The following is a 144179-nucleotide window of genomic DNA, read 5'->3' on the forward strand; positions in this document are numbered from 1 at the left end:
TTAGTGGTTTAGTACTATTTTTTTTTTTTAATCTATAACTATATATAAAGAAGTTTTTTTTTTTGTCCACATTTCATAATTTCAAGTTTGCTATTTACAATATAATTATTTGTTAAATTTTTAAAAATTAATAGTTTCTTTTACATATTTACTATAAAATTGTTTATCTTTTCTCTTTTATTTTTTCCTATTCATCAACAATTATACTTTTATATTTTCTCCATTCATTTTACTTTATTTTTAATAAATATAAATTTATTTTGTATATTAATCTAATAACATTACAATATCATCACCTACTAATATAATATCATATATATTTAAAAAATACATATATAAAAACGTTATCGCATCTATGTTTACACCACACATGTGTTTACGCCACATGCATGTGTTTACCTAGTAAGTATAATTTAAATATGTTTTATGAAGTGCAATTTTTGATTATGGATTTGGTGTGGTCTCTTCTTCTTCTTTTTTTTTTCATTTTTTATTTTAATAAATGTAATAACAAATAATCGATGAACTTTGAGAGGTTAACTATCCAAATGTCAAAGTTTAGGATGATGCTTGCTTACATACATGAAATCACATGTAAATCTTCCTTAACTTGTATGCAGCAACATAAAGGTTTTTCTCATATGTTTAGAATATTTTTTTGTTGGGATAAGTTTTTTTTAACTGGAATGGATTGAAAATTTTAGTACTTATGAAGTAGAAGTTGGCATCTTCAACACAAAATTTTAATTTGGCAGACGTACTTATCATTCTAAAAATATCTAAACATACATGTCATTCATCAATCATATATCTTGTGTATCAGATTATTTGCCACTTGTAGTGTTCACATGATACGGTCGGGTAATATCCAACCAATACTGTGTTGAATTTTAACCATTTATTGTTGTCATTGTTAAACATTACTACATGTGCTTTATGCAATTGGAAAGTTGAATAATCAAACGTAATGCAGTTGACACGATGACATTTGGCTTATGATTAAACATGCAGATATAGGAGAATGACTTTTGGCTTATAATAAAACATGTTGCCCTTACTTAAAACAGCATTAGATCTACTTTTATTTGACTATGATTAATTAGAACAATTTCTGATTGTCACACGAGGCCACCTTCCATATTTAATAAACTAAATTACTGATTAAATGGTTGAGACAGTAATGACTATACCAGATATCATCTAATCACTATCATAAGTTCATAACAAAACTAGTCGATGACTATATATTATATAAGTCAAAGCTGTTTAATATTTCATTTATAATACCTTATTTTACAATGATCATGCTCAGACTGGAATCATTCGTGAATGGTGCATATATTAGATCCAAATTAATCCATGGCAACGTCAACTCCTGTAGTTCTTCTACAATGATATACTAGTACAGTAGTGCATCTACGTAAATTAAATTAATTATGAAGGATTCTATATTGAAAAAAAAGGTGTTTGAAACTTTCAATTTTTACAAATAATTTTAATAATACGTTTAATTCTACTGTATTCAAGTTGATTGAAAATATTTAAATATGGTAGAGTGATATTTAATACAAGAGCTATATATTTTGGCTTATAATGAGAAATATAGTTGGTAATAGAGAAATGCTAGAAAGACATTTTGCTTATCGTTGAACAAATATTTCTTTTTACTGGTTGAATTTTATTTTAAATTTAAAATTTTGTACGTGAAAAATGGTACTTTTTTTGTGCATTTGTATGCCTAGCAATGATAAATAATAATGCATAATTTTTCATGTCTTAACGTGTAATGTGTGTTGACCTAGAGATGAAAATTAAAATTAAATATATATAATAATATATTTTTATATTTATTTGTAATAAATTATTTTATTAAAATTTTGTAATTTTTTATAAACTCATGTGAATATATTTTTAATTTAATATTTATAAATTAATTGAAAACAAAAAATTTGAAGAGTGACAATAATAAATAGGATAATTTCAATATATTCTAATTATGGTAAGAGAAAATTATCATGAAAAAATGTTGTAATTATGGTTTTTGTTTTTTTAATTAATTTTGATAAATATATATTTATTTGGCCAAAATAATTTATGTAATAATTTTCTTTTGTGTGTAATAAATTAGAAAAATAAAATTAAATAATAATATGATTGCAAGTGAAAATATTTGAAAAGAAATTTAATGTAAAGTTAAAAATTGGTAATTGTAAAACATTTAGGTTTATTTATAAAAAAATTATTTATAACAAATATTTAAAAAGTAGAGTTTTTTTATAAAATTTTATTTAGAAAAAATATATAACTTTAAAATATGGAAAATTAGAACAATTCTTAATAGAATTTTATAAAACTTTGAAATAAAAAGATATAAAATTCAAAAATTTAAATTTAAATTTAAATTTGAAGTTATTAATTATTTAAATTTAATTTAATAATTAGATTTACAATAGTAATTTATTTTTTCTAATTATTAATAACTAATTTATTTTTTTCTAATTATTAAATTTAATTTATTAATTAATAACTTTAATAAATAATTATCTAATTATTAAATTTTTATAAAATTCTATTAAGAATTTTCATATTTTGGTATATTTTAAATTTATTTTCTTTTTTTGAATTGAATTTTCTTTTAAAATTCTATACTTTATAATATTTTCTTTAAATAAATATTTTTTTATAAATAAATCTAAATGTAACTTTACACCTTTTACGTTAATATTACTAAATTTTAGTTTTACACATGTAACATTTCATCTAATAAAGTAATTTTATTAAAGGAAAATATCAGATATTTAATCCTTTTATAAGATAACTATACACTAGGACTTCCTATCACAATTACCCATGACACAAACACAGAACTAATATACTGCAATAATTTAAAATTCTAGCCAACAAATGACAAAAGATAAATCTTAAAGTTTTTCAAAAGATACAACTTAGAAATGAAAGCAAATGTAAATAATTAAACAATTGCATTGTCATTGCCATTGCTAGGGCTCACATCAAATATCGGTGACCATTGCAAGAGAAAAATAACGACACAAGAAGCGCACACACAAAAAAGGTAAATTAATATAAAAACAAATATTTCATTAGTCATAAATTAAATCATATTAGGAATTTTTTATATATATTTAAATTATTTATTTATATATTATTTTCATTTAATAAACAAATGTCCCCCAAATTTAGGGATCAAAAACATATTTTTTTCATTATTATATTATTTATATTATGTTTTTAAGTTTTTTCTTAAAATATCATACATACTATCTCTCTTTTTTTCATTTTTCTATTGTATCTCTGTCTCTTCTTTTTATCTCAATTTTTACTTTCAGTATTCTTTTTCAAAATAAAATTGTAAGACAGTAGAATTGATGAGTTAAAAAACATTTTAGATCAATTAACTTATTCTTTTGAATTGGTTTATTTTGTACCTTTTCTTTCTAAACATATGTTTTTCTCTTGCATGTGATAAATTTATCTATTGTGTACTACTAGGTGGTGACAAATTCATATTTTTCAAAATAGGTAAGAAGTGATAAATTTATATTAGAAAAATTATGATAAAAAGTAAAATAATTGATTTTTTTTTCAAGAGGAAGACATGTGATTCATGTACATAAATTAAACTTGAAAAATTTCATGAGAATCTAAAAATTAAAGACTACGACAAACAACTATCTAAAACTCTCAAGTATATAATGAATTTGAAAAAATCTAATTTGGCACCTCTAAGTTTTTTTTCCAAGTTTCGCCACTGCTTGCCATAATAACCAACAAACAACATTTTAAAAGGCCTATTAGACTCTCCAAATAATCGACAGAAGTACTTGAAAGTTTTAGCACTTGTGATGGATAACTTCCACCCACAAGGTTAATCCTATACAAGTCCCTAAAACTCCAAAGTGTTCTTTCACCAGGACCTCTTGCTAATCTCAACTCCTAATTCATTCTCCTATACATGAGTATAAATGTGAAATTATTAGTACAGTATCAGGATAACTTCCAAAATCTAAGTCCCTACATCAATGCATACCAAAGCACACATACTTAAAGACTTAATTAGTGTTTTAGTCCTATAATTTGTTGGTTTTGTTCATTTTAGTCATCTTATTAACTTTGGGTTCAATTAGGTTCTCCAATTTTTTAAAAAGGTTCAATTTGGTTATTTCCATTAATTTTAAAAAGGTTCGTACATGCCACATCTTATTTTGTGAAATTTTTAATTTTTTTTTTATATTTTTAAAAAAATGAACTACCACGGGTCAGATCATGGTCGTGCAATGTGTCAATTCCTGAAATTTTCATTTTTTTAAATTTAATTTAAAAAAAAACATAAATTACCACGTGTCAAATAATGATTGTGCCACGTGTTAGCATAAGAGTGGTTGTTTTCAATTTAGTCCTTCCATCTTAAATTTTTGTTCAATTTAGTCGTCCTAATTTTTAAAATGATCCAATTTTTTCCTCTTCAATTTGAGACCAAATTAATAATTAAGCTTAATTAAAACTTATATATATATATATTAAAATAAATTTTTAGGATTTATACATCAAATTACTCCACCTAAATATTTACAATTTAAAAAAAAAATTCAAGAAAACTAAAAAAATAAAATTCCACAAATTGACAGGTGACATGTATAGACATGATGTTAATGTCAACTTATAAATGACCAAATTGAACCCTTTTAAAAAATTAAAGAATCAAATTGAACCAAAAAATAATAAAAGGACAAAAATAAACAAAACCAACAAATTAGAGGACTAAATCACTAACTAAGACTACTTTAAAAGGATTTTCTCTTGAAAATTCATTCATCATTCTCAATTCACAATTTAACAAGTGTCATACATTATATAGTCAATATACAACACACATATCCATTGACAAGGTCATCATCATCATCACAGTTTCATACATCATTTTATTCTTCCAAAAGTTTATATCATCCCCACACATTCACATAATCACTAAGTATATTACATAATAACTTAACACACATGCAAATTGGTTGAGGGTTTTAAAAATAAAATTGCAACTTGTACAAAAATTCCAAAAATCATGTTTTTAGTTTCAAATTAAAGATAATTAAATCAAGAACTCAATGCAAAAATAATCAACCCAATTGGATACCTATAAAAAAAAGTTATACACTAAACAAGTGACAATGTCAAAGGTGTAAACAACCTAATCCATAGGAACATTACAAGAAAGAATGCTCTCACTATAGACTTTCAAAAAAAGGTCCCAACGATAAAAACAAAGCATCATATGTCTAGGACCTGCTGTAAAAATTTTAGCTCAATTCGAAAGGTTTACAAAGTAGGAGTTCAAACTTTTTCAAGATGACTCAGGGTAGGAAAACCCAAGTTGGTCAGTGAGAGAATTGCTCGCCCATATAGAATGTTTGCCCAACGAGAGAAACTTTCTGTAAAAAAATTAATTTAGCACTCGCTCAACGAGTGGTGGGCTCGCCTAGTGAGTCTACATAACGCAGAAACTCAAATTCTCCAATTCCACAACTCCCAACATACACGGTTGAGCCCGTTTGGGTCATTGGGCCTGTCTGGATCATCGGGCCCATATGGGTCGTGGGGCCGGTTCGGGTCGTCGGGCTCGTTCAGATCGTTGGGCTCGTTTGGGTCGTCAGGCCCATCCGGCTCATCGGGCCCATCCGGCTCGTTTGGCTCGTCTGGATCATTAGGCATGTCTAGGTCGTCGGGTAGGTCTGGGTCATCGGTCCCGTCCCGGCCGTCGGGCCGATCCGGGTCGTCGGGCCTATTTGGATCGTTGGCCCGATCGGGTCGTTTGGCCCATCCTGGTCGTCAAGTCCGTCTAGGTCGTTGGGCCCGTTCGGGTTGTCGGGCCCATCTGGCTAGTCGGGCCCGTCCGTGTTGTCAGGCCCATCCGGCTCGTCGGACCCATCCGTGTTGTCGAGCTTGTCCGAGTCGTAGGGCCCATTCTTGTCGTCGGGCCTGTCTGGGTCGTTGGGCCTATCTAGGTCGTAGGGCTCATCTGGGTCGTCGGGTCCGTTTGGGTCGTCGGGCTTATTTGGGTCGTAGTGCCCGTTCGAGTCGTTGGGCCCGACTGGGTCATCAAGCCCGTCCATGTCGTCGTGCCCGTCCGTGTTATCAGGTTTGTCCTGGTTGTCGGGCACGTCCGGGTCGTCAGGCCTGTTTGGGTCGTTGGGCTTGTTTGGATCATCGGGCCCGTTTGAGTCGTCGTTCTTGTCGAGGTCGTCGGGCAGGTCCGGGTCGTTCGACCTATTTGGGTCGTCATGCTTATCTGGTTCGTTGGGCATGTCCCATAGATAATAATATATTTTAAAAAATAATATATTTTTCATGTGGAAGATGAAATCCCATGGATTGGCCTTGACCTACAGGGCTTTTGTAGGGTTTTTGGCCTCGTGGGCTTCTTTGTTGGGGGCTTTTTTTCAATGTGGGCTTTTTTGGCCCTAGTCCACATGGCCCAGGGTCAAGCCCTATGGACTGGGCCAAATTGACACCTTTACCAAAAACCCATTCCAAGCTTCATACAAGTTACAAACACACTAAATTTGTGTCAAAGAACTCAAACCAACTAACATTACCACATATGCAGTTCACACTATAGAAAGTCCCAAACATTTAACACATACATTTTAAAACATCCAGATTAGGGATTCTTCGTCTAATACTAACAAAGACCATATTAAACTCACCCATTAGAACTACATATCACAAAAAGGAACATTCATTCCAAATAAAAAAAGAAAACACACACACACACACACAAAATTCATCACATAATAGCTAAACTTTTGGCTTCCCTCACCTTAATTGAAGTTCTTGAAGCCCACTAACATAGTTTTACAGCTTCTACCGATGAAACCCCTAAAGACACTTGCATAGAACATCAAAACATGATCTGAGCATAAAGCTAGACACATAACGTGTAGGGAATCCATTGGAACAAAAATGGATCACATGCAACACAAAAAAGCAAGAAACTGAAAAACATAAATTGGACATTGAAGTAGGCAAAAATTTGTCTTGCTCGAACATCGACTTTGTTTGTTTGGATTTGAAGAGGGCTCCACGATGATCACAACCCTGACCTTTGATCACGAAATGGATGAAATATGAATGTGAAATTGGATGAAGGAGATGGAGGTTGGGAGAGGAAAATGGGGTTTGGAAGGGAAACCGTGTTTGTGATTTTATAGTGGTTGGTACTAGGGATGACAACGGGTCGAGTCGGGCCGCGCATGGATAGTACCTACCCGCAATCCGACCCACAAAAAAAAAAAAAAATCCACGCGCTACCCGTCCATTTATCCGTCAGGTACCCATTTAAAAAGTACCCACAAATTTTTTTAAAACTCGCCAGTACCCGTGGGTACCCCCATATCCGTGAATATTTTAAAAATATATATATATTCTAAAATTTAAATAAAAATATTAAAAAATATAATATAAATTAAATTAAATTAAATATTATTTTTAATTAAATTTAACCTAATAAAATATTATTTTAATTAAATTTAACTTAATAAAATATAAATTAAATTTTAATTTTAATTTTTTACAGGTAATGAATACCCACGAATACGGGTAGTATGATACCCGCACCCGACCCGTTTATAAACGGATATTAAAATACCCACTACCCACAAATAATAAATATCCGTGGGTACTAACTATCCGCTACAGATTTTATCTGCAAATATTCTTAGGCGCAAATACTTTTGTCTTCCATAAATAGTACAACGTTTTAGAAGAAATAGGAGCTTTAGAACATAATTTTCTTTTCAAATATTTTCACCTGCAATCATATTATTATTTAATTTTTTCGAACTCATTACACACACAAAATTATTAATAATGTATTTTAACGAAATAAATATACATTTATCAAAATTAATTTTTTTAAAAACAACCACAATTACAATATTTTATTATGATAATTTTTTTATACCATAATTACAATATATTTAAATTATCTTATTTATCATAATTACTCTTTTAATTACCATAATTTTATGAATATTTAATTAAATGTATTTTTTAAATTTTTATTTACATGAGTTTATAAAAAATTATAAATTTTTAATAAAATAATTTATTATAAATAAATATACAAATCTATAAAATTAAAAAAAATGTTGCTCAGAATTCATTAAAAAAAAAAGAATTAAGAGAATTTTAGCATCGAACAACCTATAAAATTAGAAAAAGCACGATAAAAATTTACACTTAAAGAGTTGAAAGTCTAGAAACTTCTAAAACGGAAACAACAGCAACAAAAAATCAGCCATGTGACACCCATTTGTACCATAATTGCTGTGACTGTATTTTGGTTTCGCCAACAGATTTTTATGGAAAACGTCGAAAGTTGCCCCCATATAAACTAAACGCTAGTGGTAGAGAGAAACGATGACCATTAGAGGAAGAAATCATCGTTGTTTCAGTTGACTTTAATTGATGGTTAAATAATGACAATCCAATAACTATAGTTAATCATAAACCTATTTTAATCCTCCTTCATACTCAATGGTGATAAATGTCTTACGTTTAAGAATTCATTATTCATGTATGGTAAAGTTTACGTTTAATCCTTTTTTTAACTTTTAGAATTCTTATATATTTGAAAGTATAATTAGTTATTTTATGTTTTTCATTTAAAAATATCAAATGTTAAGTTGTTTATAGTTTTTTTTTTTAGTTTTTCAAACGAGTACGGAAACCATATTTGAAATATAAAATTGAACTGTTCTAAGCCTTGGCTGTATTTGTAGAAATATACATATATATATATATATATATATATATATATATATATATATATATATATATATATATATATATATATATATATATATATATTTACAGAGACATGCCAATTTGTCTATCATCTGAAGTTGGAGTGAACCTTCCTCTGAAGTAGGTATTGGTAACTCCTTCAACGGTTGTTTTTGTCATTTCAATACAACTTTCGTCATTTTCATTTCTATGTCGAGTGGTTTCATGGGGAAGTGATGACAAAGAATGATTTGACTCAATATCTCTTTCTAACTCGTACAAAGTTTTAAGAACTAAGTAGAACCCAAAAGAAATTGAATTATAAATCTGAACTTGCTTTTTTAGAATTTCAAATACAAAAGCATTTTGTGACTTAGTTTTGGTTTAGAATTTTGAATAGAAAAAAAAAAACAGCCTTTCTCTTCCCAGCTTCCTTAATTCCTCGAACATTCACAACGCGGACATCATGTTTGTTTATTCTTAAAAATACACACTCATAAGCACAATTCTTATAAATGTTGGGAAGTGCTTCAACCCGAAAAACAATTGAGTTGAGGTATAAAAATTTCACTAAAAAACGTACACTTTCCTTTTTTGTTCTATGTTTCAGTTATTATGGCTTCCGAGAAAGAGGTAACAATCCCTTTGAGATACTGGGTGGACGATGAAAAAAGGCGTGTAATTGTGGCGGAAGCAACTGGGGATTTCATAGATGTTCTCTTCAGTTTCCTCACCCTTCCATTGGGAACTATTATTCGTCTTGCCAACAAATTTGAACAACGTGTAGAGCTGGGCTGCATCAATAAGTTGTATCAGAGTGTTGATAATTTGGAATCTGATGTTTTCTGGAACAACGTCTGCAAGAAAATGTTGCTTTCTCCGCGCAACCCATTAGAGAGCTCTTACCAGAGACTAAAAGTGAGAGTGGATGATACAGAACCGACAAGGTATTTCATGTGTCACACTTGTTCAAAGGAAAAGGATTTGTTGATGAGTACCTTCGATGGAGCAAACTGCAAGTGTGGGAAATTGATGAAAAAAGAAACGAAGCTGCTGGTAGAATCCAAGGAAGAGCGAGCCAAGGACAATGGTGTTTTTGTTAAACCAGATGCCATGTTCTTGATCTTTGATGACCTGAGAGTACTCCGAAGCTCTCCAGGTAACTCTGTTCAAACGTTTCTCAAACATCGACACAAAAACTTCAACAAGATCACAGAAAACTCTCAAAATGTTGGCATGAAGGAGGTAACATTATCTTTTAAAGTTGTAGATGCACAAGAGTTTTCCTTTGCAAAAGTACATTGGTGGTGTTACGGAATTTTCTTAATCGAGAAATTTTCAAGGCTTAAACCTTGCTTTGTTTTCCGTTTTATTTTCAGATATTGAGCATACTAAAGCAAGCAGTAAGCTCCAAATCTCCTCTAAGTGATGCATTATTGGAAAATAGAGGATCGAAGAAATACTGTTTCTCTGGAGATACCGGTCCAGTTCATTGGAAAGGTTCTGTTGAGATGAAGGTAATGGTGAGCAAATCAAAGAACAAGATTTTGTTTGCTGAAGCAGATGGAGATTTTGTTGACTTTCTAGTCAGCTTCCTCACAATACCTATTGGATCTATTATGAAGGTTATGAAAGGCAAATTGTGCTTGGGAAGCATTGGTAACTTGTACACAAGTGTGAAGGATCTGAATCCATCATGGTTTGTGGGATCATCTAACGAGTCCTTACTCAACATAAAGATCGCTCCTCATTTTGGTTGTAAGAGCAATCCATTAGAAGAGGAGGATTCTCCTCAGTATTGGTATGGCCCTGTAGTGGAGAAACATAATGAGGGGCGTACCATGATTTCAAATAGAAAAGATATGTTACGAGATCCAAAAAAAGTGAAACTTTTTGACCCAAGATCTTTTGATGGAGCAAGAGAAGCTGGTGTGGGATTTATGAAAAGACCATGTCTATTTGTTGTGAGTGATGATCTGAGAGTGATACCAATGACAACTGCTTCAAGCATTTCATATCTGAAAGAGCTTGGGAATGGGAAGTTGAATGATTTGGAGGAACATTATGTTAAAGTAAGAAAGTCACATGAGGTAATATTCACAACCCCCTCTTGAATATTTGTTGATTTTAGTTAATTTGATGAATTTACAAAATTTACAATTGACATGCAATAATTGTGTCTATTTTGATCAGGCAGTGGAGCTGTTGAGGGCTTCTTTGACATCTAATGAAGGTGCTTTGACAGAGAGCCTATTCTATCTATTGTGGAAATGGAAATGCCAAAGATGCATCCCGTTTTGGAGTGTATTGGGAATTAGACACAGAAATAAGAAAGAGAAAAACAAGGAAGAGAAGGTGATATTAGGCAACAAGAACTATGACGAGAGTGAAGGAGATATGAAGGAAATGAAGTAGAAACTAAAAATAGATAAGAAAGAAAATAGGCATACGTTATCGATAAATCCTTAAAAGGTCTGAGTAAGAAATTAAAGTCTAGACTTTTATGGAAGATGATGAGTGAAATGGGGTGTTTAAAGCATTGCTGATGTGTGAAATCGTTACGTTCATATTGAAATATTGTTTCTCTTGGTTAGCCCATATACATACCCACAAATATCGAATATAAAGCTTTGGATTAAAAATTATTTACTTTCCATATTATTTTATCTTACAAAAACACATATTCATATCATAACATAAACCACACATATTAGTTTCTAACTGATATTAATTTAAATAAATAATTAAAAAAAAAATCAGTGTAGGACTAATGTACCTTAAATGAATATAAAAAGTAAAAACAAAGTGTAGGACTAATCTACCATAAATGAATATAAAAATTAAAAACAAATCTAATCTAATACTATATACAATTCTAAACTAACAAATGACAACTTTTTTAATATTTTAATATTTCTGAACCACTTATATTCAAATTTTACTTTCTACAAGAGGAAAATATAGTTACGTGTCAATCTCTTAGAATTTTGAAGATTAAAAATTAATTCAAAAACAAATTACTCTCACACTATTTTTTTCTGACTCTCCGTGTTCCACACACGATACCTCTCTCTCATTCTCTTTCAAACCACTTCAGCTTTTTCTCTCTCTTTCTCACTCGCACACACCAAACCTCTTCAGCTTCCTCTCAACCTCTCAACTTTTCTTCTTCTCTCTTACTCCACCAGTGTTCGTCCTCCATCTACCTTACACCAATTTTCTTCTTCTCAAACTTTATTTCTCGGTTGGATGAAAATTTTACTCTCAGATTCATGAGCACAGTGAGTAACACCAAAAAGGTAACAATTTATCTGCATTTTTTCGTGTTCTAACATATTTAACTAAGTTTTTTTGTTGTATTTATTGGTTGGATGATTTTTTTGCTGACAGATCTACTTATTTTTGTTGTATTTTTGGGTTGGATGGATGTTTTGCACCCAGATCTACTTTTCTTTGTTGTATTTCTCTGTTCTATGGATGTTTTGCAGTCAGATTCACAAGCATAGTGAAGAACACAAAAAAAGGTAGCAACTTTTTTGTGTTTTTTCATTTTTCTACCATATTTGGACGAATGTTTTGCTCTCATATCTACTTATTTTTGTTGTATTTCTGTGTTGGATGAATGTTTTGCTATCAGATCTACTTTTCTTGGCTGTATTTTTCTGTTCGAGGATGTTTTGCTCTCAGATTCATGAGCACGACAAAGAACACCAAAAAGGTAATAACTTTTTTGCTTCTTTGCGATTTTTGTTCTTCTGCCATATTTAAACACTTTTCTTTGTATTTCTTCTCTGTTGGGTTAATGTTTTCTTGTGAGATTCATGAACACGGTGAAGAACACCAAAAAGGTAACAACTTTTCTTCTTCTCTGTGATTTTTTTGTTCTTCTACCATATGTAACTACTTTTCTTTGTAGTATTTTTCTGTTGGATGGATGTTTTGCAGTCAGATTCACAAGCACAGTGAAGAACACAGAAAAAGGTAGCAACTTTTTTGCATTTTTTCGTTTTTCTACCATATTTGGATGAATGTTTTCTCTAATATCTACTTATTTTTGTTGTATTTCTGTGTTGGATGAATCTTTTGCTATCAGATCTACTCTTTCTGGTTGTATTTTTCTGTTCGAAGATGTTTTGCTCTCAGATTCATGAGTACGACAAAGAACACCAAAAAGGTAACAACTTTTTTGCTTCTTTGCGATTTTTGTTCTTCTACCATATTTAAACACTTTTCTTTGTATTTCTTCTCTGTTGGAATAATTTTTTCTTGTGAGATTGATGAACACGGTGAAGAACACCAAAAGGGTAACAATTTTTCTTCTTCTCTGTGATTTTTTTGTTCTTCTACCATATGTAACTACTTTTCTTTGTAGTATTTTCTGTTGGATAAATGTTTTGCAGTCAGATTCACAAGCACAATGAAGAACACAAAAAAAGGTAACAACTTTTTTGCGTTTTTTCGTTTTTCTACCATTCTTGGGATGGTTTTAATCCAAGTGGAAATTCTTGGGATGGTTTGATTTCAAGTGGAAATTCTTCGAATGGTTTGATTCCAAGTGAAAATTCTTGGGATGGTTTGATTCCTAGTGGAAATTCTTGGGATAGTTTGATTCCAAGTGCAAATTCTTGGGATGGTTTGATTCCAAGTGGAAATAGTTTGATTCCAACTGAAAATATTCTCAGGACGATTTGATTCCAAGTGATACCCCTTATGGTGGAGTATGATTGCTGGTATAGACAATAAAGATGTGTTTATTTTAATCAGGGTGGAGAACGTTTGACTGATTAAAATAACATACATTGAAAAGTCCCACATCGCCTAGGACAACCAAGGGGGTGAGTGTTAATGACTATATAATGGGCTTTAAGTCCATGATGTTGCTCGCCCCGAGTCAAAGACACTTCAAGCTTGTATTTAACTCTTCTTATTTCTTGTAATAAGAGTTTTGTGAGGTTTGTGTTAAATTATTGCTTTGGAAAGTGTGAGTACTTGAGATCAAATGGCAAAGTCATGAGAGAGTTGTCTATGCTATTTCTCTATTAATAAAGTAATTCTCGGGGTTTTTAACCAACACGACAAAGGTGCTTTTACTCGGAGCCTATCCTTCTTATTGCTTATTGTGGTTATTGCTTATTGTGGAAGTGGAGACTCCAAAGACTCATTCCATTCTTGGATTTATTGAGAATTAAGAGAAACGAAAAGCGAGAGAAAAGAAAAAGACAAAAAAATGAGAAAGATATTAAGTTAAAGGACAAGAAAGAGAAAAAGAAATAAGAAAAAAGTGCGGTAGAAACTAAGAGGGAGAAGGAAGAGATTAACAATAATTCAGCGCAGAAGACAAAGGAAGAAGTAAAAGCTTAAACTGATAAAGGTGGCGTAGAACAATCTTGCAATATACTTTGATGTATGAAATAGTTGTGTTTAAGTGGATTTGATGACCATTTAACATTTAATTTTTCTTGTTTTATGAAAGTCCTTAGAATGTTGTTCAATAATTGTACACGTATAATATTTGGTAGTGATAGTAGTATAACTAGAAATCTATGAGGTGAATTAAGACTATCTACCACTACTTCACATCAATTTGGTTAAAAGGTGGTATAAACATGCTAAGAATGTGCATTAAAAACAGTCCTAAGGAGCAAAAGCCAGTTTTCTTAGTGTATCAACGCACAACATAAGCCATCATCTAAGTAAAAATTATTGTTAGAAAGCATATCAGAGGAATTTCAAAGGATGCAGAACCTTAGTATCATTCATTCATTTCTTAGGTGTGTGGCAAGTGATGTGCACTAAATTCGGCATATTGGTAGCAAATGCTACCAACATTATAATTTATTGAAAAACTTAACTGATAGAGTTCAAAACTTTTCTTTTCAAACTATTTTTAGTATACATTTAATTTCAAGACTCTGCTAACAAGGTTAAATTTGAGTTAGATTAGAATTTCATTTAATTTTCAGTAACGTTGAAAATTGTTTCGACTCTTAGTTTTTGTAAGGTCCCCTTTTTATTTCTGCTCCCTTTTAAGGGCTGCCATACATTAATGGGCCTAAAGGCCGGCCCATAGGATAAAAGCCTTTCATGTTGCCCTAATCCCACACTCACTTTCACTCCTACACAGAAACGTAGCCGTCTCCCTACGCTGCCAAAAGAGCTCTGCTAGGGTTCGCTTCCTCATCTCGAACAAGTCCGCTCAAGCTCAGTTTTTGGGTCTTCTGCTCCATGTAAGTGATTCCCAATCCCATGATTGTTCCATGTAAGAGCTCTTTTCTGTATTCCCTCACTTAAGGCCTCGTAATAATGTTATTCTGCTACTGTTCCGCCAGTGTCCAGTCCATCTCTCGAGTTGCAGTGCTCCGCGGCCCAGAGTCAAAGCCTCGTGTAACCCCTTTCCAGGTACGGGAAGCTAGTTTCGTGAAATAATTGATGTTCATGTTTTTTTTGAAGTGTATGTGTGATTTGATGATCTGTACGATATCTTGAGTGTATGAAATGTGTTATTGAACTTTTTGGCTGTATTTTCTAGTTTGTTACGCGGCTGTGCAGTGGGCGAGGTCTGATAATCTCGCCCAAGCGAGCTATCTCGCCCAGGCGAGGTAAGCTGAGGCTCGCCCAGTAATTCTCGCGCGAGGGGTCGCCCAGGCGACCAGCTCCATTTAATTGAGCGAGCATCTCGCCAGGCGAGGAGGGTCTCGCCTAAGCGAGATAGTGCAAGGGCCACTGTTCCAGGATTTCGAGCTCTAGCCTAGGCGATGAGGTCTCGCCTGAGCGAGAGACTCTCTCACCTGAGCTAGACTTCTCTGCTTGAGCGAGGGACTGAGCGAGGGTGCTGTTTAATTTGGTGTTCCTTTCTGTTTTGGATGGTTGGCATGTGATTAATAAGTTTATTGCATGAAAGTATGATGGGTTGAATGTGTGTGTGTGTGTGTATATATATATATATATATATATATATATATATATATGATGAGAGGGGGGCTCATATGTGATAACGGGTGAAAGTGGCATGATCTTACGTGAATATTACATGAGTGGTTAGATATGTATGCGATCACAAATCGGGTATTAACAACGATGAACCTTGGTGGTTGGTAATTTTGTGGCATGACATTGACATGAGGGGAGATGTTTCCTCAAGGTTGGTAATACGAGTTGGTATTGATTGACATGTGATATACGGGGGTTGTCTATGGATGTTGGTATAAATCTTCCCTGCATGGTGTATGTGATTATTTCCTTACTGATTTATGATTGTTAGTCTGTGTCAGCGTGTAATTCCTTGGGGTCTCTAGGTGAGACCTCTAGGGCTACGCTTCAATGGTCGGGACGTAATTCCATGGCCCCTGTTAGTGGGTGTCCATGGTGGTGCCCCATCTGTATAATTAGGTAAGGATTCAAGTTAAGGTTGCATCCTGACACTCTAAGGAGCCAATTAGTCTCACTTAGAGCGGACTGACTCCTGTGGTGAGAGTAGCAGGAGGTCTGAAATTCATTAAGGGCTAACCTCTTAGTGAGGGAAAATTGATCCACCGTAACACTTGTAACACATTGCTCGGGGGTGAACAGCTCAGGAGTGAGCAGAGGTATCCACCACAAGTGCAGGCATCCGCTGAATCCGACCAAGTTATACGTATTCAGATGAGTCGAGTCGAGTCGTAGTGTATTGATTGAGAGTCATAACATGTTTGGATGATGTATGGATATTGAATGGTGAGAACTATATTTTGATTGTATGATATATGATGTTGGCACTAGCTTACCCGGTTTATTGTATGGTTGTCTTGTATGTGGTTCTTCTTTCTTGCGATGATCATCAATTTAATTGATGGGAGCAGATGGGCGAGGTTCCAGAGATCAGCAAGGAAGTGGAGATTCCGCTGCATAGTCCGCGTGGACTAGTTTATATTTCTGTATGAGTTTATTTAGGGTTGTGACCCATGTATCTGTTCGTCCTTAGAATTATGCACTCTGGTTAACTTTTCCTCTAGTTTCTTTTGGGTATCATGGTGTGCCATGGGTTGTATGGAGTTGAGTTTAAAACTCCTAGACTGCGCTTTCATGTTATCTTTCTTGTGACATTCCTTTAATTTCACGTACTTAATTAAATGGGGTGTTACAGTTTTCATTAAAAAAATATTTTTTTTTCTTATGCAATTTAATCATAGCAGATAATTATAAAAATGTCGCTAAATATTTTTGTGAAGAAATCTTTTATTATGCGATTTTTTATTTGATTCTAAACTTTATAAAACCATAAATTATTATTTCCTAGAAATTTTGAGTCTCTCAAAACTGGTTAAGAGATTATTTTAATTTAAGAACCTAAGTACATAAGTAACAATTTATAAACTTGTTTGGAAAATTTTAAATAATTCAAGAACTAGGTAAGTCATTTAACTTTAATGCTACAAAATAGTTTGATTTTGTAATGATGCTAAATTAAAAAGAAATGTAAATTGCATATTCAATTAAACTAATATATGCATTTTTTTTTTTTTTGTGTTTTTCTGCCGCAAGCTCTAAACACTGCCACTTTTCCAAGGGTTGAAACTTGAAATTGCATTTGTCAAAAAAAAGAAGAAGAAAAACTATCCACGTTGTGCACGTGAATAAAAACTTGATTTACTCATTTTTAACCTTATTAAGCAAAACCATCGAACTCCATTTTCACCCATTGATAGGCAGTAAGTTTGGTGTAGGCTAACAAGAAAAAAAGAAATTAATATCCATGAAAAAAACAATTTAAAATATAGAACCTTTTATATTGCTATGTTGCTTACTAACAAATTAAATTAAATATGAGCAAAGGGATAAATTTTTAAAAGAAAACAATTTTCTTGAAAACCGAAAACAAAAAGTAAATTGTTGAACTGCCTTATTAGTAAGGTGTAAGAGGAATACGAGACATGACATATTTCGCATCAGTCAATAAACGAAACTAAATAGCTATTAACACCAGTTTAACATCGGCTTTGCATTTTATGCCTGTGTAACATCTAGTCTAATACTTACTAATTTTTAAATTGATTTTTTAATTAAAGTAGTTTAGTGAAGACGTTTTTATTTTAAAATTTTAGCACCAATTTGACTAAAACTAATAGCAATAAATTAAAAAAAAAATAAAAAAATCATAATAGATATTTTCAAATTTCTAAAATAAATAGTACAATAATCTCGACTAATTGGTTCATACCTTAGACGGGTGTGTGAAGAATTTCACCAGATTCCATAGTGGTTGTCAAATATTTTTACCGAAAAATAGCGTAACCGAGATGACGTTGAAAGATTGATCATGCGTTGAATAAGAGTCACTTGCAAAAAATTATTCAAACGCTTAAGTCGCTAAAAGTATAAAATATATATGAATATATAAAGTGGGTATATGAGATAAATTAAGTCCATAATCCTTCTGAGAACGTATTATATTTATAAATAGAGGTGACAAAAAATTGTAAAGATAGTAATTGATTGTAAAATAAAATTAATTGGTAAAATATTCAGCGTCTAATTTCTTATTTTCATTTGTGCCTTTAATGGGATTCGTGATAAGTATGCTCATAATTATATTTAGACTAAAATTCTTATTTGGTGTTAGTTTTCATTTCAATTATTCAATTAGATTCCTTTATTTATTTTTTAGTTCAATCAAATATTTTATAAAACCATTCAATTAGGTTTTTCCTGGTAAGATTGACGTTAATGACATTTTCTACATGTCAGTTCAGCGTATTTTCAATTTATTTTTATTTACTTAATTTCTTTTTCATATGGCAAGTCATTGTTGTGTTAGGTAATGCACATATTGAGCTCCAATTTTTGTTTTTAAACGAAGCAATCTTGTTGCTTTTATAAATTAAAACAAATTAGTAATTAAATATAATTACAACTTATATATATATATGTTAAAATATTTTTTTAGAATTTATACATAAATTATTACATCTAAATATTTAAATTTAAACAAGATTTATTTTAAACTTATAAGACTTTAAAAATATTAAAATGTAAATCTAAAGTGAAACTTATACTTTTTATATTTTAATATTTCAAATAATTTAAAAAAAAACTGTATTTTTCTTTGTTAGAAAAATTGTATGTGAAATAATTTAAAAAATTGTATTTTCCGTTGTTAAAAAACTGTATTTGAAATACTTTAAAATACTATATTTTCCTTTGTTTAAAAGGTGTATTTCAAATATTAAATTTTAAAAATTACAAGCACATTTACATTCTTAATATTTAGAAAAAATATAAGTTTAAAATAGAGATTTTTTATTGAAATTAAAAATGTGAAAAATAAAATTAATTTCAACATTTAGGTACATATTTAAGTAGGGTAAGTTGATGTTAATTTTAAAAATTTATTTTAAGATTTATTCATAAGTTATGATTATGTTTAATTAATAATTTTTTTTTTCAATTTTGGAATGTGACAACATTATTTTATTTTTAAAAAAGTTAAAATTTAATTAAGTCAGTTTTAAATATGAAGACAGAATTAAATATAAAATATTATCATGTGACAATGACTTTAACAACAACAAAGTCATGTAGGATGAAAATAACTTAACACCTAACAAAAAAATATAAATATAAATATAAATAAAAATAAAATAAAAAATTTAAAATATTACAAAGTGGCAAGTATCATCTTATACACATAGATACTATAGCAGATTTAATAAAACGAACTTATTTGAATCGTTTTAACAAAAAATAAAACTTAATTAAAAAAAATAAGAGATCAAATTGAATAATTAAAATGAAAATTAGTTGGATCAAATAAGAATTTGTATGGGATAGTTATTACAAAAATAATATGCATATATTATAGATATCATAATAATATTTATATTTATTTAATATTATTCTCTAGGTTGAAGGAGGATACATAAATTCGTTTTTCTCTAAGTTTTCATTTAGATACTCATTATTTATAATATTCTATGTTTATGTCCCTGAAAATTATTCAAACTGACCTGTGTAAATGGCTGTAATGTAAACAACCGTTAAAACTGTCTATAAACTATTAAGGACGCATTGAAACCTTTTACAAGTACTTACAACATTTTAAGTTCCACAAAATTTGAAACTATTATACAACAATAGGCAGTGTAGACTAATTTAACGTTTGTGAAAAAACGTTTGTATGCTTCTTTGTTCTAAAAACCTTTCTACATTTTTAATTCTTGCACAGAGTTTCTATTAAAATGTTCTATGACACATTTTCTAAAAAATCTTCATGCCCTCATCAACTTTCTTTTATAAACAATATGCATGTACATTACCTATGTGACAACAGAGAGGACTCAAAATTGAACTTTAATAACAGTTGAGTACATAGAGAATCATTATGATCACATCAAGATAAAATTAACAGCAAATGAATCCAGGCACACATTTTTTTTTACCAGCATAAGCACACATATACTAATAAACCACACTCAATATTTAGTGATACAGCCTTCAACCAATATTCATGACCGAGCGTCTATCTAAAACTTGTTTAACTCTTTCTTTTTTCCGTTGTCGTTCGATTCTTCTTCTTTCCTCATGCTCGGTGTTCTTTCTCTTTCCTGTTTGGTTGTCCAGACGATCGAATTATCTGTCAATTAGGCTTCGATGTTTAAGTCAGTTCAAGTTCGGTCGGATTTAGCAGTTAATGATATAATAAATGCAAAGTAAGAGTTCTTACCAACTTACCTTGGGATTCTATTTATAGTTTTTTATATGGGCTCGTGATTAATGTTTCTTTAATTGAGGTTCAATTATTTTTTAAACTTGATTACTGACCTATTTTATTTTAACTACAGATCTTATCTCTTCGCTTCGCCGCTCGACCAATGCCGCCGAGCGTGCGTGCTCCGACCGGTCGTGTCTTTGTGCCTAAATATTTGGTCAGGCACTAAACCTATTGAGGGCTTCTTTGACATCCGACATGTTAGGCTGATGAAAATAACATGTATTGAAAAGTCCCACATCCCCTAGGACAACCAAGGGGGTGAGTGTTAGTGACTATATAATGGGCTTTAAGTCTATGATGTTGCTTGCCCCGAGTCAAAGACACTTCAAGCTTGTATTTGACTCTTCTTATTTCTTGTACTCTTGTAATAAGAGCTTTGTGTTAAATTATTGATTTGGAGAGTGTGAGTATTCAGGGTCAGAGGGTATCAGAACTATGGTTCGGTAGGATTTTTTCTTAAGTATGTTATGTGGTTGCAGTAGTCTGGCATGTGCGTGTAGGAAATGCTTTGTGGTTTACAAAACTACTTCGACAAGAATCAATGGAGGTGTTACTCTGGTAGGTGTTGTTTCTCTAGTGAGGAAGTTAGATGACATGGTGGTTGCGAAGTGTAGATGTTTGATATGTGGCTTTTCACAATGTTCTATGGTTTTGCGTCGTGGGTTACGACATGGTTTCGACAAAGGGTGTATGGTGTTTATGCGTGAGCATTAGCTAATATTTATGCAAGGTGTCTGGTGATTATACACTGACATCGGTTAGCATTGATACAGGGTGCATGGAAATTCTTGGAATGGTTTGATTCCAAGTGGAAATTCTTAGAATGGTTTAATTTCAAGTGGAAATTTTTGGGATGGTTTGAATCCAAGTGGAAATTCTTGGGATGGTTTGATTTCAAGTGGAAATTCTTCGAATGGTTTGATTCCAAATGAAAATTGTTGGGATGGTTTGATTCCTAGTGAAAATTCTTGGGATAGTTTGATTCCAAGTGCAAATTCTTGGGATGGTTTAATTTCAAGTGGAAATTCTTCGAATGATTTGATTCCAAGTGAAAATTCTTGGGATGGTTTGATTCCTAATGGAAATTCTTGGGATAGTTTGATTCCAAGTGCAAATTCTTGGGATGGTTTGATTTCAAGTGGAAATTCTTCTAATGGTTTGATTCCAAGTGAAAATTCTTGGGATTGTTTGATTCCTAGTGGGAATTCTTGGGATAGTTTGATTCCAAGTGCAAATTCTTGGGATAGTTTGATTCCAACTGAAAATTCTCAGGACGATTTGATTTGAAATGATACCCCTTATGGTGGAGTATGATTGTTGGTATAGACAATAAAGATGTGTTTATTTTAATCAGGGTGGAGAACGTTTGACTGATGAAAATAACATGCATTGAAAAGTCCCATATCGCCTAGGACAACCAAGGGGGTGAGTGTTAATGACTATATAATGGGCTTTAAGTCCATGGTGTTGCTCGCTCCGAGTCAAAAACACTTCAAGTTTGTATTTAACTCTTCTTATTTCTTGTACTCTTGTAATAAGAGTTTTGTGAGGTTTGTGTTAAATTATTGTTTTGGAAAGTGTGAGTACTTTAGATCAAATAGCAAAGTCATGAGAGAGTTGTCTATGTGTTTCCTAGTATTTATGCTATTTCTCTATTAATAAAGTAATTCTCGGGGTTTTTCCCAACACGACAAAGGTGCTTTTACTCGGAGCCTATCCTTCTTATTGCTTATTGTGGAAGTGGAGACTCCAAAGACTCATTCCATTCTTGGATTTATTGAGAATTAAGAGAAACGAAAAGCGAGAGAAAAGAAAAAGACAAAAAAATGAGAAAGATATTAAGTTAAAGGACAAGAAAGAGAAAAAGAAATAAGAAAAAAGTGCGGTAGAAACTAAGAGGGAGAAGGAAGAGATTAACAATAATTCAGCGCAGAAGACAAAGGAAGAAGTAAAAGCTTAAACTGATAAAGGTGGCGTAGAACAATCTTGCAATATACTTTGATGTATGAAATAGTTGTGTTTAAGTGGATTTGATGACCATTTAACATTTAATTTTTCTTGTTTTATGAAAGTCCTTAGAATGTTGTTCAATAATTGTACACGTATAATATTTGGTAGTGATAGTAGTATAACTAGAAATCTATGAGGTGAATTAAGACTATCTACCACTACTTCACATCAATTTGGTTAAAAGGTGGTATAAACATGCTAAGAATGTGCATTAAAAACAGTCCTAAGGAGCAAAAGCCAGTTTTCTTAGTGTATCAACGCACAACATAAGCCATCATCTAAGTAAAAATTATTGTTAGAAAGCATATCAGAGGAATTTCAAAGGATGCAGAACCTTAGTATCATTCATTCATTTCTTAGGTGTGTGGCAAGTGATGTGCACTAAATTCGGCATATTGGTAGCAAATGCTACCAACATTATAATTTATTGAAAAACTTAACTGATAGAGTTCAAAACTTTTCTTTTCAAACTATTTTTAGTATACATTTAATTTCAAGACTCTGCTAACAAGGTTAAATTTGAGTTAGATTAGAATTTCATTTAATTTTCAGTAACGTTGAAAATTGTTTCGACTCTTAGTTTTTGTAAGGTCCCCTTTTTATTTCTGCTCCCTTTTAAGGGCTGCCATACATTAATGGGCCTAAAGGCCGGCCCATAGGATAAAAGCCTTTCATGTTGCCCTAATCCCACACTCACTTTCACTCCTACACAGAAACGTAGCCGTCTCCCTACGCTGCCAAAAGAGCTCTGCTAGGGTTCGCTTCCTCATCTCGAACAAGTCCGCTCAAGCTCAGTTTTTGGGTCTTCTGCTCCATGTAAGTGATTCCCAATCCCATGATTGTTCCATGTAAGAGCTCTTTTCTGTATTCCCTCACTTAAGGCCTCGTAATAATGTTATTCTGCTACTGTTCCGCCAGTGTCCAGTCCATCTCTCGAGTTGCAGTGCTCCGCGGCCCAGAGTCAAAGCCTCGTGTAACCCCTTTCCAGGTACGGGAAGCTAGTTTCGTGAAATAATTGATGTTCATGTTTTTTTTGAAGTGTATGTGTGATTTGATGATCTGTACGATATCTTGAGTGTATGAAATGTGTTATTGAACTTTTTGGCTGTATTTTCTAGTTTGTTACGCGACTGTGCAGTGGGCGAGGTCTGATAATCTCGCCCAAGCGAGCTATCTCGCCCAGGCGAGGTAAGCTGAGGCTCGCCCAGTAATTCTCGCGCGAGGGGTCGCCCAGGCGACCAGCTCCATTTAATTGAGCGAGCATCTCGCCAGGCGAGGAGGGTCTCGCCTAAGCGAGATAGTGCAAGGGCCACTGTTCCAGGATTTCGAGCTCTAGCCTAGGCGATGAGGTCTCGCCTGAGCGAGAGACTCTCTCACCTGAGCTAGACTTCTCTGCTTGAGCGAGGGACTGAGCGAGGGTGCTGTTTAATTTGGTGTTCCTTTCTGTTTTGGATGGTTGGCATGTGATTAATAAGTTTATTGCATGAAAGTATGATGGGTTGAATGTGTGTGTGTGTGTGTATATATATATATATATATATATATATATATATATATATGATGAGAGGGGGGCTCATATGTGATAACGGGTGAAAGTGGCATGATCTTACGTGAATATTACATGAGTGGTTAGATATGTATGCGATCACAAATCGGGTATTAACAACGATGAACCTTGGTGGTTGGTAATTTTGTGGCATGACATTGACATGAGGGGAGATGTTTCCTCAAGGTTGGTAATACGAGTTGGTATTGATTGACATGTGATATACGGGGGTTGTCTATGGATGTTGGTATAAATCTTCCCTGCATGGTGTATGTGATTATTTCCTTACTGATTTATGATTGTTAGTCTGTGTCAGCGTGTAATTCCTTGGGGTCTCTAGGTGAGACCTCTAGGGCTACGCTTCAATGGTCGGGACGTAATTCCATGGCCCCTGTTAGTGGGTGTCCATGGTGGTGCCCCATCTGTATAATTAGGTAAGGATTCAAGTTAAGGTTGCATCCTGACACTCTAAGGAGCCAATTAGTCTCACTTAGAGCGGACTGACTCCTGTGGTGAGAGTAGCAGGAGGTCTGAAATTCATTAAGGGCTAACCTCTTAGTGAGGGAAAATTGATCCACCGTAACACTTGTAACACATTGCTCGGGGGTGAACAGCTCAGGAGTGAGCAGAGGTATCCACCACAAGTGCAGGCATCCGCTGAATCCGACCAAGTTATACGTATTCAGATGAGTCGAGTCGAGTCGTAGTGTATTGATTGAGAGTCATAACATGTTTGGATGATGTATGGATATTGAATGGTGAGAACTATATTTTGATTGTATGATATATGATGTTGGCACTAGCTTACCCGGTTTATTGTATGGTTGTCTTGTATGTGGTTCTTCTTTCTTGCGATGATCATCAATTTAATTGATGGGAGCAGATGGGCGAGGTTCCAGAGATCAGCAAGGAAGTGGAGATTCCGCTGCATAGTCCGCGTGGACTAGTTTATATTTCTGTATGAGTTTATTTAGGGTTGTGACCCATGTATCTGTTCGTCCTTAGAATTATGCACTCTGGTTAACTTTTCCTCTAGTTTCTTTTGGGTATCATGGTGTGCCATGGGTTGTATGGAGTTGAGTTTAAAACTCCTAGACTGCGCTTTCATGTTATCTTTCTTGTGACATTCCTTTAATTTCACGTACTTAATTAAATGGGGTGTTACAGTTTTCATTAAAAAAATATTTTTTTTTCTTATGCAATTTAATCATAGCAGATAATTATAAAAATGTCGCTAAATATTTTTGTGAAGAAATCTTTTATTATGCGATTTTTTATTTGATTCTAAACTTTATAAAACCATAAATTATTATTTCCTAGAAATTTTGAGTCTCTCAAAACTGGTTAAGAGATTATTTTAATTTAAGAACCTAAGTACATAAGTAACAATTTATAAACTTGTTTGGAAAATTTTAAATAATTCAAGAACTAGGTAAGTCATTTAACTTTAATGCTACAAAATAGTTTGATTTTGTAATGATGCTAAATTAAAAAGAAATGTAAATTGCATATTCAATTAAACTAATATATGCATTTTTTTTTTTTTGTGTTTTTCTGCCGCAAGCTCTAAACACTGCCACTTTTCCAAGGGTTGAAACTTGAAATTGCATTTGTCAAAAAAAGAAGAAGAAAAACTATCCACGTTGTGCACGTGAATAAAAACTTGATTTACTCATTTTTAACCTTATTAAGCAAAACCATCGAACTCCATTTTCACCCATTGATAGGCAGTAAGTTTGGTGTAGGCTAACAAGAAAAAAAGAAATTAATATCCATGAAAAAAACAATTTAAAATATAGAACCTTTTATATTGCTATGTTGCTTACTAACAAATTAAATTAAATATGAGCAAAGGGATAAATTTTTAAAAGAAAACAATTTTCTTGAAAACCGAAAACAAAAAGTAAATTGTTGAACTGCCTTATTAGTAAGGTGTAAGAGGAATACGAGACATGACATATTTCGCATCAGTCAATAAACGAAACTAAATAGCTATTAACACCAGTTTAACATCGGCTTTGCATTTTATGCCTGTGTAACATCTAGTCTAATACTTACTAATTTTTAAATTGATTTTTTAATTAAAGTAGTTTAGTGAAGACGTTTTTATTTTAAAATTTTAGCACCAATTTGACTAAAACTAATAGCAATAAATTAAAAAAAAAATAAAAAAATCATAATAGATATTTTCAAATTTCTAAAATAAATAGTACAATAATCTCGACTAGTTGGTTCATACCTTAGACGGGTGTGTGAAGAATTTCACCGGATTCCATAGTGGTTGTCAAATATTTTTACTGAAAAATAGCGTATCCGAGACGACGTTGAAAGATTGATCATGTGTTGAATAAGAGAGAGTCACTTGCAAAAAATTATTCAAACGCTTAAGTCGCTAAAAGTATAAAATATATATGAATATATAAAGTGGATATACGAGATAAATTTAAAAAAAACTGTATTTTTCTTTGTTAGAAAATTGTATGTGAAATAATTTAAAAAATTGTATTTTCCTTTGTTAAAAAAACTCTATTTTAAATAATTTAAAAATCTGTATTTTCGTTTACTTAAAAAACTATATTTGAAATACTTTAAAATACTATATTTTCCTTTGTTTAAAAGGTGTATTTCAAATATTAAATTTTAAAAATTACAAGCACATTTACATTCTTAATATTTAGAAAAAAAATATAAGTTTAAAATAGAAATTTTTTTATTGAAATTAAAAATGTAAAAAATAAAATTAATTTCAACATTTAGGTAAATATTTAAGTAGAGTAAGTTGATGTTAATTTTAAAAATTTATTTTAAGATTTATTCATAAGTTATGATTATGTTTAATTAATAATTTTTTTTTTTCAATTTTGGAATGCAACAACATTATTTTATTTTAAAAAAAAAGTTAAAATTTAATGAAGTCAATTTTAAATATGAAGACAGAATTAAATATAAAATATGAAGACAGAATTAAATAAAACGTTTGTATGCTTCTTTGTTCTAAAAACCTTTCTACATTTATTTTTGCACAGCTTCTACTAAAATGTTGCATGGCACATTTTCTCAAAAATTTTCATGATGACCTCATCAACTTTCTTTTATAAACAATATGCATGTACATTACCTATGTGACAACAGAGAGGACTCAAAAGTGAACTTTAATAACAGTTGAGTACATAGAGAATCATTATGATCACATCAAGATAAAATTAACAGCAAATGAATCCAGGCACACATTTTTTTTTTTCACCAGCATAAGCACATATGCTAATAAACCACAGTCAATATTTAGTGATATAGCCTTCAATCAATATTCATGACCGTTCATCACTTTTAATCCCACACATTACATAATACAAGTAATAATGTCTTTCATCTTCAACTAGGTACAACAACACATTTTTTTTTTTTTAAAAACACAATCACACCTGATAAAATAGGGATACATTCTACTTCAACTAGGTACAACAACACAATTTTTTTTTTTTGAAAACACAATCACACCTAATAAAATAGGGACACATTCATCTTCAACCAGGTAGAACAATACTCTTTTTTTTTCATTTTTTTTAAAACACGTTCATCTTCATCCATTCTTTATGCCTTCAATCTCCTCTTAATTACTGCAATATTGGAGTCGGCGACAGAGGCTCAACCTAGACGAATATAAAAGCAATTATTATACTTTCATAAAAGCGATTTTAAAAAGTTATAGATTTAATTATAGGAGAAGTATAAGTAGCAATGAGTGAATTTCATGTTATTCATTAGTCTCATAAAAAATAATGAGAAAAATATATCGACTTAAATAGATATCAATAAAACATAAGATGACACTGATATAAAAGTAATTACGAAATCATCATGTTATGCTGTGAAAAACTGCTTCTAATTAATCATCACATGAGCAAATGATAGTATCACTCACCATAAAAAAATATTGGGTTAAATATGTTTTTGGTCCCTCAAGTTTCAGCGAAATTTGGAATTAGTCCCTCATCAAAACTTTTGACTAATTTAGTCCTTTATCTTTCAAAATACGTGAATTTAGTCCTTTTAACCAAATTTTGTTAAGTTTATATGACGTTTGAAGCGTATTTCATGATAGTATTTAAGTTAACATTGAAGCAAAAATGTGTCAAACAGTATAAATAATTTAAATACTATCATGAAATGCGCTTGAAATATCAGATAAACTTAACAAAATTTGGTTAAAAGGACTAAATTCATGCATTTTGAAAGATGAAGGACTAAATTGGTCAAAAGTTTTGATGAGGGACTAAACCCAAATTTCGCTCAAACTTGAGGGACCAAAAACATATTTAACCCAAAAATATTTGATTTACCTTGTTCAATATCTGAACTATTTGTTAAAGATTATACTTCAGTTGCTGCCTGTTTCATTTACATTAAAATAATTTATTTGTTTTAATTTTTTAATTAAAAGTTGTTTGACAGTTTTCAAACAAACTTAGTAGTGGAGATATTTTAGGAAGTTGTTAAACATGGGATTGTGACCCGTGCAGTTCTGTGCAGCTCCTATTATTTAGCTTAACAGTTTCATTTCATTATGTATTTAAAAGTCTCCTTCAATTCAATAAGATGAGATAATTCACTTCAATCAGAAATATTGCTTTTGTTCAGAAACGTACTCCTCTGTTTTATTTCTCTTAAAACACCAACACTATTGAATAACAGAAATGATGGCCCTAGAAGCATCGGGAGCCTATTTAAAAGGAAAGCATATATGCAAATTAATTTTAAGCATGATGCAACTCAAAAACACATTAAAACACATTACGATAATGTTCTCAATTCAAAGCACGAATCACCAGCCTTGGCTTTGTTATTGAGCTCCCCTTCGAGAATTAGTTGAATTATAATTTTGCAAAAAAAGAAAAATGTCTAGTATTTTTAATGAAAATGATGAATGATAGCACTTGATAGAGAGAAATTAAGAAGAATGCTATAAATTAGCAGTGTCCTAAACTCCTAATTCTATGGAACAAAGATTAAGGCGAAAAAGTATGCATACCTCTTCTTCAGAAGTTCTGTGTAGAGCAGAATTAAGATGAGTTACTTTTTGAGGTCTCGCATATTCTGAATAATACCACGGATTATGTATTTTGTTGAATGCACTGAAAGTTTTCATGGAGCTGCACTTGATGATGTGGACTTCCTCCAAGGATGGAAAACTTAAAGTAAAATTGCCAGCGTAGAAACACCTTAGCTCATCTAATTTTTCAAGATACAAATCTTGCAGCTGCTCAAATATTATTTTTACATTCTCATCAGATTCCTCCCCCTCCTTCGATATTATCTCTTCAATTGATTTACATTCTTTTATCTTCATACTTTTCAGTTCACCCAAGCTTTTTGCTGTTGAAGATGTGAACAAATATGGCAGGCTATTGCAACTTTCTAGCTCCAAATACATGAGTTGCGGAAATATTATCTCATCCTCCTTGGATTCCTCTGCAACAATTGCCTTCAATCCCTCACACTCGTCCACGACTAGATCTTTGGTCACTGATGTTGGAAACACACTTGTAAGGCCTTTACATTCCTTAACATGTACTTCTTTTAGATGATGCATGATTAGAATCCCATGAGGGTCTTCACTCCAAATATTCTCCAGGTTTGATAAGTTGGATAAACTCAATTTCTTCAGAGGAAGAGTAACTACTGTGTCTTTTGTCGTACGTTTGAGATCAAATATGGTTTTCACATAATCACAGTTTCCAACTTCCAATGTCTCCAATTTTGGTAATAAAGGAAGTAAATGAAAGGGTAGCACTGCATCTGATAAAAATTGGCAGACCTCCACAGTCATTATGACCAACTTACTGAAATACAAGTCTGGGATATACAGTGGGTCATGCCATAACTCTGGTAGTTTTGGTCTACTTTTGAGATCAAGATCTTCGAGTTCGGAAATCTGCACGTGCAAACAATAATTGAAAATATGAAACTAATTATTTACAAGAGTCAACGATATCTTTTAAATCAGTACTCTACAAATATGAAATGCTCACTATTTGCAAGTTTCAATACTTGCAAAAAAGTTAAGAATTGAGGTTTATAATTTTATTTAGTTGTCCTAACATGAAATTGGTTCAACAGTTACGGTAGGTTTAGAAATGTAAATAAATAAATAAAATTTATTGTTACGAATATGAAAATTTATAATTATCTTAAACTATGTTCTTTTCCATTGATTTTCATACTTTATTGTTAGTATTTTAAGGTTGTTAAAGGGATAGTTGAAGGGATAGAGAAAATGTGTAATAGTAGAGTGTGAAAGTAGTAGTTGGAGAAGTGTATTTTGTAGTTGAGAGTAGTTGTATTGGATGTTGTGTTAGTTGTTCTTCATTGTTACAAAATGGTAGGATACATGGGTATTTATAGACCCATAGATTATTCTAGAAATTCCTAGCTAGAACTTGTGCAAATACTTCTAGATTTTTCTACATAGTTGAATGTTCTTGGTTTTTCTTTCTATCCTAAGCTTTTCTTCAATACTCTAGAAATTTCTTTACATTTCAATAACTCTATCTTATATTTTTCTAGATTGTTTTAGAATTTGCATTATACTTTAATACTCCTCCTTGATGCAAATTCAGTAACTCCAAGCATAGCGCCTAGTAGTTCAAATCTTGGTCTTGGTAAGGCCTTTGTGAAGATATCTACAATTTGATCTTCTGTCGGGCAGTACTCAAGTCGTATCTTCATATTTGTTTCCGCTTCTCTGATGAAGTTGTATTTAATTGCTATATGTTTTGTTCTGCTGTGATGCACAGGATTCTTTGTCATTGCAATGGTTGATTTATTGTCACAATTAATTGTAGTAGGGCCACTTTGTTTTTCTCCCATATCTTTGAGTATTCTTCGAAGCCATATAGCCTGACTTATTGCTTCAGCGGCTGCCACATATTCTGCTTCAGCGGTTGATTGTGCAACTGTGGCTTGCTTCTTTGACGCCCAAGAGAATATTCCTGATCCAAGTGAGAAAGTATAGCCTGAGGTGCTCTCATGTCGTCCACTGACCCTGCCCAATCACTATCAGTATAACCAAGCAATGTTGGATTGCCTGTGGATTTGTACCATATACCGTACTCTTTGGTTCCTTGTAGATATCTTAAAATTCTTTTGCCTACGCCAAGATGTATTTGGCTTGGGTTTTGCATGAATCTTGATAAGAGACTTGTAGCGAACATGATATCTGGTCGTGTAGCCGTTAGATAAAGTAGACTTCCAACTAGACTCCTGTATCTAGATGCATCGGCTTCTGGTGCTCCATCCACCTTTTGTAGTTTCTCATTCATCACTAGTGGTGTGCTTACAGGTTTGTACCAGTACATTTTAAATTTATTCAGCAAATCTTCTGTATATTTCTTTTGTGAGATGAATATTCCATCATCTCTTTGACTTACCTTTATGCCAAGGAAATAACTCATCTAGCCAAGATCAGTCATCTCAAAGGTCTTCATCATATCTTCTTTAAACTCCATCAACATCTTTGTGTTGGTTCCAGTATAAATAAGATCATCTACATATAGAGAGAGTAAAAGAGTATGCTGACCTTGTGTCTTGATGTATAGTGTAGGCTCACTCTTGCTCCTCCCGAATCCTTGATCGGTGAAATATTGATCGATTCTACTATACCATGCACGAGGAGCTTGTTTCAGGCCATATAAAGCTTTCTTCAATCTCAACACTTTGGCTTCTTGGCCTTTAACCACAAATACTGGTGGTTGCTCTATATAGATCTCTTCTTCAAGAACACCATTGAGGAATGCAGACTTGACGTCTAATTGGTAGATGCTCCATCCTTTTTGTGCTGCAAGGGCTATTAGAGTTCTTATTGTGTCTAGTCGAGCAACTGGAGCAAATGTCTCATTGTAGTCTACTCCAGGTTGTTGTGAATAACCCTTAGCTACCAACCTTGCCTTGTGTTTGTGTATGGTACCATTAGGATTTAACTTTGTCTTGAAGACCCACTTAACTCCGATGATATCTTTATCTTTTAGACAGTCTGCTAGCTCCCAAGTGTTATTTTTCTCTATTGTCTTTATCTCTTCTTTCATTGCCTTGACCCATTCTTCTTGTTTTGCGGCCTCTTCAAAGGTTCTAGGCTCTAGTATGGCCAAGTTGCAAGATTCATAGATGTCTGTTAGAGATCTGATTCGTCTCGGAGTAGATTCAGGCGATGATTCTTCTTGATCTTGAATTGATGTTGGAGTTGCAGGAGATTTTGGAGTTATAATGGTATCTTGATCATTATCTTTTTGGCTTGTAGTTGGTTGATTGTTGGGCATGTATATTGTCTTCCTTTCAATTTGTTCCTCTTCCCAGTTCCAAGTAGCGCTTTCATTTACTTCAATGTCTCTACTGATAGTTAGCTTCTTTGTTTGAAGATGATAGACTTTGTAGCCTTTGGATTGTGTACTATAACCCAAGAAGATGCCTCGTACGGTCTTGTCTTCTAGTTTGTGTCTCTTTTGGTCTGGAAAATGAATATAGTAAACATATCTAAATACTTTTAGATGTTTAGCAAATGGTTTCTTACCGCTCTAGGCTTCGATTGGAGTTTTGTCTTGAACTGCTTTAGTAGGACATCTATTGAGTAGGTATACCGCAGTGTAGACTGCTTCTGCCCAGAATGTATTTGGTAGTCCTTTCTCCTTCAGCATTGATCTCGCCATCTCCATGACTGTGCGATTCTTTCTTTCTGAAACACCCTTTTGTTGTGGAGTATATGCGACTGTAAGTTGTCGTTCTATGCCTTCATCTTCGCAGAATTTGTCAAACTCATGAGATGTGTACTCCTTTCCACGATCACTTCTAAGTACTTTTATTTGTTTTCCACTTTGTTTCTCGACAAGAGCCTTGAATTTCTTGAATATTCCAAAGACTTCTGACTTTGCCTTTAAGAAATAGACCCATGTCATTCTAGAGAAGTCATCAATGAAGAGGATTAAGTACATGTTGTTGTGATGTGAAGGCGTCCTCATCGGTCCACAAACATCGGTGTGGATTAATTCTAGTAAGTATTTTGCTCTCCATGCTTTGTCTGTTGAGAATGGCAATCGGTGTTGCTTGCCGAGAAGACATCCTTCGCATGATTCATTGTTCTCCTTCAAGTAAGGAAGATCCCTCATCATGTTTTTCTGATATAGAAGCTTTAAGGCATGTGTGTTGAAGTGGTCAAATCTCCTATGCCAAAGCCATGAGTCATCAACTTCCGCCTTCATGGCAATATTAGTTCCAGGTTTGAAGCTTATGGGAAAGCTTCTATTGCTCTTCTCCATTTTTACTTCACCAATTTCTATCATTCTATTGTCATAAATTTTGCATGTATCTTTCTCAAAGTGAAGAGAATACCCATTCTCCATCATTTGGCCAATACTTAAAAGATTTTCTTTAAGATTGGGAACTAGTAAAACATCCTTGATGAATTTCGTACCTTTCTTTGTCTCCACCATGGAAATTCCTTTGCCTTGAGACTCCACTGTGGCTCAATTTCCAAGTCGAACTTTGACATTGACAAATTTATCAATGTCTTTGAAGATACTTTGATCTTTGGCCATGTGATTGCTGCATCCACTGTCCAAGTACCAGTTTCCTTCTTCACTATGAGATTCTTGATTGGCATAAAATAAACGTTGCTCCTGATTATGTTCTTCAGCAAAGTTTGCTTGATGCTTATTTTTTATTACGACAATATTTCTTCACGTGTCCAGGCTTCTTGCAATAATGGCATATTGGCTTCCTACGATGCCAACAGTCTTTTTCTGCATGACTTGACTTATTGCAAATGCCACACAGAGGATATTTATCTTTCTTGCTTCCAGAGAAATTTCTAGAATATTTTTCTTTTCTTCTTCTTCTCTCCTTTTGGGTTGTAATTTGAGCTTTGATTGGAAGGCATTTTTGACTGAATTTGTATCAACACGATTATTTAATCTTGCTTCGTGCGCTCCAAGGAGACCAACTAATTTACTTATCGATAGAGAAGATGGATCCGAGGAAGTTTCTGTGGAAGCTACTATGGAATCATATTTCTCTGTGAGAGTGATAAGAATTTTTTCTACCACTCTTTTTTCCTTAATTTCTTTTCCATATAACTTCATTTTATTCACTATTTTTTTTATTCTTCCATAGTATTGTTCAATGGTCTCATATTCCTTCATTCTGATGGTCTCAAATTCTCTTCTTAGATAGTGTAGTTTAACGGAACGTACCTATTCATTCCCTTCAATTTCTTCTTCCAAAATATCCCATGCCCTTTTTGCAGTTTCTGCATCCATGATCCTCCTAGCGATAGTTTCTCCCACAGCTTGTTGAAGAACAAACAATGCTTGGGCATCCTTTTGTTCAGAATCTTCTAGCTTTTTCCGTTCCTCCTCAGAAAGAGTCTCAATATTATCTGGTTTTGTATAACCAGATTGAACAATATCCCACAATTTTTGTGAGATAAAATATGTCTTTAGTTTGAGTTTCCAAAGGTCAAAATTTTCACCAGTAAAAACTGGTAGGGGAACTGAAGAAAAGTGAACATTGTTAGAAGCCATGGATTAAGAGAAAAAACTCTCTTCTTTTGGAAGTATAAAAGGAAGGTTTTGGAAGTAATAGATAATTTTTCTACGCCCAATAAATGATCGAACGTAGCTCTGGTACCACTGTTAGTATTTTAAGGTTGTTAAAGGGATAGTTGAAGGGATAGAGAAAATGTGTAATAGTAGAGTGTGAAAGTAGTAGTTGGAGAAATGTATTTTGTAGTTGAGAGTAGTTGTATTGGATGTTGTGTTAGTTGTTCTTCATTATTACAAAATGGTAGGATACATGAGTATTTATAGACCCATAGATTATTCTAGAAACTCCTAGCTAGAACTTGTGCAAATACTTCTAGATTTTTTTTACATAGTTGAATGTTATTGGTTTTTCTTTCTATCCTAAGCTTTTCTCCAATACTCTAGAATTTTCTTTACATTTCAATAACTTTATCTTATATTTTTCTAGATTGTTCTAGAATTTGCATTATACTTTAATATTTATAGGGACAAATAATTCATTGCTTGAAGTTTGTAACAAAAAGTTAAGCCTGCTTAGGAATGATAATCAGTAAATTTATTTTAATTGTTGACTAAAAATTGATTGTAATTTGACTTTAAATTATAGATATAGTGTGTAAAATTTAATTAGAAGTCATAGAAATTTTTTTTAATAATTAAAATTAAATCCACTTTTTTTTTCTGTCACCTAGACTTGACTTGCAGTATGCTACACCTATAGTAGTTGAAAAAACATGAAGAATAATCCAATTATGACTATTACTTTGAAGAATTGTTTCGTAAGATTACATTTTTTATATATATGTATATTTTTTAGCCTACACTTGCAAGTAGGTTATTGTTAACAGTTTAAGTATGATATTCATGAGTATTTATTTTGAAGAATTGTTAAATAAATTATAATACTTTTTCACCTTTTTTGTCCAAAGCCGTAATGCATGTTCACACAAATTCTATAGATATATCTCCATAAATAACGAAATGGGTTCTACGAAGCTGTGTTTATAACAGGAATCAAACAATTTCAATAACAAAACATAATACGCATACCTTTCTCCCAAATCCCTTCCGCGTAGTAGAGTTGAGATCAGTGTCCAGTGGAATGTTTTTGTAATCAATTCTCACTTGAGTCAACTTGTCTGCTTTTAGCGTACTTGGACATAAAGTTACCATATCATCGCAATATGTTACTGATAATTCTTCCAAGGATGGGAAACTTAAATTCCCTCTGTAGAACCTTCGCAGATTCAATAACCTATAAAGTTTTAAACAACTGAGCTGTGGAAATATTATCTCATCCTCCTCATCATCTGATTCCTCCCCACACACTATCTCTTCAATTGATTCACAATTTTCTATCTCTATTCTTTTCAGTTGTGCCAAAGTTTTCGCGGTTGAGGATGTGAACAAATATGACAAACCATCACAATTTTGTACTTTTAAACATATCAGGTTTGAGAAAGACACTGTGCATGTTACCAAGTTTTCCAAAGTGGAACAACTAATCACTTCAAAAGTTTCTAGATTTCTGACAAAGGGCTCAGTCCATGAGTTCTCTAACCCAATGGAAACTAGCTCTCCAAGGGACTCCAAGCGTAATTCTTTGAGCTGTAATAGAAGTTCACTATTATTAGGTCTTTGATGGCAGAAAATCAGCTTGAAGGAACTACTCCACACCATAAGCTTCTTTACATTCGGCAACTGTTGTAGAAATCCATACTCCGGAAATTCATCACATTCATTATCAAAGCACAGACCGAGAACTTTTAAGTAGTGTAAAAGGTTTGTCTGAAATTCTCCGTCCACAATCATCTTTAATTCATTTTTACCCACTGTCAGATCCTCTAAGTTGGGTATAATTAGCTACAATGAGAAACCAATAATCATGCAAAAGCAGGTTAGCACTGCCATATATTCAGCCCTCTATTTTGATTTAAATTAATTTTAGATGAAAAATCGATAAATGAGATGAATAGTGGTTGTATGGGAAGAAAATATAATGAAAAAGATTTCAGCGGTTGGTAGGAGATTGTTTATGAAGATTTAGGCAGTTTTTGACACATGATAATTTGAATGCATGTAGAAGAAATAATTTATGTAATCGATTTTGGAAAAAAAAGGGCGAACCTCAGATGTTGGTGTTGCATCATGAATATTATGGTTGAAGTTGGGCAAATCCCATAGCGTCAATGACGTCAGAGTGGGGAACGTAAGGTTGGGATTGGTTCCTTCTGGATGACCTGGATTTCCATCTGTATCTTCATTCCAAAGGGTTTCCAGCTTTGGCAGCTTCCATAGAACTAATGTCTTCAGAGGAAAAGTAATTGATGTGTCTTGTGTTATACATTTGACATCAAATATGGTTTTGACAGAATCACAGTTTCGAACTTCCAATGTTTCCAATTTGGGTAATAAAGGGAGTAAAGTGAAAGGTAGCACTGCATCTGATGAAATTTTGCATTCATTCACAATCAATTTCTTCAAGTATCTGAAGCAAAAGTCTTTTATCTGCAGTGCGACACGCCATATCTCTTGTAGGTCTGCCCTATCTCTGAACTCAAGTTCCCATTGCGATGGTGCTCTCTTTCGAAATCAGCACATGTAAATGAATAAATGAAAATACGAAATTAATCTTGTACAAGGATTACCAAGAATTCAGACTTTACAGTTTTGCTACAAATAACCAACTTTACTTATAACTAATATCCAGGAAAGAAATTTAATAGCTTAATTGAAGAAATTTTTAAAAGTTATCAGAAGTGACATTTTTTATGTTGGTTTTTAACCTTTTATATTTATATCGATTTACCTCTTATGAACATTTATTAAGCTTTCTTTTTACTTTTACACAAGGTATTTCTTATTAATTTTTACATTACAAAAAAAAAAACCTTTTTAATATATTTCTAAATAAGATATTGACAATAATAACAAATTATTATTATACTTTTATATTATTTATAGTCTTTATTTTATCATTTCTAGATTGTACTTAAAATACAATAATATTGATTATGGAAGATGTATTTTATTGTTATCATTTCTTTTACTTTTTACTTTTTTCATTACAGACGGTTCATTTTATCTCTATTATAAAACATAGTAGAAGATTTATAAGAAATATTCATTATGATAAATATATAGCAATAAAAATAAAATAAATATAATGAAAATAAATTATTAATAAAAAATATACAAATTTAAAATTAGTTAAAAATTGAAATTAAAAATATATTTTATACTTAAATAAATTAAATTTATGGTAAAATGGCATATAAAAGTATTTGAGTCTGTTCTATTTGTTATATTTATAAGTTTTTGGCTTAAATACTTTTTTGACCCTCATTTTTGTAGTGTTTGTTGCGGATGGTCCTCATTTTGACAGAATGTTTAAAATGGTCCTCATGTTTACCGAATGTTTAAAATGATCATCATTTTCACAATTCGTGTTTTATTTGGTCATTTTCTGTAACGCCGTTTAAATCATTAACGAAGCATTATGCAGGTCACGTAACACCCTAATAAAAACCCGTTAATTATTTAAACGGCATTACAGAAAAGGACTAAATAAAACACAACTTGCGAAAATGAGGACCATTGTCAACATTCGTAAAAAATGATGACCATTTTAATCATTCTGTCAAGATGAGGACCATCCACAACAAACACTACGAAAATAAGGACCAAAAAGGTATTTAAGCCTAAGTTTTTTAATTAATAAAATTACCGTTTACAATTAGTTGGTTAATTCAGTTAAATTTAATATAATTTGTTTAGGTTATTGAGACAATGTTTCAAACCATAAGTTTATTAATTTATATTAAATACGATTTTTAAAGAAAATTATTACGAAAATTAATTGAAAATAATTATAATTAAATAATGTAAGTCCTTTTTTCTGCTCTAATAAGGTTTGGGCTTAGCCTTATAAGAGGGTCCAAGTAGGGATGTCAAAATAATTCGTATCCGCGGGTATCCACAGATAAAACCCGCAACGGTTAGAAAACGAATATTAAAGATGGATACCCGCAGGTACGAGTATTTTTTATACTCGTATGTTAACAGGGCGGGTACGGGTATCATAGTATCCATACCCGTGGATACTCGTACCCGCTAAACTTTAATTCACAAAACTACCCTTATATATATATATATATATATATATATATATATATATATATATATATATATATATATATATATATATATATATATATATATATATATATATATATATTAGTAAAAAATATTCTAGCTTAATTTTTTGTAAGTTGCACATCTTGTCTTCTGTCTTCATTCTTCAAACTTCAAGAATTTGTACGTTGTCTTCTTCCAAGTACACCCATTGACATTTTTCTATTTCCTTTATTTGAAATTGGACATATACATCAAATACTATCTAGACAATGACGTTTATGGTATGCTTGTTGTCAAATGATGAAATCAAAATAACAATATTTGGCACGTGATAATTGAGGTTTATTATTTGTTTATTGTGTTTATTTTTTAGGAATCAATTGGAGAAAGTGAACTTTTTGATTAAAACACGAATTAAAGAATTTTCATTGTGTTGAACGTCCTTTTCTATTTACTTTTATAATTATTTGGACTTGTATGAACTTGAATTTATATTTGAACTTTATTTAAAATTTATGACAGTGATGTATTTTATTTTATTTTATTTAAATTTAAGATTAAATATTTGTTTTTTAAATAATTTTGTAAATACCCGCGGGTACCCGTATATACCCGCAGATATGAAAAAAATAGGCGGGTACCCGCATAACAGATACCCGACGAATATGGATACGGGTACAGGGCAGATATTTATCTGGCGGGTAGGGTATGGGGGAGCTACTACCCGTACCCTACCCGTCCTGTTGACATCCCTAGGTCCAAGTAAGCCCACTAGTTGTCTCCAAGACATCCACTTAGCCTACTCACTCTTAATTTGCTTCTTTTCTCTAAAACAGTTCCCCTCCCTTCTACATCTTCAAAAGCAGAAGTTGTGCTAAGGCAATTGCGAAACGTCCCTCATAGCTAGTCGAAAGCTCCTTCCACATAAGTTAAACACCTGAACCTCATGTTTTCCCTCCCATTTCTTGTATGGTAGTGTTTGTTCAACTTTGGGGTTGTCCTTATAACCTTCCTTTCGTGTACCTTTGTATCTGTTTCAGCTTCTTAAGCTATCGTTATACAGTGGTGAGCTCATGTTAGGGCTCTTTTCCATTGTGGTTCTTTTTCCAGATAAGGGAAGCTCTTTGCGTTTTCTTGAAATATTTTGTATGTTGTGGCTCTACTTTGTGTTTAAAATGCATGTTTGATCACTGTGGTTATATGAGAATGAGTTCTGTTGTGTTTTGTGTCAAATTACAGGTATGCATGCGTGAGAGTAGGTGAGATCTGCTAGGCTCGCTCAAGCGAGTGGGAGCGAGAGCTCTCACCTAAGCGAGACTAGCAGAATCTCACCTCTGGTTTTTGCCTGAGCTTTCGCTCAGGTGACGAAGGTGCAAGGGTCTCGCCTAAGTGAGAACTCGTGGAAACCTGCAATGCTCATTGTCCGAGCTTTTGCCTAAGCAAGAAAGGCCCGCCTAAGTGGGAGAATTCTTCCGCCTGAGCGAGCACCTCTAGCTTGGGCGAGGTTCGTGCAAGAAACACGGTGTGAACTGAATCTATTCCATGATGGTTTGATTTATCTTTGCAAATATGAAATATGCTGCTATGTATGCAGTACGTAATATAATGCATATGGAATTCATGTTTTTGAATGAATTAAATTATGAATCATGGCTGGTTGGTTGAGTATTGATATGCGGTTTGGATGTGATGAGATAACATGTGGAATGTGGTACGAAACATGAATGTGGAATGAGATAGACGTAATTCCATGAATCTCTTGGTGAGATTTCATGGTGGTGTTGTAGTGTGTATAATTAGATAAGGATTCAAGTAAGGATTGCATTCCGAAACTCTAAAGAATCAGTTAGTGTCACGTAGAACAGACTGATTCAGGTGGTGAGAGTAGTGGGAGGCTCTGGTCTTTGGCAGGATAATGGCCTTAGATGTTTAAAGGCTAACCTTGTGCGTGGTAGGGTGAAACCCATTGGCAATGCTCTGTAGAGCAGTAGAGGGCACCACAAGTGCAAGCATCCAGTGAATCCGATCTTCTTATACGTATCTGGATAAATTGAGTCTTAGAGTCATACTATTTGTTTGCCCTCACATATTGAATGCCTATTGTTCTGCCTGTTTGAAGTCTGTGTAATATTACTTTCTCAATGCTATGTAAAAATCAAATTTTATCTCTAGCTTACCCTTTTGCTTGTGTTTATTTTCTTGTGTGGTGTTTCTTTTGCGATGATCACCAAATCCTTGGAGTGAGTAGATGTGGAGATTATTGGGATCGTTCGGATGTTACTGATGTTGCTGCCTTGTTTTGGACATGGTAGTTGATGCTCTTTTGAGCAACTTTTGTCATACCGTTTTATTTTTTGCAACTCCTTACTATGTGATCATTCTCAAGTTAAGCTTATTGTCAATGTTTTGTGCCTTAGTAATCTTCCTCTCCGTATATTATTGGATAACTTAAGAAGGTTAATTTTTATATGTTTTCTGTTGGTGCTTTATTTTTATCTATAAACATGTGACGTTTTATTTATTAGAATTATTCTACTAAATTGGGACGTTACAAATAATAGTAAATTTACATTTTTTTTAAATATAAATTATTTATTTTTTCTAAAAATATATATACATACACACACACATATACATATATATATATATATATATATATATATATATATATATATATATATATATATATATATATTTGTTACATTTTATAAAACAATTTAAGAAATTTGTAAGATACAAAATATATATATATATATATACATATATATATATATATACATATATATATATATACATATATATATATATATACATATATATATATATACATATATATATATATATACATATATATATATATATATATATATATATATATATATATATAATTTTAAATTTAAAGGAAAAACAAGTTTATTTAACAAGATTTGAGAAAAATAAATGTAACTTTCCCATAATTAAATTATTTATTTTTTTATATTATAAAACTTTAATTTAAATTTTTTAATAGTGTATCGTTAAATAAAAATAAAGGATAAAATAAAGGACAAATTAGAGAAATATAAAGCATATCATTTATTAAAAACATAATATATATATATATATATATATATATATATATATATATATATATATATATATTAAAAAAATTTTATTTTCTTTGTATATATATTATAAACATATTTTCTAGTAAGTTTGACGAAGAGGCCATAAAGTGAAAGTCTTAAAATATGAATATTGAGCTATTAAAAAGTAGTTTGCTAGCAAATACAATACACAATTTTCATCATATGAAGTACTCAGACATGTGTTATAAATGTTTAATAAAGAAATATTAAAGACATACCTTTCTCATATATTTCTCCCTCATAGTAGAGTTGAGATCAATTTCCAATTGAACAGCCTCTGAGGAGTTATCCAGTTTAACTTGAGACAACTTGCCTGCTTTCAGTGTACCTGGACATAAAGTTATCATCTCGGAACAAGATGATACTGTCAATTCCTCCAAGGATGGAAAACTTAAACTCCCTTTATAGAAGCTTTTGAGCTCAGATAACCATTCAAGATTCAAACAACTGAGCTTCGGAAATATTATCTCATCCCCATCTGATTCCTCCTTACACACTATCTCTTCAATTGAATAACAACTTTTTATCTTCATTCTTTTCAGTTGACCCAAACTCTTGGCTGTTGAGGATGTCAACAAATATGATAAGCTATAGCAACCTTCTACTTTCAAACATGTCAGATTGGAGAAAGACACTCCTTTTTTGCATGCTACCAAGTTTTCTAAACTCTCACAACTAATGACTTCAAAGCTTTCTAAGTTTCTGACAAATGAATCAGTCCAAGAGTTCTCTAACCCAATGGAAACCAACTCTCTAAGGGACTCCAACTGTAATACTTTCAGCTTCTGTAACACATTATTACCACTTTCACAACAGAACATCTCCTTGAAGGAACCATCACACACCACAAGTTTCTCTATATTTGGAAACCCTTCTAGTATTCCATATCCAAATAAATCCGAACCCAAGCACAGAGTAAGTGCTTTTATGTTGTCTAGGAGGTTTGGCTCAAATTCTCCTTTCAAAATCATATTTACTCCATTTTCCCCCATTGACAAGCACTTTAATAACTGAGAGAAAAGCACAAGCAAAATGAGATTATTTTATGATAAATAGAGATTCATCTATTTTGTATACAATCACATAAAGAGCCTTTCATGCCGAAAGATTCCTAACAAATTATACTTGGTGACAAATTAACCACGCCATGGCATTGTACGTGAAAGTTTCATATTTTAATTTTCACAGTATTTCGTATTACTTATATGGAACAATGACAAACAATCAAAGCTATAGATGATTCGATATTTAATTTACAATCGAAGAGGAAGTCATAAAACAGTAGTACATACCTTTTCACTACCGACTTTATTCTCGTTATGTGATTCTAGATCTGTAAAAATGTCACAATACAGTGAGCTGTAGTAAAAATACTTGAAGTTGGGCAAACCTTCAAGTTCCAATGATCTCACAAAGGGACATGTAAGCTCTAGCTTTGTTCTTGGATCTATATTATCGTCTGCAAAAATAGTCATCAATCCTTTACAGTCTTTCACCACTACATTTTTAAGTTTAAGAAGATATTTGTCTTTTGATGCTGGAAACACACTTGTAAGGCCTTCACATTCCTCAACACAAACTTCTTGTAAATGGTGCATGCTAAGAATTACTTGAGGATCTTCATTCCAAACATTCTTCAGATTTGGCAGCTTTGATACAATCAATTTCTTCAGAGAAAAGGGAAGGGTTTGTCCCATATATGTCACATCTCTGCCTTGTGTTGTACATTTGACATCAAAAATGGCTTTGACAGAATCACAGTTTCGAACTTTTAACGTTTCCAAATTAGTTAAAAAAGGAAGCAAACTAAAAGGAAGCAGTACATCTTCCACTACTTGATTTTCATGTTCTACACCATCTTTGGCTACTGATGGTGGAAACACACTTGTAAGGTCTTTACAATCCTCAACATATAATTCTTGTAGGTGGTGTAAGGTTAGAATTCCATAAGGATTATCATTCCATACATTCTCTAGATTTGGCAGCTTGGATACAACCAATTTCTTCAGAGAAAAAGGGAGGGTTTGTCCCATAGATGCCACCTCTCTCTCTTGTGTTGTACATTTGACATCAAAGATGATTTTGACAGAATCAAAGTTTCGAACTTCCAACTTTTCCAAATTAGTTAAGAAAGGAAGCAAATTGAATGGTAGCAGTACATCGGTTAAAAACTCGCAACCATCCAGAGTTAGAGATTCTAAGAGACCGAAGTAGGAGTTTGGAATGGACCGTGAGCCAAGACATATCTCTTGTATATCTCCCTCACTCAAATTTGATGTACTCTCCTGCAAAAGAAATTAGATTTAGATATTCATTTTCATGACATCCAAATTATTTGAACTTTTAACTTTTGGGAATACATCTTTCATGATTATAAAAATGATTATAAAAAACATAAAAAATAGGAAAAAGACAAGCAAATCATAATAATAAATTAAAATAACAATGACTTACAAATTTAATATTATAGAAAGTAACATACTGTATAGAACAAAGGATATTTTTTTTTTCTTGATCAACTGGTAACCTTGTTATGAAAATTTTTGAATGGATAATTTCATTTCTAGGTGTGATGATAATATTTGCAATAAAACTAAAGATGTTTAAAATGGATGATGCAGGAGAATGCTAACACCTAATTTTATTATAGGAATTTTGATAAGTGTCTAGAATATGTAAAATTTTCATACAAATTTCACACATATCATAATTTAATTGATCATATTTTGTAAGTGTCTAGAATATCTAAAATTTCCATACAAATTTGACACTTATCATGCTTTAATTAATCATATTTTGTAAGTGAAAAACTCCTTTTAGTATATAATTACAGAGTGAGGTACTAAGCAGAAGAAAATAGGAAATTGATAATTTTTTTATGATTTTGCAGCAATTTCTCAAATAATTAAAAATGATGCAGCTGAGCCCAAAATACGCAACTGAGCTCCAGTAAGATGGTCAAGGAAGAATCCATAATGCAACTATTGGAGCATATTTGAGCCACAAGAGAATGGTGTTTAGTGTTGTAAAGAACTGACAAAACACAAACAATAAAACACTTCCTGAGGCGTGTATATTCACTACCCTTAAGGACTTATCTACGGTGTGTTGCGCAAGCCCCCCAGGATACAACAGGAACTTCTCGGATCTTCCGAGGATCTCAAAACTAGCAAGAAAGTACTCTTAAAAGAGTAAATAACCCAGATAGTGGAAGAAAGAAATATGAGAGAGAAGAGAGCTAGAAGAATGAGGGAAAAGATTGAGAGATGGTGTGTTTTGAAGAGTACCAAAACAACCTATTTATAGGTGTGAGTGATGAAAGGTGAAGGGCTGAAATTCATAGCATTTATAAAATAATTTCCCTGCAACGTGCACAATTGGCAGCCTAGCTTTCAAGTTTAAGAATAAAAACGGATGCACCTCTATCATAAACATGAAACTGTCGTAAAGATAATTATGGCATGCAACGTTTAGAATCTTTGCAATAAATAGATTATTTTATAACAATCCCCCACATATTGCAAAAGATGAGAAAAGAAAGAAAGAAGAAATTCTGGATCTCATAAGACGTAAATGCATTGGAGCTGGTATAGCAAGCTATATGAACTAGTCCTAGAAAGATAAACTTAACACATAGTGTAGTTGGTATAGTAAGCTATATGAACCAAAGACACTTGATGTGTGTTAGTGGTTTATCAATCACAATACACCCTCACAATCCTTGTTGTTAACGCTGTGTTGCGCTTACTAGGCCATGCGCGTGCCCGGTGTTCATGAGTTCTCTAGAGATCATGCCAAGATCTCATACAAGCGGCCCCACTTGACACTCATATAAGTGATTTCATCAAGTGTATGTTGCAAATCATACACCACCCGTAAGGGATATGAAAATCATTAAAACTTTGTTTAAACTAAAATTTCTTATACCACAACGAATTTTAATTTACAAAGTTTAACCTCTCAATAATGCAGTCTCTAGCACTTTCACATACACCATAGGAATGGACATAATTGATTTAAAAATCAATTTAGTGTTATCAGAACTAACAAGTGACTTGTTTTTACGCTTATGAACCTTATTCATGGGATCTCCAATCACAAAGGTTGGGTTACCATCACTTTTTTGTTTGCAAGTGGCTTAAGTCCCATTCCCCTCGATGTTTCTAAAATCATATTTCTTCCCAAGAGTTTTGTCAGGGGATCTGCTAGATTCCGTTCTGACTTCACATAATCAATGGAAATAGTTCCACTCTTTAGCAACTGCTTAACCAGATTATGTCTCAATTGTATATGTTTATTCTTTCCAATATAGTTTTTATTTTTAGCTATAGTTATTGCCGATTGGCAATCACAATGTATAGATAATGATGAGGTTGGTTTCATTCCTAGAGTAATGTTTGCTAAGAAGTTTTTCAACCACTCAGCCTCACTACCAGCCATTTCGAGAGCAAAAAACTCAAATTCCATTGTTGATCTTGCAATAATTGTTTGCCTGGCTGATCTCCATGTAATCGCACCACCCCCAAGTTGAATACATAACCACTAGTGGACTTTGTCTCATCTGAATCAGAGATCTAGTTAGCATCATTGTACCCTTCTAGTACAACGGGAAATCCACTATATTCAATGGCATAATCCATTGAACCTCTTAAGTATCTCATAAGCCTTCCAAGTGCCTCCCAATGCTCTTGATTTGGACATTGAGTGTATCTACTCAGTCTACCTACTGCATAAGTAATATCAGGTCTTGAAAAGCTCATTAAGTGTAGTAAGCTTCTAATTATCTGGGCATACTGAGATTGAGAAATAGATTCTCCTCTATTTTTCATTAATTTAGAGTTATCATCATAAGGGGTACTCATTGGTTTAGAGTCATAATATCCAAACTTCCTAAGAAGTTTCTTAATGTATTGTTCCTGGGATAGTAATATACTATCTCCCTTCCTTATGATTCTAACACTTAAAATCACATTGGCTTCACCCATGTCTTTCATTTCAAACTTAGATCCTAGAAACAATTTAGTTCTAGAGACTATATCAATGCATGTACAAAAAATTAACATGTCATCCACATACCAACATATAATGACACATTCACCATTTTTCAGATTTGGAGTACACACATTTATCAGCATCATTAGGTGAAAACCCATTACAAAGTAACACATTATCTAGTTTTTCATGCCACTGTTTTGGTGCTTGTTTTAACCCATACAAAGATTTTAAAAGTTTGCACACCTTATTTTCTTGACCAGGGACAACACACCCTTCAGGTTTAGTCATATAAATTTCCTCCTCTAATTCACCATTCAGAAAAGCAGTCTTAACATCCATCTGATGTATCACTAGCTTATGGATAGTCGCTAGAGCTAACAAAACTCGAATAGAGGAAATCCTAGTCACAGGGGCAAAGGTATCAAAGTAATCTATGTTGGGTTTTTGAGTAAAACCTTTCGCTACTAATCTTGCCTTATATTTATCTATGGATCCATCAGGGTGATATTTTTTCTTAAAGATCCACTTACAACCAATGAGTTTTGCTCCTTTAGGCAAATCTACTAAGGTCCAAGTATTATTTTTCTCAATTGATTCAATTTCAGTCTTAATAGCCTTATTCCATTGTTTTGCATCAAGAGCACTAGTAGCCTCTAAAAAACTTGTTGGATCATTTTCAACTAGATAAGTATAAAAGTCATCTCCAAAAGAAATTTCTTTCCTTTGCCTTTTACTTCTTCTTAAACCCTCACTCATGGCATCACTATAAGTATCTATAGGTTGTTCATATGTATCACTAACCTTTAAAGGAAATATATGTTAAAAAAAATCAGCATTTTTTTGTCTCCACAATAGTATTATGTTCAATCACATCACTTTTAAGAACAAGAAACCTATAGGCAGCACTATGTTCAGCATAAGCCAAGAACATACAATCAGAAGTTTTAGAGCCTATTTTCCTTTTCTTAGGATCAGGTAATATTACTTTAGCTAGGCACCCCCGCACTCTCAGATATTTAAGATTAGGTTGATACCCTCTCCATAACTCATAGGGAGTTTTACCCGTTTTCTTATGAGGTATCCTATTTTATAAAAATCACGCAGTAAGAAGGGCTTCTCCCCAAAGGTTATCAGGTGCATTAGAACTAATAAGCATGACATTCATCATTTCCTTAAGAGTTCTATTTTTCCTTTCAGCTACTACATTAGACTCAAGTGAATATGGTGGAGTCAAGTGAATATGGTGGAGTTACTTCATGGATAATACCTTCTTTTATGCAAAAGTCATTAAATAAAACATATTCACCACCTCTATCTTATCTAATCCTCTTAATTTTCTTATTCAATTGATTTTCTACTTCTGCTTTATAAGTTAAAAACATATCAAAGGCTTCATCCTTACGTTTGATTAAGTACACTTTGGTGTATCTAGAATAATCATCTATAAAGGTTACAAAATAATTTTTACCACCTCTAGACATGGTTTGTTTTAAATCAGCTAGATCAGTATGAATTAACCCTAACAATTTTGTTTGACGTTCTACAGGATAACATGTTTTCTTAGTTATTTTGGATTCTACACATACATCACATTTACCACTTTGTTTATCATGCATATTAATTAATCCAAGTCGTTGCAATTTCATAACATACGAGAAATTCACATGTCCTAATCTAGCATGCCACATATCATATGAGTCAACGATATAAGCAGAAGAACATGATTCATTTATAATTTCTGAAATATTGAGTACAAAGAGACCTGGATCACAATATCCCTTCCCCACAAAAACATTATTTTTTGTCATTACAATCTTGTCAGATTTGAATGACACTTTAACCCCCACTTTTCTAGTGGTGCTACAGAGATTAGATTAACTCTGATAAAGGGCACATGTAGCACATCACTCAAGGCCAGAGTCTTCCCCAGATGTGAGTTTTAGAAGAACCTTTCCTTTTCCAATGATTGTAGTTATCTTGGAATCACCAAGATAAACATGTTCTTCTCCATCCCCTACACTAGTGTAGGAGGTAAAAGCACTCCTGTTTGCACAGATGTGCTTGGTAGCACCAGAGTCTACCACCCACTTGCTCACATTAGTAATCAGATTTACTTGAGAAACGACCGCAACTATAGTATCATCTTCCCCTTAGGCTATATTTGCCATAGGAGGATTGTCGTTTCTTGCTTTGCGCCTACATCATGATGGCCTGGCTTCCACATACGAAGCAATTACCCTTTTTCTTAAAGATGATGTTAGATCCATTGGGACGGGAATTTCGAAAGTTATTTTTCCTTTTGTGATCAGGTTTGTTCTCGTACCTTTTTAAAGCAGGTTTGTCTTCTGTTAGGAACAAGGCAATAAAGGAAAGAATAAAGGAGAGAAAATAGACACAGAGAATTTAACGTGGTTCGGCTACAATGTGTATGCCTACGTCCACGACTACACTAGGAAGTATTTGTATTTTTGGTGTATCTTAAAGCTTTACATAGAGTCTCTTATATAGTAAAATAAAGAACCACATCTCACTATTCTGAGCGATGTGGGACTAAATCAAGCACCATAATTCTAACAATTCTCCCACTTGGGGTTTGATTTACATTATCACCTAGTGTAGTGCCTTCATCATCAATTTTCTCGAAGGCCAGTTGAGGCAATGCAAAGCCTCAACTTAGTTGTTGTGACAGTCTTGGTCAACATATCAGCTGGATTCTCTGCACCTGGAATCTTCAACAAAATCAAATCTCCATCATTTATCAAGTTTCTGATAAAATGATACTTCAATTCAATATGTTTGCATCTGGAGTGAAGAATTGGATTTTTAGCAAGACAAATGGCACTTTGACTGTCACTGAACAATGAAGGTTCATCTTGCCCTTTTCCTAATTCTTTTAGAAGATTCTTCAACCATATCATCTCTTTTGCTGTTTCTGAGATAGCTATATATTCAGCTTCAGTGGTTGAAAGGGAGACTCTTCCTTGAAGTTTGGACTTCCAACTGATAGCTGTGCCACCCAACGTAAAAATATAACCTGTTGTGCTCTTTCTACCATCCAAATCACCTCCCAAATTTGCATCAGAAAACCCCTGTAAAGTGAGATTACTTCTTTTAAAGGACAAATGCATCTTTGAAGTGCCCTTCAAATATCTCAATATCCACTTCACTCCTTCCCAATGCTCCTTTCCGGGATTGGATAGAAACCTGCTCACAACTCCCACTGCATGTGCTATATCAGGTCTGGTGCAAACCATAGCATACATCAAGCTCCCTACTGCAGATGCATATGGCACTTTAGACATGTGATTTTCTTCTTCCTCTGTCTGAGAAGATTGTCTTTTTGAGAACTTTAAGTGAGTTCCCAAAGGTGTATTCCTGGTTTTAGCATTTCCAACATTGAACCTGCTAAGCAATTTTTCTATATATTTTTCCTGAGATAAATTTAGAATACCTTTAGATCTATCCCTGGAAATTCTCATACCAAGAATTTGCTTGGCTGGACCAAGATCCTTCATTTCAAAATTTTCTGACAATTGTTTCTTCAACCTGTCAATTTCTGTCATATTAGCACCAGCAATCAACATGTCATCAACATACAAGGCAAGAATGATATAACTATCAACATATTTCTTCACGTAACAACAATGATCTTCTTCACATCTGTGAAATCCTGAGTTTCTCATAAACTCATTAAACTTCTTATACCATTGTCGCGGTGCTTGTTTCAACCCATACAAACTTTTATGAAGCTTGCATACAAGATTCTCTTTGCCTTGTACTTCAAAACCTTTTGGTTGTGCCATAAAGATTTCTTCCTCAAGATCTCCATGTAGGAATGCAGTTTTCACATCTAACTGCTCCAGATGAAGATTTTCTGCAGCTACTATACTCAAGATAACTCTGATGGTAGTCATCTTGACAACAGGAGAGAAAATTTCTGTGAAGTCAATTCCTTGTCTCTGTTGGAACCCTTTCACTACGAGTCTGGCCTTATATCGTTTGCTGCCATCTGGTTCTTCTTTTAACCGATAGACCCACCTGTTTTGCAAAACCTTCTTTCCTTCTGGAAGCTTGGTTAAAGACCATGTCTTATTCTTCTGAAGAGACTTTATCTCATCTTCCATTGCTAGCTCCCACTTAATAGATTCACCTCCCTGCATAGCCTCAGCAAAATGCTCTGGCTCACCAGCATCAGTCAACAACAAGTAATGCAATGAAGGGGAGTACCTTTGTGGTGCTACAATGGTTCTGCTAGACCTTCTAGTCGGTAATTCAGGAGTTACTGACTCTACTATCTCTTCAGGTTCTGACCCAAACTCTGACTCGGGTTTTGACTCAGGCTCTACTTCTGTATTCTGCCTTCTGTTGGCTACATCACTTTCTGAAACTTCTTCTAATGATACCTACTCTGGCTTTTTATTTGCATTTGCAAATTCTGCAGTCCTGTCCTTATAGAACATGTTTTCATTAAAAGTAACATTTCTACTTCTGATAATTTTCTTGTTTTGGTCATCCCAAAACCTGTAGCCATACATGTCAGATCCATAGCCAATGAAATAGCATCGCTTTGCCTTAGGGTCCAATTTATCTCTACTATTAGAGTTCAACAAAATATATGAAGCACAACCAAAAACTTTCAGATGTGAAAGGTTTACCTCATTTCCAGACCATACTTCTTCAGGTAACTGATAGCCTAAAGGGACTGATGGTCCTCTGTTTATGAGATAGGCTGCTGTGCTTATTGCATCTGCCCAAAATACCTTGGGTAATCCTGACTGGATTCTCATACATCTTGCTCTCTCATTCAAGGTTCTGTTCATTCTTTCTGCCACACCGTTTTGTTCTGGTGTTCCTGGAACCGTCTTGATCATTCTGATCCCATTCTCTGAACAAAACTCCTTGAATTGATTACTGTCATATTCTCCACCATTATCAGACTTCAAACATTTAATCTTTAAACCTGTTTGAGTCTCAACCTCCTGTTTCCACCTTTTAAACACAGAAAACACATCAGATTTATTTTTAAGAAAATAAACCCATACCTTTCTTGTAGAGTCATCAATGAAGGTTACGTAATACTGTGAACCTCCAAGAGATTTCACTGGAGCTGGCCCCCAAACATCTGTATGCACTAGTGCTAGTCTTTCAACTTTAGACGACTTACTTGTTTTGGAGAAGCTAACCTTTTTCTGCTTTCCAAAGATACAATGTTCGCAAGGTCCAACGTCAACATGCTTCAAGTTAGGTATTTTACCTTTTGAGACCATGAGCTTCATTCCTTTCTCACTCATATGCCCAAGTCTCTGATGCCACAAAGAGGAACTGTTGCCAACTTCTGCAACTGATATCATATCCTCATCTGCAATCATGTAAAGAGATCCTCGCTTCTTTCCACGAGCAACAACAAGATTACCTTTCATTACTTTCCAGTGTCCATCTCCAAAGGTGGTGTAATGCCCCTCATCATCCAACTGCCCTATAGATATTAAGTTTCTCTTTAAGGCTGGAATATGTCTGACATTCTTCAAAGTCCACACACTTCCATTAGAGGTTCTGATATTGATATCACCTCTTCCTATAATATCAAGAGATTTTCCATCTGCAAGGTAGACCTTCCCAAACTTTCCTGGAACATAGTTAGATAATAGTTCTAAAGAAGGTATAGTATGAAATGACGCACCTGAGTCCATAATCCATGAATCAATAGAACAATCTAGACTACATAATAGTGCATCTTCAATTTCATCAGTTGCTGCATTTGCTGATTGATCACTATCTTGCCTCTTGTTGTTGTTGTTCTTCCTTGGAGCCCTACATTGATTTGTAAAGTGACCCCTTTTCTGACAATTCCAACAAGTGATATCATTCCGGAATTTTGGTTTTGATTTCTCTCTAGACTTTGATCTGCCTCGGCCTTGATTACGACCTTTCTGGCTACTTCTTCCTCTAGTTTCAGTACTCAATGCTGAACCGGAACTAGAACTGGAAGATTCCCCTGAACTTTTCCTGCGAACATCTTCGCTTAAGATCAGGTCACGGATGTTATCAAGCTTCAACTTACTATTACTTGCAGAATTACTAACTGCAGTAACAGTTGCACTCCAACTTTCCGGAAGAGATGATAATAAAATTAATGCTTTCACCTCATCATCAAATGTTATCTGCACTGATGTCAACTGCGCAATAATTGTATTGAATTCACTAATATGATTAGTAATCGAGTTACCTTCACCCATTTTTAGGTTGACTAGTCTGCGAATCAAATACACTTTATTGGCTGCAGATGGCTTCTCATACATATTTGACAATGCCTTCATCAAATCTACGGTTGTGTTCTCGTTCATGATGTTGAACGCAACATTCTTGGCTAATGTCAACCGGATCACACCGAGTGTCTGCCGATCTAACAAATCCCATTCCGCTTGCTCCATGTCAGTTGGCTTCTGCCCTGTTAAGGGTAGATACAACTTCTTCTGATACAGGTAGTCCTCTATCTGCATCTTCCAGAACCCGAAGTCACTGCATTCAAACTTCTCAATCCTCACCTTCCCTTCTTCCAATGCCATTGCTCTTGCTGCTTTGACGAAAGCTCCTGCTGCTTTTGACCAAAACTCCTGCTGCGGCTTTTGACCAAAGCTCCTGCTGCGGCTTTTGACCAAAGCTCCTGCTGCCTTTGACCAAAGCTCCTGCTGCCTTTGACCAAAGCTCCTGCTGCCTTTGACCAAAGCTCCTGCTGCCTTTGACCAAAGCTTCTACTGCCTTTGACCAAAGCTCCCACTAGTTCTCTAAACTGAGATCCCCAAGAAGAAAAAATAGAAACCAAATCTTTTCTGATGTGGAAGATCAGACAATGCTGCAACCACAGAGCATACTAAGAAAAATGGCTCTTGATACCAATTGTTAGGAACAAGGCAATAAAGGAAAGAATAAAGGAGAGAAAAATAGACACAGAGAATTTAACGTGGTTCGGCTACAATGTGTATGCCTACGTCCACGACTACACTAGGAAGTATTTGTATTTTTGGTGTATCTTAAAGCTTTACATAGAGTCTCTTATATAGTAAAATAGAGAACCATATCTCACTATTCTGAGCGATGTGGGACTAAATCAAGCACCATAATTCTAACAGTCTTCTACCACATTTGCCTTTGCGGATAAAGCTTTGTACCTTGCAGTAGCACTCTCCTTCCTGTTGGTGTCTTCTATTATGATGTGTGTAATGAGCTCTTGAAGCGTCATTTGCTTGTGTATATGTTTCAGCTGTTGTTTATAGTCAGTCCAGGATGACGATAATTTCTCAATCAAAAGTTCTGAAACAAACTCATCAGGTAGAAGTATGTTCTCTACTTTGATATCTTCAAGTAACTTGTGATATTCGTTGATTTGAATATTTATGTCTTTATCTTCGATCATCTCCCAACGGTAGTAATTCCTTATGACGAACCTTTGTCAGACGACGTCCTCAGCAGTATATTTGAGAATCAATGAATCCCAAATTTCTTTCGCTTCCTTATATGAGCAATACACATCGAACAAATCATTAGACAAGGCACTAAGTAAGGTGTGTCAGCATACCTTGTTTGCATAAGTTCAATCTTCAACTTGTTTGGCACTGGATTCGTCAGGTTTTGAAGTTGAGAGAGCCATAGCTACTCCATACATGTCTAGAATAGTAGACACACGTTCTTGCCAGCGTCGGAAGTTTTGCCCAGAGAATACCTCAATTTTTGATACATCCGGAAATGGTTTCGCAAAGACGGTCGGAGTTCTGGAACTAGTTTGATTCTCCAAAGTAGTAGAGTTGTTGTTGTCAGCCATAAGTCCTTAAGATTGTTGTAAAGAACTAACAAAACACGAACAATAAAGCACTTCTTGAGGCGTGTATATTCACTGCCCTTAAGGACTTATCCGAGGTGTGTTGCGCAAGCCCCCCAGGATACAATAGGAACTTCTCGGATCTTCCGAGGATCTCAGAACTAGCAAGAAAGTACTCTTAAAAGAGTAAATAACCCAGATAGTAGAAGAAAGAAATATGAGAGAGAAGAGAGCTAGAAGAATGAAGGAAAAGATTAAGAGATGGTGTGTTTTAGAGAGCACCAAAACCACCTATTTATAGGTGTGAGTGATGAAAGGTGAAAGGCTGAAATCCATAGCATTTATGGAGAAAAATTCAATGCATGACAATGGTAAAATAATTTCCCTGCAACGTACACAATTGGCAGCCCAACTTTCAAGTTTAAGAATCAAAATGGATGCACCTTTATCATAAACTTGAAACTGTAGCAGAGATAATTATGGCATGCAACGTTTAGAATCTTTGCAATAAACATATTATTTTATAAGATTTAGCACTTAAGGCAGTGCATGGTTGAGCCACAAGAGAATGGTGTTTAGCACTTAAGGTGGTGCATGGTTGAACCACAAGGTGGTGTTGAGCCACATAGGTAGTAATGACAAAAGAAAACATTCCAGAGAAGGAAACCTCCGTGGTTGAGCACCAAAAGTTGGGCTGAACACCGTCCAAAAATTTTTATAAACAAAGACCTTAAGTCCTCATTTGAAGCATTGATTCGAGTGTTAGAAATGCAGCAATAGAGTAGAAATAGGTCGATGAGGCTTGAGAGAAATGCTTATTATAAATTCTATGTGTAGGTGTTATTAGAGTTGTATTGCAATATTCTATGAGCAGCTGAACTCTCTTGAAGTTCTAGGCTATAGACATGGGCCTAGACCTATATAGAAAGAGTACTTCTAGAACATTAAATGATTTGTATTTTAAGTAAACAAAACAATAGTGGTTTAGTAGAAGAAGATGAGATGAAATCTAATCATAGTCTTTACTCCACTTGGTCTATATAATTATTATTATCTATATTTACATGTATTCTTTATCAAAATCCATAAAACCCAAAAAGTAATTATCAATATACTTTATAAATCCTTATTGATATGATAACTTCCCTTTCGACTGTTCTACAACTGATTTGGTTCACTTACCAATAAGTCACACAGTTGGATAACTCTTTTAAAACTTTTAAAACCCTTTTAAAAAAATTTTGTAGATATATTATCTAATAATGAATATTTACATATTATATGATACCTTAAAATTAAGTTATATAATAAACTTTTGAATAATATTAAAATTTTATTTAATTGATATAATTAGTAAAAATAAAATTCGGATCTATTAACTCTACATTTTATGAAACATTATAAAATATATAATTTGCCTGAGTTTATATGAGAATAAATGGACTCTGTCCATATATATTAATCATATATTTAGTTTTTCGTTTCTTGATGAGTGAAAGCATAAAATTGGATATGACCAGAGCATATATCTCTGTTTATGTATTCTCATTCTTATATATATATATATACTAGTTACCGAGTGTGTTCACCGATTACTAAATAAAAGTTATTAAATTTAAAAAGGAAAAATACAAAATTTAAAGGTTAAAATTGGTAATAAAATGTAGATAAAAAAAAACGGTTACCAAAAATAATATCTTTTATATATTGTTATATATGTTTATCATATTGACACTGTTATTTAGAAAACTTTTTTTTTTTGTTCTTCTAAGGTATTAATATAAAGAAATATAGATTTTATAAAAGAAATGAATAAGAGTAAGAATAGATAGTGTGCATTTATATATAAAGTAATTTTGAATGGTTTGAGAATGAATGACCTGTTGTTTGGAGCGGTGGATAGAGTATTTGAGGGATGGCAATTTGTACAGCGTCAATGAGGTGAGAGGAGGAAACGCAGAGTGTTGTGTTGTTCCATCTTCTCCTTCTCCAACTTTTTCATCCTTCCTAAATATCTCTCTCAATTCCTCACATCCACATACGTGAAGCAGTCGAAGTCTGGTGAGATCTGTGGTGGCCAAGGATGCTGGAAACAAACTTTTAAGACGCCCACAACCATAAACATACATTATCTCTAGCGCTTGAAGGCCCATAATTCCCTCCGGATCCTTCTCCCATACATGCTCCAGTTTTCGTAGATTATTTAAATACAATTTTTTCAAACGGAATATTCCCGAAGGTTTTGTCACCCTGTTCTCATCATTGATATTAAATATGACCTCTGCTGCTTTGCAACGGGATACATGTAACTCTTCTAAATTGTGAAAGCAAGAAAGCAAATGAGATGGAATTACATGCACTACACTATGACATCCCTCTACAGTCAACCTTTTCAAATACCTAAAGCTGTTTTGCTGCACCGAACGACTGGCTTGCCATAGTTGAGTATCATCGGAAAGCCGCAGATCCTCAGTATATGCGAAACTGAGCTGTAAATCACAAAAATTATTAAATTACTTCTCTACCTTTCAAATATAATCATACTTTTTTTATCCCCACAAACTTAAACAAAAAACAAAATTACATTTTTCAACTTAAAAACTTTTATACTATAGCCCTCACTTTAATAATTTATTTTTAAATTATCTCTTTAAAATAACTAAAAATATTTGTTTTCATTCACAAAATATTTTTTAGTACTAATAACAGTATAAATGCTATATAAATTAAAATTATCAAATTACTATGTAAATATTTTGTTGATTTTAATTAAATTTAATATACTCATTACTCTAAAATAACTATTAATATGAAATAACATAAATAGTAATACTATTTTTCTTTTATATTTTTAGACAAATAATGTAATACTATAAATTTAGTAAAATAGTTATATATCCAAAAATAAGTTTATTTATTCAAAATTACTCATAGTGATAACAATGAAAATATATATAAGTAAAGTTATTAAAAGTGTTATATTACAATTATTTTTAGAATTTTTTAATTTTTTAAATTTAAAATTAAAATTACTATCTAATTACCGTGCTAAATTGTGTTACTTTTATTTAAAAAACATAAATTTTAATATATAAAATCTATTAATTTATACTTATAATGAAGATTTTTTTGTCATTTTTAAAATTTTTATCTTTAAAATTATTTTTTTATTTAAATTTAACTAATTTTTTTAATTTTTGAACATTTTTTATTTAATTATTTTTTTTTAAATTAAATAAATAAAAATTGTCTATTAAATAAATAAAAAATATTCATAGCTAAATTATAAAAAAATTATTTATTTTTATAATTATAACTTTATCATTTTTTTATTACAAAAAGGGAACACACATTATCGTAATGTGTATTTTCAATAGTTAATGTGTATTTTCAATAGTTAATTATAATGGAAATTTTGTAACCGCGCTGTGTGAAAATCTTAAAACAAAAACCAGATTTAATTTAATAAATAGATAAAAGGAATTAAAAAACATAATTAAAGAAATCTTAACGTACTTACATTTAACGTAATTCTTTTGATTTTTTTTCCCATATAAGAAAAGTTCATAAAATTAGGAGAAATAGTATTAAATAAATGAAAAAGTGAGAGTAAGTACCTTATCATCGAAAACCTTTTGTATGGTGGCATTCAAGTCACCTTCCCACTGCCATTTCGCCTTTTTATCTCCCTCCACACGAAATATATCTTTTAACTTTGGTGCTATTGACTCTCTCTCACTGAATTTCTTCATCTTCGGACATTCTCTTACAATCAATATTTCCAGTAATGGGAATTCGAATTCACAGTTCTTGTAACCGCAAAAACTTGTCATGTTCATTAGCCCCACGAGTTCTATAGAAATCAATTTGCTGAATACAATTTTTATCCCTTTGCCTTCTTCACTTCTGTGGTTGCTTACTATTTGCTCTACTTGACGACAGTTGATTACCTTCATGGTCTTAAGTTGAACCATGGTTTTGGCCGTGGAGGATGCCACTAAATCTTTTAATCTATGACATCTCTTCAGTTTCAAACATGTCAAGTAACTCAATGATACAGAAGAAGGACATAAATTGCTCAAATTGTAGCAACCTTTTAATCTCAAAAGCTCCAGCCTCTCTAGAACTTGGTCTCGTTCAAATCCTAGATCACTTATATCTGAGGAACAAATAAACAATTGCTTCAACTGTAATACAACTCCCAATCTGTCGTGCTGCCCGTTGTTTGTACTTCGCAGTGTCTCTAACGATTCAGAACTAGAGGAAGTCAATTTTAATTTTTCTAGATTTGGCATTTTGTACAGAAACGGGTACAAAAGATCTGGGCGGTGGACTGAATTCAAGATAATAAGCTCTTTTAGTTTCAGCATTTTGTACTTGGATAACCAATTTTGAGCTTCCTCGAAGTCAATTTCCATGTACTCCAACTTGGGAAACACCTAAACAATAAAAGTAAATAGTAAGTAGATTGAAATAAATGTCTCCGGCACACCCGCTTCAAATTTTTTTTATTTTACCCTTTTTTTTTTGTTTGGTTTTTGTAGTTTGCATTGAATTGTAACTCTTTGTGATCAGAATTGTGTATGGTTTTTGTTTTCGTCTGGTTGTTTGTCCTTTAAAAAACTTAAATCATGAATTAAAACAGGAACTTCACTCTCAGAATTTCATTTAATTATATTAATGTCATGGACGTATTAATGTAAGATTTTAAAAGAAAAAAAATGAGTTTAGAAATCCCAAAGGTTGATCCTGTGTGTAGAAAATAAAACAGTACTACTTAAACCTCGTTTTTAATTATGTTATAGTTTTCTCTGAAGATATGTTTAAAATATTTTTTTATTAACCAGTCAGAATTTCAACTTATATTAATTAAAAAATAATGTTGGAGAGTAAAATCAATTATGTGTGTGCATATATATGCAATAATTAATGACTTAATTTATCTTTTAAAACTAAACAATCCTAAAAGTCATTTTTTAACTTAATTTATCTTTTATTTTACTCAACCATACACAATCATTAATTTTATTTTGGTTTTCATATATTTTCTTTTGTTTGTAATTTTTTACATATTTTTCATTACATTTCTTTTATTCTCTGGCATATCATAAAAGTTTGATTGAACTTTTTGGTTATGAAACTCGGATAAAGATGGAATATTGCTTACCGCTTCAGTCGAGAAAACAAACTTTTCATCACTTGTTTCTTGTGGAAATGTTTTAAGCTTCGTACACTTGCCCATACTCAATTCCTTCAACTTTGGGCACTTTATTGGATGTCTCCCCTTGTAGAATTGCTTCATGGTTGGAAGTCCGTACAATCTCACAAATGTTAGTTCAGGAAACTCTAATGATCATTATCAGCTTCTGATGTATCTTTATTTGAAACAATTTCCATCATCCTCTCACAATACAATACTGACATGCGTTCAAGCTTTGGTACATCTTTTGCCACAGAAGCTGGAAACAAATTCCTTAGTTCATGACAATAACTTACATCTATAGTCCGAAGTTTTTTAAAGTTGAGAATTCCATCTGGATCTTTGCTCCACAATTCCTTCAACTTTGGGAGTTCTTCTAGAAGAATAACTTGCAAATTTGTGGCTATCCCACCAGATGCATCTATTTCTTGAGAATCATTGATTTCAAAAATCTCTTTCACAGATTTGCACTTAGAAACTTTCAAGTTAATCAAGCTTTCAAACCATCCTTCCATGTGACTCGGAAAAATCTTGTCCAATTCATTGCATTCTTCAATGCTAACAGAAATGAGACTAGAAAAGGAATCAACACTCACTTTAGTTTGCCACACATCTTTTAACCTATTCATTTTGCTAAGGTGGATTTCCTCCAGCTTAGGAAAGACACAAACCTTCATTTTAATGAAAACAAACAATTATTACGTATAAAAGATAAACAAAAAAACTATTTATACCAATGCATACCTTGTTTTCACTACTTCCTTCAATCTCAAAAATCTGTTCCATTTTAAGACACCCACTTATGACAAGGCTTTTCAACTTCTTCAAACTGCTAGCCATAGGTAATGAACATAGATGTGTCAATTTATCACAATCTTTCACAGCTAACTTTATCAAGTTTTGAAAGTAGAAACTTGACAAGTATTGATCGCTCCATATCTTATGGATGTTGAGTGAGGATAAATTCAAGTTCTCTAAGTTTGGAACTTCAACCTGTAAACACATACACAATTAATATGTTTACAACAAATGAGCTAATTATTTAAATAGTATGAAAAATATGTAATGTCATACTAGTTCACCAAAAAGAGGAGGCGCATTGTCACTGTGGCCATCTTGTTCAATAGAAATTTCTGTGAGACCCCTATTTGTAGTTTGAACCTCTGTCAAATGTGGCCAGCAAGATCTCTCCACTTTGGTATAAAAACAAGTAAATGATGGCAATGATTGGAGAGTCAAAGTTCGTAATTTGAGAAACTCAACCTTACCATAATCATGTGGTATTTGAAGGATCTCCTTTAAAGATTCACATTCACAATCCTTAACACAATCCGGTGGTATTTGAAGGATCTCCTTTAAAGATTCACATTCACAAACCTCAATCATTTCTAAACTAGCTAGAAATTTCTTCATGTTAGAATTACATTTAAAAATCTCACTTGTTCCTGTGCTAGTAGAAATTTTAATTGCGTAGAAGGAGAAGAGACTTTCCAATTGGCAACACATCTCAACCTTGATGGTTTTTAATTTGGCAAATGATTCAAGTGTAATTGGACCACGACATATCATCTTTAAGTTCATCATGTTGCAGAGGCATAGAGATTCCAAATTGGAAAAAATGTTCACATAATTAGACAAATCTGTTGAATTGACATATTCAACATCTTTGTTACTTATGATGGATAAGTGTTTCAAATTCTCAAATCCGTCTATATTCAACTCGTTAACAACATTTTGAACACATATCTTTCCCAGAAACAAACTTTGTGCTGTTTTAAACAACAATTTTATGCCTTTATGGGAGTGAATATCAGTGTCGTCCTTTAGATGCAATGCCAATACTTTGAGTTCTTCATATTTATTGGGCATCCTAAATTCTCCAACAGAAAACATTTCAAAGTCCCCAATTTCAATCTTGTAATCTTTTAACCTGTCAAAGAATAAGTGACTGGGCAAAATTGAAACACACGGGATGCTTAAGTCCACCACTTTCAATTGATGCAAATTCTTTAGCTTAGAAAGAAATGAATTATGACCTTTATTTTCCCCTTTTTCCACCAACATTTTGATCAAGCTTTTTCGTATATACAACTCTTCCAAACACGTCAAATTAGAAAAAAGATCTAGTGGAATAATCTTCAGTTTGAAACAATCGCTGATGTCTAGCATTTGCAACTTATCCAAATATCGTAGCTCAACTGGCAAATTTTTAAGTTGAGATCCAGAGAAACTAAGAATTCTTAATTTTTTAAACTTTCTTAGTACTGATAAATTGCAATCCAAAGTGCACCGCTCCAAACAAAGCATTCTGAGGTTCAATAGGTCTTCAATTGAATATGGTAAGCTTAATAGATGAAAACCAGCCAATATTAAAACTCTCAAATTTTCCATTCTGCTAAAAAAACACTCAGGTATTTCTAAAGATGGTTCATTAGTTTCTATCTGCAAAAATTTAAGTTGAGGACAATTTATGACTTGAGGAAACCCATCTGTAATGTCACTATTGCATAGAGAAATAGAAATGCAACTTTCAAGTTCGGGCCAATCATCTAGTTTTCCATCTCTCAAAGCAAAAATATTGTGATCCATGAGTGCATTACTTAAAGCATCATCTCTGACCATATGAGACATATGGAAATGGATATTAGGATTTTCGTATGACACCAAACTCAAGTTTTTGAGCTCTTGGATCGATTCATTTATTTTTTCACGAGCTGCACTAAGGGAAGAGACCCCTTCAAATATACCTAATCCAAAGCAATATTTCACCAAGTCATTAACCAGGGGTAGGTGACCCATTTGAGCACAAAGTAAGAAAATGAACTTGAGTTCCTTATTTTCTGGAAGGTCATATTTTTTCTTATTAGGAGTCTCCGAAGACTTTTGCCATTCAACCAGACCTTGCTTTTTAAATTTGGCCAGTGTAGGTTTGCTTTCTGACTCAATCCAGTTTTTAAATGCCACTGCAAATGTAACTATTCTTATGGGCAACCCTGTACAATAGTTCTGGATTTCTTCTTTAGGCATAGACATTTTATTACCTCCTCCAATCACCTTCTCAAACAGCATCATGGCATCATTGCCATCTAATTCCTTTAAACAAAAATTTGACTCAACATCAACCTCATCACGAAATACTTTCTTATCACGTGAAGAAAGCAAAACTTTGCATCCCTTATAATCACCAAGAAAATTTCCTTTTTTTAGGACTTTTTCGCCAGTACCCTGTGCGTCGCCGCCAGGATTTGGGTTAGTACCCTGGTTACTTGACATTATGCTTAACTCGTTCTTCTTTCTTAAATCATAATCAAGATCAACCGGAATCCCTAACCTATTCAAGTCTAATCTCTCATGAAGGTTATCCAAGATTATAAGGATGCTCACATTTTCTGTCTTTAACCATCTCCTTAGATAATCAGCTCTTACATTCTCACTTTCCCCTACTAATGGCAATCCTAACACGTGTGCAATATCTGCTTGAATTGTGAGTGGATTGGGATTGACAGTTACATCTATTTCAGCCACCCTATCAAACAACCCCTCATCTTTAGCTTTATTAGCAATTTTTTTTATTAAAGTGCTCTTACCCATCCCTTGTGCTCCATGGAGTCCAATAATTTTCATATTGGGATCTTTAAGTTTTCTCATTATGTCTTGCACAATGGATTTTCTACTATCAAATTCAATGTAGCCAGAATAAGACGAAGTGAGATCAAAAGATGTTACATTCTCTGCATGGGAAACTTCTTCATCCTTGGGGCACTCATCTTTTAGCCTCAAAGCCTCCGGTTCCATCTTCTTTGCTTGTCTGCCCAGTTTGTGTCTATAGTAAGGAAATAAATAATATAAACCCCTTGTCTTCTTGTGACCAGCATTATTCATGTACTTCTCAACCCTAATCTCAAATTCACCCACTTCCTCAAACCATTCTTCAACCCTATCTTCAACAATGTGACCCTTTCTTTTAGCTTCACCACGTTGACGATCTAACCTCTCTTTTTCTTCTCCAAGGCGCTTAACTCTCTTATTTAGTTCCTTAAAATTTTTCGTGTAACAAAAAATGTAGGTCAACTGATTAATACCATGATCCCGCACAAACTCAATTACTGGATCAAATATTTTCAACACAGTATCCATACTTTGAACTTCTTTTTCTGGTACCCTCCTCAACTACATCTCTTTGCCAACGAAACACATAGTGGAAACAGATCAGTCAAGTGATTACAAAAGAAAAGTAAAATATATTTTATTAAATAAAAATTACAAGTACATTTGCATATATTCAATCAAGCAACCACGGTTTACAAAACAAAAAAGCATGAGAAGTTTAAAACAGTAAGATATTAAACTTTGAATATATATATATATATATATATATATATATATATATATATATATATATATATATATATATATATATATATATATATATATATATATAAAGCCAAATACTAGCTAAGACAATGGTTAGTATTTGCTTTAAGAAATACATTGGACCCTCTTTTTAATAAAATTGATGGTTTTGATTTATCATTGCAACCTTCCAAGCAAATCGTAATTTGCAGAGCACATATTGCTACCCCCAGGGCTGAATTGATCACCATGTCATTGGAGAGTAAATGGTTAAATTCGTCCTTGAAAATGCAAGATAGTAAGTTAACTCATTAGCTGATGAACAATAAGAACGTTCATGTTTGACCAATGGTAATTAGTATACCAAACTTTACACCAAGGCTATCAAAATTAACATTCCTATCTGTTAGATAATCTTAAATTAATAATTAGGTTATTTTATTTTAAACATAAGTGCAGTATCTTTAAAATAATAGATTTGGGTAGTTTGTTTTTATTAGATTGTTGAAATATCGGATAGTTTAGATTGCTGAAATATTGGGTTGTTCTATTATATTCGGCTAGTGATTATGGTGGTTATTTATATGTTGTACACGACTATTTTAAAAGCCAATCACAGTTCAATAAAAAACAAAGTGGTACCAGAGCTCTTATGCTCTAAAACCGTGTGAGAAAAATAGTGTGTACTTGAGTGCTTAAAAAAAATAAAACGAGTAATGACAAAAGTTGTTAATGATATGACCGTGCCATTATGATAATTGGTGTTTATGAATGAAGACCCTTATGGGATCTTAAGACATATGAAATATAGTTATGGGATCTTAAGACATATGAAATATAGTGGAAAGTGGCTACCAAGAATCTGTGGAAGACGAAAACCAGACGGAGGTTGCCGCATTGAGAAAGACGTGAGTGAAAAATAAATCAGCTTTGTACTCATTGTACAATGTGGTGGACGAGTCAGGCTTCGAGAAGATTGCAAACGTTGCATCTTCAAAAGAAGAAAGGAAGATTTTGGAGGTTGCATACAAAAGAAGCGACTGCGTCACACAAGTCCGGCTACAAACCCTCATAGGAGAATTTGAATGCTTGAAGATGAAGAACATAGAGCGGGTAACCGAGTACATAACTCGAGTAGGGAAGGTGACCAATCAACTCGACAGGAACGAAAATCCAGTGCCAGCAAGTCAGATTATGAAGAAAATCTTGAGATCCTTGACATATATTTCGAGAGCATAGTTATGAAGATCACTGACAAATGTTTTGAGAGCATCGTATACACTATCGGGTTAAATGACTTTTCAATCCTCTCCGTGTCTGATTTAATTTTGACACAATTTTTTAATAATTAAAATCTTTTTTAATACATTTTTTATAATATTAAAATTAATTAAGTATAAATATTTTTACAAAACTAAGTATTGATATCTATATTAAAATTTAGTAATAAAAGTCATTTTATTAAGTCATTTTTAATAAAAAAAATTAGTATCACATTCATACAAATAAAAAATTTGGTTTAAAATTAGTGAGAGACAATATTATTTTATTTTGAAAAAAGAAAGAGTAATAATTAAAATAACATGGGTTAATAATATACAACAATATAATATGTTAAAAAATCATTTTTAATAAAAAATATTAGTATAATATTTATACAAATAATAAATTTTGTTTGAAATTGGAGAGAAACAACATAAATATCAGTACTTAATTTTATAAAAATATTTATACTTAATTAGTTTTAATTTTATAAAAAATGGATTAAAAAAAATTAGGACAAAATTGAATCATAAACACATAAGTAGTGGCTAAATTGAATTAAGAAGACATAAATGGAAACTAAATTGAAATCAATACAATGACATTTGATGAGTGACACTAACACACGGCATTGCCTTGCCACTGGCAATGCTTGTGTCACACCAGGGACTTGCTAGATTCCATTCAAACTTCACATACTCAATGGAAATTGTTCGACTCTTTAGTAGCTTTCTGTTGATTGGCAATCACAATGTATTCTCATTTCTAGTGGAATGTTTGCTAAGAAGTTCGTCAACTACTCAACTTTATTATCAGTCATTTGATCTAAAAATAATTGTTTGCCTGACTAATCTCCATGAAATCACACTACCCCCAAGTGTGAACCTATTACCACAATTGGATTTTGTCTCGTCTGAATCAGAGATTTAGATAGCATCATTGTGCCCTTCTAGTATAATAGGAAATCCACTATATTCAATGGCATATTCCATTTAATCTCTTAAGTATCTCATAAGTGCATCTCAATATTCCTAATTAGAATATTAAGTATATCTTCTCAGTCTACCTACTACATAAGCAATATATGGTCTAGAAGGGTCATCAAAAACAGTAAGCTTCCAATTATATGGGCATATTGAGGTTGAGAAATATACTTTTCTTTATTTTTCGTAGTATCATAAGGGATATTCACTCATTTATAATTTATAAATTTTCGTAAGTTTCTCAAGAATAGTTTTCAGATAGTAATACTATCACCTTTCCTTATGATTCTAACTTCTTAAATCATATTCGCTTCACCTAAACACTTATATCTCAAAATAAGATTCTTATACAATTTAGTTTTATAAATTATCTCATTGCATATATCAATCATGAGAGGTGAAAAACCATAACAAATAATTTTTTTTAATGGGATTAGATTCACTAGGGGTGAGGAAAATTCTCTCTAATAATTAAGTAATATCATCCTAAACATTAAAAATGAACTAATAGCCTTTAATTTGGAGTTAGATAGGATAACATTACCTTAAATCCCACACAATGTCCACGTGGCACTCAAGTGCCTGATCATGACTAGAGTCAAACCATATCTACCCTACAAGTATCCATCTCCGTTGAGGGTCTATGGCAACTTCATTCTCAAGATCATAGCCAACTCCATTTCTATTTACAAAAGGATCTATGTTTAAGACAGCCAGGACTCTTAAGTCAGGGGAAGATGGAAAACCATAAAATTAAAGGAAAATATATCGGTATTCAAGGTAGAGAAAGACAAAGAATAGCTTGAAGGTACATGAGTGGTACGTTGTTGTAGGCATATCAATATGGTTCTTGTAGACTTTTAACTTGGGGGCATAGGAATTCATGTTCAGGCTTCCAGCGTTAACCACATTCTTCTTGCTCTGCATCAAGTCAAGGGTGGAATTCCCTCTTACACGTTGCTTGCATACGTTGTTATAATATAATAGATATTAATGTAGTGCAGTGGTGGGGTTGCATAAATTGAGTAAGGGGAATATAATATTAGGGACTATGCCTATGCTAATCATTATTACAACTATGATTAAGAATATGGAGTATTATAAGAAAGCAGGTGGGATAACGAAACAGACCAAGCAGTAGGAGAATTGGTTATGCAGTCACTGATTACAGAAGCAGAATTGGTTGCTGTTATTGGCATGTACAGTTTTAGGTGTGTTGGTAAAGATGCATATTTATGGTCTTTTAGTTAGTGATCATAATATTGACATAGATCGTGATCATTTGTTTTGTCGGACTTGATTGTTGAAGTAATGATGGTAAGCTAATCTATTAAGTGATATATGTTCTTTTTTATAAGGTTTAGAACACTTCTCAAATGTTTATTTTTAATTTAATTTTATATTTTATGATAAAAAAAATTTCATTTCTCTTTACTAATTCGGCATGTGACGGAATCAGATCTTTAAAGGCTTTTTTTTTATTTATTTCAAGTTTCTTTGACCAAAATATTGTAAAAATCAGGTTCCTTTGATCAGAAAATTGTAAAATAATGTGTGTTTATTTTTTTTTAAATAGAATCAAGTCATTATGGAGGAGGACGACTTAGGACGACATTCAGGGTGAAGTCGTCCTTCCCAGACCAGTTTTGCTTTTTTTTTTTTTAAAGTAATGTCGTTGTATTTTAGAACGACTTTTATTTAATTGAAAAGTGAAATCGTTCTCTAACATGACGACTTTATTTTTTTTTTAACTTTTCAGTTTTAAATATTTTTAATTTTTTTTTCAAATTTTTCACTTTTTTAAATATTTCAGATTATTTTTTTCCTTTTTTTTTAATTCAAGGGTTTTGATTATTTTGCTTATGTTCTTTTTCAGTTTTGATTATTTTTTCTTTTTTCTTTTTTAATTTTTGTTATTTGTCCTTTTTTTTGTTTAATTTATCAGTTATTAATGTTTTTTGAATTTGTAATTATTCTTACATTAATTGGAAACCGGTGTGGCAGAGAACGGTTTTGGTTTCATTAAATAGAAACCGGTCCTGACGCGCACGGTTTTGATGGTTTCATTAAATAGAAATCGGTCTTGGTGCATAAAGTTTTATGAGGACATCAGTCCTTATCATCACGGTTTTGCCATGAAAGTAAAAAATAATCAAAATTCATTATTTACGAAAGAAAAATTGAAAAAGTGAAGTTGTTATGTATGTGGGGACAACTTCACTTTTGTCAATAGCACAAACTTGGACAACATTACCTTTTTAAAAAAAATAAATAAATAAACCGATGGGGTGGACAACGACTTCATTCCCAATGTCGTCCTCTACACTAACGACTTAATCCATTCTGACAAAAGAAAAAAAAGAAGAAACTCATTTATACAATTTTGACTTGGGTTAAATATGTTTTTGGTTCCTTAAGTTTGAGTGAATTTTGGAATTAGTCCCTCATCAAAACTTTATACCAATTTAGTCCTTCATCTTTCAAAATGCGTGAATTTAGTCCTTTTAACCAAATTTTGTTAAGTTTATTTGAGGTTTCAAGCGCATTTCATGATAGTATTTAAGTTAACATTGAAACAAAAATGTGTCAAACAGTGTAAATAATTTAAATACTATCATGAAATGTGCTTGAAACGTCAAAAAAACTTAACAAAATTTGGTTAAAAGGACTAAATTCACACATTTTGAAAGATGAAGGACTAAATTAGTTAAAAGTTTTGATGAGGGACTAATTCCAATTTTGGCTGAAACTTGAGGAACCAAAAACATATTTAACCCTTTTGACTTTCAATCCACCCAAAATACAAAAAAACCGATGCTTAAAACATAAAAACCACAGGATTTCTACTTTTCTTTAAACATAGAAAACCCAAGGAATTTCTTCCTTCGTCTTCTCATATAGGGGTTAAGGCATCCTACTCCTCTCACTCACGGTTGTATCCTTTGCCCTGCCAGTACTATCTGCGGCGACGCCGACCATTATCGGAAGCTCGTCGATGCAGGTGCAAGTCGTCCAGCCATTGCAAGTCGTCCAGCTTACAAAATGTTCCTCTAATAATAATTAGATCTTTAGTATCAAATTTTGGAACACCTTAATTTACGTTTTTCGAATGGCGCCGTGCAGTCCTGTGATACCGTCTAGTGTCGTATCAGCATACAACCCCTGATTTGACTTCGTTAGGCCACCTAATCTTCTAATCCAAATCATTTTATCTTCTCTTTAGTGAAAAATTATTGTTTGGTTCGAAATAGACCTTATAAATAGAAGATTGGATGATTGTAACGCAATTAATCAAGTATCACAAAAAAGCTCAAATCAAACCGCTTAAATATCATAACACAATACAATTTATAATCATCTCAGTCAACCAAATGTCAGTGGCAAAACAAATCAAACATCAAAACCCACTCGATATCAAAATCAAACAAGTGTAATCAGTGATCATACACATTTAAGACAAATTCAACACACATAATTTCAGTAAGCAAGAAAAAGACTAGTTTCTCATACCATCAAAGGACAATTCAAAATTCTAAGAATACCGAAGTCACCTTCAAACTCGCAATAAAGCTCTACCTCGATATAGAGACAACGTAAAAATGATCGGACCAAACAGAAAAGGGTTACTGGTTAATAAAGAATGAAAATAAAGACTCTAGAAATAAATGCAAACCAAGAAGATCACATACATTGCCCAAAACTATTTGGATATCGAAAGAGTTGAAATTTTAACTTACCCGAAAGAATGTTTTGTTCAGTTAGATTTGAAAACGGTCTTGCTGCGATCACATCTCCGACCTCTCTTCATAAAGATGATGGAATGAGAGTGAGAAGCTAAATAAAGAAGATGGAGGTTCTAGAGGAGAATGAATTTGGAAAGGAAGCTTTGTGTTGCTTTTAAGGTTGAAACTTTTGAGTTAAGAAAAAAAAAAAAAACAGTTTTTTACTGTGTTAAAACTTCAAGTTATTATTTGGTAACTTCATAATATTTGTATACGTAATATCTTTGTATGGCTCAAATTTCTAAAAAACCGAAATAAAAAATGATAGATTGATACTTATATTTATATAAGCTACAAAAGGCACCTCTGTTATTGAATTGGATGACCTTAAGTTGCTATTATTGCCTTTGCTTGCCACGGTTCCAAATTGTTACACCGAGCAACACTGCAACAGAATAGTGATAGCATGTGAGAAAGAGGAGAGAATTAACAGAAATGATTCCCACCAGCTTTCTTCGATTGAGTCAAAAGACATATTTCACGCACTTTTTTTGAGAAAGTTTCAGTATAGCGTGTGAGCATCGAGAAATAATATTTTCGTTGATCGATGCATTTTATCCATTTGTAATAAAAGATTGTGTTAATAATTAATCTAATATAGGGCTTACTTTTTTATGCTATAATACCTTTTTGGATCATCATACTCAACTCGTTTGAAAGATTTGTAGCCTTAAAAACAATTATGCGTCTGTTATTAAATAAGAATAAAGTAAAATGAAGAATTTAAATTACAGTTATTTAGTTAAAATGAATAAAGAGCATAAAAAAATTAATTATGTCAACTATTGTCACGTACTTAACCCAGGTATTGCGTTTGTCATGTTCCCTTCTTTATATTTAAAAATAGTCAAGGAACTTTGTTCTCCTTTCAAGATAAAATTTTATTCTAACTTTTCACATGCAGGTTGTTTTTGAGGATATGTTAGAGATACCTGACACTAGATTTTTCAAAGGGAGGTTCGTTTTTATTTTTATAGTTGTGTTATTTATAAAACATTACAATGTAAAAAAAGTATGGTTAGACCTTATTCTTTTGTTGGGTAAATCTATTGTTGTGTGTTGCTTATAGATTATCAGATTTACACACTGTATAAATATGTTTGTGTGTATTGATTTGAGTAGAAATAGACTCTGGTATGGAATATATGTATAAATATGATCTTTTCATATTTTGGGTTAACAAAGGTCAGAAGACTTCACTTTTTAATTTTTGTTTAGAAGAGTGATTTTATTTGTGTGATCTTTTATTTAAAAAAAATCAAGTATTTAAAGGTTTTATATTCATATTATATATATATATATATATATATATATATATATATATATATTGAACATGGATTAAGACATTATTAATGTTTTATATTGTTTTATTTATGTATTAGTTATTGTTAATAAAAAGAAAGTGCAACAAAATATTTTGAAAAAACTAAAATAAAAAATACATATTTAGTAATCCCTAAAAGATTTACTTAAAATTTTGTAAAACTAAAAAGCAAAATATTATATAAATCTAAATCAAATTCAAATATTTTCAAGTTTTTTTATTAAGTTTTAGAATTAATGAAATTAAAAATTGTTCCGATTCCGATCCAAGTTTCCGAGGTATTATCTGCTTTTGGAGCATTTTGAATTCTGTTATTTTGGAGTCCTTAGGAACAAGGACCGCGTTTCCGAGGTATTGTCCGTTTTGAAGCAGCATGAAACTTCATCACGGTTTTGTCCTTAAAAAGCACCTCGGAGGGTATAGAGAGGTACGAGTATTTAAATTGCGCTTGACCTCGACTCTTAAGTAAAGTGGGACTTATTGGAATACCAGAACAAGCCCCAGTCGAGGGTAAGGGAAGTTGACCTTTGAGACACCTTTTAAGGACAAATCCATGACAGAGCTGAAACGTTCCAAAACGGACAATATTTCAAGAATACGGTGATTTTTCTTAACAATGGTTGCCGGACGAATTTGGGTAGGAATCAGAACAAAGACTGTATTTGGAAATATGAGTAAAGTTGTGGTAGACCAAGTGTAAAATTCCAGGCGCAAACGTTTCATATGATAAATAAACTAAACATACTTGGTGCCTAATATGCTTCGCTTAGATCAACAAATGAAAAAGATATTACTAAGATAGTGAGAAACCTGAACTTCAAATACAAAGTATGAAGTTTCCATGAGTGTTTACCTGACCACAGTATGAGGGCAACCTAAAGCAACCAGAGACTTCAAAGAAAGCTTCAAAGAGAGCTCTCAGAATGGAAGAAAAAGAATTCTGCACTATTCTTTCTCCTGCAATCACTTCATTCACTTCAAAACATACCAATAATAATGCAGCTGAGAGAATAATGAGTATTTGGTTATAATAAAACATGTTGTCTTACTTAAACATTAGTTAGATCTATCAGATCCAGTCATGACTAGTTAGAACGATTTGAATATTGTTACATGATGCAACGTTCCACCTACTTAATAAAGTAATGAATGATTAAACATCTAATTTATTTTAAGATGGTTGTTGGTATTCAACTACGCAACCCTCAAGAAAGTAATAAATATACCAAACCAAGAGGTATCTCATTATAAAACATATAGCGATAGATGAGGAGAATCCTAGTTCTTATATATATAAAAAATTACATTGGATGTCTTATTCACTTATGTAAAACATATAATTTACGTTGGAGATCACAAAGTCCAACATAAATGATTTGTTTTTCAAACAATACGATGTCTGACATAAATCACTTCCGTCTATTAACAAAAGTTTCACCATGTATTTTTTATGTCTAGTATTTTTACGTCAGATGTAAATTTCATGATTTGAATAACTGTCGGTGATTATAAGTTGTGTAGGTGAGATTCATCAAAACCATGCAAGTATATTTATGACTTTATAATAACTAATCATTTTTTGTTCTACAAAACCTGCTAGGAGGGATTTGGTGTTGAAGAAGATCAAAATTAATCTCCATAAATATCACCTATATGAAGAAATATAAGTTAGTTTAAGAAGAAGAAATATTCACTATGAGAAAACAAAAATTTAGCATTGACCAATCAATGCTAATTAGCCAGTAGAGTGGGATTTGTATATCTAAAGACTCTAAACGGGAATTTGATAGGATTTACTTTTGAAGATCGACCCTAAGTAACATTTACTTTTTAAATTAATTTTTTTATTAAAATATTTTAGTGGCAATATCATTTTTTAAAATTTATTTAATTTAGTGTTAGTTAAGTTAAGTCTAACTAAAATATATTTTTAATATTAATTTGTTTGTGTTACTTTGATACTCACTAATAATGATAATAATTTCAAACAAAAAAAAATCTATGTTTAATAATATAAAATACAAAGAAAAAATAGAAAAAACAATTTTAGTAGACGAAGAAGAAGATGAAGGTGGATGAAAAAACTTTAATTCATTTCAAAGAATTTCATAAAAACTTTAATTCATTTCAACAGCAAATGAACATAAGCAAACATTTTTTTTTATCAGCATATATAAGTACACATAATTAATGCAGTCAATATTTAGCGACAGGTCACTACTTCACCTTTACTCAATATTCGTGACCATTCATCTCTTATAATCTCACATATTACATAGTAATAAATAGGTTAAAATACCTTTTTGGTCCCAATTTTCGTCAAGTTTTTTGAAACAAGTCCTAATTTTGGTTTTGTGTTCAAATAGGTCCCAATTTTCGTCAATTTTGTTCAATTGGGTCCTTTTTTGCTAACACCGTTTAAATCATTAACGGCCATGAACAGTGACTGCCACGTGTCACTTCCTGGTTTTTTTGAATTTTTTTTGTTTTTATTTTTATTTTTTTTATTTTTTTTTTAAATTTTTTTTCTAAATGTCCACATGTCAATCCAGTAGCGTGCCACGTGTCAAAGTCAATGTTCTAAATTCAATTTGGTCCCTATATTTGTTATTTTTGTTCAATTAGGTCCTAATTTTTGTTAACATTAACCAATTTGGTCCCTTTCCAAATTAAAACCAAATTTAATTTTTATATTAAAATTCATATTTTTTATTAAATATCTTTATTTAATATATTAAAATTCACATCATTATAACTTTGATATAAAAATTAAATTTGGTCACATCTTCTATAGGGACCAAATTGATTAATCTTAACAAAAATTAGGACCTAATTGAACAAAAATAACAAATATAGGACCAAATTGAATATAGAATATTAACTTTGACACGTGGCACACTACTAGATTGACACGTGGACATTTAAAAAATAATTCAAAAAAATTCAAAAAAAAATTCAAAAAATAAAATAAAAAATTCAAAAAAACCACAAAGTGACACGTGGCACACTCCTGGGTTGACACGTGTACATTTAAAAAAAAATTTAAAAAAATTTAAAAAAAAAATAAAAAAAAAATAAAAAAAAAAATAAAAAAAATTCAAAAAAACCAGGAAATGACACGTGGCAGTCACTGTTCATGGCCGTTAATGATTTAAACGGTGTTAGCAAAAAAGGACCCAATTGAACAAAATTGACGAAAATTGGGACCTATTTGAACACAAAACCAAAATTAGGACTTGTTTCAAAAAATTTGACGAAAATTAGGACCAAAAAGGTATTTTAACCTAATAAATAATAATGTATTTCATATAAAAAAAAATTGTTTTGTTCTACCTACAATCACGCATAATAAAATAGGAACTCATCCATTTCAACTAGGTAGAACACACAATTATTTTTTCTTTTTTTCTTGAAAACACAATCACACGTAATAAAATAAGGACACATCCATCTTCATCCACTTTTTTATGCCTTCAATCTCCTCTTAATTTTTGCAACATTGGAGTCCGCACCCCGGACTCAACCTACACAAATTATAAAAGCAATTATTATAATTTCAAAAAAATGATTAAAAAAATGTTAATTTAATTATACAAGAAGTATAAGTAGCGTCTAAAAACTTAGACATGACAAAAAAAATCGACTTAAATTGATATCAATAAAACTTAAATGACACTAATATATAACTAATTTGTATATTTTTAAAATTTAGTTCTAAATATTTAAATCACGATTTAAATCTATATCTACATATTTAAATTAAATTTAAAATCTAAAATCCACATTTTATAAAAGATATTTAAATTAAACTTTCTAAAATTTGCATCAAAATTTCGGTCAAAACTGTATCGACTGAAATTTGATTGGACCAATTTGTTCGAATTTTAATTGGGATTAAGTCGATCGAATTTTAACATGGAGAATACAACCAAAATAAGTATATATTTACAAACCAAATAAGTATATGTAAATTTCTCATATTTATCGCTTAAAGTAAATGAATTAATTATCCAATAATTTATATACATTTTATACATAATTTCAAACATAATTAATAACAATAAAATTTACATTACACAATAATTTAATCTAATCCATTACTTCTATAATCGTTTATAAAACATTAATCGCGCTTGTTATCATTTACAAACGACCAAAAATGTCTGGTAATAGCTTACCTCATCGTTGTAATTGATTACAAAAATCTAGATAAAGATAACATATTTTTATAATCGATTACAACCAAAATCGTGAACGTCACACTATTTGAGTTTGAATGTCGTGTTGGCCCTCACCACTTTTCAGACTTGGACAATTGACTAATGAAAATTGCCTGGAAGATACGATTTCTTCTTTTTGAAATCGTGTGAGACCCCACGACTTGCCTTATTTCGAATTTTTATAATTTTTTAAAACAGATTTGTCCATATTCAGAAAATTCAGAAAAAAAACCGGGAAGGGATAGTAACAATACTTTATCTTTCCTCCTGCAATCACTTAAAAGCATTGAGATAACTTAGAAAATAAGTTCTAACAACTAATATTTCCACAGTGAAATGTGACAAAACCTGTGATAGAAGAATCTGAATATAATTATCTAGTTACTTCTTTGAAAATATACAAATACAGACATCAGTAAGTGTTTAATTTATTTTGCCTGAGGTGTTCACATTCTAGGGTGAATTAAAAGCCAACCACTCTTGACTTTGTAATCATTGCTGCAATTGTTATACATTATTATATGTGCTTATGCGATTGGAAAGTTGAAAAATTAAACGTGATGCAGCTTAGATAATGACTTTTAGCTTATAATAAAACAAGTTGCTCTTACTTAAACCATTAGCTTAGAAGAGAGAATTTATTTATGATGACTGGTTAGAAAAACCTCGGAAGCCATTTTAAAATATTTGGTACACAAGGTCAACTTCCACCTACTCAAATGATTAAACTTTTAATTTATTCTATAAAATGGTTGTCAGTGCACGTCTCACGTCCCACGCCGTCTCACGTCCCACGTTTCACGTCTCACGTCCCACGTTTCACGTCCCACGTTCTAAGTCTCACATCTCACGTCTCACGTACCACGTTCCATGTCCATGTCCCATGTCTCACATCTTACGTCTTAAGTCTCACGTCCCACGTCTCACGTCCCACAATCCATGTCTCACGTCCCATGTTCTACGTTCCACGTTCCACGTCTTATGTACCACGTCCCAAGTCTCACATCTCACGTCTCACGTCTCACGTCCATGTCCCATAACCCACGTCTCACGTCTTATGTCCCACGTCTCACGTCTTACGTAGCATGTCCCACGTCCCACATAACACATCCATGTCCCACGTCTCACGTTTCACGTTTCACGTCTCACGTCTTATGTCTCACGTCTCACGTCCCACGTCGTCTTACGTCTTACGTACCACGTCGTCTTACGTTACACGTCTCACGTCGTCTTATGTCTCACGTCTCACGTCTCACTTCCACACCGTCTCACGTCCCATGTCTCACGTCCCACGTTCCACGTCTCACGTCCCACGTTTCACGTCTCACGTCCCACGTTTCACGTCTCACGTCCAACATCCCACGTTCTGAGTCTCACGTCTTATATACCACGTTTCACGTCTATGTCCCACGTCTCACATCTTACGTCTTACGTCTTACGTCTCACGTCTCACGTTTCACGTTCCACGTCTCACGTCCCACGTCGCAAGTCGGAAGTCGCAAGTCCCACGTCCCACGTTCCATGTCCCACGTCCCATGTTTCACGTTTCACGTTTCACGTTCCACGTTCCACGTCTTACGTCCAACGTCCCAAGTCTCACATCTCAAGTCTCACGTCCATGTCCCATGACCCACGTCTTATGTGTCACGTCTGACGTCTTACATAGCATGTCCCACGTCTCACATCTCACATCCATGTCCCACGTCTCACGTCTCACGTCTTATGTCTAACGTCTCACGTCTCACGTCGTCTTACGGCTTACGTACGTCGTCGTCTTACGGCTCACATCTCACGTCATCTTATGTCTCACGTACCACGTCGTCTTACTTTTCACGTCCCACGTCGTATCACTTCTTATGTCTCACGTCTCATATCCCACGTTTCACGTCCCACGTTCCACATCTCACGTCTCACGTCCCACGTCCCACATCCCACGTCCCACGTTCTAAGTCTCACGTTGCACGTCGTACGTTCCACATTTTACGTTTTACGTCCCACGTCCCAAGACTCACATCTCACATCTCAACTCTCACGTCCATGTCCCATGATCCACGTCTCACGTCTCATGTCCCACGTCTCACGTCTTATGTAGCATGTCCCCCGTCCCACATCTCACATCTTATGTCTCACGTCTCACGTTCCACGTCGTCTTACGTCTTACACACCACGTCTTCTTACGTCTCACGTCGTCTTATGTCTCACGACCCACGTCGTCTTACGTCTCATATCCCACGTTGTCTTATGTCTCACGTCCCACACTGTCTCACGTCCCACACCGTCTCACCTCCCACGTCTCATGTCCCACGTTCCACCTTCCACCTTCCACGTCTCACGTCCCATGTCCCACGTTCTAAGTCTCACGTTGCACGTCGCACGTTCCACGTTCCACGTCTTACGTTCCACGTCCCAAGTTTCATATCTCACGTCTCACATTTATGTCCCATGACCCACGTCTCACGTTCCACGTCTCACGTCCCACGTCCACGTTCCACGTTCTAAGTTTCACGTCTCACGTACCACGTTTCATGTTCATGTTCCACGTTTCGCATCTTACGTCGCACGTCGCACGTCGCACGTCGCATGTCGCACGTCGAACGTCGCACGTCGCATGTCCCACGTCCCACGTTCCATGTTCCACTTTTCACGTTCCACGTCTTACGTTCAACGTCCCAAGTCTCACATCTCAGGTCTCACGTCCATGTTCCATGACCCACGTCTCATGTCTCACGTCTGACGTCTTACATAGCATGTCCCACGTCCCACATCTCACATCCATGTCTCACGTCTCACGTCTCACGTCTTATGTCTAACGTCTCACGTCTCACGTCGTCTTACGGCTCACATCTCACGTCATCATATGTCTCACGTACCACGTCGTCTTACTTTTCACGTCCCACGTCATATCACTTCTTACGTCTCACGTCTCATGTCCCACGTCTCACGTTCCATGTTCCACATCTCACGTCTTACGTCCCACGTCCCACATCCCACGTCCCACGTTTCAAGTCTCACGTTGCACGTCGCACGTTCCACATTCTACGTCTTACGTCCCACGTCCCAAGACTCACATCTCATGTCTCAACTCTCACGTCCATGTCCCATGATCCACGTCTCACGTCTCATGTCCCACGTCTCACGTCTTACGTAGCATGTCCAACGTCTCACATCTCACATCCATGTCCCACGTCTCACAGCTTATGTCTCACGTCTCACGTTCCACGTCGTCTTACGTCTTACATACCACGTCGTCTTACGTCTCACGTTTCACGTCGTCTTATGTCTCACGTCCCACGTCGTCTTACGTATCATATTCCACGTCGTCTTATGTCTCACGTCCCACACCGTCTCACCTCTCACGTCTTACGTCTCACGTCCCATGTTCCACCTTCCACGTCTCACGTCCCATGTCCCACGTTCTAAGTCTCACGTCGCTCGTCGCACGTTCCACGTTCCACGTCTTAAGTCCCACGTCTCACATCTCACATCCATGTTCCACGTCTCACGTTTCACGTCTTATGTCTAACGTCTCACATCTCACGTCATCTTATGTCTCACGTACCACGTCGTCTTACTTTTCACGTCCCACGTCGTATCACTTCTTATGTCTCACGTCTCATGTCCCACGTCTCACGTCCCACGTTCCACATCTCACGTCTCACGTCCCACGTCCCACATCCCACGTCCCACGTTCTAAGTCTCACGTTGCACGTCGCACGTTCCACATTCTACGTTTTACGTCCTACGTCCCAAGACTCACATCTCACGTCTCAACTCTCACGTCCATGTCCCATGATTCACGTCTCACGTCTCACGTCTTACGTAGCATGTCCCACGTCCCACATCTCACATCCATGTTCCACGTCTCACATCTTATGTCTCACGTCTCACGTTCCACGTCGTCTTACGTCTCACGTCGTCTTACGTCTCACGTCGTCTTACGTCTCACGTCCCACGTCGTCTTACGTCTCATATCCCACGTCGTCTTATGTTTCACGTTCCAGACCGTCTCACCTCTCACGTCTCACGTTTCACGCCTCACGTCTCACGTCCCACGTTCCACCTTCTACGTCACACATTTATGTCCCATGACCCACGTCTCACGTCCCACGTTCCATGTCTCACGTCCCTCGTTTCACGTTCTAGGTCTCACGTCTCACGTCTCACGTACCACGTTTCACGTCCATGTCCCACGTCTCGCATCTTACGTCTTACGTCCCACGTCTCTCGTCGCACGTCGCACGTCGCACGTCGCATTTCGCACGTCGCACGTCGCACGTCGCATGTCCCACGTCCCATGTTTCACTTTCCACATTCCACGTCTTACGTCCAACGTCTCAAGTCTCACATCTCAGGTCTCACGTCCATGTCCCATGACCCACGTCTCATGTCTCACATCTGTCGTCTTACATAGCATGATCCATGTCCCACATCTCACATCCATGTCTCACGTCTCACGTCTTATGTCTAACGTCTCACGTCTCACGTCATCTTACGTCTTACGTACGTCGTCGTCTCACGGCTCACATCTCACGTCATCTTACTTTTCACGTCCCACGTCCTATAACTTTTTACGTCTCACGTCTCATGTCCCACGTCTCACGTCCCACGTTCCACATCTCACGTCTTACGTCCCACGTCCCACATCCCACGTCCCACGTTCTAAGTCTCACGTTGCACGTCGGAAGTTCCACATTCTACGTCTTACGTCCCACGTCCTAAGACTCACATCTCATGTCTCAACTCTCACGTCCATGTCCCATGATCCACGTCTCACGTCTCATGTCCCACGTCTCACGTCTTACGTAATATGTCCCACGTCCCACATCTTACATCCATGTCCCACGTCTCATATCTTATGTCTCACGTCTCACGTTCCACGTCGTCTTACGTCTTATATACGACGTCGTCTTACGTCTCACGTCTCACGTCGTCTTATGTCTCACGTCCCACGTCGTCTTACGTCTTATATCTCACGTCGTCTTATTCTCACGTCCCACACCGTCTCACCTCTCTCTTCTCACGTCCCACGTTCCACCTTCCACGTCTCACGTCCCATGTCCCACGTTCTAAGTCTCACGTCGCATGTCGCACGTTCCACGTTCCACTTCTTACGTCCCACGTCTCACATCTCATATCCATGTTTCACGTCTCACGTTTCACGTCTCACGTCTTATGTCTAACGTACCACGTCGCTTACGGCTCACATCTCACGTCATCTTATGTCTCACGTTCCACGACGTCTTACTTTTCACGTCCCACGTCATCTTACTTTTCACGTCCCACGTCGTATCACTTCTTATGTCTCACGTCTCATGTCTCACGTTTCACGTCCCACGTTCCACATCTCACGTCTCACGTCCCACGTCCCATATCCCACGTCCCACGTTCTAAGTCTCACGTTGCACGTCGCATGTTCCACATTCTACGTTTTACGTCCCACGTCCCAAGACTCACATCTCACGTCTCAACTCTCACGTCCATGTCCCATGATTCACGTCTCACGTCTCACGTCTTACGTAGCATGTCCCACGTCCCACATCTCACATTCATGTCCCACGTCTCACATCTTATGTCTCACGTCTCACGTTCCACGTCGTCTTACGTCTCACGTTGTCTTATGTCTCACGTCCCACGTCGTCTTACGTCTCATATCCCACGTCGTCTTATGTCTCACGTCCCACACCGTCTCACCTCTCACGTCTCACGTCCCACGTCCCACGTTCCACTTTCCACGTCTCACGTTCCATGTCCCACGTTCTAAGTCTCACGTCGCACGTCGCACGTTCCACGCTCCACGTCTTACGTCCCACGTCTCAAGTTTCATATCTCACGTCTCACATTTATGTCCCATGACCCACGTCTCACGTCTCACGTCCCACGTCTCACGTCCCACGTTCCACGTCTCACGTCCCACGTTTCACGTTCTTAGTCTCAAGTCTCACGTCTTACGTATCACGTTTCACGTCCATGTCCCACGTCTCGCATCTTACGTCTTACGTCCCACGTCTCTCGTCGCACGTCGCACGTCGCACGTCGCACGTCGCACGTCGCACGTCGCACGTCGCACGTCGCACGTCGCATGTCGCCCGTCCCACGTTCCATGTCCCACGTCCCATGTTCCACTTTCCACATTCCACGTCTTACGTCCAACGTCCCAAGTCTCACATCTCAGGTCTCACGTCCATGTCCCATGACCCACGTCTCATGTCTCACATCTGTCGTGTTACAAAGCATGTTCCACGTCCCACATCTTACATCCATGTTCCACGTCTCACGTCTTATGTCTAACGTCTCACGTCTCACGTCGTCTCACGTCGTACGTACGTCGTCGTCTTACGGCTCACATCTCACGTCATCTTATGTCTCACGTACCACGTCGTCTTACTTTTCACGTCCCACGTTGTATCACTTCTTATGTCTCACGTCTCATGTTCCACGTCTTACGTCCTACGTTCCACATCTCACGTCTCACGTCCCATGTCCCACATCCCACGTCCCACATCCCACGTCACACGTTCTAAGTCTCACGTTGCACGTCGCATGTTCCACATTCTACGTCTTACGTCCCACGTCCCAAGACTCACATCACACGTCTCAACTCTCAGGTCCATGTCCCATAATCCACGTCTCACGTCTCATGTCCCACGTCTCACGTCTTACGTAGCATGTCCCACGTCCCACATCTCACATCCATGTCCCACGTCTCACAGCTTATGTCTCACGTTTCACGTTTCACGTCGTCTTACGTCTTACATACCACGTCGTCTTACGTCTCACGTTTCACGTCGTCTTATGTCTCACGTCCCACGTCGTCTTACGTCTCATATTCCACGTCGTCTTATGTCTCACGTCCCACACCGTCTCACCTCTCACGTCTCACGTCTCACGTCTCACGTCCCATGTTCCACCTTCCACGTCTCACGTCCCATGTCCCACGTTCTAAGTCTCACGTCGCTCGTCGCACGTTCCACGTTCCACGTCTTACGTCCCACGTCTCAAGTTTCATATCTCACGTCTCACATTTATGTCCCATGACCCACGTCTCACGTCTCACATCCCACGTCTCAAGTCCCACGTTCCACGTCTCAAGTCCCACGTTCCACGTCTCATGTCCCACGTTCCACGTTCTAAGTCTCATGTCTCACGTACCACGTTTCACGTCCATGTCCCACGTCTCGCATCTTTCGTCTTACGTTTCACGTCTCACGTCCCACGTCTCACGTCGCACGTCGTACGTCGCACGTCGCGCGTCGCATGTCTCACGTCCCACGTTCCATGTCTCACGTCCCATGTTCCACTTTCCACGTTCTACGTCTTACGTCCAATGTCTGAAGTCTCACATCTCACGTCTCACGTCTCACGTTCATGTCCCATGATCCACGTCTCATGTCTCACGTCTCACGTCTCATGTCCCACGTCTTACGTCTTACGTAGCATTTCCCACGTCCCACATCTCACATCCATGTCCCACGTCTCATGTCTTATGTCTCACGTCTCACGTCGCACGTCGTCTTTTGTCTTACGTATCACGTCGTCTTACGTCTCACGTCTCACGTCTCATGCCGTCTCACATCCCACGTCTCACGTCCCATGTTTCACGTCTCACGTCCCACGTCCCACGTTCTAAGTCTCACGTCTAACGTCTCACGTACCACGTTTCACGTCCATATCCCACGTCTCACATCTTACGTCTTACGTCTTACGTCTTACGTCTCACGTCTCACGTCTCACGTCTCACGTCTCACGTCTCACCTTCCACGTACCACGTACCACGTAGCACGTCTCACGTCCCACGTCCCACGTCACACGTCTCACATTATTACACTGAAATACTTGATTCTTTTATAAAATAATGGTGCTTTGATTTACTGGTTATAGTATAGCTAAGGTTCTTCTTTGCTTTTTATCCTTCTTCAAATGATAGTTTCTTATTGATTGAAAGAAGGAAGAGAAATGACATTATTTTACCGGAAATAGGAAAGCTAACCTTATGCAACAACAATAATTTGAACTCAACCGAATACTTTCAAATTTTGTCCAGGACTAGCTAGGTCAAATTTTGATCGAGACCGACTTGACAGAATTTGGCCAAATTTTGTACAGAGTCACGCCAACTCAATCAAATACGACTAAATTTGGGCTAGTCCATCTCAACCTTTAGCCTAACCTAACAAAAAATATAAAGTGAAAATTTGGATTGGATATTTTGGATTATCCATTTTGAAAATATAGATTTGGAGAATGGATATCTAATCCATAAAATATATAAAATATAGATTAGATTGATATCCATATCCAATAAAATAGATTTTAAATAGATTTGATTTTTAATAGAATGAATACTAAATGGATTGGATCATAGAAAAAATGGATTGGATCATAAAAATTGGATTTTTTGCCCATACTTACCATAGACACCTACGACATCAATGAATGATATATACTAAGCTTCTGCATCCTTTAAAGTTCCACTGCAATGCTTTCTACCAAGAAAACTGACTTTTGCGTCTATAGGAGTGTTTTGCTTATTCTGCACATTTTTAGCATGTTTAACAGCTTTTGACCAAAGTGACGTGACATAATAGTCTTAATTCACCTCTAAAATAGCCGATTTATACCAAGCCATGCAATAAGAATGCAAGCTGACAGATAGAGGCACTAGTAGCACTTGTGATTATTGATCATGTACCAGCTTTGTTACAGAGGCAGCCTGCATGTTCAACTATGAGGTGATTACCCATTATCCCTATCTCTCCCAACATAGTTTACCTGCCCTTGGCACTCGGCAGAGAGTATGTTATTACCTCATATTTCTAGTTATACTAATATCAGACGCTAATATTTATACTCTTGGAATTATTGAACATTATAAGGACTTTCATAAAACAAGAAAAAACAGATAAATATTAAATGGTTATCAAATCTACTTTCATTCACCAAAATATAATGCAGCATTGTTCTACACTCCCCTTTATCACTTGTCACCCAAAAGTTTAGGCTTTGACTTCTTCTTTTGTCTTCTGCACTGAATTATTGTTAATCTCTTCCTTCTCCTTTTTAGTTTCTACCGCACTTTTTTCTTGTTTCTTTCTCTCTTTCTTCTCATTTAACTTGATATCTTTCTCACGTTTTCGTCTTTTTCATTTCTCTTCCCTTTTGATTCTCTTCCTTCTGAAGAAACTCCAAAGTGGAATGAGTCTTTGGAATCTCCAAGTCCACAATAAGAAGGAAAGGCTCCGAGTAAAAGCACCTTTGTCGGATGTCAAAGAAGCCCTCAGCAAGTTTATTGCCTGACCAAAATCGACACATAATTACACAAACGTAAAATTAAACAATTGGCATGAATCAGATTTTCTTAAACCAATATCGAAAGAACATGGATTGTGAACGTTACCTCTGACTTCCTGATTCTTAGCAGATGTTCCTCCAAATCAGTAGACACGACATTATCCGAATCACTAAATGAAATTGGAAGACTGGTAGTTGTCAATGGTGACAATTTCAGATTATCCCACACAACAAATAGACAGGGCCTCTTCATAAATCCCACACCATCTTTTCTATCTCTATATGAAGATCTTGGGTCCAAAAGTTCAATTTCTTTTGGCTGTTGCAACATATCGCGTTTTTTTGAAATCATTTTCTTTTCACAGATGATACGACCCTTCTCATTTTTCATTTCTCCAAGGCCATACCAATATTTGGAAGTGTAGTCTTGACTTGCATTTAATAGTGGATTTCTCTCACAACCAAAATGAGGAGCCACCTTTGGATTCAACAAGGATTTCTTTGATGGCTCTACGAACCACGATGGATCCAGATTCTTCGCACTTTTGTACAAGTTACGAATGCTTCCTAAGGACAATCTGCCATTCTTAAGCTTCAGAATAGATGCAAGAAGTGGTATGGGGCTGCAGGAAAATTTGTTATTCTTAAGGTTCAGAATAGATCCAAGAGGTGTTGTGAGGAAGCTGGCCAGAAAATCTACAAAATCTCCATCTGCTTCAACAAATCGAACCTTGTTTTCTGATTTACTCACCATTATCTTGATTTGCAAATAATCTTTGGAAACACTTGAGCCAATAACTCGTGAGAAAGAGACCGATCGCTTGGATTTCTTTTTTAATAACACATCACTAAGAGGGGTTTTGGAGGTTAATGCTTGCTTCAGTATGTTAAGTATCTGAAAGAAATAATCAGAAAAAAACAAACCAAGTTTTAAGGCTGTAAATTATAATTACACAAAGAAAATTCATAGCAGTTAACTCTATCAAAGTACAACCACAAAGGTAAAGTCCTGCATCTACAATTTTACAATATAACTAAGAAATTGAGTATCCAAAATTTTTTAACACAAAAGTAATGATTTTGTTCCTCTAAATTATTTTTTGTTATTGGCATAAACTTGAAACTCCTACTATCCAATGTTGGACTATCTAAATATTACCTTTTCTTTATCAAGAAGCACTTCTCTATAGCTTTTGAGTTCTTTGCTTCCAGGTTTTAGGGTTGGTTTAATGAATTCACTAGGAGAGCTGCGGCGCACTCTCAAGTCATCATAGATGAAGAACATGGCCTTTCCTTTTTAACAAAAACACCATCCTCACCAGCAGTCTCTTCCATCATTTCTATTTCTTTTTTCATGAATGACCCGCAGTCGCACTTTACATCAATAAAAGAACTCACCAACAATTTAATTTCTTTTCTTGAACAGTTATGACACATGAAATACTTTGTGGGTTCTGTATCATCCACTGTCACTTTTAGTCTCTGGCAAGACCTCTCTAAGGGGTTGCGCGGAGAATGCAACATTTTTTGGCAGTTGTTGTTCCTGAAAACATCAGACTCCAAATTATTAACACTCTGGTACAGCTCCTTGATGCAACCAAGCCCTACTTGTTGTTCAGACCGAAGCTCCAAAGTATCCTTAAAACTTTGGCACAACTTCTTGAAGCAACCAGATTCTACTTGTTGTTCAAAGGTGTTCTCACGTCCTTGTTGCTGTTCAGAGGTGTTCTCGAGCCCTTCTTGTGGTTCAGAGTTGTTCTCACACTCTTGTTGTTCAGAGGTGTCCCAAAGCCGAATGATAGTTCCCAATGGAAGGGTAAGGAAACTGAAGAGAACATCTACCAATTCCCCACTTGCTTCCGCTACAATTACACGTTCTTTTTTATCGTCCACCCAATATTTCATAGGGATTCTTACCTCTTCGTTGGAACCCATAACTGAAACGTAAAACTAAACAATGTTAACCAATTAAGAAAAACAAAATGTACAGTTTTCGTAAAGTTTCTGATACCTCAAATCAATTGTTGCACGATCGTGGCACTTCCCTAAACGATATTTCTATGAATTTCTCCTGCATTTTACTTTTGAGGAAAGAAGTGACATGATGATAACCTTTTCTATGCCTTGGAATTAAGCTGAAAAGAGAAAAGCATATATTTTGGTTCTTTCAAAGAACAGAGTGACATCAGTTTAAAGTTTTAAAATTTGTGAAAGCAAGAAGTTCAGATCAGGTTTCAGATTAAAAAATTTGCAAAAGTTTCTGAAATATTTTTGCTTAATTTTTATGATTAAGCAGAATTCTTTATTTCCTCAAACTCCATTCACAACAGGCTGTGTAGATCATTAATAATGAAAAACATCCAAAACAAAATATTACATTATATACTCGCCAGCTTGTTGGATTTGAATTGTTCAAAAAGCTACTGTATTGATTCAGTAGCAAACCAAACAGCATAAGGTTCAAGTTGGGAGCCAAAAACAAGCAAAATATTCATCTGATACGAATCAGATATATCAACTCCCTGTGTTTTTTGGGAATAAGACAAGTTCATCAATGGTGTGATTATCGTACTTTTCTGAGATCTGCAGTTACTGTTGAAGTTTGAAGTCCATCCATGAATTTCCAAGAAAGCTCATAGCGTTCTATCTTGGTTCTTAATAATTTCTGGCACAGGACACTTCCAGGAATATGACATCAGATAAAGTATACAAAAAATTATATATATATATATATATATATATATATATATATATATATATATATATATATATATATATATATATTGTTGTTAGGAAGATTGCAGAAATAGAATGAAGTAAAACCCAAATTCATTTGTCATGTGTAAATAATAATAGGTTTCTGAAAAATATCAGGTAATAAATAATAATAATAATAACAGGTAAAACATAGATACAACAAAAAAAATCAACAGTAAAATTTTGTAATATTATAAATAATGAGTATATCTTAAGTTCTTTTGAAATCTTTAAAAATTGATAGAGTATTTTTTTTTTTTCATCATCAATAAGATAGATAACAGTAAAAGAAAACTTCTACAAAACACACCTCTGTTATTGGAATTGGATGACCTTAATTAAGTTGTCCAAACTTGTCCCTGTTTCAAATCGTATCGCCGAGCAACACTGCAAGAGAATACTGAGAGCGTATGAGAAAGAGGAGAGTATTAACAGAAGTGATCGCCGTCAGCTTTTTTCAATTGATTTAAAGACGCACTTTTCTTTGAGAAAGCTTCACCAGTGTTATACTGAATTGAGGGGAAAAAAATTTTTTCGCTGAGCGATGCATTTGATACATGTAAATTCTAGTGTTAATAAATAATCATTTAGAACAACAAATGAACAAGATGAGTAAGACAGTGAGAAACCTGAACTTCAAACAGAAAGTACGAAGTTTCCATGAATGTTTACCTGACCTCACTATCTGGGCAACTAAAGCAGGCAGAGACTCTGAAGAAAGTTTCAAAGAAAAGAATACTACAATATTAGAAATTTTCGTTAACTATTTTACACCTGTGGTGTTCACACGCTAGAGTCTGGTAACAACAACCAATAATGCGTTAAATTTGTAATAATTATTGCCATTGTTTATGCAATATATTATTACATTTTGTTGTGCACTTTGAAATTTAAAAATTAAAAGTAATGCAGCTGAGAGAAGAACTTTTGGGTTATAATAATAAAACGTGTTGTCCTTAAAGATTAGGTAGATATGTACCATGGTCTTGTATTGATTTTATTTTACTATTCTTTGTATGACTGATTACAACCACCTCTGAAGTCGTTTTAAAATATCTTAAATGACTTTATTGTTTTTGGTCTCCTTAAGAATACCAACCAACCAATGTATAATTTTTTTTGATTTCTTGCATTATAATATATCTTACATGACTTTATTTTTTTTGGTCTCCTTAAGATTACCAACCACCCAATGTATCAAATTTTTTGACTTCTTGTATTAGCTACAAATATGAAGATTTTATTAAGTGTACTAACTTTAAATTTCCGAAGTTTATCTAAACTTAAATTAAATATAATGGTAACCCTATATCTAGAGCAGAGGTAAGTGGGTTTCATCGTCACCGTTTCCATTGCTTCCTCTTTCTACTCCTCTTCCTCCTTTTATTTCGTCTATCGTCGTCGGTTGCAACCTTTCACTTGCAGCTCCGTCGTCCTCCTCCTTTTCTTTTCTTCTCCCCTTTGACCCATTCCATTTATAAACATTCCATCATGTAGTGCATTTGGATTTGGCCTATCTTTTATTGCATTAATCACTCCAAAGCTCTGAGTACATGCTAGGAATTTTGTTTGTGTACAAAAATATCGCCTAGATAGTTTTCATGAGAACATTATGTACTGTACTGTACCTAGCCAAACTAAAATCAAGTAAATAGTACACACGTCAAAACTGCATACCGCTTAGTACCCGGATACAACCAGCACCGGCCATCTAAGTAAGTAGCCGGCCAAAACCGACTACTTGCCTAGGGGCTTAACCTACCCCCACACACACCTCAGGAACCTGTTTTAGGGCCAGGCCCACTCATGGCCCAAGCGGGGGCCCAAGCTAGAGCCCAAGTCAAGGCCCAGCCCATGAAATGGTCAAACGTCATTAATGTCTATAAATACACGTGGACCCCATCAGTTAAAGGTACGCAATCATTAATTGCTGATTTGACTTCTTGAGAGCTTTGACTCACTTGAGCTTCGGAGATTCTTCTGCAGGTAACCCCTCCCGGGTCCAAGCCGACATGTATCGAATGGGAAGAGGCCAACTGAGGAGATAGCGGACTACATGGTAAGGTGACTCTTGTGTCTGACTTTATGTTTGTTCTTCTGCAGGAACAATTGGCGCCCACCGTGGGGCACGAGACGAACACCCTTAGTACCCGCTTTTCTCTGAAGATGGTTTCTACCCGTAGCAAGGCTGGAGTTAGCAAGCAAGTTGACGCTGGTCCCTCTGGACCCTCTGGCGTCACCCCTGACTTGGCCGCCATCCTAGACGGCCAGATGAAGATGCAACAGGAAATCGCAGACCTGAAGAAGCGCAATGCTGAAGAGATGGAAGCGCTCAAACAAGAAAACTCCCGCCTCAGGAGGAAAATTGAGGCAGATGCAGACCTCAAGGGAAAAACCAAAGAAACATCTGAAGCCGTGAAGTCTCCGGCTTTTCAACCTACAGAAGAAGAGAGTGAATACAACCCCACCCCCCACACCTTCACCTCCACCCAACAAACCCCTCTCACGACCACACACCCCCAACACCTCCCACCCGGTCACCCAGGGCTTACAGCACCCTCAACAACCCACATTCCCCATAACCTACCCACTACTCTCCACACCGCATACGTCCCACCCTACAACCCACCATATCTTCCCACAACCCACATCCCTCCTCATAACGTTACCTCCACCTTCCCTACCATGATCAACCACCCACCACCACCCCACCTTCCCCATCCACACCAGCCCAGACGCCGCCACCCGTTCACAGACTTCATCTCCAACACCCCTCTCCCAACCCAGTGGGAACCATTCAACCTCGATCGCTACACTGGCGAAACTGACCCCGATGAACACCTCAAAGTTTACATCACACACGTCGCCCTGTACACGTCCCAGGACGCAGTCTTCTGCAAAGCTTTTCCCACAACACTCAAAGGCCCTGCCTTAGAGTGGTTCACCACCCTTCCACCCTACTCCATTGATAATTTTGACACCCTTTCCCACATGTTCTCCACACATTTCGCCGGCAGCCGACCTCACCAAACTACCACCATGTCCCTATTGGGCATCAGACAAGAGCCCAATGAACCACTCAGAACATTCATCGACCGCTTCAGCAAAGCAGCCCTCCGCACACCACACCTTAACCAGGAAATGATACTCCAATGCATGACCCTCACCCTACAGCCTGGACCCTTCGCTAACAACGTTTACCTCCACCCTCCCACCTCCATGCACGAACTCAAGCTGCGTGCTGCTGACTATGTGCGCATGGAAGAGATGCAAACTCTTCACACCCAATTCTGCAACGACTATGCCGTCAACACCATCCATCCCAATCCCAACCCGGCACCCAATTCCAACTCCGCACCCAATCCCACCCCACGGCCTCACCCGCGCCCCGACGCCCGCCCACGTGAACCCCGCCAACCACGTTTCACCAGATATGCCCCACTCACAGTAGCCCGCTCCCGTATCCTTGACGAAGCCCTCCAGGCCGACCTCCTCCCCCCACCCCGCAAAACAACCACCCCCCCAACGCCGATATGACCAAATATTGTCGATATCATCGCAATCACGGTCATACCACAGAAGAATGCAGAGCGCTACAGGACAAGATTGAAGAACTGGTACGCGCCGGCCACTTCCGCCGCTTCATCCGCAGGGATGACCACACCTCATCTCGAACCCACCACCCCTCAAGACACGACCACAGACGACAACCACACACCACCAACCACAATGACCAACCCGCCCAACCCAATGACCAACACTCACAACCAGCCCACACCAACATCACCCCTGCCGACCCCCCCTTGCGAGGTACTATTAACACCATCTCTGGTGGCTTCGCAAGCGGAGGCTCCACCTCATCAGCCAGAAAGAGACACCTTCGCCACATACAATCTATCAACCACATCACCCAGTCCCATCACAGGCGGCGTATGCCCCCTATCGTGTTCACCGACGACGACTTTCACGGCCTCGACCACCAACAGGACGACCCCATGGTCATCACAGTAGAAATCGAGAACTACGCCGTCAAAAAAGTACTGGTAGACCAGGGCAGCTCAGTCGACATCCTCTACTGGGCCACTTACCAAAAACTACAACTCCCAGACACCGCTATGATCCCATACGACGAACCCATATACGGTTTTTCCGGTGAACAAGTCTCAACCCGTGGCTACATAGACCTCCACACCGTCTTTCGGGAGGGAACCCAAACGAAAACAATCCCAATCCGCTTCCTGATAGTTGACGCACCCACGTCTTATAACATACTCTTGGGACGTCCTTCCCTTAACACCCTCGGAGCAGTCGTCTCCACCCCGCATTTGGCCATGAAGTTCCCAGCACCATCCGGTGACATCCTAACCATCCACTGCGATCAACGTTTGGCACGCGAGTGCTATATGGCCAGCTTAAGACCTCAACTCCCAATCCAACAGACAAACCACATCGAACGACCATCTAACTCACGCATAGCCTTATCCGGCGAAGACCTTGATCCCAGAATAGGCCGAGATGCCCGCCTCGAACCAGTCGAGGACACAACCCCACTAGAACTCCCCAACGGCCATTCCATCAAATTAGGCACTGGTTTAAGTCTTGATGAGCGTGCCCCAATTACACCCATCCTTATAAACAACACGGATCTCTTCGCCTGGTCAGCCGCCGACCTCCCAGGGGTAGACCCTAGTGTCGCCTCCCACAAGCTCTCGGTATATAAGGAAGCCCGTTATGTATCTCAGAAAAAACGCAAGCTTGGTGAAGAACGCAGGCAAGCTGCCAAAACAGAAGCTGAGAAGTTGCTGAGCGCAGGATTCATAGAAGAAGCTCACTACACCACCTGGCTCTCTAACGTTGTCTTGGTGAAGAAAGCCAACGGCAAATGGCGAATGTGCGTAGACTACACAGATCTAAACAAGGCATGCCCTCGCGACGCCTACCCCCTACCCAACATCGACCGCCTCGTAGACGGCGCAGCAGGAAATAAAGTCCTTAGCTTTCTGGACGCATACTCAGGGTACAACCAGATACCCATGGCCACAACAGATATGCACAAGACCGCCTTCATCACCGATGACGCCAATTACTTCTACAGGGTCATGCCCTTTGGCCTCAAGAACGCTGGGGCAACCTACCAGCGTCTAATGGACAAAGTCTTCAGCCACCTCACAGGACACTGTGTCGAGGTCTACGTCGATGACATGGTTGTCAAATCCCCAAGCCATCATCAACACGCCATAGACCTGGAGGCGGTTTTTTCCGCACTACGCCGTTACAACCTCCGCCTAAACCCTGACAAATGCGTATTCGGGGTGGACCGGGGTAAATTCCTCGGTTTCATGTTAACTCAACGCGGCATAGAGGTCAACCCCGAGAAGTGCAAGGCCATCATCGAGATGCGCAGCCCTACCACCATCAAGGAAGTGCAACGACTAATCGGCCGCCTCACAGCTATATCCCGCTTCCTACCTAAACTAGCAGAGCAAACTCAGCCCATCATCCAGCTCCTAAAGAAATCCGCCCGGTTCACGTGGACAGAAGATTGTGAACAAATTTTCCTTAAGCTCAAAGCATCCCTAACCTCACCCCCCATCCTCCGCAAACCTGACACTAGCCAACCCCTGCTAGTATACATCACGGCCACCGATCACACCGTCAGCGCTGCCCTCGTCCAAGAAGCAGAAGGCACCCAACACCCTGTTTACTTTGTAAGCAGAACACTCCAAGACCCTGAAACCAGATACCAAATGGTAGAAAAACTAGCCCTATCCCTGGTTCACGCCGCCCGCCGCTTACGTCCATATTTCCAAAACCACACCATAACCGTCAAAACCGATTACCCAATTCAGAAAATACTGCAAAAGCCGGATTTAGCCGGGCGCATGTCATCATGGGCCGTGGAGCTCTCCGAATTCAACATCCGTTACGAACCACACGGCCCCATCAAAGCCCAATGCCTTTTGGACTTCGTCAACGACCTACAACATACACCCATTGAGAACCAGTGGACGCTTCATGTAGATGGCTCCTCAAATCCAAGGGGTGCAGGTGCTGGCATCGTACTAGAAGGCCCCAACGATATCCTCATTGAGAAATCCCTTCACTTTGCTTTCAAAACGTCGAATAATCAAGCCGAATACGAAGCTATACTGGCCGGCCTCTCCCTAGCCCGTGAAGTAGGCGTCAAAAAATTGATATGTAAAACCGACTCCAAACTTATAGTAGGGCATTTGAATGACGAATTCCAAATCAAAGACCCCATCCTCCAACAATATTACCACTTGGTCCGCGCAATCATCCAATCCGCCTTCGAATCAGTCCGCGTCGAACACATACCCAGAACCGACAACGTCAGAGCCGACATCCTCTCCAAATTAGCGAGCACCAAACTCAAAAACCGCAACCGCTCCTTGCTACAGCAAACACTATCCACACCCTCTGTCACACACACATGCCAAACGTTAGCCCATACCCCATCTAACAATATCACCCCTACCCAAAACCCAAACTGGACCACACCCTACATTCAATACCTCAAAACTGGCAACCCCCCGCCCAACGCGGACAAGTCCTGGATGGCCAAGGCCGCCAGGTATACAATGATAGGCGACGATCTCTACAAACGCGGATACGGCCAGCCCTTGCTCAAATGTGTCACACCAGAACAGGCTCATTACATCATCAAAGAACTACACGAAGGAATCTGCGGGTATCATTCCGGCGCCCGCACCATGGCCACGAGGGTCCTCAGAGCCGGATACTTCTGGCCTACTATAGAAGCGGAGTGCCAAGATTACGTCAAAAAGTGCAAGCAATGCCAGAAGCATGGCAACCTTATACACCAAAAGCAGGAACAACTACATCACATACTATCCCCCTGGCCATTCGCTAAGTGGGGAATGAACATCCTAGGCCCGTTCACGCCTGGCAAAGGACAGGTTAAGTTCCTAATCGTAGCCGTCGACTATTTCACCAAATGGATTGAAGCCAAACCATTGACCACTATCACGGCCCAGCAAGTCCAGCAGTTCGTGTGGAAGGACATCATATGCAGATATGGTATACCACATACCATCATAACAGATAATGGCCGACAATTCATTGACAAAGACCTAGCAAAATTCTATACCGGCTTGGGCATCAAACATATCACCAGTTCAGTAGAACACCCGCAAACTAATGGGCAGGCAGAGGCGGCAAATAAGGTCATCCTTATGGAACTACGTAAAAGATTGGATACCGCGAAGGGCCGGTGGCCAGAGGAGTTAATTGAAGTACTTTGGGCCTATAGATGCACCCCCCAATCGTCAACCAACGAATCCCCCTTCAGCCTAGTCTACGGCGCAGACGCCATGATACCGGTAGAAATTGGCGAACCATCTCTGCGCCGAGAACTATACGACCCAGCTCTTAACCATCAAAACATGGCTTTGCATCTCGACCTCCTTCCCGAACTCAGAGAAAAAGCTCAAATACGCAACCTCGCCGCTAAACAACGAGCCGCAAGGAAATATAACGCAAACCTGCAACCGCGTTCATTTGTTGTAGGAGACTTAGTATGGAGAATGGCCAGCAGTGCTAGAAAGAAGGATGGCAAGTTCTCCGCCAATTGGGACGGTCCATACCGCATACGAGAAGACACAGGTGGCGGAGCCTACCGCCTAGAGCAACTCTCTGGGGAAGAAATTCCCAACACATGGAATGTCTCTCACCTAAAATTTTATTTCAGCTGAACATGTATTGTAAACGCATCCATACTTGTAACCACGGGTGTACTCTTTTTCCTCACTTGGTCTTTTATCCCTAAGGAGGGTTTTGGCCAAGGAGGTTTTAACGAGGCACCCCCATTTGAATAAATAAAACGAGTGGTTCCATACTTTACAACTTTACCTATGTTTAATTCGTTTAAGTTCCCCACCCTTACCCCAAGTAAGCGGCCTGGGTCGAACACCCTTCACTTATGTTAATTCGTTTAAGTTCCCCACCCTTACCCCAAGTAAGCGGCCTGGGTCGAACACCCTTCACTTATGTTAATTCGTTTAAGTTCCCCACCCTTACCCCAAGTAAGCGGCCTGGGTCGAACACCCTTCACTTATGTTAACTCGTTTAAGTTCCCCACCCTTACCCCAAGTAAGCGGCCTGGGTCGAACACCCTTTACTTATGTTAATTCGTTTAAGTTCCCCACCCTTACCCCAAGTAAGCGGCCTGGGTCGAACACCCTTTACTTGTGTTAATTCGTTTAAGTTCCCCACCCTTACCCCAACTAAGCGGCCTGGGTCGAACACCCTTCACTTATGTTAACTCGTTTAAGTTCCCCACCCTTACCCCAAGTAAGCGGCCTGGGTCGAACACCCTTTACTTGTGTTAATTCGTTTAAGTTCCCCACCCTTACCCCAAGTAAGCGGCCTGGGTCGAACACCCTTCACTTATGTTAATTCGTTTAAGTTCCCCACCCTTACCCCAAGTAAGCGGCCTGGGTCGAACACCCTTCACTTATGTTAACTCGTTTAAGTTCCCCACCCTTACCCCAAGTAAGCGGCCTGGGTCGAACACCCTTTACTTATGTTAATTCGTTTAAGTTCCCCACCCTTACCCCAAGTAAGCGGCCTGGGTCGAACACCCTTTACTTGTGTTAATTCGTTTAAGTTCCCCACCCTTACCCCAAGTAAGCGGCCTGGATCGAACACCCTTCACTTATGTTAACTCGTTTAAGTTCCCCACCCTTACCCCAAGTAAGCGGCCTGGGTCGAACACCCTTTACTTGTGTTAATTCGTTTAAGTTCAACCACATTTCCCTACTTAAATATACATGCAATGCGACATATCTCATATTCCCATCACATATTATCATCAACAACCACAAAACATATGTATATCCACAAGATGTATCATATTAAAAACAAACGAAAAAATTGTACGAATTATTACAGACTTAGGGTTCATTCAGCAATAAAACAACATGAAAAACTATCCTAAGCTGTCTGGTCACACTCCACGGCTGCATCCGCTTCCTTGTCCGCCTCGGGCACTTTCCCCCCAACCTCTTCCTCAACCTCTTCGTCCTCGCCCACCAGCTTCCCATCAATCACATCTTTGTCTACATCAAACCTCGAATCCAGTGTATCCACATCTTTATAGAAAAAGGCCGCCTGCCGCAAACCCTTCTCAAAGCCGTTGATGTGCTCCTGGATAACACTGTTCTTTAGATCATCCAACTCACCCACAGCACCATCGTACTTATCCTTTAAATCCTCATAATCCTCCTCCAACTCCCCGATCCGTTTATTCAACTTCTCCTCGGAATCTAGACACCGAACTTTCCACGACGCCAACCTCTTTCTCTCAGCCTCCCATCCTTCTTTCTCCTTCTCCAACGCCGCCTTCTCCTCCGACAACTTGTCTACTTTATCCTGCAGCCCCCCCGCCTCCTTCACTTCCCTCCTGTACAAGGACCCAACTCGTCTACTCAACACCAACGCCTTACTCCCAAACTCCACCATAGTTCTTACAATATGATCAACCTCCATATTGTCGATGGAGTTCACAACAGTATCCGGCAGATTAATTGAAATATCCTTCCTTATGCATATCTCTGGCAATTCGATCAACCCAGCCTCCGGCAGCTTCTCGCCACTGGCCGACCCAGCCCCACTACTCGACCCAAGAATAACTGCCCTTGCTTTCTTCACATCCTTACCCTTCCCGGGTCGAGACGGAAGCTCAGCCCTCCTCTTCGTGCCGCCATGAACGTGTACTTCTACCACAGACTCCTGCAAATTAGGAACATCGGTCTTCCCCGCCTCCTTGGCCTTGGCGGCCATCTCCTTCCTCAGCGCTTGGAAAAGCGCCAAGTTCTTTTTGCCGGATTGTGCCATATGACCTGCAATAACATATCACATCTCGGATCAAAACAACTTAACATCATTAACACAGATTAAGTAACAAACAGATACCTTCAATATCTATAATCGGATGCACCGAATTATAAACCCTAACTAAGCCCTTAGTGGGCAACTTATCCACAAATTTTAATAACATCCCGACCACCTCCCTATCTCCGGACGACAACTCCTCCATCCCCATATCTTTGTACCGCGAAGGGTTGTTGGTCCAATAAAAAGGGAATTTCGTACTCCCATCCGCATTCAAAAAATACCTCTCGCCTCCCTCCTTCACCACAACCTTGAAATATCCATCCTTAAAATGTTTGAAAGATTGGGAGAAGGCGTCCAATCTGCTGATGCTCGGACGGCTGATCAATGATAGCCATGTAGTCGGTCTCCGGGGTCTGGTGTCATAAAAGTATAGGAACGCGTATGGGGAAGGCTCCAAGTATAGCGATTTGCACAAGATGCGAAAAGCCTGTAAGTACGCCCAACTGTTAGGGTGCAATTGAGTAGGCGCCACGTTCAGAGCCCGCAACACACCCATAGTAAAGTCATCTAAGGGTAGCCGTATGTGAAGTTGAGAAAAGTGGCACATGTACATGTAGAAGAACTTCTCAGCAGCCCCCTCTTGCCCATGACATACCCGGTCTATGGCGCTCACTCTTTCTAATGAGACAATATCTCCACTAACCCCTTTGGAGATAACAGGCGTACAATTCAGCCAGGAATTCAACAAACGAGACCACCTGAACAAGGATGACTGCTCACGAACATCAGAGGCCGCCCACGCATAACCACCCCTAGCCGGCCAGTTGCTTTCCTCCAGTTCTTCAGGGGGATCTTCTCGGATCTCCCTCACTACCTCCATTGGCACCCCGCTGGTGCCAATTCCAGCGCTCTCACCCTCTCCACGGAACCGGCCACCTCTACTCCTATCGGACTCTGTACTTTGACTACTACTAGATGTAGATAACGGTGAGCTATCGCTACTAGACATACCTGTTTGATTTTTTAACGGAAAGAAGTCGGCGGAATTTGGGAACTAGTCGGACAAGATGTTGCGCAAAAGATCTCTGATTTCTCAACTCGCAAATGAACCAAAGTAAAGCATCAGCTACATTCAAAGCTATATTTATAGTCCATGACCCCAAACTCTTCCCGCCAAAATGAAATCCCAGACCAAGCGACACCATCATTATGAAATTTATGACACGCAAAAAACGACGGCGCCAAAAGTTTTGAGATGTGACCACCTGACGCCCTTCCACCTACCTTCTGACACTTCAAAGCCTTAACACTGTTCATCACACTTAAAGGCTGGGGGACTGGTGTATCACACCTAGCCGGATTCGCTAGCCAGCCAACACATGTTATCCTTGACCGACAACCCATATCGGACAAGGCTGGGGGACTGGTGTACTGTACCTAGCCAAACTAAAATCAAGTAAATAGTACACACGTCAAAACTGCATACCGCTTAGTACCCGGATACAACCAGCACCGGCCATCTAAGTAAGTAGCCGGCCAAAACCGACTACTTGCCTAGGGGCTTAACCTACCCCCACACACACCTCAGGAACCTGTTTTAGGGCCAGGCCCACTCATGGCCCAAGCGGGGGCCCAAGCTAGAGCCCAAGTCAAGGCCCAGCCCATGAAATGGTCAAACGTCATTAATGTCTATAAATACACGTGGACCCCATCAGTTAAAGGTACGCAATCATTAATTGCTGATTTGACTTCTTGAGAGCTTTGACTCACTTGAGCTTCGGAGATTCTTCTGCAGGTAACCCCTCCCGGGTCCAAGCCGACATGTATCGAATGGGAAGAGGCCAACTGAGGAGATAGCGGACTACATGGTAAGGTGACTCTTGTGTCTGACTTTATGTTTGTTCTTCTGTAGGAACATGTACCTAGTGAAGATGGTGGACCAAAAGATATACATGTAAATGGGTTTGAATACCCAAAATGTTTTAGTATGAATAAATTCATTCTTTAAAAAGTAGATAAAATTAACAACAAATGAATACAAACACATTTTTTTTTTAAATTTTTATCAGCATAAGCACACATAATTCAGTCAATATTTAGTGACAGACTTCATGACTTCACCTTTACTCAATACACCGTTCATCACTTTTAATATCACACATTACATAATATAAATGATAATGTATTTCATCTTCAACTTTAATTAGGTACAACAACACATTTTTTTATATTTTTTGAAACGCAATCACACGCAGTAAAATAGGTACATATTCATCTTCATCGGTTCTTTACGCCTTCAATCTCTTCTTAATTACTGCAATATTGGAGACGGCAACACAGACTCAACCTAAACAAATTATAAGAAGTAAAAGTAGTATTATAGCGAATATCCACTTAAATTGATATGAATAAAACATAAACTGACACTAATATAAAATTGCTTACATAATAAGCATGTTATGCTGTGAAAAACTGCTTCCATATAATCATCACCTACATGCGCATAGAGCAAATGATAGTGTGTAACTGACCATAAAAAAGTAGCAATTTAAGTAGCATTATTCGATGTACCTTGTTCGCTATATTCATCAGTATCTGAACTATTGAAGAACTGAAATGATGACACCAGAAGCATCTGGAGCCTATTTAAAACGAAAGTATATACACAAATTAATTTCAAGCACGATGCAACTCAAAAGCACATCAGGCTAAAAATAATGTTTTCAATTCAAAGCACGAATAACCAGTCTTGTTTATGGCTTTGATACTGAATTCCCCTTCGAGAATTAGTTGAATTATGGAATAAAAAGATCTTAGCCTACTTATAAGTTCTTTCAAAAGAAAATATCTAAGTATTTTTGATGAAAATGATAAATCATACAACTTGATAAAGAAAAATTATGAAGAATGTTACAAATTAGCAGGGACCAATATATACCCCGAATTCTATTGAACAAAGATTAAGACGGAAAAATATGCGTACCTCTTTTTCAAAAGTTCTACACACAGCCGAATTAAGATCAGTTTCTTTTCGGGGTTTCGCATATTCAGAATAATACCACTTTATGGGATGATCTATTTTGTTGACTGCACTGAAACTTTTCATGGAGCTGCACTTGATGACGTGGACTTTTTTCAAGGATGGAAAACTTAATGTGAAATTGCCAGTGTAAAAGCACCTCAGCTCTTCTAACATTTTAAGATCCAAAACCTGAAGCCGCTCAAATATTATTTCTTCATCCCCATCACATTCCTCTGCAACAATTGTCATCAATTTCTCACAGTTTTCCACTGCTAGACGTTCAAGTTTCAGAAGATCTTTGGCTACTGACGCTGGAAACACGCTTCCAAGGCATTTGCATCTATCAACAAATACTTCTTCTAGATTGTGCACGCTTAGAATTCCAGTGGGATCTTCATTCCAAACATTCTCCAGATTTGACAAGTTTGATAAAGTCAATTTCTCCAGAGGAAGAGTAACTAATGTGTCTTTTGTTGTACAATTCACCTCAAATATGTATTTCACAAAATCACAGTTTCGAACTGCCATTCTTCTCAATCTTGGTAATAGAGGAAGCAAATGGAAGGGTAGTACTGCATCTGACAAAAATTGACAATCCTCCACAGTCAATTCGTACAAACAACTAAAACAGAAGTCGGGCATATGCAGTGAGTCATGCCATAATTCTTGTAATGCTGGCCTACTTTTGAGATCAAAGTGGAAAAGCTCTGATATCTGCACGTGCAAACAATAAATAAATATGAAACTAATTATTTAAAGAATCAACATATCTTTTAAATTACTACTGTATAAATATGAAATATTCACTAATTTTATTAATAGTTATTTTCTTATTACCAAAAAACTTAGTTGACTATATTTAAAAGCAATTTTCCACTGAATTACGTTTTCTAATATTACCTTACTTTCCGTAACGTCAAAAATTGGTTCAAAGCATTACGGTATGTTTAAGACATGTAAATAAATAAATAAAAATTAATTTTATGAATAAGAAAATTTATAATTATTTTAAAAAATGTTCTTTTTCTTTCATCGTTATTTTTATATAAAAATTAAGCTTTCAGTCCGGTGTATCCAACAGAAATTACAATTTGCTTTTAATGACAAATAATTCATTATTTTTGTAACAAAAACAATTAAGGTTGGTGAGGAATGCTAATAAGCAGATATGTCAGACAGATTTTAGTTAATTTTGAATTCCATTACTGTAGTGCCTATGGCATTCATATTATTAAAGTATAATGTAAACTCTACAACAATCTAGAAAAAATCTAATATAGAGTTATTGAAATATAATGAAACTTCTAGAGTATTGAAGAAAAGCTTAGGATAGGAAAAAAAGTCAAGAACATTCTACTATATAGAAAAATCTAGAACTATTTGCTCAAGTTCTAGCTAAAAGTTTCTAGAATAATCTATGGGTCTATAAATACCCCATATATCCTACCATTTGCAACATCAAGAACAACAAACACAACATCTAATACAACTACTCTTAACTACAAAATACACTTCTTCCAATTACAACTTCCACATTCTACTATCTCCATAATTTTCTCTATCCCATCAACTATTCCTTTCACAACCTCAAAATACTATCACATATAGAACTTTTAAACTTTTTCCCCGAAAAATTCATTATAACTATTAATTAAACATATTGAAGAATCGTTAATTAAATTATATTAATTTACCAGCATGTTGTCCTAAGCCGTCTTGCATGTTTAAACAAAATCTATAGATATATGTCCATATAGATAACGAAATGGGTTCTAAGATGCTGTATCGATAACGAAAGGAATCACTAACTAAAGTTAAACACATATACCTGTCTGTGAAATCTCTTTCGCACGACGGAGTTGATATTTTCGGGTGGAATAACTGTACGGTAATCAATTGTCACTCGAGTCAACTTGTCTGCTTTTACCGTAGTTGGACATAAAATTACCATCTCAACGCAATTTGTTACTGATAATTCTTCTAAGGATGGGAAACTTAGACTCCCTCCGTAGAACCTTCGGAGATTCAATAAATTATCAAGATTCAAACATCTGAGCTGCAAAAACATTATCTCACCCTCATCTGATTCCTCTTCCTTAAACACTATCTCTTCAATTGATTTACACCATTTTATCTCCATTCTTTGGAGTTTATCCAAACTTCTGGCTGTCGAAGATGTGAACAAATATGACAAGTTATGACAGTTCTCTATTGTTAAAGATACCATATTGGAGAAAGACACTGTGCATGTTACCAAGTTTTTTAAACTGGAACAACTGATAACTTCAAAGCTTTCTAGATTTCTGATAAAAGGCTCAGTCCACGAGTTCTTAAACCCAATGGGAACCAGTTCTTCAAGGGACTCCGAGGATAATGCTTTCAGCTGTAATAGGAGTTTACTATTATTAGGTCTTTGATCGCTGAAAATCACCTTGAAGGAACGGTGACACACCACAAGCTTCTTTACATTTGGCAACTGTTGTAAAAGTCCATACTCCGGATATTCATCACACTTAATATCAGAGCAGAAAGTAAGAAATTTTAACTCGTGGTTTCTCTGAAATTCTCCATCCACAATCATCTTCGATTCATATTTACCCACTGTCAGATGCTGTAAGTTGGGTGTAATTAGCTACAAAGAGAAACCAATAATAAATTAAAAGAATTTAGCACAGCCATAGATTCGGCTCTCTACATAAAATTGAATTTGTGAACTTTCATGCTAATATAATGATTAGTTAAAAACTAAATAAATCAATATCAAATAAAAATAGGAGTGAACAAGTCAATTTTAAGAGAAAAAAAAAACACAAATGATGAAATTGTGAATTTCATAACGATTTTGAGTTTAAAATTAACTTTTTTTATGAAAATTTTGATAAATGAAATGAATAGTGGTTCGCTCATGAAGAAAATAATGAAAAATCTTTCAGTTTAAAATCACTTTTAACACATGATATAATATGATACACAGAAGAATGTATGTAATAGACTTAAAAAAATGGCCAAACCTGAAATGTAGTATTAAGCTTGAACTTAGGCAAATCCGATAGTGACAGTGACGTCACACAGGGCAACGTAAACTTAGGATTTGTTTGTTTTGGATTATCCAGTGGAACAATTTCAGCAGTATCTTCATTCGAAAGAGCTTCCAAATTTGACAGCTTCCATAAAACCAACTTCTCCAGAGGACATGTGAGTGTGCCTTGTGCAGATTTGACATCAAATATGGTTTTGACAGAATCACAGTTGACAACCTTCAACGTTTTCAATTCAGATAATAAAGGAAGCAAAGTGGAGGGGAGTACATATGATAAAGAGTGGCACCCATTGAGGAACAAGGTTTCCAATTTTCTGAAGCGAAAGTGTGGGATCTGCAATGAGAGACCCCATATCACTTGTAGGTCTGCCCCATATCTGAATTCAAGACTGCGCTGCGGCATTTCCCATCGCGCTCTCTTTCGAAATCACCGCATGCAAACGAACAAATAGATATATGAATTTAATCTATTGCAACGAATATAACAATATTAATTAAGATTTTTTTAACAGTTTTATTGCTAAGCATGATGTATCACCAACTTTATTTATAACTAATTATTCAATGAAATATCTTAATTTATCTCTTCGTTTGAACGTAGTTACTAAAAAAAAATTAGATAATGAACAAAATTAATTAGTCATTATAGTGACCAATTTATATACTAATTTATAAATTAAAAATTATTGATAACTAAACTAGTTTTAAAAAATTATAATTGGTCTCAAAATTGATAACTAAAATAATTTCTATTATGAATTGGTTTCTAAATTGGTCACTCACATTAGTTACCTAAGTTTTGCCTATCAAATGTGTGTGTATGATTACTTAATTAACTGTGAATATTTTAATAATTTAGATAGGAATGAGGATATAGCGGGGATGGGTATTATGGCGGGTATGGGGACAGGGACAAAACAAATATGTACATTATGTTATATCAAGGTATGCAATATTCACTTTATGAGAGAGTAATTTTATTTGACTGCAACGTTGGCTTTAATAAGCCTTTACACAGAATGAGATTACTTAGCAGTTACAGCCATACCACCGACATAGGAAAATGCATATATGCCTACCACTAAACTAAGAGAAAAATATGCAACTAAATAAAAGATTCATCTCCCGACATAATTGGAGATTTATTCGAAACATTAAATAACATTCCCTCCCTTGACCTAAATACAGTATTGTATTTTAGCTTATTTCACTGACTTTCACAACTCCAAGCATGCGGCGAAGTCGTTCGAACTACTCCTGCTTTAGTGCCTTGGTCATTATGTCAGCTAATTGTTCTTCAGTGCAACAGTAACTAAGGCAAACAACTTGTTCTTTAACTAAGTCTCCAAGAAAATGAAATCTTATTGCAATGTGTTTACTCCTCTCATGGAAGACAGGGTTCTTGGACAATTGAATTGTTGAACTATTGTCACATAGGATTTTTGTTGCTTCCCTTTCTTCTAATCCAAGGTGTTCTAAAATTCTGCGAAGCCAAATACATTGACAGGCACAAAATGCTAGAACAATATACTCCGCCTCAGTTGTAGACAGGCTCACTATAGGTTTGTTCTTTTGAGGCCCACGAAACAGCTCCAGTTCCTATTAGGAAGACAGAACCAGAAGTGCTTCTTTTATCATCTAAATCTCCTGCATAATTGTTGTCGTTGTACGTTGTAAGACTAGTCGTTCTTCCCTGTTGGTAGAAAATGTCGTATTCGATATTCCCTTTAAGATATCTCAAAATTCTATTTGCTATAGCCCAATGAGATTCCTTTGGATTTGCCATATATCTACTTATAATGCTTACCCCATACATTAAATTTGGCCGAGTGACTGTGAGATACATGAGACTACCAATTGCTTGTTTGAACTTTGTGGCATCTACTGGAGTCACTTCCTTACCTCTAAATAGTATTGTTCCTCTTACAATAGGATTCCTTACAGAATTGCTTTATGTCATATTGAATCGTGCCAAGATCTCTCGGGCATACCGTCTTTGACAAATAAATATTTCTGCATTGCTTTGTACAACTTCTATTCCAAGAAAGTATTTCATCTTGCCAAGATCAGTCATATCAAATTTCATCTTCATTGAGCTTTTGAATACTTCACATATGTATTTGTTGTTTCCAATAAAGAGTAGATCATCAACATAAAGACTGACTATTAAAATATTACCTTGACTTGTTTTTGTGAACAAGGTGTGTTCACTATTGCATCGGTTGAATTGTTCTTTGGCAGAGCAGGTTTCAATTTTACTGTAGCAAGCTCGTGGAGCCTGTTTGAGGCCATATAGAGCCTTTTGAAGTCGATATACCTGAGTTTCTCTGACTTTCTGAATGAAACCCACAGGTGGTTGAACATATACCTCTTCTTGGAGATCACCATGTAGAAATGCACTCTTTACATCAAGTTGAAATACATCCCATGCACTTTGAGCAACTAGTGCTAACAAAATCTTACTGTATCAAGTCTTGCAATAGGTGCAAAAACCTCGTTATAATCTATGCCATACCTTTGTAAATATCCTTTTGCCACCAATCTAGCTTTGTACTTTTCTACCTGATCATTTTCATTGAATTTGGTCTTAAAAACCCATTTAATTCCGACGGGAATAACTCCTGTTGGTGGATCTACAAGCTGCCATGTGTTGTTTTTTTCGATAGCTCCCATTTCAGCTTTCATTCCTCTCTCCAATGTTGACTCGCCCAAGCCTCTCAAAGGTTTGAGGACCCGTAGAATTATCCATCATCATTGCCAACAACCCTTCATCCTCTTCCACTAGCATATTTGTTTCATAATCAATCATCCATAGAGGAGGTTTTCGGATTCTGGTTGCCCTCCCTGAAGCTTTAGATTCGGTTTCAATGTGTTCTCGGATTGACTCTAATGCGCTTTAATTCCCATCAGTGCGAATTGTTATGTCTTGTGGTGCTTGTTCATGTTCATCTTCTTGAGTCACTCTTTCTTCCCAGTCTAGAGTATTTGTCTTATTCTTCTCATAATCATCAAACCAGTTCCATCTTTTCTTTTCCTCAAACACAACGTCCCTGCTAACTATAACCTTTTTTCTAATGGGATTGAACAATTTATAAGCTTTAGATTTGTCACTTACCCCTAAGAGAACACACTTCTGACTTTTGTCGTCCAACTTTCTTCTAGTTTGATCTAGAACATGAGCATGTGCAATACAACCGAACATTCAAAAATAATCAACACATGGTTTTCAACAACTTCATACCTTTTCTAGTGTTTAATGGTCTATGGCAGATGTGGGACTCCTATTTTGAACATGCACACAACATCATACTGCTTTGGGCCAGAAAGGTTTTAAACCTGTTTTTCATGTAATAAAACACGCACTGCATTCATAATGGTACGATTCTTCTGTTCAGCAACTCAATTCTGCTGTGGAGTGTAAGCAGTAGTCAATTGTCCAGATATACCCTCATGAGTGCAGAAATAAAAAAATTCCTTCAAGGTGAATTCTCCACCTCTATCAGTTCTAAGGTAGGTGATAAAGGTACCAACTTCTTTCTCAACATTGATTTTAAAGCTCATGAAAGTGGGAAGTGCTTCAGATTTTTTCATGTAAAAAATAGACCCCAGTCTTTTGTGAATGATCATCAATGAAATTAATTACATACCTTTTGTTGCTATGAGAAGGAGGTGATATGGGACCACAAATGTCTGCATGAATCAACTAGAGCTTTGATGAGGCTTGCCAGGTGCTTTGCTCGGAGAAAGTGTCTCTGTGTTGTTTTCCCACTAGGCATATGGTGCAAATTTCCTTGGGTGGTTTCAAGGATGGCAGACCAATTACCATTTGCTTATTTGCAAGTGTATCAAGACCTTTGAAATTAAGGTGTGCAAATTGCTTGTGCCACAAATGAGTTTTTATTTTTGAGACCTCTATAGTTTGAAGGCAGCGAGGTTGTAGTGAAGCTGTCAAATGAAACATCTTGTTTCCCTTCATTTTGGTCTGTAAGATGAGTCCATGTTTTGGATGAAATACTTTGCACATATAGTTTTGAATTAAAATAGACAAACCTTTCTCTTGCAATTGTCCAAGGCTTAAGACATTAGTCTTAGGTTTAGGTACATAATAGACATTTGATATGACATAAGATGTGCCATTAATCTCAATCCTAACACTCCCTTTTCCAATAACAACTGGAGTTGAGTCATTACTAAGTCTGACTATTTTGTTGATTCCTTCTTCTTCCATTTCAACGAACCACATTTTGTTTTCGGTCATGTGATTGCTACAACCAGAGTCTAGAAACCAATCCTCCTTCTGGACAGTTTGTGTGCCCTCATAAGCAACCGGTAGCAATTCATCCTTCTCCTCTGTTGTTGTTTCAGATGACGCATAATAAGCCTTTTTCCAGCCTCTGGACATTCATATTGATAGTGTCCTAACTTGTGACAATGAAAACACTCAATGAGTGTCTTATTTAACGTAAATCTCCAATGCCCTCTTCCACGTCCATGCATGCTTCTTCCGCGACCTCGACCAGCTACGAATTTATTATCATGGACAACCTTCAGCACCTGCTCATCAGGTTGTGCATCTTGCATCCTTTGTTCATGGAAAAGTAAGCTACCATGAAGCTCGTCTAGGCTGTGAGTACTGAGATCATTGGATTCTTCAATCGAACATACAACGTAGTTGAATTTCGGGGTCAAAAGATCTAAAACTTTTAGTTACCACCATGCTTGCTTTTATCTCTTCACCATTAGATTCCATCCTATTGACAATACCTAGTGTGTGTCTCACATAGGCATCCACTTTCTCACCTTATTTCATTCCCAGCAGTTCAAACTCTCGACGCAAAGCTTGAAGTTGAGAACACTTGACCCTTGTGGACCCCTGATATTTCTGCTGCATGGATTTCCATATGTCCTATGATGTGCTATTGTCCAATATTGTTTCACGAATCTCCCTATCAATTGCTTGAAACAAATAGCTCTTCACCTTCAAATCCTTAAGGCTGGCTTCAAATACACTTCTCTTGTGTGCTTCTGTTGGTGCAACACCAAGCATTGGAATTCCCTCCTCTACAAGCGACCACAATTCTTTGCTTCGTAGAAATTTTTCCATTGGCATGGTCTAGAAATCATAATGGCCATCAAACCTTGGGATGGCTGGTTGCACAAACTTTTCAGCCATCTTCTCACTTTTTCTCACGCTATTTTCTCTCGTCACTCTCTTCCACTAAATTTCACTCTTGCACACTCTAGATTAGGCCCCTTACGGAGAGCTATGATACCAACTTTTATATCAAGGTATGCAATATTCACTTTATGAGAGAGTAATTTTATTTGATTGCAGCGTTGGCTTTAATAAGCCTTTACACAGAATGAAACTACTTAACAGTTACAACAATACCACCAAAATAGGAAAATGCAGATATGCCTGCCACTAAACTAGGAGAAAAATATGCAACTAAATAAAAGATTCATCACTCGACATAATAGGAGATTATTCAAAACATTAAATAACACATTCCATATCCATCATCATTTCCATACCAAATTGAAAAAGTCATAAATTTCCCATATCCATACCCATATTCATACCCGGTCAATATGGTAATATTTCATCAAAATGAAAACGGATTGGAACAATACCCACGAAACGAGTTTATTTGCTCTATTCCTTACAAATAAGTTTGAATACGAGACTGAAAGACAAACTCAGAATATATCATTATAGACCTATATCTAAGTTATTTGTTGGAGATACGGTGAATACGTTACACAATTTCCATCATACTAGATACTCAGACATGTATTATAAATGTTCAATAAAGAAATAAATAAATTATTAATCACGTACCTTTATAAATTCGTTAGTCAGAATAGAGTTGAGATCAGTTTCCAATGGAATAGCATCTGGTTCTTCAAGTCTAACATGAGACAACTTGCCTGCCTCTAGCGTACCTGTACATAAAGTTACCATCTCGTAGCAACTTGTTATTGATAATTCCTCCAAAGATGGAAAACGTAAACTTCCTCTGTAGAACTTTCGGAGATCGCCCAAATGTTCAAGATTCAAAAGACTGAGCTTTGGAAATATTATCTCATCCTCATCTGATTCGTCTTCCTCTTTAGAAACTATCTCTTGAATTGAGAAACAATTTTTTATCTCCATTCTTTTAAGTTGAACCAAACTCTTGGCTGTTGAGGAAGTGAACAAATATGATAAGGTGTAGCAACTTTGTACTTTCAAATATGTCAGATTGGAGAAAGATACTCTGCATGTTACCAAGTTTTTTAAACTATCACAATCAAAGACTTTAAAGGTTTCTAGGTTTCTGACAAAGGGCTCAGTCCAAGAGTTCTCTAACCCAATGGAAACCAACTTTTTGAGGGAATTCAAGTGTAATTTTTTTAGCTGTAGTTCACTATAATCCACATTATTAGGACTTTTACAACAAAACATCTCTTTGAAGGAACCATTTTGTACGACAAGCTTCTCCATATTGGGCACTTGTTCTAGAATTTCCTGTCGAAATACATCCGGTTGATACCAGAGAATAAGAAACTTTAAGTTGTGTAAGAGGTTTCTCTGAAATTTTCCACGAAAAATCATCTCTACTCCCTCTTCCCACAGTAACAGGCGCTGTAATAACCAAGAATAACACAAAACAAAGCTGGTTAGGACTGTTAAAGACAATAACTCAAATTTTCATGCAAAAAAAGTACCTATAATTAGTGAAAAATTTATTTTGAGTTTAAGATTTAAGATGGAAAATCTTATAAATGATATAATTAGGAAGGTTGTAGTGGTTACTATGCAGAAAAAAAAAAAATGAGTTAAAAGGTTCTTTAAATCGTAGGAGACTATTCATAAAGATTGTGGCAGCATGAAGACATGATATATGATAAAGTAGAATGGCGTAAGAATCTATTCATATATATTGAACAATGAAAAAAAAGTATAGAATGAACAAATCATACTGGGAGTGATTTGTGTTTAATTCTTCCCTCCCATTATATATTCAATAACTTTTTTTCCTGATTCAATTTCGCAACAAGAGAGTGCTTAAAAAAATTACCTTTTCAGTACCCAGTTGATCCTTAGTATGTGATTCTAGATGTGTATAAATGTCAGACTTGAGTGAGCAGTAGTAAAAGTACTTGAAATTGGGCAAACGTCGTAGTTGAAATGACGACACACGGGGACAGGGAAACGTAAGCTCTAGACTTCTATTTGTATTGTTCTCTGCAACAATAGTCATCAATCCCTCACAGTCTCCCACTTTTAGATCTTCAAGATTCAAATCTTTAGCTACAGAAGTGGGAAACACGCTTTTAAGGCGTTTGCAATTTTCAACAATGACTTGTTGTAGATGGTCCATACTTAGGATTCCATGAGGATCTTCATTCCAAACATTCTTCAGCTTTGACAGTTTGAACAAAAACAAATTCTTAAGAGGAAAAGTAATCAATGTGTCTTCTGTTGTACATTTGACATCAAATATGGTTTTGATAAGATCACAGTTTTCAACTCTCAATGTTTCCAATCTGGGTAATGAAGGGAGTAAATGGAAGGGTAGCACTGCATCTGTTAAAAACTTGCAGTCATCCACATTCAATGTGACCAGCCCACTGAAACAGAAGTTGGGGATCTCTATTGAGCCATCCCATATATCTTGTAGCTCTGGCATATATTTGAGAGAACGATGTTTGAGCTCTGAAATCTGCAGCCGGAAAAAAAAATATGAAAACAATTATTTACAAGAGCCAGTGATGTATTTTAATTAGTACCCAAAAGATGAAATATTCACCAGTATTTTAATAATTATTTATTATTAAGGATAATGTTAGTTGACTATATTTAAAATAAATATATTTTTGTTTCTTAACTCTCAATGAAATTGAAATTAGTCAATTATAGGTAATTATTTTTCTTTATCGACAATTATTAGTTGTTAGTTTTTATTAATAGGGACTGAACCTATACAATCTCTTCTCTCCTGCCTTCTAAATGTCACTATATCGATCTTATTTCCCCAAATTGTTAATAGGAGGGATCAAACGAATCCACGACCTTTCCCTTCTTTTCCTTTCTTTTACACTGTGTTCACTGAAGGAGAGTATTTGAGAGTGTGAATAAATGAATTTAAGTGGATTTAAGAGTGAATTATGTGTTATTTTTTTAAGGAATTTAGAGGTGATTGTGAGTAAATTTAGAAGTAATTTTTGTAAAAGTTAGTTAAAGAATTGATTGATGTGATTGATTAAAAAATATGTTTTAATAGAATTATTTGTGAGATTACCATTTTATCCTTAATTTAATAAGTAGTATAAATTGATATTTGTATGAGTAAATTTATCTCACTTCACTAGTTTGGGTTGAGTTGGACCAATCACATAAGCTCGTTATTGTTGGAGGCATATATATGAAGGTGGGTTGGATAAAATGTCTTGCTCTTAAGGCAAGGATTGATTCAACAAGGAGTAGAAGAAATACACTAAGTCTAAAATCCTTAAGTTCAATAATGAAGGAATGAGTGTAGATTTATTATAGAGTACTTACAAGACATTGAACAGACAAGTTTTGTAGTGGTGTAGTAGAAGAAAATGAGATGAAATTCAATCATAGTCTTCACTCATCTCAATCTATATAATATATACTACTATCAATATTTTCTTAAAAAAATCCAAAAAAGAACTACCAATATACTTGTGGATATAATAACCTCGTTCAATTGTACTGCAATTAACTTGGTACACTTGCCAATAGATCACGAACTCGGACAATTCTTTTAAAATTTGATATTGTGTGATGTTGGGACTTTTGGGACTTAAGCCCAATGGACGTAAAATTCTCAACCAAGGTTTACTCCATCAAATATGAAAGGCAAAATGTTCTTTGTGGCTGAGAAAGGAAGAACTGATAGGAGAAGGTTACTGCATATTTAACCTTTCTACATACTCTCCAAGTAACAATGAATCTTGATTATGATTATGGACCTTCCAAAAGGGATGTTGTAGAACTAAGGGAGATATGTCTTTCCTTTCTTCTACAAATCCTAAGGGTGAATGTAATTTATTAGGTCCAAAATTTTCAAGTATAGGAAACTGTAGTGGGGTAAATTTGGGTCCATGCCACACCATAATAATAAGCAACATCTGTCTCACTGTAACAACTATCCCACTAATCTCAATAGTTGTTCTAGCAGCAATGGGTATTATTAGGAAGGGAAATATTGAGAGATACAGGAATATGTATTATATAATAGAGCGAAATTTAGAAAGAGGTTATATTGTTAGTTGTTTTTGGGGAGAGTCTTTCTCAGAAAATCTATAAATAGTTTCTTTTGGGAGTTATCTATGAGCTATCTTTTTAGGACTAATATTCTTATGGACGGGTAAAAGTAATTGAACTGCATTGCAAAATTAAACCAAATAATAGTTTGTCTTAACTGAACTAAAATTTAGTTCAGAAAAAATTGAACTATTTTATCTTAACTTATTTTCAAACTGCATTATTTCTGAACTGAACGGTTTATAAATCACTTTTGAATTGTTTTGAATATTTTTTAAAATTTTTTAAAAGAAATAACACCGAAGATCAATTTTGACTATGCTTGCCATTTATTTAAAAATTGATTAAAGAAACAAAATCTGTTTCTTGAAATTTAATTTATTAAATTATTGAATTTATGACAAAAAAAAGTAAGGAAATCACATGTAAATTAAAACTGGATTGTGCAGTGTGAAGTGTGAAGCTCAACGGGGTTAATATGTTTACGTGTTTGAAATAGGAAATAATAAAATATCATGGAGATATTATAATTTATAAATAAGAGAATGTTATATATATTTATCATGATCGCAATTTCATAAATGCTTTTCATAAACTAATATTAGAATACATCCTAAAACTAAAATATAAGTGTGGTACACAAGGTTTGCAATTAAGAAGAAAGAAAGGATGATAGTTTTGAGTTTGTTGGAAGAAGGAGTTCTGCTAATGAGTTGGAGTATGATTTGGGAATTGAATGAGTTGGGAGTATGATTTGGGAATTGAACCTAAAATTTGAGATGGTAATTAGGAGCAGCTTCATCAGTTTTGCAATTAATTAAACTGCGAATTTAAAAGTTCAGTTTCTTAAAAACTAAACTATAAAATATTATAGTTCAGTTGTTAGTTCAATTTTTTCTTTTAAGTATATTATGATGAAGTTAATTATAATTTGGTGCAGTTAATTAAGATATCGTTGCCCACGCCTAAATACCCCGTGTGAAAAGCTTTTTCAGTTTGGGAGTTTATCTACGATTCTTCTTTGTCTCATTTTTCTAGTATTTGTGTCCATGTCCCTAACATACAGTATAAATTCAGTAGGAAGTTATAGAGAAAATTATAATAATTCAAAAGGAAATCTTAACCGATGAGCAAAGATATTATTTAAGATATAATTAATTATTATTAATTCCATTATATTTATATTAAAATTTAGAATAGTTAACTTCATAAATTAAAATAATAAATTTATATAACAAATAATGATTAATTATAATCTTTTATTTATAATAATAATTATTTTAATAACAATTAATTTTTATTTTGTGAGTTGATATCTAAATTTGTTATAGTAATAATTTAATCACCAAAAATTGATCACTGTTTAAAAATTTTCTTGTATACTAAAGATCATGAATCATTAAAATAATATTTTGAATAAATATAATTTATTCATCACTTGAATTTAGTTTGTTTTAATAAACTTCAAAACAACTTTATGTAGTTACTAAATTATATTAAACAAACTAAGCATTCGGAAAGTAAGTTTGAACAAATTTCTTTAATAACTACTTTAGAAAAAACATAAAAGATAAATATAAAAAATATAAAAAGTATTATTCTCGTAAAATAAAATTAGTATTGAAAAATATAATATTTCCTTATTTTTCTGCTAATACAAATATGACTCTTAAGAGAATTTATTTAAAGTAATAATAATTTTACCGTAAAAAATTATTACTAAATAATAATATATATAACTTAGTAAATAGACTATTGTTAACTCTTTAAATATATATATATATATATATATATATATATATATATATATATATATATATATATATATATATATATATATATATATGCTTTGGTCCAAAATATTTATGTGGAGGCAGTAAACTGTTATATTCAAATTAAAATTAATTTATCGTCGTCGCATAGACATGAATGAGAGCTTGATTTGTAGTAATGTTTGGCATTATTTAGAAAAATAAAAGTAATTTAACCCAGTTCTCTAATCTGGGAGTTATTTAGCAGAGTCATAAGTTCAATGACCATCATATTGAGGAGGTTCTGAAACAGACAGTGTAATATTGTAACGAGAAAAATCATACAATGTTTAATTAAAAATATGAAACACATACCCGTCTCAGATATTCCTTCTGTATAGTAGAGTTGAGATCAGTCTGTAATGGAGCAACTTCTTGGAATTCTCCGACTTTAACATGAGATAAATTCCCTGCCTCTAGAGTACCTAGACAAAAACTTGTCATCCTCTCGCAACCTGTTATTGACACCTTTTCCAAGGATGGGAAACTTAAACTTCCTCTATAGAACTTTCGGAGACCCAAACCTTCAAGATTCAAAAGACTGAGCTCTGGAAATATTATCTCATCCTCATCTGATTCGTCTTTCTCCCTAGACACTATCTCTTCAATTGAGCCACAATATTTTATCTCCATTCTCTTCAGTTGACCCAAACTCTTGACTGTTGAGGATGAAAACAAATAGGGCAACCAAGTGCAACTTGTTATTGACACTTTCTCCAAGGATGGGAAACTCAAACTTCCTCTGTAGAATTTTTGGAGGTCCCACAAATCTTCAAGATTCAAAAGACTGAGCTTTGGAAATATTATCTCATCCTCGTCTGATTCGTCTGCCTCCCTAGGCACTATCTCTGTAATTGATGTACAATTTTTTATCTCCATTCTTTTGAGTTGACCCAAACTCTTGACTGTTGAGGATGAGAACAAATAGGACAAGCTACTGCAATCATGTACTTTCAAATATGTCAGATTGGAGAAAGATACTCTGCATGTTACCAAGTTTTTTAAACTCCCACAACCAGTGACTTTAAAGGTTTCTAGATTTCTGACAAAGGGCTCAGTCCAAGAGTTCTCTAACCCAATTGAAACCAACTCTCCAAGGGAATTCAACTGTAATTTTTTCAGCTGTAGTCCACTATAATCCACATTATTAGGACTTTTACTACAAAACATCTCATTAAAGGAACCATTACATACCACAAGCTTCTCTATATTGGGCGCTTGTTTTAGAATTTCCGGTCGAAATACATCCGACTCAAACCAGAGAATAAGAAACTTTAAGTTGGGTAAGAGGTTTCTCTGAAACTCTCCACGCAAAATCATCTCTACTCCATTTTCCAACAGTGAAAAGGGTTTGACCAACTGAGAAAAAAGCACAAGCAAAAACAGGTTATGCAATTAGAGACCCATCTCTTTCGTATACAATACAATGACATAAATAAGCTTTTGTTCTGAAAGATTCCTCATAGATAATTAGTGACAAATTAACTACGTGATGCTAAAAGATTGTTTATGAACGGGCATGATATATGATAAGTACAATGGTGTCCCATAGAATCATTGTAATTGTTCTGAAATCTTGTTTTATGGTATCATGAAGTGTATATTTATACTTATTTTTATTTTTTGTAAATCAATGTTGTTTTCCTTTATTGAATCAGACACGCCGTTAAATTAGTTAAAACTAGGTCGAAGGTTTAATCAGAACTCAGTTAGAGTCAGATCAATTTAAATAAAATATTATTTTAATTTTATTTTTAATGCAAGAATGCAAAATATAAATTTTAACTAATCTAATACATCATATTTAATTTTTTTTAATGTAATAATTTAATATATTAACTACCTACTTTTGCACTTCTGAACCACAGTCTCCTGTCAACTATATTTAATTTCTGTTTCCAACTTACCCCATAGTTTTTGGAACTTTGCATTATTACATGCAACTTATCTTAACTACATTTCCATACCTTATCTTAAAAGTACATCACCTTTTAAAAAATTACATGGTCATTAATGTAATATTTCTAAAGGTTTTTTTGGGTGTCTATGTTACATTACCAAAAACACTTCCCAACATAAGAAAGTTGATCCGAGAGTTCACCCGTGCATTACTTATAACCTAGACTTATAACCTAGAGATATTACCCATAGTTGACTTGACTCCTCGATCTTTTGCTCCTACCACTCAACTTCACCCATCTGCACCACATAGTTCTCCCACCCTTTGCTTTATATGTAAAAGTTACATAGTTATGACATGTGCTTGGTAACTACAGCCACCACAGTACTACCCTCAGAGCAAGAGTAAAAGACTATGACGGGGAAGGACACCACAGCAAGCTTCTCTGATAAACATGACATGTGGAAGATCTTTAGAAGATGGGGAATGGTGCAGGAGGATTTCATCTCACTCACGGAAGTTGAATCGAAGAGGATGTAGGTTTGGGTTTGTGAGGTGCCTAGATATCAAGCATGATAAAGCGCTGGAGAAAGCACTAGATAACATATGAACTGGGAAGTTCAAGCTTCATGTTAACACGCCAAGATTTAACAGAGTCCAGGATGGAGGGAAGTGAGGAAATGAACATAACCGAATAGCAGGGTCTTAGATGAAATAATATTTATCATCAATTTCTTACTTACCGTTAATTAATAATTTTATAACTAATGATGTTCGATCAGAGGGTAATAATATTTATTAATAATTTTATAACTAATTTGGGGAGTTCAAGGTACTAATGATGTTCGATCAGAGGGTAATAATATTTATCATCAATTTCTTACTTACCGTTAATTAATAATTTTATAACTAAGTTACCAATATCATTTTCAATAGATTTTATAACTAAGTTGCCAATCATTTTCTATAGAAAATTAGTTTAAAATGTAAACTTCAATATTTTATCAATCATCTTCGAATTATATAAAACTTTGAAAAGAATAGAAAATACATCTTACTTAAAAAAAAAAAAACTTGTTTTCATTATAATAATTATTATCAAAACAAAATTATAAAATAGAATGAAAAAAAATTATTACACCCAATATAATTATTTACATAAAAAAAATTATTCAAAATTTTTATTTTGACTTAATTATTAATGGGTTTAATAGAAAAGAAAAAATAATCTATTAGATATATACAATTTCTTTTAAAGTTATAATTATATTAAATATTATATTTATTTTTATTGTATTAAGGACACAGATAAAATATATAATTTTTAAGTTTATTATTTTAACTTTTCCACAATCAATAGTCAAGATCCACGGTACATACCTTTTTAGAACTGAGTTGATTCTCGGTATGTGATTCCAGATGTGTATGGGTGTCAGACCTGGGAGAGCAGTGGTAAAAATACTTGAACTTTGGCAAACCCTTTAATTTTAATGATCTCACACAAGGACAGGGAAACATAGTGTCCAGACTTGGATCAATATTATCCTCTGCAACAATAGTCATCAATCCCTCACAGTTTTTCACGCTAAGATTTTCAACTAGCACAAGATATTTGGCTACTGATTTCGGAAACACGCTTGTAAGGTCGTTACATCTCTCAACATGTACTTCTTGTAGATGAGGCATTCTTAGAATTTCATGAGGATCTTCGTTCCAAACATTCTTCAGATTTGGTAGCCTAAATAAACTCAAATTCTTTAGAGGAAAGGTCATTATGTCTTGTCCTGTACATTTGACATCAAATATAGTTTTGACGTAATCACAGTTTTCAACTTCCAACGTTTCTAAATTAGTTAAGAAACGAAGTACATTGAACGGTAGAACATCATCTGATAAAAACTGACAACCATCCACTGTCAGAGAACCCAAGAGGCCGAAGAAGGAGTTTGGGATGGGCTGTGAGCCAAGACACAACTCTTGCATATCTATCATACTCAATTTTGATATACTCTCCTGCAAGAGAAATTAGATTTAGAATTTTATTTTCGTTGCATCCAAATTTATTTTAAGTTTTAACTCTCAAAATACATATTACTATAATTTTTTCATATTTTATGGATTCTTTTTTATAAATTTGTTACAAAATTTTACAACAAAAGACTTTTTTTTTCTAAGAGTTTTACCAGATAGGTAATGGTTTCATGAATAATTAATTATTACAAAATTATAAAATATACAAGTATTTTTTACTAATGTTTTTTGCAAAAAGTGTTTTGTGCAATATATTTAAAAAAAGATAAAAAAATTTTACAAATAATTATTCATGACAAAATTTGTACGAGTCTTATTAAAAAAAGTAAAAGCAAAGAAACGTGTATATTTTTAGTAGTGAAATCTTTTCATAACGAAGATAAGGATGATGAAAACATGAAAATACGAAAAAAAAAACTCACAAATCATAATATATATAAAACAAAACTAGGACCTATGAAATTAAAATATAGATAGTAACAGAATATTGTATATAATAAAAGAAATGAATTTTTTTACTAACACTATAAGAAAAATTTAAAATAGTGACCAATTTTATAATTTTAGTGACAAATAATTAATAGTAACTATAATGACCAATTTAGATACCAATTTACAAAACTAAAAATTATTGGACCCTAAGATAGTTACTATTATCAATAAAAACTTATAATTAATCACTAAATTGGTTTTTAAAATTAATTACATAGTTTCAACTAAAAAAAAATTTGTCACTAAATATTAGCTAAATATTCAAATTAATTTTATTTTTACATTTTTAATTTCAATAAAAATATCCTATTTAAACTTACAATTTTTTAAAATATTAAAAATATAAATACAAGTAACTAGAATATTTCAAGCTAATTGATGGATCTTACATGGATCTATTCATTTTCTAATTCATTTTAAAGTAAGTAAGAGTAAAAATAGATACCCTGAGTATATGAGAAAAAAAATAGTTTATATAAGTAAAACATGTTTGAATATAAAAAAAAAATTAAACAACAAAAAATCATAATAAAAAACATAATAAAAAGTTATAACTGAAAAGTGAAAAAATAAAATATCAAATATGTATATATAAGAAAGAAACATGAAATATACTAATTTTGAATGTTTTGTGAGAATTACCTGTCGTTTAGAGCGGTGGATAGAGTATTTGAGGCGTGGCAATTGGTACAGCTTCAATGAGGTGAGACGAGGAAACACAGACTCTTGCGTTGTTCCTTCTCCACCCTTTTCATCCTTCCTAAATATCTCTGCCAATTCCTCACACTTTCTTACCTCAAGCACTTGAAGTTCGGCAAGATCTTTGGCCACTGATGCTGGAAACAAACTTGTAAGACGCTTACAATGTTCAACACGCATTTTCTTTAGCAGTTGATGGTCAATGATTCCCTCCGGATCCTTGTTCCATATATGCTCCAGTTTTGGTAGATTATCTAAAGACAGTGTGTTCAGACGTAATATTCCCGAAGCTTTTGTCATCAACCTCTTCTCATCATTCATATTAAATATAACCTGTGCTGCTTTGCAAGACTTTACTTCTAATTCTTCCAAATTCTGAAAGCAATAAAGCAAATGGGATGGAATTACATGCACTAGAGTATCACATTCGTATACACTCAAGTTTTTCAAATACCCAAAGCTATTTTGGTGCACAGAGTGACTGCCACGCCATAGTCTCTCTATAATAGATTCACTATAATTGTGAAGCCTAAGATAATCGGTGAAAATGACCTGCAAATCATGCAAATTATTGAATTAGTACTACAACTTTCAAATATTTTTTAATTACTCTCTCTCTCTCTCTCTCTCTCTCTCTCTCTATATATATATATATATATATATATATATATATATATATATATATATATATAATTATTAAAAGTGTTATATTACAATTTTTTTTAAAAAAATTAAATTATTTTACATTAAAAATTACTCATTTATTACCGTCATGTTTGTGTACGTTTTTATTTATTTTAAAAGCATAAATTTTAATATATAAAAAAGGAGCTATTTAATTATTATATTGACAATTTTGTAACCGTGTATTTCTTGTGTGAGAATCACTTGGTATCAATTTAAAATTGAAAGAAATATGACCACGTTATTCAGGGCGTATTTTTGTTTAAATGGAAATTATAACATCGAAAGCACAGAAAATTAATATTAAATTGAATGATTTAAAAATAGAAGAAGCAGATCGAATTTAATAAACAGAAAGAATTTAATCTTTGAAAAAACTCAACAAATTACCATTTAAAGATTTTAGGCAAAAACAAAAACTAAGATTTCTAGTTTCCAATCATTGATTTTTCAAGAAAAGTTAATAAAATGAGGAGAAATAACATTAAATAAATGAGAAAGTGAGTGAGTACCTTATCATTCAAAATCTTTTGTATGGTGGTATTCAAGTTACCTTCCCATTGCCATTTGGTTTTTTCATCTCCTTCCACGCCAAATATATTCTTTAACTTTGGTGTTATTGGCTCTCTCTCACTGAATTTTTCCATCTTCGGACATTCTCTTACAATCAATATTTCCAGTGATGGAAATTCAAATTCACACCCCTTGTAACTGCAAAACCTTTTCATGTTGTTTAGTTCCGCAAGTTCTATAGAAATCAATTTGTTGAATATAATTTTCATCACTTTGCCTTCTTCACTTCCCTTATTGCTTACTATTTCCTCTACTTCACAGCAACCAATTACCTTCATGGTCTTGAGTTGAACCATGCTTTGGGCCGTGCAGGATGCCATTAAGTTCCTTAATCTCTTACAAGACTTCACTTCCAAATATGTCAAGTAAGTCAAAGATACAGAAGGAGGACCTAAATTGCTCAATTTATTGCAATATTCTAAGGTTAAAAGCTCTAGTTTCTCTAGAACTTGGTCTCGTCCAAATCCTAGATGATTTATCTTTGAACCCACGAAAACTAACTCTTTCAACTGCAATACGATCCCCAATCTTTTTTTTCGTGCAATCTTTTCTCTTTGCACTAACTCTCTAAATTTAGAAGAAATGAATTTCAACTTTTCTAGATTTGGCATTCTGTACGAAAACTGGCTCAGATCAAAACTTTGAACTGAAATCAAACTAAGTTCTTTCAGACGGTGCATCTGATGCTTCCGTAACAGTTCTTGTGCTTGGTAGAAGTCAATTTCCATACACTCCAAGTTGGGTAATACCTAAACAATAAAAGAAATAAATGATTTCATATGAAGTAAAAATAGCCCCTTCAAATTTGTTTGATTTTTAGCATTTTTGTTTGGTTTTTTGTGATTTGCATTGAATTGTAACGGGTTATGATCAATATTGCGTATGGTTTTTGTTTTCGATTGGTTGTTTCTTCTTTTAAGAAACTTAAATCATGAATTAAAATAGAAACATCGGACTTTTAAGAGTTTCGTTGTGATGCACTAATTAATGTAAAAATTTAAAAGACAAATATGAATCTAGCAATTCCAAATGTTCAAGATCAAATATATGTTATGTGGCAAATAAAGAGTATTAAATAATAATAATAATAATTCCTATAATAATAATAATAATAATAATAATAATAATAATAATAATAATTATAGCAAATAAGGTAATTTTAATAGCACTTAAAATGATATTTTTAATAATAAATAATATATATTACTGTGGATGAAAATAAAATGACCTTCCTTTATATGTCTTTAAATAATAATCTTAAAATTTTTACTTTTATTTAGCTTATTTTTCCTTAACCAAATAAAACTTAGATTTTTGCATTCTATTCCCATATATTTCTTTATTTTTATGTTTACTTTTCTTTGTAATTTTGTATTCACTGTCATTTCTATATTTGTAGCTAAGAATTGTTTTATTTATCTTCTTGCTATATGTGTAAATGGATTGTGACAATATTATTTATACATATTCTTTTCTGCTAAAAAAAAAAAAAGTTGAAGTATTGCTTACCTCTTCAGCTGGGAAAACACATTTTTCTTCTTTGTTTGTTGTTTCGCTGGTTTCTTTGAGAATTGTTTCAAGCTTTACATCCCTCACGCTCAACTCCTTTAATTTTGGGCACTTTATAGGATGTCTCTGCCTATAGAAATGTTTGATCTTTGGTAGCTTATATAATCTCACATAATTTAGTTCAGGAAACTCTAATGGATCATTGTTAGCTTCGAATGCATCTTTACTTGCAACAATTTCTACCATATTCTCACATTGCAATGCTGAAATGCCTTCAAGCTTTGAAGCATCCTTTGCCACAGAAGTCGGAAATAAACTCCTCAGTTCATCACAATCCAATACTTCTATAGTCCGCAATTTTTTAAATTTTAGAATTCCATATGGATCTGTACTCCACAATTGTTTCAACATTGAGAGATGTTCTAGAAGAAGAACCTGCAAATTTGTTTCTATCCCTCCAAATGTATCTATTTCTTGAGAATCATTGATTTCAAAAATCACTTTTACCGAATGACATTTAGAAACTTTCAAGTTCTCTAAACTTTCAAACCATCCTTCCATGTGGCTTGGAAAAATCTTCTCTAATTCATTGCACTTTTCAATATTCACAGAAATGAGACTAGAAAAAGAATCCACACTCACTTTACTTTGCCATATATCTGTTAATTTGTCCATTTTGCTAAGGTGGATTTCCTCTAACTTAGGGAAGATGCAAACCTGTATTTTGATGAAAACAAACTATTATTACATATATAGAAGCTAAACGAAAATGCACAAGGTAAAATGTGATCAAGAGCCTTATAAACATATATAATATTAAGTTAACAATAAACATTTACTTATTTACATCAATACATACCTCGTTTGCACTATTTTCTTCAACCTTAAAAATCTTCTCCATAATCGGGCAATCACTTATGACAAGGTTTTTCAGATTCTTCAAATTGCTAGCCATAGACAAGGAACATAGATATCTCAATTTATGACAATCTTTCACAACTAATTTTATCAAGTTTTGAAAGATGAAACTTGTAGAGTGTTGGTCCCATATCCCATGAATCTTGAGTGAGGATAAAGTCAAGTTCTCTAAGTTTGGGAACTCAACCTGAAAGCACATTACACATCGTTAATATATTTACAACAATTGAACTAATTATTTAAAACCATATAGGAAAAGTAGGCAATATCATACCATTTCACCAAAAAGATGAGACCTCCCGTAACTTTGATTGACTTCTTCATTAGTAATTTCTCCATGGCCCCTATTTGTAGTTTGAGGCTCTGTCATATGTGACCCACAATATTCCTCCACTTTGGTATAAAAGCATTTAAATGATGGTAACGATTGGAGCGTCAAAGTGTGCAATTTGAGAAATTCAACCTTACCATAATGCATTGGTATTTGAAAAATCTCCTTTAAAGATCCACATTCAAAAACCTCAATTGTTTCTAGACTAGGAAGAAATTTATCCATGTAAGAATTACATTCAGAAATCTCACATGTTTGTGCACTAGTAGGAAATTTAACCTTGTAAAAGGAATAGAGGTTCTTCAACCGATTACACATCTCGACCTTAATGATTTTTAATTTTGCAAATGACACAACTGTAACTGGACCGAAACTTATCATATCTAACTTCCCCAAATTGTAGAGACATAGAGATTCCAAATTGGGGAAAGCATTCACATAAGTAGACAATTGTGTTGAATTAACATATTTGATGTCATTGTTATTTATGATGGATAAGTGTTTCAAATCTGGAAATCCATCTATATTCAATTCATTGACAACATCTCCAACACCATCCATCTCTCCCAACAACAAGCTTTGTACTGTTTTAAACAATAATTTTATGCTTTTTTGGGAGTGAATGTTAGTGTCATCCTTCGGTTGCAATGCTAAAACTCTTAATGCTTCATACTTATCCGGCATCCGAAATTCTCCAACAGAAAACATGTCCAGGTCTCCTATCACAATCTTGTAATCTTTTAGCTTGTCAAAGAAAAAATGATTACGAAAAATTGAAGCATATGGGATGCTTAAGTCCAACACTTTCAAATTTTGCAAATTCTTTAGCTCAATAAGAAATGAAGCTTGACCTTTCTTTGTCTCTCCTTCCACCAACATTTTGATCAAACTTTTTCTTATATATAGTTCTTCCAAACACGTCAAACTTGATATAAGATTAGGTGGAATAATCTTCAATTCAGAACAATCGTTGATGTCTAGCAATCGTAATTTATCTAAGAATTTTAGCTCAGATGGAAAACTTGTAAGTTGAGATCCAGAGAAGCTGAGAATTCTTAACTTCTTCAGCTTCCCTAATATAGATAAGTTGCAATCTAAAGTACATCTCTCTAAACAAAGCATTCTGAGCTTTGATAGGAATTGGATTGAATGTGGTAAGCTCGAAAGATGAAAACCAGTCATTACTAAAACTTTCATATTTTCCATTCTACTAAAAAACCTCTCAGGTATTTCCAAAGATGGATTGTTAGTGTCTATTTGGAAAAGTTTAAGTTGAGAACAATTTAAGACTTCCGGAAGCTCATCAATGATATCACTGTCACATATAGAAATAGAAGTGCATTTTTCGAGTTCGGGCCAATCATCCAGTTTTCCATTTCGCAAAGTGAAAACATTGTGATCCTTGTGTGCTATAGACAAAGCAGCATCTCGAACCATGTCATGCATACTGAAATGATTATTAGAATTTTCGTCCAACAACAAGCCAGAGTCTTTGAGCTTTTGAATTGATGTCTTAATTCTGTCTCGAGCTTCCAAAAGCGAGGAGACCCCTTCGAGTATACCCAGACCAAAACAATACTTCACTAAGTCCATAGTTAGAGGTTGATGGCCCATTTGAGCACAAAGTAAGAAAATGGACTTGATCTCTTCATTTTCAAGATGGTCATAACTCATTTTCACTGAAACATCCATAGATGTTTGCACTCCTACCAATTCCTGCTTTTTAAGTTTTTCTAGTGTAGCTTCCCATACTAACTCACTCTTGTTTCTTAATGCCCTTGCAACTGTAACTATGGCCATGGGTAACCCAGCACAATACTTCTTCACAATTTCTTGTTTAGAGCTAGACATTTCATTATGTATTCCAGCCAAATTCTTAAACAACATCAAAGCATCCCTATCATCCAATTCCTTTACGCAAAAAGTTGACTTTACATCCATTTCAATACATAACACTTTTTTATCCCTTGAAGTTAGCAAAATTTTGCACCCCTTGTGACCACCAAGGATTTTTTCTTTTTGAACACTTTGCGGCTAAGATCCTTGTTACCGCTATTAAAATCGTCATCATCATCTTCGTCTTCATCAAGTGGAATCCCTAACTTGTTCAAGTCTAATTTGTCCCAAAGGTCATCAAAGATTAAAAGGGTGTTCCCTTTTTCTCTCTTTAACCTCCTTCGAAGACAATCAGCTCTCACATTTTCACCTTTTCCTTCTAATTTCAATCCTAACACATAAGCAATTTCTTCCTGGATTTTTTGTGGATTGGGATTGGCTGTTATTTCTACTACAGCCATCACATCAAACAACTTATTTTCTTTGGCTTTCCTTGCAATTTCTTTTACTAAAGTGCTCTTCCCCACACCCCCTGGCCCGTACAATCCAATCATTCTCACGGTGGAATCTTCAAGTTGTCTCATAACTTTATCCATTGTGGATTTTGTAGAACCGAATTCTATAAAGCCATAATTGGACAATGTGGTATCATTAGATGTTACATTTTCCCTGTAGGCAACTTCATCAAACTTTGGGCAATCATCAATTAGCTTTGTAACATTCACTTCCAACTTCTTTGCTTGTCTACCTAACTTGTGTCTATTCCACAAGTATGGAAAAATGAAACAATTGGGCGATCGAGCCCTTTTGTGGCCATTTCTATTCTCATACTTTGCTACTGTTGTCTCAATTTCACTGACTTTTTCAACCCATTCAGTAACCTTACGTTCAACTTTGTTTAGATTTTTCTCAGCCTCATCACATTGGTGATCTACCTTCTCTTTTTCAAATCCAAGATCCTTAAGACTACTGCTCAGTTGAAGAACATTTTGCTTGTAATAAATGATGTAAGTCATCTGTCGAACACCATGTTCCCATATAAAATTTATCATTGCTCTAGGTGGTTTGCCAAAAGGCCCCAAACAATCCATCTTTAAAGTCCGGTTATCTTGTACAAGTGAAAACATATATATTAGTCAATAACTAAATAAGAAAATAAGATATTGTTTAATCAATAAAAAACTTCATAAGTACATGTACTAAAATCAAATCAATCAACATTGTTATTAAAGTATAATGCAAATTCTAGAAGAATCTAGAAAAATATAAGATAGAGTTGTTGAAATGTAAAGAAACTTCTAGAGTATTGGAGAAAAGCCTAGGATAGAAAGAAAAATCAAGAACATTCAACTATGTAGAAAAATCTAGAAGTATTTGCATTAGTTCTAGCTAGGAGTTTCTAGAATAATCTATGGGTCTATAAATACCCATGTATCATACCATTTTGAAATATGAAGAACAACTAACACAACATTCAATACAACTACTCTCAACTACAAAATACACTTCTCCAACTACTACTTTCACACTCTATTATCTACACATTTTCTCTATCCCTTCAACTATCCCCTTCACAACCTTGAAATACTAATAGTGGTACCAGAGCTACGTTCGATCATTTATTGGGCGTAGAAAAATTACTCTATTACTTCCAAAACCTTCCTTCTATACTTCCAAAAGAAGAGAGTCTTTTCTCTTAATCTATGGCTTCTAACATTTTTCACTTTTCTTCAGTCCCCCTACCAGTTTTTACTGGTGAAAATTTTGACCTCTGGAAACTCAAACTAAAGACATATTTTATCTCACAAAAATTGTGGGATATTGTTCAATCTGGTTATACAAAACCAGATAATATTGAGACTCTATCTGAGGAGGAACGGAAAAAGTTAGAAGATTCTGAACAAAAGGATGCCCAAGCATTGTTTGTTCTTCAACAAGCTGTGGGAGAAATATCGCCAGGAGGATCATGGATGCAGAAACTGCAAAAAGGGCATGGGATATTTTGGAAGAAGAATTTGAAGGCAATGAACAGGTACGCTCCGTTAAACTACACTATCTAAGAAGAGAATTTGAGACCATTAGAATGAAGAAATCTGAGACCATTGAAGAATACTATGGAAGAATAAAAGAAATAGTGAATAAAATGAAGTTATATGGAAAAGAAATTAAGGAAAAAAGAGTGGTAGAAAAAATTCTTGTCACTCTCACAGAGAAATATGATTTCATAGTAGCTTCCATAGAAACTTCCTCGGATCCATCTTCTCTATCGATAAGTAAATTAGTTGGTCTCCTTGGAGCGCACGAAGCAAGATTAAATAATCGTGCTGATACAAATTCAGTCGAAAATGCCTTCCAATCAAAGCTCAAATTACAACCCAAAAAGGAAGAAGAAGAAGAAAAGAAAAATATTGAAGAATATTCTAGAAGCAAAGATTCTAGAAATTTCTCTAGAAGCAAGAAAGATAAATATCCTCCGTGTGGCATTTGCAATAAGTTAAGTCATGCAGAAAAAGACTGTTGGCATCGTGGGAAGCCAATATGTCATTATTGCAAGAAGCCTGGTCACGTGGAGAAGTATTGTCGTAATAAAAATAAGCATCAAGCAAACTTTGCTGAAGAACATAATCAGGAGCAACGTTTATTCTATGCTAATCAAGAATCTCATAGTGGAGAAGGAAACTGGTACTTGGACAGTGGATGCAACAATCACATGGCCAAAGATCAAAGCATCTTCAAAGACATTGATAAATCTATCAATGTCAAAGTTCGACTTGGAAATGGCGCCACAGTGGAGTCTCAAGGCAAAGGAACTATCATGGTGGAGACCAAGAAAGGTACGAAATTGATTAAGGACGTTTTACTAGTTCCCAATCTTAAAGAAAATCTTCTAAGTATTGGCCAAATGATGGAGAATGGGTATTCTCTTCACTTTGAGAAAGATACATGCAAAATTTATGACAATAGAAGGATAGAAATTGGTGAAGTAAAAATGGAGAAGAGAAATAGAAGCTTTCCCATAAGCTTCAAACCTGGAACTAATATTGCCATGAAGGCGGAAGTTGATGACTCATGGCTTTGGCATAGGAGATTTGGCCACTTCAACACACATGCCTTAAAGCTTCTATATCAGAAAAACATGATGAGGGATCTTCCTTACTTGAAGGAGAACAATGAATCATGCGAAGGATGTCTTCTCGGCAAGCAACACCGATTGCCATTCTCAACAGACAAAGCATGGAGAGCAAAAGACTTACTAGAATTAATCCACACCGATGTTTGTGGACCGATGAGGACACCTTCACATCACAACAACAGGTACTTCATCCTCTTCATTGATGACTTCTCTAGAATGACATGGGTCTATTTCTTAAAGGCAAAGTCAGAAGTCTTCGGAATATTCAAGAAATTCAAGGCTCTTGTCGAGAAACAAAGTGGAAAACAGATAAAGGTACTTAGAAGTGATCGTGGAAAAGAGTACACATCTCGTGAGTTTGACAAATTCTGCGAAGATGAAGGCATAGAACGACAACTTACAGTCGCATATACTCCACAACAAAATGGTGTTTCAGAGAGAAAGAATCGCACAGTCATGGAGATGGCGAGATCAATGCTGAAGGAGAAAGGACTACCAAATACATTCTGGGCAGAAGCAGTCTACACTGCTGTCTACCTACTCAATAGATGTCCTACTAAAGCAGTCCAAGACAAAACTCCAATCGAAGCCTGGAGCAGTAAGAAACCATCAGCTAAACATCTAAGAGTATTTGGATCTGTTTGCTATATTCATGTTCCAGACCAAAAGAGACACAAACTAGAAGACAAGACCGTACGAGGCATCTTCTTGGGTTATAGTACACAATCCAAAGGCTACAGAGTCTATAATCTTCAAACAAAGAAGCTAACTATCAGTAGGGACATTGAAGTAGATGAAAGTGCTACTTGGAACTGGGAAGAGGAACAAATTGAGAGGAAGACAATATACATGCCCAACAATCAACCAACTACAAGCCAAGAAGATAATGATCAAGATACCATTATAACTCCAGAATCTCCTGCAACTCCAACATCAATTCAAGATCAAGAAGAATCATCGCCTGAATCCACTCCGAGACGAATCAGATCTCTAACAGACATCTATGAATCTTGCAACTTGGCCATACTAGAGCCTATAACCTTTGAAGAGGCCGCAAAACAAGAAGAATGGGTCAAGGCAATGAAAGAAGAGATAAAGACAATAGAGAAAAATAACACTTGGGAGTTAGCAGACTGTCCAAAAGATAAAGATATCATCGGAGTTAAGTGGGTCTTCAAGACAAAGTTAAACCCCGATGGTACCATACACAAACACAAGGCAAGGTTGGTAGCTAAGGGTTATTCACAACAACCTGGAGTAGACTACAATGAGACATTTGCTCCAGTTGCTCGACTAGACACAATAAGAACTCTAATAGCCCTTGCAGCACAAAAAAGATGGAGCATCTACCAATTAGACGTCAAGTTTGCATTCCTCAATGGTGTTCTTGAAGAAGAGATCTATATAGAGCAACCACCAGGATTTGTGGTTAAAGGCCAAGAAGCCAAAGTGTTGAGATTGAAGAAAGCTTTATATGGCCTGAAACAAGCTCCTCATGCATGGTACAACAGAATCCATCAATATTTTACCAATCAAGGATTCAGGAGGAGCAAGAGTGAGCCTACACTATACATCAAGACACAAGGTCAGCATACTCTTTTACTCTCTCTATATGTAGATGATCTTATTTATACTGGAACCAACACAAAGATGTTGATGGAGTTTAAAGAAGATATGATGAAGACCTTTGAGATGACTGATCTTGGCTTGATGAGTTATTTCCTCGGCATAGAGGTAAGTCAAAGAGATGATGGAATATTCATCTCACAAAAGAAATATACAGAAGATTTGCTGAAGAAATTTAAGATGTACGGGTGCAAACCTGTAAGCACACCACTAGTGACAAATGAGAAACTACAAAATGTGGATGGAGCACCAGAAGCCGATGCATCTCGATACAGGAGTCTAGTTGGAAGTCTACTTTATCTGACGGCTACACGACCAGATATCATGTTTGCTACAAGTCTCTTATCAAGATTCATGCAAAACCCAAGCCAAATACATCTTGGCGTAGGCAAAAGAATTTTAAGATATCTACAAGGAACCAAAGAGTACGGTATATGGTATAAATCCACAGGCAATCCAACATTGCTTGGTTATACTGATAGTGATTGGGCAGGGTCAGTGGACGACATGAAGAGCACCTCAGGCTATGCTTTCTCACTTGGATCAGGAATATTCTCTTGGGTGTCAAAGAAGCAAGCCACAGTTGCCCAATCAACCGCTGAAGCAGAATATGTGGCAGCCACTGAAGCAACAAGTCAGGCTATATGGCTTCGAAGAATACTCAAAGATATGGGAGAAAAAGAAAGTGGCCCTACTACAATTAATTGTGACAATAAATCAACCATTGCAATGACAAAGAATACTGTGCATCACAACAGAACAAAACATATAGCAATTAAATACCACTTCATCAGAGAAGCGGACACAAATATGAAGATACGACTTGAGTACTGCCCGACAGAAGATCAAATTGCAGATATCTTCACAAAGGCTTTACCAAGACCAAGATTTGAACTACTACGCACTATGCTTGGAGTTACCGAATTTGCATCAAGGAGGAGTATTAAAGTATAATGCAAATTCTAGAAGAATCTAGAAAAATATAAGATAGAGTTGTTGAAATGTAAAGAAACTTCTAGAGTATTGGAGAAAAGCCTAGGATAGAAAGAAAAATCAAGAACATTCAACTATGTAGAAAAATCTAGAAGTATTTGCATTAGTTCTAGCTAGGAGTTTCTAGAATAATCTATGGGTCTATAAATACCCATGTATCCTACCATTTTGAAATATGAAGAACAACTAACACAACATTCAATACAACTACTCTCAACTACAAAATACACTTCTCCAACTACTACTTTCACACTCTATTATCTACACATTTTCTCTATCCCTTCAACTATCCCCTTCACAACCTTGAAATACTAATAATTGTATTAAGATTTATAAAGACAAACTAAATTTTAGAGAAAGAAGTATTTTTCTATAAGAAAAGTTTTACAAATTTTCAAAATGGATAACCAAGCAGCACTTATGAAACTCGCATGTGATTTCATATATAGCAAGGCGCAGTCTGGGATGAATTCATGAGACAAATATTTCTCATTGATAAAGGCATGGCTGTTGCTAAGTACAATGCTTCTGTTGTGTGGCCATGCATTAAGTCCTTTTTTAATAGCATTCAAGATAACACTAGGTGGGTATTAGGTAATGAAAGCTAAAGTGTGTGATGCATGGTCTGAAGGCTAGAGTTTGACGTAGCAAATAACTCTATCATGTCCTCAACTACTCTAGTGGCTCAAAAACCTGCACATCGAAAATGTTGATGATGCTCCTATTTGGTCCAAGGAAGAGGATGGTATTCTTACTTGAATGGTCTAAGCTTATATGGACCAACAACATACCTCCTGTAAGGATGTTAATCATTTGGAAAGACCTTCAAGACATACTGCCTTTGGTCCATTAAAAGACCTACAAAGTAACTGGTAATTTCAAAATCTTAGCTTAAGTATGAGACAAACTAAGAATAAGAAGGCTCCCATTCATCACCATCAACCACTCCACTTTCCATTTCTTTTCCTTTTTGCCTTCCCTTTCTGAATATTCCGCTCATTTAGCTGCTGCTGCTGCTGTGTAAAACTCCAAATTATTGTTTGCAAAGACGGATTATTTTGAGGTCGGGAATGTGATAACTCTCCAAATATATATATATATATATATATATATATATATATATATATATATATATATATATATATATATATATATATGTATATTAGAAATTTATGGTAAATTTTAAAATTTTGGCTTAATTCATCTTTTGGTCCTCTAATTATGATGTCGGATTCATTTTGGTCCCTTAATTTTGTTGAGGTTCAATTTAGTCCTCCAGTTTTTTAAGGAGGTTCAATTTTGCCCTCGACGTTAAAAACGTTAAAAAAATTAACGGCAGACTGTTTTAATGTGATACTGTCGCAACAGTACATTACGTGGCAGTGTATTACGTGGATGTGAATTTAAGTTAAAAAAATTACTTTGTTTTGAAAGGGGGTTAGGGTTCGAAGGTAATAGGATTAGGGTTGGAAGGAAATAGGATTAGGGTTGCGAAGGAAATAGCGAACACAAGATCAAATTGGGGAAAGTGGTGGAGAAGAATAACCAAAACGAAGAAGGATTCGAAGGTTTGCTGTCGTGTTGGCTGTGGCTTGCCGTCGTCGTTGCCAGTTCAAAGGTTAGTTTCTGCGGTATTTGTGTTATGAAGCGAATTGACTGTGTATTTGTTTCATTTAACTTATTTATTGTTGAAAGTATGTTGTTTATGAGGGTTGTTGGTTTTGTGTGTGATTTTGTTTGTTTTTGTTTGTTTATATGGTGAGTGGGTTGTGGTCCCGTTTCTTTTTCATCAGTGGGTTGTGAGACGAAATATGGTTGCAATATGGTGCTCCACCGTGAGACGAAAAGCCACCACCGTGAGAGGAAAAGCCACCACCATGATTGGATGAGCTTGGATTTTGCGATCCCCGCGAATTACACGACCAAGAACAAGAAGACTGCCCCCTCGACATCATTCACGAACAACATCCACCAAATGAAGAAGAACTCCCAAACAAAGAAGATGAATCGTGAAATTAGGGTTCACCAATTCTCCCTCAATATAATTCATTGTCACCTCATCACAGTACATTCATGCTCAGATATTAAAAACCTGCCCCGTTTCTGTTCCAAAGTGACACAAGTGCACTGTTCTGACGCCGTTTAACCAAGATAACGGAAGGGACCAAATTAAATTGTTTTAAAATGAACCCAACATCATAATTAGAGGACCAAAAGATGAATTAAGCCTTAAATTTTTTTATAAAGTATGTAATTTAATATTACATAAAATTAAATACAATAAAAAATAAAAAAAATATTCTCCACTTTTCTCTTAATTTCTTTATTCTTTCTGTTCATCTTTAACCTTTTCACATGGTTTTCTTGTTTCTTTCTCTTTTTTTTTAAGCTAAACATCAATTTATTATTTTTATTCATTTTTCGCATGTTGCATTCTAAAAAAAAAATTGTAATTCCTTTTTTTATATGATATTAAAATATTAGTTTCTTATATTTCTATCTCGTTAACTATTTGTAAAGAAATTGTTTTATGAATATAAAATAAAAATTTAAGTAGTATATATTTTTTCATAATCTATTAATTCGTGATCATTGTCATAAATTTTTTTAAGTTATATGTTTCTCAATATTTAATTAGAATATGATTTTTTAGTGTTGATCTTTTTTAAATAAATATACTTATGAAAAATAAAAGAATGGATTATTTGTTAAAAGTAATCTGTAAACGTGAAAACATAAAAACTTACGTATGATATATGGTAATAATCCAATTTATTCACTTACGTATGATATATGGTAATAATCCATTTTTTTTATTATTGTTAAATTAATTTCAAATGTTATATTTTGACTATCCAAAAAATTAGTGGTAAGATGCGCCATTTTAGTGTAATATTTGTGTCCGTAATATCCATCTCTTTATTATGCGTCAAATCTCTTAAAATCTTAAATAAAAATGAGCTGACATGTAGATTGATGGATTGGTATTTACATAAGCTATAAAACACACCTCTGTTATTGGAACTGGAAGACCTTAAGTTGTGATTTGTGTTTACTTGTCACTGTTGCAAATCGTAACACCGAGTAACACTGCAAGAAAATACTGAGAGCATATGAGCTGAGAAAAAACAAACAAACTGAGAGCATATGAGAAAAACAAGAGTATTAACAGAAGTGATCCACGCCAGCTTTTTCGAGTCAGTTAAAGGATTCACGCACTTTACCTTCAGAAGGATTCACCAGTGTTATGCTGAATGGAGGGAAATAATCTTTTCGCTGAGCGATGCACTTGATCTATTTGTAAATGCTTGCATAGTAATTAATCATTTAGAACAAGAAATGAGCAAGATGACTAAGACAGAAAGAAACCTGAACTGCAAATACAAAGTATCAAGTTTTCATGAGTGTTTACTGACCGCACTATGAGGGCAAAAAAAGCACAGCCAGAAACTCTGAACAAAGCTTTAAAAGATAGCACTCAGAATGGAAGAAACAACAATAATACGTTAAATTCCTTATCATTATTGCCATTGTTTACGCATTCTTACATTTGGTTGTGCAATTTGAAATTGAAAAATAAAGAGAATGACTTTTTGGGTTATAATAAAACATGTTGCCCTTAAAGATTAGTTAGATATGTATCATGGTCTTGTATTGATTTTATTTTACTATTCTTTGCACGACTCATTATTAGAACGACTTCTGAAGTCGTTTTAAAATATATTGGTATACATGAAGGCACCTTCCACCCACCACATAATTAAAGTAATCCCATATTGTGATGCATTTAAGATTTATTTTAGATGTACACATCGTTGGGTTTATATTTTATATTTTTCACATATGGGTTAGTTATTTTCATAGTCATGGTTATGGACATCGAGAGATTGTCGTTTTATATGATTATAGGACATTAGTCTTACACAGATAAGACCTTAGACACCACTTTTACACCAAAACCTTAAGCAATGTTGTTATGGGTCTTTATTCTTATTTAGTGTTTAACTTAGTCTTTTCTATCCAATGTGGGACTTTGACTCACACTTGGACTATTCTCAACACACATAAAGTAATTTAACGGTGCAACAATTGAAATGTTACTGTAATTACTATGTTTCAACTCAGCTAAATTAATATTAAACTCAATCATATAAAAAATAACAAAATATTTAAAAAGAAAATTGCATTGAGTTATTATATTAATTTATTTTTTTAAAATTGAATTATTTTTAAATAAGACTATTTGAATAGATTATACCTTGACCGAAAAATGATTTTTAAAATAAAATATTTATCATTATTCAAACAATTCAGATAGCTGAATTATTTCAAACTATTTTTAAGTTTAGTTTAACAGTAATTTAGTTTCATGTGTGCACTTTATCCATCTCTAATTGCAACAGTGTTTGCAACCACCGTTTGTTCAGTGCAATCACAATTTAATTAGAAGCACTTAACTAACTAATTAATCAACTTAAATTGAAAATTCTTATAGAGTGAGGCTTACACGATATCGAGACAGATATAATTGGTACAAGAGAAACGTTAGAAAGATTTTAGAAAATATTTTCTCATAAGATTATAAAATTTTGTAATTCAACAATGATGATGATTTTTTTCTCTTAACTTGTTATAACCTTATAAGATATGATTAAACACATTAATATTGAATATTGTAATTTAAAAAGTCTATTAAACTCCTGTTTAGAACATTTTATCACTCATCATGAGATTAGTCTAACACTTCCTAACACTCATTTATCTGTTTGGTAGTGAACTTGTGAAAAAATAGAAAAGCAAAACAATTGCTCTGTTATCACCCCTGGTCAAAGTTATACACAAATTGTCTTCATTACAACTACCGTTCTTTTATAACTAGATTATTTTCTTATTATTCTTTTACTTTCTATAATATTTATTTTACATTTTTAAAATTTTAAGATTATTCTATATATATTATTCCATAGTTAGTTTTTTTAAAGAATTCTTTAAAAAAAATTGTCAAGTGAATCATCAAATATTTGAACATTTAATGTTATATATCCACTTTTACACTTTTTACTTAAATTATATAAATTTTGATTTTATTGATTTTTTTTCTGTTTCCTTCACTACATTTCTATTATTAGTTTAAATACTAATATTCCAGACAAAAAATAAATTTTATCATCTGATGAATTTTGTTTCTATTTAATTATCATTTAAAATTTAAAATAACATCAATGATTATTTAATCATTTTGTTTTCTCTTTACCTAATTTTTTATTTGTTTAAATACATGCACTTAGTATAAAGTAAAATTAAAACATCATAAAATAATAAAAAATTCAATTACTTTATTACATTTAAGAAAAAATATGGATTTTATTTAATATAAATGATATTTTCCAATAAGATTATAAATATTTTAATATTATTATTAATTATTTAAAAAATCAATAAAAAGGTAAAAAAAATGTTCATTTATATTTTGATAAATGGTATTATACGTACATATACTTTTGGTAAATTTCTAAATTTCATTCTACAATGATTGTTCTTACCAAAAAAACGATGTGGAAAGATTTATGGATCGAACACTAAATCAAAACGTGTTAATTTTAAGTACACTAAAAATATGTTTAAGTTTTTAGTTATCAATTTTTTGAAATTAAAGAATATATAAACTGTATCACGAAAGTTGTTGTAAGGGCAAAGTTCTGGTAAACGGAACCTAAAATTCCAAGCGCAAATGTACGTCTCAGATTCTAGTTAAATTATACATGTTTCGTGTCTAATATGTTTCTTTTAGTGCAACAAATGTACAAGATGTCTAACACTGTGAGAAACCTGAATTCCAAATACAAAATATCAAGTTTTTCATGAGTGTGTTTATCTGACCACACTATTAGGGCAACTAAAACAGCTTGAGGAAACTCTGAAGAAACCTTTAAAGAGTGCACTGAGAACGGAAGAAAAAAAAAAAACAAATCCAGGCATGTAACTAGTTCATTAACTATTATCTACTTGTGGTGTTCATATGCTAGGAGTCAAACAATAATAATTTAAATGAATGACTTTTTGGTTATTATAAAACATGTTGCCCTTAAACATTGGTTATAATATTTTATTATTTTTTACATGACTTCTGAAGTCCCTCTAAATATTGTTACATGAGTCCATCCTCCACCTATTCAAGAAAGTAATGAATGATTAAAATATCTAATTTATTCTAACATGGTTGTTAGTATATCCCATTCAACTACCCAACTACCAAGAAATGTTTTCTTTAGCACATATTAAAATATGGGCTGCATTACAAACAAATATTCAAGATATTTTTTTCGTATTCTAATCGATATTTATCATCCATTACGTGCTTAAAATTAATGCGATTTTAAACTTAATAATCGGTATTTATTTACCAATAAATATTCTTTTAGGCATCTTGAAAACCATAGTTGGTGAGTGTCACAATAGGTGCTTCATGTGTTGTTGTGACATTAACTTTTGCTGTGGAATCCCTGGGTGTGTTCTTTTATTGTTTTAAATTATATTTTGGAAGCGTAAACAAAAATCTCGAAATCTAGGATGATTAATGCAATTTAGACCAAAGGAAAAGAATGGAGACAATGCTTTATTCAATTACACATGGATATATGCTGGATTAATATATAATATATAATATGATTTGTAATGTAAAAATTGTACTCATTTTATAATATATGAAAGATGAGCATTAAATTAAGTTTCGTATATTAGACATCTCTTCTCACAATTATAAATCTGACCTATTAAACGTTTAAGAATAAATAGCCATTTTTCACTTTATTTGTCACGAGTACGTCATGAAAAGCGAGATGTTTTTATCATTCAAGATACGACAGCCTGTGTCCTAGTTCTTATGTTTGTTGTCTATTATTTTAAGATGCAGTTTGTTAGACGTAGATGTCATATGTCTGCATGATATTGTTCTCATTATAATCTTTTTTATATTTATAATAACAAAAAATAAGTACTTACAATAATTAATTTAGATAATAATTTATAAATTAATAATTATTGATAACTAAAATAGTTTGTAAATTGACCACTATAACAAATTAATTTTTAAATTGATCATTAACATTAATTATCAAGATTTTGACTAATAAAAATTGGTTTTTAAATTTGTATATAAATTAGTTGTTAATGAAACAAATTTTAAAAACTAATTTCTTTTGTAGTTAAAACTTTGATAGCCAATATTAATGTCTAATTTAAAAATTAATTTAGAAACTATTTTAGTTTCTTTACTTTTTAGTTTATAAATTGTTATCTAGTTTATTCATTACTAGCGAACACACATCGGTGTGTTTGCATTTTTTAATTTTTAAAAAATTTAAGTTAAGATCAATAACAAATATATAATTAATTTTTAAAATAGTTGTTAAATGTAAAATTAAAAAAAATAAGATTTGTAAAAGAAAAATTAAAATAATAATTTAAGATAAAAGAGAGTTTTAGAATAACAATTAAAAGTAAATTATTATAAAATAATTAATTTTTAAAATAATTAAGAATATGAGATTTGAATTCTCTTTAAATATTGTTATAGATAATAATTAATTATTTTTTATTCATAAAATTAATTACTAATAAAATATTTTTTTAAAGACAGCGGTTGAATGAAGAAGGCCACTTCAACATTAACTTCTCATATATTATTATAAATATATAAAAGTATTTAATTTAGGAGGTGCAGGAAAATAAAAGTGGGTGTAGAAAGAAAGACCCTCCTGTCAATTGGACTATTGTTGTAGAACGACCCCAAATGAAAAAGGGCTTCTCGCTGCACTTCTAACTCTTCTCCTATACTCCTAATAATTACTCTTTTAATCCTAATAGTTGAAAATAGTTGAAAGTAGTGTAAATGAAATTTATTATGACCACCGGTTCTTTGTTTTTATCTAGCTGCACCCCCAAATATTTATTTTCTCCCTCTGTTCCGTTTCCTCTCTCCATTTCTTCCACAATTGTTTGTACTCTTTGAAATCTAGTCCGTCTGCTATGTGGTCTCTGTGTTCCTGCTTCAAGCTTCCAGCAATTCCCTAGAGCTCTTTCTCTTTCTCACATGCCGTTTCATTACCTCTTCTCTTCAAACTTTTCTGAAAAATGAAGGATAAAATTGATCTAAAATTTTAAAATAAATTAATTTCAAAATTTACTAAAAATTAAAAGACAAAAATATATTTAACTCTAATATTGTGTTTCATAAAAAAACTTAAAAAAAAAAAACACAATCATACATAGTAAAAAATTAGGATACATTCATCTTCATCCACCCTTTATGCCTTCAATCTCTTGTTAATTACTGCAATGTTGGAGTCGGCAACATAGACTCAGCCTAGAAAAATTATAAATATAAAAGGGATTATGAAAAGATATGAATTTAATTATAGAAGAAGTAAAAGTAGCATTGAACCGAATATAATGCTATACATATCTCATAACTAAAACATGACATAGAAATATGTACTTAAATGAATATCAATAAAGCATAAAATGACACTAGTATATAATTGCTTACCTATTCAGACTTAATCGTCGTGTTATATTGTGAAAAACTGCTTCTAATTATAATTATTCGTCACCTGCATGCGCATAAAGCAAATGATAATATAACTCACCATAAGAAAGTAACAATTTCAATAGCATTAGTTACTATTGATGTACATTGTTCACCATATTGAAGAATTGAAATTATGACACAAGAAGCATCTCGAGGCTATTTATAACAAAAAAACATGTACATTACTCCAAAAATAATTTTCTCAATTCAATTGTTTATGACATTGTTGTTAATTTCTCCATTTGCAACTCTGCTCTGATTACAATAACGTATTATGTTCAAACCTGAAATACTGATAAAATTAACAGCAAATGAATGCAAGCACACATATTGTTTTTTTATCAGCATAAGCACACATACTAATACAGTCAATATTTTGTGACAGAGTTCATGACTTCACCTTTACTCAATATTCATGACCGTTCATCACTTTTAATCTCACACATTACATAATATAAATAATAATGTATTTCATCTTCAACTTTAATTAGGTACAACAACACATTTTTTATTTTATAAAACACAATCACACATAGTAAAATAGGGACACATTCATCTTCATCCACTCTCTATGCCTTCAATCTCCTCTTGATTACTGCAATATTGGAGTCGGCAAATCAGATTCAACCTGTACAAATTATAAGAACAATTACTATACTTTCATAAAAGTTATATATATCAAGAAAAAAATATGAATTTAATTATAGAGGAAGTAAAAGTAGCATTTTATATAGAGAATATCATTCTGTACTAAAACATCACAAAGAAATATCAATTTAAATAGAAATCAATAAGACATTAAATTACACTAAAAAGATTGCTTACATAATCAGACGTAATCGTCAAGTTATTATGCTGTGAAAAACTGCTTCTTACTAATAATAACCTGCATGTGCATAGAGCAAATGACACTATATCTCACCATAAAAAAGTAACAATTTCAGTAGCATTAGATAATATTTGATGTACCATATTCACTATCTGAGCTATTGAAGAACTAAAATGATGGCACTAGAAGCATCTGGAGCCTATTTAAAGCAAAAGAATATGTACAAGTTAATTTTAAGCACGATGCAACTCAAAAACACATTACAATAAAAATAGTGTCTGAAAATATTGTTATACATGAACCTAGAATTCCTGGACAGTATCATCTATCATTCTCTACGAAGAAAGAATGATTAAGACGTTAAAAGTTTAGGTACCTCTTTTTCAGAAGTTTTGCGCACAGCAGAATTAAGATCACTTTCTTTGTGGGGTCTCTCATATTCTGAACAATACCACTTTATGGGATGAATTATTTTGTTGAATTTACTGAAAGTTTTCATAGATCTGCACTTGATGACGTAGACTTCCTCCAAGGAGGGAAAACTTAAAGTGAAATTGCCAGAATAAAAGCACCCTAGCTCATCTAATTTTTCAAGATACAAATCCTGGAGCTGCTTAAATATTATTTCTTCGTCCTCATCAGATTCTTCCCCCTCCTTTGACACTATCTCTTCAATTGAATTACATTCTTTTATCTTCATTCTTTTGAGTTCACCCAAACCTTTTGCTGTCGAAGATTTGAACAAATATCTCAGACTATTGCAACTTTCTACCTTCAAATAACTGAGCCGCGGAAATATTATCCCATTCTCATCTAATTCATCTCCCTCCTTAGATTCCTCTGCAACAATTGCCATCAATCCCTCACAGTCTTCCACTACTATATCTTCAAGTTCCACAAGATTTTTTGCTACTGATGCAGGAAACACACTTGTAAGGCCTTTACATTCCTTAACATGTACTTCTTCTAGACGACTCATGTTTAGAATTCCATGAGGATCTTCACTCCAAATATTCTCCAGATTTGGTAACTTCGATAAAACCAATTTCCTCAGAGGGAAAGTAATTAACGTGTCTTTTGTTGCACATTTGACATCAAATATGGTTTTGACAGAATCAGAGTTTCCAACTTCCAATGTTTTCAATCTAGGCAGTAAAGGAAGTAAATGGAAGGGTAGCACTGCATCTGATAAAAATCTGCAGTCATTCACAGTCAATGTTGCCAAGTCACTGAAACAGAGGTCGGGGATATGCACTGAGCCATGCCATATCTCTTGTAGTCCTGGCCTACTTTCAAGATCAAGTTCCTCAAGCTCTGAAATCTGCATGTGCGAAACGATAAATAAAAATATGAAACTAATTATTTTTTATTATGAAAAAAAACCCAGTTGACAATTGAGATTTATAGTTTTATTTAGTTATCATAAAGTTATTAATTTGTTCAACCGTTACGTTATGTTTGAAACATGTAAACAAAAGTTATTGTTATGAATAATAAAAATAATTAACGACGTACCTTTCTCAGAAATTCCTTCCTCATAGTAAAGTTGAGACCAGTTTCCAATGGAGTGTTTGATCCTTCAAGTTTAACTTGAGACAATTTGTCTGCTTTTAGCATACCTGGACATAAACTTACCATATTGTCGCAATCTGTTACTGACAATTCCTCCAACAATGGAAAACTTAAACTGCCTTTGTAAAACCTTAGGAGATTTTTCAGATTTTTAAGATTCAAACAATTGAGCTTCGGAAATATTATTTCATCCTCATCTGATTCCCCCCCTTTAGATACTATTTCTTCGATTAATTCACACTCTTCTATCTCCATTCTTTGTAGTTTTGCCAAACTTTTGGCTGTTGAAGATGTGAACAAATATGACAAGCTACCACAACTTTCAACTTTTAAACATATCATATTCGAGAAAGACACTCTGCCTGATACCAAGTTTTGTAAACTGGAACAGCTAATGACTTCAAAGGTTTCTAGATTTCTGACAAAGGGTTCGGTCCATGAGTTGTCTAACCCAATGGAAACTAGCTTTTCAAGGGACTCCAAGCGTAGTTCTTTCAATTGTAAAAGAATTTCACTATTATTAGGTCTTTGAAGGCAGAAAATCCGCTCGAAGGAACTACTACACACCACAAGCTTCTCTGCATTTGGCAACTGTTGTAGAAATCCATACTCCGGAAATTCATCACACTCATTATCAAAGCACAAAGTAAGAACTTTTAACTTGTGTAAAAGGTTTCTCTGAAATTTCCCATCCACAATCATCTTCAGTTCATTTTCACCCACTGTCAGATGTTCTAAGTTCGGTGTAATTAGCTACAAAGAGAAACCAATAACGAAGTGAAAGCAGTTAGCACAAGTCATAGATTCGGCTCTCTATATAAAATTGAAATTATGAACTTTCATGCTAAAATAAGCCTGATAATTTGTGAAAAACTAAACAAATCAATATAACACAAAAATAGATGTGAACAAGTCAATTTAAAAGAAAAAAACGTTTATTTAAAAAAAAATGTAAAAAAGATGATCTAGCCAGGCCAGGTACCTGTTAATAAGGCCATATATACCGTATGCATTTACAACAATTGAGTTTAAAATTTTAGATGAAAGGTGATAATGAAAAAAACTTTCGATGGTTGGTAGGAGATTGTTTATCAAGATTTAAGCAATATATTTGATGCATGTATGTAATTGTTTTGGAAAAGAAAAATCCTCAAATGCATGTAGTATTATACTGTTGGATCATGAATGCAATGTACACTACTATGATTCAACTTCGGTAAATCACAGTATCAATGACGTTACACTGAGGAATCTAACCTTAGGATTTGTTTGTTCTGAATGAGCTGGATTAGGGTCTGTAACAATTTCAGCAGGATCTTCATTCCAAACAGTTTCAAGATTTGGCAGCTTCAGTAAAACTAATTCCTTGAGAGGAAAAGTGAGTGTGTCTTGTGCATATTTGACATCAAATATAGTTTTGACAGAATCACAGTTTCGAACTTCCAATGTTTGCAATTGAGGCACCAAAGGAAGCACACGGAAGGGGACTACATATGATAAAAGTTGGCACCCATCCACA

At 34.6% G+C, this 144179-nt stretch overlaps 6 protein-coding genes across 21 annotated transcripts in view; 1 reads left to right on the forward strand and 5 right to left on the reverse strand.

The window, feature by feature from the left end:
- Window positions 1–9414: 9414 nt before the first annotated feature.
- On the forward strand, window positions 9415–11214 carry LOC114165616. Its single transcript, XM_028050197.1, has 3 exons — window positions 9415–10044; window positions 10179–10889; window positions 10993–11214. The coding sequence occupies exons 1-3, from the start codon at window positions 9415–9417 to the stop codon at window positions 11212–11214; spliced, it is 1563 nt and encodes a 520-aa protein (XP_027905998.1).
- Window positions 11215–27406: 16192 nt separating this feature from the next.
- On the reverse strand, window positions 27407–59177 carry LOC114166327. Its single transcript, XM_028051040.1, has 8 exons — window positions 58363–59177; window positions 56626–57234; window positions 43227–44219; window positions 42153–42944; window positions 36797–37252; window positions 35720–36532; window positions 29131–30033; window positions 27407–27751 (listed from the first exon to the last, which is right to left on the reverse strand). The coding sequence occupies exons 1-8, from the start codon at window positions 59161–59163 to the stop codon at window positions 27716–27718; spliced, it is 5403 nt and encodes a 1800-aa protein (XP_027906841.1). The 5' UTR covers window positions 59164–59177; the 3' UTR covers window positions 27407–27715.
- A 605-nt stretch (window positions 59178–59782) lies between these two features.
- Window positions 59783–72673, reverse strand: LOC114165794 (probable disease resistance protein At1g61190). 12 transcript variants are annotated; one of them, XM_028050377.1, is made up of 6 exons: window positions 72504–72673; window positions 70631–70711; window positions 70282–70342; window positions 61020–64123; window positions 60690–60938; window positions 59783–60616 (listed from the first exon to the last, which is right to left on the reverse strand). In XM_028050377.1, exons 4-6 carry the CDS (start codon window positions 64080–64082, stop codon window positions 60092–60094), a joined length of 3837 nt encoding a protein of 1278 aa, XP_027906178.1. In that variant the 5' UTR covers window positions 64083–64123; window positions 70282–70342; window positions 70631–70711; window positions 72504–72673; the 3' UTR covers window positions 59783–60091. The 12 variants fall into 12 exon arrangements, 2 of the variants coding, with proteins under 2 accessions (XP_027906178.1, XP_027906177.1); XM_028050376.1 differs by having other exon boundaries at window positions 70282–70346; XR_003599789.1 differs by lacking the exons at window positions 59783–60616; window positions 60690–60938; window positions 61020–64123 and adding an exon at window positions 64397–64579 and having other exon boundaries at window positions 70282–70346.
- A 12230-nt stretch (window positions 72674–84903) lies between these two features.
- Window positions 84904–88728, reverse strand: LOC114165874. Of its 5 annotated transcripts, none has more exons than XM_028050488.1 (7): window positions 88588–88728; window positions 88226–88302; window positions 87731–87823; window positions 87170–87293; window positions 86318–87095; window positions 85265–86053; window positions 84904–85160 (listed from the first exon to the last, which is right to left on the reverse strand). In XM_028050488.1, exons 5-7 carry the CDS (start codon window positions 86441–86443, stop codon window positions 85011–85013), a joined length of 1065 nt encoding a protein of 354 aa, XP_027906289.1. In that variant the 5' UTR covers window positions 86444–87095; window positions 87170–87293; window positions 87731–87823; window positions 88226–88302; window positions 88588–88728; the 3' UTR covers window positions 84904–85010. The 5 variants fall into 5 exon arrangements, with proteins under 5 accessions (XP_027906289.1, XP_027906286.1, XP_027906290.1 ...); XM_028050485.1 differs by having other exon boundaries at window positions 87731–87836; XM_028050489.1 differs by lacking the exon at window positions 88588–88728 and adding an exon at window positions 88394–88504.
- An 11146-nt stretch (window positions 88729–99874) lies between these two features.
- Window positions 99875–135114, reverse strand: LOC114166344. The gene is given in 18 exon segments (XM_028051059.1): window positions 99875–100138; window positions 100237–100284; window positions 100363–100433; window positions 100775–101527; window positions 102642–103445; window positions 103825–104271; window positions 109696–110481; window positions 110918–111562; window positions 115260–116303; window positions 118225–118857; window positions 120010–120618; window positions 121263–122072; window positions 122833–123549; window positions 123692–123937; window positions 124025–126087; window positions 126090–127025; window positions 134680–134759; window positions 134894–135114. Coding segments are annotated over 14 exon segments (10518 nt in total). The 5' UTR covers window positions 127009–127025; window positions 134680–134759; window positions 134894–135114; the 3' UTR covers window positions 99875–100138; window positions 100237–100284; window positions 100363–100391.
- A 6112-nt stretch (window positions 135115–141226) lies between these two features.
- LOC114166649 overlaps window positions 141227–144179 on the reverse strand; it is a 3613-nt gene continuing 660 nt past the window's right edge. The window contains exons 2-5 of the mRNA XM_028051407.1: window positions 143918–144179; window positions 142604–143413; window positions 141465–142409; window positions 141227–141287 (exon numbers count right to left, since the gene is read on the reverse strand). The exon at window positions 143918–144179 is cut by the window's right edge and continues 110 nt beyond it. Coding sequence (XP_027907208.1) covers window positions 141246–141287; window positions 141465–142409; window positions 142604–143413; window positions 143918–144179 — 2059 coding nt within the window. The 3' untranslated portion in view covers window positions 141227–141245. The remainder of the gene's footprint in view (window positions 141288–141464; window positions 142410–142603; window positions 143414–143917) is intronic.

This window comes from Vigna unguiculata, chromosome 10, assembly GCF_004118075.2.
Source record: "Vigna unguiculata cultivar IT97K-499-35 chromosome 10, ASM411807v1, whole genome shotgun sequence".
Lineage (NCBI taxonomy): Eukaryota > Viridiplantae > Streptophyta > Magnoliopsida > Fabales > Fabaceae > Vigna > Vigna unguiculata.

Coding starts and splice junctions, on each gene's coding strand:
- LOC114165616 (XM_028050197.1), top strand. CDS start 9,415: ATGGCTTCCGAGAAAGAGGTAACAATCCCTTTGAGATACTGGGTGGAC. Junction 10,045..10,178: donor AAAATGTTGGCATGAAGGAG/GTAACATTATCT, acceptor TTTTATTTTCAG/ATATTGAGCATACTAAAGCA. Junction 10,890..10,992: donor AAGTAAGAAAGTCACATGAG/GTAATATTCACA, acceptor TATTTTGATCAG/GCAGTGGAGCTGTTGAGGGC.
- LOC114166327 (XM_028051040.1), bottom strand. CDS start 59,163: ATGGAAATTGACTTCGAGGAAGCTCAAAATTGGTTATCCAAGTACAAA. Junction 36,533..36,796: donor ATGCAACACCAACATCTGAG/GTTCGCCCTTTT, acceptor TTCTCATTGTAG/CTAATTATACCCAACTTAGA. Junction 27,752..29,130: donor ACAGAACTTCTGAAGAAGAG/GTATGCATACTT, acceptor ATATTCGTCTAG/GTTGAGCCTCTGTCGCCGAC.
- LOC114165794 (XM_028050377.1), bottom strand. CDS start 64,082: ATGGATACTGTGTTGAAAATATTTGATCCAGTAATTGAGTTTGTGCGG. Junction 60,939..61,019: donor CTCCTCTTTTTGGTGAACTA/GTATGACATTAC, acceptor ATGTGTTTACAG/GTTGAAGTTCCAAACTTAGA. Junction 60,617..60,689: donor AAGGAAGTAGTGAAAACAAG/GTATGCATTGGT, acceptor ATTAAAATGAAG/GTTTGTGTCTTTCCTAAGCT.
- LOC114165874 (XM_028050488.1), bottom strand. CDS start 86,443: ATGTTCTTCATCTATGATGACTTGAGAGTGCGCCGCAGCTCTCCTAGT. Junction 86,054..86,317: donor TGCTTCTTGATAAAGAAAAG/GTAATATTTAGA, acceptor TATTTCTTTCAG/ATACTTAACATACTGAAGCA. Junction 85,161..85,264: donor TAAGAATCAGGAAGTCAGAG/GTAACGTTCACA, acceptor GATTTTGGTCAG/GCAATAAACTTGCTGAGGGC.